Raw genomic sequence first — 144,179 nt, forward strand, 5'->3', positions numbered from 1 at the left:
TCAGGACATGACTTCTCTGTTCCTAGAGCAATGTCAGGACATTACTTCTCTGTTACTGGAGTCAGGACATGACTTCTCTGTTCCTAGAACCATGTCAGGACATGACTTCTCTATTACCAGAGCCATGTCAGGACATGACTTCTCTGTTCCTAGAGCCATGTCAGGATATGACTTATCTGTTACTGGAGCCATGTCAGGACATGACTTCTCTGTTACTAGAGCCATGTCAGGACATGACTTCTCTGTTACTGGAGCCAGTCAGGACATGACTTCTCTGTTACTGGAGCCATGTCAGGACATGACATCTGTTACTGGAGTCAGGACATTACTTCTTTGTTACTGGAGCCATGTCAGGACATTACTTATCTGTTTCTGGAGCCATGTCAGGACATGACTTCTCTTTTACTGGAGTCAGGACATGACTTCTCTGTAACTAGAGCCAATCAGGACATAACTTCTCTGTAACTAGAGCCAATCAGGACATGACTTCTCTGTTACTGGAGCCAGTTAGGGCATGACTTCTCTACTTTGATACTTTCTAACAGTCCTCTTCAACTTTTTCTCCACTGAGAATGTTTGGGGATTAGATAACCAGCAGAGGACATGACATCTGTTACTGGAGTCAGGACATTACTTCTTTGTTACTGGAGCCATGTCAGGACATGACTTCTCTGTTCCTAGAGCAATGTCAGGACATTACTTCTCTGTTACTGGAGTCAGGACATGACTTCTCTGTTCCTAGAACCATGTCAGGACATGACTTCTCTATTACCAGAGCCATGTCAGGACATGACTTCTCTGTTCCTAGAGCCATGTCAGGATATAACTTATCTGTTACTGGAGCCATGTCAGGACATGACTTCTCTGTTACTAGAGCCATGTCAGGACATGACTTCTCTGTTACTGGAGCCAGTCAGGACATGACTTCTCTGTTACTGGAGCCATGTCAGGACATGACATCTGTTACTGGAGTCAGGACATTACTTCTTTGTTACTGGAGCCATGTCAGGACATTACTTATCTGTTTCTGGAGCCATGTCAGGACATGACTTCTCTTTTACTGGAGTCAGGACATGACTTCTCTGTAACTAGAGCCAATCAGGACATGACTTCTCTGTAACTAGAGCCAATCAGGACATGACTTCTCTGTTACTGGAGCCAGTTAGGGCATGACTTCTCTACAATGATACTTTCTAACAGTCCTCTTCAACTTTTTCTCCACTGAGAATGTTTGGGGATAGATAACCAGCAGAGGACATGACATCTGTTACTGGAGTCAGGACATGACTTCTTTGTTACTGGAGCCATGTCAGGACATGACTTCTCTGTTCCTAGAGCCATGTCAGGATATGACTTCTCTGTTACTGGAGCCATGTCAGGACATGACTTCTCTGTTACTAGAGCCATGTCAAGACATGACTTCTCTGTTACTGGAGCCAGTCAGGACATGACTTATCTGTTACTGGAGCCATGTCAGGACATCTGTTACTGGAGTCAGGACATGACTTCTTTGTTACTGGAGCCATGTCAGGACATGACTTCTCTTTTACTGGAGTCAGGACATGACTTCTCTGTAACTAGAGCCAATCAGGACATGACTTCTCTGTAACTAGAGCCAATCAGGACATGACTTCTCTGTTATTGGAGCCAGTTAGGGCATGACTTCTCTACTTTGATACTTTCTAACAGTCCTCTTCAACTTTTTCTCCACTGAGAATGTTTGGGGATTAGATAACCAGCAGAGGACATGACATCTGTTACTGGAGTCAGGACATTACTTCTTTGTTACTGGAGCCATGTCAGGACATGACTTCTCTGTTCCTAGAGCAATGTCAGGACATTACTTCTCTGTTACTGGAGTCAGGACATGACTTCTCTGTTCCTAGAACCATGTCAGGACATGACTTCTCTATTACCAGAGCCATGTCAGGACATGACTTCTCTGTTCCTAGATCCATGTCAGGATATGACTTATCTGTTACTGGAGCCATGTCAGGACATGACTTCTCTGTTACTGGAGCCAGTCAGGACATGACTTCTCTGTTACTGGAGCCATGTCAGGACATGACATCTGTTACTGGAGTCAGGACATTACTTCTTTGTTACTGGAGCCATGTCAGGACATTACTTATCTGTTTCTGGAGCCATGTCAGGACATGACTTCTCTTTTACTGGAGTCAGGACATGACTTCTCTGTAACTAGAGCCAATCAGGACATGACTTCTCTGTAACTAGAGCCAATCAGGACATGACTTCTCTGTTACTGGAGCCAGTTAGGGCATGACTTCTCTACTATGATACTTTCTAACAGTCCTCTTCAACTTTTTCTCCACTGAGAATGTTTGGGGATTAGATAACCAGCAGAGGACATGACATCTGTTACTGGAGTCAGGACATTACTTCTTTGTTACTGGAGCCATGTCAGGACATGACTTCTCTGTTCCTAGAGCCATGTCAGGATATGACTTCTCTGTTACTGGAGCCATGTCAGGACATGACTTCTCTGTTACTAGAGCCATGTCAGGACATGACTTCTCTGTTACTGGAGCCAGTCAGGACATGACTTATCTGTTACTGGAGCCATGTCAGGACATCTGTTACTGGAGTCAGGACATGACTTCTTTGTTACTGGAGCCATGTCAGGACATGACTTCTCTTTTACTGGAGTCAGGACATGACTTCTCTGTAACTAGAGCCAATCAGGACATGACTTCTCTGTAACTAGAGCCAATCAGGACATGACTTCTCTGTTATTGGAGCCAGTTAGGGCATGACTTCTCTACTTTGATACTTTCTAACAGTCCTCTTCAACTTTTTCTCCACTGAGAATGTTTGGGGATTAGATAACCAGCAGAGGACATGACATCTGTTACTGGAGTCAGGACATTACTTCTTTGTTACTGGAGCCATGTCAGGACATGACTTCTCTGTTCCTAGAGCAATGTCAGGACATTACTTCTCTGTTCCTAGAGCAATGTCAGGACATTACTTCTCTGTTACTGGAGTCAGGACATGACTTCTCTGTTCCTAGAACCATGTCAGGACATGACTTCTCTATTACCAGAGCCATGTCAGGACATGACTTCTCTGTTCCTAGAGCCATGTCAGGATATGACTTATCTGTTACTGGAGCCATGTCAGGACATGACTTCTCTGTTACTAGAGCCATGTCAGGACATGACTTCTCTGTTACTGGAGCCAGTCAGGACATGACTTCTCTGTTACTGGAGCCATGTCAGGACATGACATCTGTTACTGGAGTCAGGACATTACTTCTTTGTTACTGGAGCCATGTCAGGACATTACTTATCTGTTTCTGGAGCCATGTCAGGACATGACTTCTCTTTTACTGGAGTCAGGACATGACTTCTCTGTAACTAGAGCCAATCAGGACATGACTTCTCTGTAACTAGAGCCAATCAGGACATGACTTCTCTGTTACTGGAGCCAGTTAGGGCATGACTTCTCTACTATGATACTTTCTAACAGTCCTCTTCAACTTTTTCTCCACTGAGAATGTTTGGGGATTAGATAACCAGCAGAGGACATGACATCTGTTACTGGAGTCAGGACATTACTTCTTTGTTACTGGAGCCATGTCAGGACATGACTTCTCTGTTCCTAGAGCCATGTCAGGATATGACTTCTCTGTTACTGGAGCCATGTCAGGACATGACTTCTCTGTTACTAGAGCCATGTCAGGACATGACTTCTCTGTTACTGGAGCCAGTCAGGACATGACTTATCTGTTACTGGAGCCATGTCAGGACATCTGTTACTGGAGTCAGGACATGACTTCTTTGTTACTGGAGCCATGTCAGGACATGACTTCTCTTTTACTGGAGTCAGGACATGACTTCTCTGTAACTAGAGCCAATCAGGACATGACTTCTCTGTAACTAGAGCCAATCAGGACATGACTTCTCTGTTATTGGAGCCAGTTAGGGCATGACTTCTCTACTTTGATACTTTCTAACAGTCCTCTTCAACTTTTTCTCCACTGAGAATGTTTGGGGATTAGATAACCAGCAGAGGACATGACATCTGTTACTGGAGTCAGGACATTACTTCTTTGTTACTGGAGCCATGTCAGGACATGACTTATCTGTTTCTGGAGCCATGTCAGGACATGACTTCTCTTTTACTGGAGTCAGGACATGACTTCTCTGTAACTAGAGCCAATCAGGACATTACTTCTCTGTAACTAGAGCCAATCAGGACATGACTTCTCTGTTACTGGAGCCATGTCAGGACATGACTTCTCTGTTACTAGAGCCATGTCAGGACATGACTTCTCTGTTACTGGAGCCAGTCAGGACATGACTTCTGTCACGATCGTCTAAGGAAGCGGACCAAGGCGCAGCGTGTTTAGCGAACATGTTGACTTTATTAAATTAAAGCAACCACGAAACAACAAAACAAATGACGATAGTGAAGTCCACAGTGACAATGACTGAACATGGAACAAAAACCCACAACCCCAAGGTGAAAACACACAGTATAAATATGGCTCCCAATCAGAGATAACGAGCCGACAGCTGACACTCGTTACCTCCGATTGGGAGTCACTCAATACAAACATACAACAACCTAGAAATAGACACAACAGAACTACCAATATTGAAATAAACACATAGAATGCACACACCCTGGCTCAACATAACGAGTCCCAGAACCAGGGTGTGACAGTACCCCCCCCCTAAAGGCGCGGACTGCGACCGCGCCTCAAAAACCCCAAACAGGGGAGGGCTGGGCGGGCATACCTCCTCGGTGGCGGTTCTGGCTCCGGCCTAGACCACCACCCTCCGATACACCCCCCACAATACCCCTGGTCCTGTCTAGCCCCGCTGGCCGGAGCCGGACTGACGACACGCGCCCCTGGCTTGGTGCGTGGAACAGGAATGGACCGGAATGGGCTGGCGACGCGCACCACAGACCTGGTGCGGAGAGCAGGAACGAGCCGGACAGGGCTGACGACGCACCCCGTAGGCCTGGTGCGTGGAGGAGGAACGGGCCTTACCAGGCTGACTTCTCGCACCCCTGGCTTAGTGCGAGTGGCAGGAACAGGCCGGACCAGGCTGGCGACGCGCACCGTAGGCTTGGTGCGAGTGGCAGGAACAGGCCGGGTCGGGCTGGCGACGCGCACCGTAGGTCTGGTGCGAGTGGCAGGAACAGGCCGGGTCGGGCTGGCGACGCACACCGTAGACTTGGTGCGGGTGGCAGGAACAGGCTGGACCGGGCTGGCGACGCGCACCGTAGGTTTGGTGCGCGTGGCAGGAACAGGCCGGGTCGGGCTGGCGACGCGCACCGTAGACTTGGTGCGGGTGGCAGGAACAGGTCGGGCAGGGCTGTCGACGCACACCGTAGACTTGGTGCGGGGAGCAGGACTGGGCCGGACAGGGCTGTCGACGCACACCGTAGACTTGGTGCGTAGAGCAGGAACAGGCCGGGCAGGGCTGTCGACGCACACCGTAGCCTTGGTGCGTAGAGCAGGAACAGGCCGGGCAGGGCTGTCGACGCACACCGTAGACTTGGTGCGTAGAGCAGGAACAGGCCGGGCAGGGCTGTCGACGCACACCGTAGCCTTGGTGCGTAGAGCAGGAACAGGCCGGGCAGGGCTGTCGACGCACACCGTAGCCTTGGTGCGGGGAGCAGGAACAGGTCGGGCAGGGCTGTCGACGCACACCGTAGACTTGGTGCGGGGAGCAGGACTGGGCCGGACAGGGCTGTCGACGCACACCGTAGACTTGGTGCGTAGAGCAGGAACAGGCCGGGCAGGGCTGTCGACGCACACCGTAGCCTTGGTGCGTAGAGCAGGAACAGGCCGGGCAGGGCTGTCGACGCACACCGTAGACTTGGTGCGTAGAGCAGGAACAGGCCGGGCAGGGCTGTCGACGCACACCGTAGCCTTGGTGCGTAGAGCAGGAACAGGCCGGGCAGGGCTGTCGACGCACACCGTAGCCTTGGTGCGGGGAGCAGGAACAGGTCGGGCAGGGCTGTCGACGCACACCGTAGACTTGGTGCGGGGAGCAGGAACGGGCCGGACTGGGCTGTCGACGCACACCGTAGACTTGGTGCGGGTGGCAGGAACAGGCCGGACCGGGCTGTGGAGACGGATAGGAGGCCTGGAGTGAACAGCGGCCACCACCCGTCCTGGCTGAATGCCTACCCTCACACACTCTGTGTGAGGCATCCGCACAGGACGTACAGGGCGGTGTACCCCTGGCCTGGTGGCCTCCTGGATTCGCCCCATCTTTGCCTCCGTCGTCCATGCCGTGTGCCCCCCCCTAAAAATTTCTTGGGGTTGCCTCTCGTCCTTCCGACGATGGCCCTGCTGACGCCGTTGCTCCTCTCTCGCCAGGGCCTTGATCCTCCCCCAAGGTCCCTTGCCCCCGAGCATGTCCTCCCAGGACCACGATTTGCCCACCTGGGCCATCGCCAGCCTCTCGATCTCCTTTCCCGGCGCTTCCTCCCATGTCCAATCACCTTGCTCCTGGACACGCTGCTTGGTCCTTTTGTGGTGGGTTTTTCTGTCACGATCGTCTAAGGAAGCGGACCAAGGCGCAGCGTGTTTAGCGAACATGTTGACTTTATTAAATTAAAGCAACCACGAAACAACAAAACAAATGACGATAGTGAAGTCCACAGTGACAATGACTGAACATGGAACAAAAACCCACAACCCCAAGGTGAAAACACACAGTATAAATATGGCTCCCAATCAGAGATAACGAGCCGACAGCTGACACTCGTTACCTCCGATTGGGAGTCACTCAATACAAACATACAACAACCTAGAAATAGACACAACAGAACTACCAATATTGAAATAAACACATAGAATGCACACACCCTGGCTCAACATAACGAGTCCCAGAACCAGGGTGTGACAACTTCTCTGTTACTGGAGCCATGTCAGGACATGACATCTGTTACTGGAGTCAGGACATGACTTCTTTGTTACTGGAGCCATGTCAGGACATGACTTCTCTTTTACTGGAGTCAGGACATGACTTCTCTGTAACTAGAGCCAATCAGGACATGACTTCTCTGTAACTAGAGCCAATCAGGACATGACTTCTCTGTTATTGGAGCCAGTTAGGGCATGACTTCTCTACTTTGATACTTTCTAACAGTCCTCTTCAACTTTTTCGCCACTGAGAATGTTTGGGGATTAGATAACCAGCAGAGGACATGACATCTGTTACTGGAGTCAGGACATTACTTCTTTGTTACTGGAGCCATGTCAGGACATGACTTATCTGTTTCTGGAGCCATGTCAGGACATTACTTATCTTTTACTGGAGTCAGGACATGACTTCTCTGTAACTAGAGCCAATCAGGACATTACTTCTCTGTTCCTAGAGCCAATCAGGACATGACTTCTCTGTTACTGGAGCCATGTCAGGACATGACTTCTCTGTTACTAGAGCCATGTCAGGACATGACTTCTCTGTTACTGGAGCCAGTCAGGACATGACTTCTCTGTTACTGGAGCCATGTCAGGACATGACTTCTGTTACTGGAGTCAGGACATGACTTCTTTGTTACTGGAGCCATGTCAGGACATGACTTCTCTTTTACTGGAGTCAGGACATGACTTCTCTGTAACTAGAGCCAATCAGGACATGACTTCTCTGTAACTAGAGCCAATCAGGACATGACTTCTCTGTTATTGGAGCCAGTTAGGGCATGACTTCTCTACTTTGATACTTTCTAACAGTCCTCTTCAACTTTTTCTCCACTGAGAATGTTTGGGGATTAGATAACCAGCAGAGGACATGACATCTGTTACTGGAGTCAGGACATTACTTCTTTGTTACTGGAGCCATGTCAGGACATGACTTATCTGTTTCTGGAGCCATGTCAGGACATGACTTCTCTTTTACTGGAGTCAGGACATGACTTCTCTGTAACTAGAGCCAATCAGGACATTACTTCTCTGTAACTAGAGCCATTCAGGACATGACTTCTCTGGTACTGGAGCCAGTTAGGGCATGACTTCTCTACTTTTATACTTTCTAACAGTCCTCTTCAACTTTTTCTCCACTGAGAATGTTTGGGGATTAGATAACCAACTGAGTGCAAGCTACCCTCTTAGAATCTCTGAGGAGCTGGAGCGAGGTTAGCTCATTTCCTTTTTGGGGAGGTAGAGGGGTTAGGGTGGCCCACAACCCCCAACTCCTACCCCCTACTTAACCCCCAGATGGCCGCCCAGCCACACACACACACACACACACACAGACATACCTCACCCCACTCACATCCACACACACACCACAGCCACCATGCAGCAGGCCACACACAGCCTGTATCACTGACTTGAGAATGAATGACACAACACAGCAGGGACCAGGTCAGACAGGGTTTATAATGAATGACACCATACAGCAGGGACCTGGCCAGACAGGGTTTATAATGAATGGCACCATACACCAGGGACCAGGCCAGACAGGGTTTATAATGATTGGCACCATACAGCAGGGACCAGGCCAGACAGGGTTTATAATGAATGGCACCATACAGCAGGGACCAGGCCAGACAGGGTTTATAATGAATGGCACCACACAGCAGGGACCAGGCCAGACAGGGTTTATAATGAATGACACCACACAGCAGGGACCAGGCCAGACAGGATTTATAATGAATGGCACCACACTGCAGGGACCAGGCCAGACAGGGTTTATAATGAATGACACAACACAGCAGGGACCAGGCCAGACAGGGTATAAAATGAATGACACCACACAGCAGGGACCAGGCTAGAAAGGGTTTATAATGAATGGCACCACACAGCAGGGACCAGGCCAGACAGGGTTTATAATGAATGGCACCACACAGCAGGGACCAGGCCAGACAGGTTTATAATGAATGGCACCATACACCAGAGACCAGGCCAGACAGGGTTTATAATGAATGGCACCACACAGCAGGGACCAGGCCAGACAGGGTTTATAATGAATGACACCACACAGCAGGGACCAGGCCAGACAGGGTTTATAATGATTGGCACCATACGCAGGGACCAGGCCAGACAGGATTTATAATGAATGACACCACACAGCAGGGACCAGGCCAGAAAGGGTTTAGCACCAGCTCTGTGTTTCTCAGGTCAAAGAGCTAGTGTGGCAGGGTTGAAGTCCTTTAACTAATTATACTCATACAGTCTCCAGGGCTCTAAGTCCTTTAACTAATTATACTCATACAGTCTCCAGGGCTCTAAGTCCTTTAACTAATTATACTCAGACAGTCTCCAGGGCTCTAAGTCCTTTAACTAACTACACTCATACAGTCTCCAGGGCTCTAAGTCCTTTAACTAATTATACTCATACAGTCTCCAGGGCTCTGTCATTTAGCAAATTATACTCATACAGTCTCCAGGGCTCTAAGTCCTTTAACTAATTATACTCATACAGTCTCCAGGGCTCTAAGTCCTTTAACTAACTACACTAATACAGTCTCCAGGGCTCTAAGTCCTTTAACTAATTATACTCATACAGTCTCCAGGGCTCTGTCATTTAGCTAATTATACTCATACAGTCTCCAGGGCTCTAAGTCATTTAACTAATTATACTCATGCAGTCTCCAAGGCTCTAAGTCCTTTAACTAATTATACTCATACAGTCTCCAGGGCTCTAAGTCATTTAAGTAATTATACTCATACAGTCTCCAGGGCTCTAAGTCCATTAACTAACTATTCTCATACAGTCTCCAGGACTCTAAGTCCTTTAACTAATTAAACTCAGACAATCTCCAGGGCTCTAAGTCCATTAACTAATTATACTCATACAGTCTCCAGGGCTCTAAGTCCTTTAACTAAATATACTCAGACAGTCTCCAGGGCTCTAAGTCCTTTAACTAATTATACTCATACAGTCTCCAGGGCTGTGTCCTTTAGCTAATTATATTCATACAGTCTCCAGGGCTCTAAGTCCTTTAGCTAATTATACTCATACCGTCTCCAGGGATCTAAGTCCTTTAGCTAATTATACTCATACAGTCTCCAGGGCTCTGTCATTTAGCTAATTATACTCATACAGTCTCCAGGGCTCTAAGTCCTTTAACTAATTATACTCATACAGTCTCCAGGGCTCTAAGTCCTTTAACTAATTATACTCATACAGTCTCCAGGGCTGTGTCCTTTAGCTAATTATACTCATACAGTCTCCAGGGCTCTAAGTCCTTTAGCTAATTATACTCATACCGTCTCCAGGGATCTAAGTCCTTTAACTAATTAAACTCAGACAATCTCCAGGGCTCTAAGTCCATTAACTAATTATACTCATACAGTCTCCAGGGCTCTAAGTCCTTTAACTAAATATACTCAGACAGTCTCCAGGGCTCTAAGTCCTTTAACTAATTATACTCATACAGTCTCCAGGGCTGTGTCCTTTAGCTAATTATACTCATACAGTCTCCAGGGCTCTAAGTCCTTTAGCTAATTATACTCATACCGTCTCCAGGGATCTAAGTCCTTTAGCTAATTATACTCATACAGTCTCCAGGGCTCTGTCATTTAGCTAATTATACTCATACAGTCTCCAGGGCTCTAAGTCCTTTAACTAATTATACTCATACAGTCTCCAGGGCTCTAAGTCCTTTAACTAATTATACTCATACAGTCTCCAGGGCTGTGTCCTTTAGGTAATTATACTCATACAGTCTCCAGGGCTCTGTCATTTAGCTAATTATACTCATACAGTCTCCAGGGCTCTGTCATTTAGCTAATTATAATCATACAATCTCCAGGGCTCTAAGTCCTTTAACTATTTATACTCATACATTCTCCAGGGCTCTAAGTCCTTTAACTAATTATACTCATACAGTCTCCAGGGCTCTAAGTCCTTTAGCTAATTATACTCATACCGTCTCCAGGGATCTAAGTCCTTTAGCTAATTATACTCATACAGTCTCCAGGGCTCTGTCATTTAGCTAATTATACTCATACAGTCTCCAGGGCTCTGTCATTTAGCTAATTATACTCATACAGTCTCCAGGGCTCTAAGTCCTTTAACTAATTATACTCATACAGTCTCCAGGGCTCTAAGTCCTTTAACTAAATATACTCAGACAGTCTCCAGGGCTCTAAGTCCTTTAACTAATTATACTCATACAGTCTCCAGGGCTGTGTCCTTTAGCTAATTATATTCATACAGTCTCCAGGGCTCTAAGTCCTTTAGCTAATTATACTCATACCGTCTCCAGGGATCTAAGTCCTTTAGCTAATTATACTCATACAGTCTCCAGGGCTCTGTCATTTAGCTAATTATACTCATACAGTCTCCAGGGCTCTAAGTCCTTTAACTAATTATACTCATACAGTCTCCAGGGCTCTAAGTCCTTTAACTAATTATACTCATACAGTCTCCAGGGCTGTGTCCTTTAGCTAATTATACTCATACAGTCTCCAGGGCTCTAAGTCCTTTAGCTAATTATACTCATACCGTCTCCAGGGATCTAAGTCCTTTAACTAATTAAACTCATACAGTCTCCAGGGCTCTAAGTCCTTTAACTAATTATACTCATACAGTCTCCAGGGCTCTGTCATTTAGCTAATTATACTCATACAGTCTCCAGGGCTCTGTCATTTAGCTAATTATAATCATACAATCTCCAGGGCTCTAAGTCCTTTAACTATTTATACTCATACATTCTCCAGGGCTCTAAGTCCTTTAACTAATTATACTCATACAGTCTCCAGGGCTCTAAGTCCTTTAGCTAATTATACTCATACCGTCTCCAGGGATCTAAGTCCTTTAGCTAATTATACTCATACAGTCTCCAGGGCTCTGTCATTTAGCTAATTATACTCATACAGTCTCCAGGGCTCTGTCATTTAGCTAATTATACTCATACAGTCTCCAGGGCTCTAAGTCCTTTAACTAATTATACTCATACAGTCTCCAGGGCTCTGTCATTTAGCTAATTATACTCATACAGTCTCCAGGGCTCTGTCATTTAGCTAATTATACTCATACAGTCTCCAGGGCTCTAAGTCCTTTAACTAATTATACTCATACAGTCTCCAGGGCTCTAAGTCATTTAACTAATTATACTCATACAGTCTCCAGGGCTCTAAGTCCTTTAACTAATTATACTCATTCAGTCTCCAGGGCTCTGTCATTTAACTAATTATACTCATACAGTCTCCAGGGCTCTAAGTCCTTTAACTAAATATACTCATACAGTCTCCAGGGCTCTAAGTCCTTTAACAAATTATACTCATACAGTCTCCAGGGCTCTAAGTCCTTTAACTAATTATACTCATACAGTCTCCAGGGCTCTAAGTCCTTTAACTAATTATACTCATACAGTCTCCAGGGCTCTAAGTCCTTTAACTAATTACACTCATACAGTCTCCAGGGCTCTAAGTCCTTTAACTAATTATACTCATACAGTCTCCAGGGCTCTGTCATTTAGCTAATTATACTCATACAGTCTCCAGGGCTCTAAGTCCTTTAACTAAATATACTCAGACAGTCTCCAGGGCTCTAAGTCCTTTAACTAATTATACTCATACAGTCTCCAGGGCTCTGTCATTTAGCTAATTATACTCATACAGTCTCCAGGGCTCTAAGTCCTTGAACTATACTCATTCAGTCTCCAGGGCTCTAAGTCCTTTAACTAAATATACTCAGACAGTCTCTAGGGCTCTTATTCCTTCAACTAATTATACTCATACAGTCTCCAGGGCTCTGTCATTTAGCTAATTATACTCATACAGTCTCCAGGGCTCTAAGTCCTTTAACTATACTCATTCAGTCTCCAGGGCTCTAAGTCCTTTAACTAATTATACTCATATAGTCTCCAGGGCTCTAAGTCCTTTAACTAATTATACTCATACAGTCTCCAGGGCTCTGCCATTTAGCTAATTATACTCATACAGTCTCCAGGTCTCTAAGTCCTTTCACTAATTATACTCATACAGTCTCCAGGGCTCTAAGTCCTTTAACTAATTATACTCATACAGTCTCCAGGGCTCTAAGTCCTTTAACTAATCATACTCATACAGTCTCCAGGGCTCTAAGTCCTTTAACTAATTTTACTCATACAGTCCCCAGGGCTCTGTCATTTAGCTAATTATACTCATACAGTCTCCAGGGCTCTAAGTCCTTTAACTAATTATACTCATACCGTCTCCAGGGCTCTAAGTCCTTTAACTAATTATACTCAAACAGTCTCCAGGGCTCTGTCCTTTAGCTAATTAGACTCATACAGTCTCCAGGGCTCTAAGTCCTTTAACTAATTATACTCATACAGTCTCCAGGGCTCTAAGTCCTTTAACTAATTACACTCATACAGTCTCCAGGGCTCTAAGTCCTTTAACTAATTATACTCATACAGTCTCCAGGGCTCTGTCATTTAGCTAATTATACTCATACAGTCTCCAGGGCTCTAAGTCCTTGAACTATACTCATTCAGTCTCCAGGGCTCTAAGTCCTTTAACTAAATATACTCAGACAGTCTCCAGGGCTCTAAGTCCTTTAACTAATTATACTCATACAGTCTCCAGGGCTCTGTCATTTAGCTAATTATACTCATACAGTCTCCAGGGCTCTAAGTCCTTTAACTATACTCATTCAGTCTCCAGGGCTCTAAGTCCTTTAACTAATTATACTCATATAGTCTCCAGGGCTCTAAGTCCTTTAACTAATTATACTCATACAGTCTCCAGGGCTCTGCCATTTAGCTAATTATACTCATACAGTCTCCAGGTCTCTAAGTCCTTTCACTAATTATACTCATACAGTCTCCAGGGCTCTAAGTCCTTTAACTAATTATACTCATACAGTCTCCAGGGCTCTAAGTCCTTTAACTAATCATACTCATACAGTCTCCAGGGCTCTAAGTCCTTTAACTAATTTTACTCATACAGTCCCCAGGGCTCTGTCATTTAGCTAATTATACTCATACAGTCTCCAGGGCTCTAAGTCCTTTAACTAATTATACTCATACCGTCTCCAGGGCTCTAAGTCCTTTAACTAATTATACTCAAACAGTCTCCAGGGCTCTGTCCTTTAGCTAATTAGACTCATACAGTCTCCAGGGCTCTAAGTCCTTTAGCTAATTATACTCATACAGTCTTTAGGGCTCTAAGTCCTTTAACTGATTATACTCATACAGTCTCCAGGGCTCTGTCATTTAGCTTATTATACTAATTCAGTCTCCAGGGCTCTGTCATTTAGCTAAGTATACTCATACAGTCTCCAGGGCTCTAAGTCATTTAACTAAATATACTCATACAGTCTCCAGGGCTCTAAGTCCTTTAACTAAATATACTCATACGGTCTCCAGGGCTCTAAGTCCTTTAGCTAATTATACTCATACCGTCTCCAGGGCTGTGTCATTTAGCTAATTATACTCATACAGTCTTTAGGGCTCTAAGTCCTTTAACTAATTATACTCATACAGTCTCCAGGGCTCTGTCATTTAGCTAATTATACTCATTCAGTCTCCAGGGCTCTGTCATTTAGCTAAGTATACTCATACAGTCTCCAGGGCTCTAAGTCCTTTAACTAAATATACTCATACAGTCTCCAGGGCTCTAAGTCCTTTAGCTAATTATACTCATACAGTCTCCAGGGCTCTAAGTCCTTTAACTAATTATACTCAAACAGTCTCCAGGGCTCTGTCATTTAGCTAATTATACTCATACAGTCTCCAGGGCTCTAGGTCCTTTAACTAATTATACTCATACAGTCTCCAGGGCTCTAAGTCCTTTAACTAATTATACTCATACAGTCTCCAGGGCTCTGTCATTTAGCTAATTATACTCATACAGTCTCCAGGGCTCTAGGTCCTTTAGCTAATTATACTCAGACAGTCTCCAGGGCTCTGTCATTTAGCTAATTATACTCAGACAGTTTCCAGGGCTCTGTCATTTAGCTAATTATACTCATACAGTCTCCAGGGCTCTAGGTCCTTTAGGTAATTATAGCTAGTTAGACAGTCTCCTTTCCGTTCTCAGTGTCTACAAAACTCTCTCTCTCCTCTGTCTTGTTAAGTGTGTTCAGGTGTGTTGACCCATACCAGATCTTAATGAGTGTTTGTTTCCTTTGAAACGTGGTCTGTTTGAATAGACATAAATGAACAGCTTTATATGAGTTTTAAAAAATTGAAGGGGACAATTTATTTGGATAGAGAACAGAAGATCACTAATCTAATCTCACTGATGCCATGCCAGTATAAAAAAGAAAAGTGTTTGCATGATTAATGCCTCAGCAAATTACTATCCATGTGTCCTATCTGTGCTTTGAGTTCAAAACAGTTAAACTAAGCTAGCAGTGTTGAAAGTCTTATTGAAACATGTTCTCAGAATGTTATTTAATTACATTCAAATAACCTATCATTTCCGTTCACAGAATGTTAATAAAACCTCCCAGGAAATATTTAAGGGAACCATAGTCAAACTTTCTCAGAACCTCCTTGCAACCTAAAAATGTGCATTGCCAGAACAGGCAAAATGTTAATTTCCTTTCTCAGAACGTTAAAAAAACGTTCCGTTTTACCAGTCAGGAAGCTAATGGCTTCGTTCCCAGAACCAATGTGAAACCAAACAATTACGTTCCCACAACTTCCAAGGAACCAAATGTGCTAGCTGGGATCTGAACCATAACATGACAGGGGTATTATAACACTTGACTAGGGCCCCATCACTCCTAACGGTTACCAGGGCCCCATCACTCCCAACGGTTACTAGGGCCCTATCACTCCCAACGGTTACTAGGGCCCCATCACTCCCAACGATTACTTGGGCCCCATCACTCCGGACCATTCACCTCCAGGGGCCTTCTCACTGCCCAGGGTTACATTGTCTATAGATAGTCCAGTCACACAGACAGACAGGGAACATCACACAGATGGAGTCATGAGGCTCATTAAAACCAGCAGAGACACGGGGGAGACACCACCATATGGCCTGTCCTCTCGTGTTTTAACTTGTTTAGCAGACAATTCCTCCAACATGATCTCATCTACTCACTGTGTTAATGGCATTTGTCTGAATTCAGACAATCCAAACAACCAAAGAGCTTTATCTAGTTTACAAAATGTATTGAGTTGTGTAAAATGTGAACAAATTTAAGAGTTGGAACACTGGACTACAGGAAAAAAAAGAGGACTGAGCACGCCCCCATTCTCATCGACGGGGCTGTAATGGAACAGGTTGAGAGCTTCAAGTTCCTTGGTGTCCACATCACCAACGAACTATCATGGTCCAAACACACCAAGACAGTCGTGAAGAGGGCACGACAAAGCCTATTCCCCCTCAGGAGACTAAAAAGATTTGGCATAGGTCCTCAGATCCTCAAAAAATTCTACAGCTGCACCATCGAGAGCATCCTGACTGGTTGCATCACCGCCTGGTATGGCAACTGCTTGGCCTCTGACCGCAAGGCACTACAGAGGGTAGTGCGTACGGCCCAGTACATCACTGGGGCAAATCTTCCTGCCATCCAGGACCTCTATACCAGGCGGTGTCAGAGGAAGGCCCTCAAAATTGTCAAAGACTCCAGCCACCCTAGTCATAGACTGTTCTCTCTGCTACCGCACGGCAAGCGGTACCGGAGTGCCAAGTCTAGGTCCAAAAGACTTCTCAACAGCTTCTACCCCCAAGCCATAAGACTCCTGAACAGCTAATCATGGCTACCCGGACTATTTGCACTGCCCCCCCACCCCATCCTTTTTACGCTGCTGCTACTCTGTTAAGTATTTATGCATAGTCACTTTAACTCTACCCACATGTACATATTACCTCAACTACCTCAACTAGCCGGTGCCCCCGCACATTGACTCTGCAACGGTACCCCCCTGTATATATAGCCTCCCTACTGTCACTTTATTTTACTTCTGCTCTTTTTTTCTCAACACTTTTTTTGTTGTTGTTTTATTCTTACTTTTTTTGTTTAAAATAAATGCACTGTTGGTTAAGGGCTGTAAGTAAGCATTTCACTGTAATGTCTGCACCTGTTGTATTCGGCGCATGTGACCAATAAAATTTGATTTGATTTGATTTGATTTATTCCATGAGGGACTCTGGAGAAAACAGTGTTTCTGAGTGGACTAGGATATCCTAGTTAAATAAAGATCAACTGAACTAAACCATGGGCCCACGTCTTCATGATGTTGATGACAGCTTTTGTGTTACATCTGTGTCTTACAGAATATCTTTATAACAATCCCTATGTTGAAAGTTAATGGTCCATGTGACATAAAGCCCCTCTGGTCAGAATTATGTCATGCACAAAATATGTACTTTAGGAGCAATAGAGCTATCATAGGAAACCTATACAGGTAAGATGACTGAAGAGGTTAGGCCAGGTTCTTCACTGTTGGCAGACTTTAGGGTTGTGGTATATTTGTATGATTGTACTAACATACCAGTATCAGAAATATTCGATGACACCAAATTATGATTAGATTTTGTTTGCCTCTTTTCCTCAGACTAGGATGATTTTTTTTTAAATAGTGACAACACTGTTATCACACTGTAATAAACTGGTAGATTCATCGCCATTTTAGTAATGCATCCATTTCCGCCACTAAGAGGTTAGCTCTGTGTTTGATTTAGGCCTTTACGTCTTACAGATACTGTACGGACAGCTAGTAGCTTTGATCAGCCAGTGTTTCCTACCCCAGTATTGTAGCTTTGTTGTAAAACGTACCCGTCAATGACCTCATGCTAAGATTTGGCACATATAGTAATTTTGTTTACATTAAACTTCCTCTTCTCTTAGCTGTAACTTGTGTTGCAGTATAACACCCGCAGGCACACAGAGGGGCAGAGATGTGGACATATGGGTATTCTCTCTCAAATAAATGATTACATTGTTTTGTTTCTACGCTATAATGTTTTCCATACAGTTCCCCCTCCACTGATCTGAACATAAACATTGAAATATTGTTGTGAACGCCATTGTCTGGTGAAATACCTCCATGTGTGCTTGAGTTCAGATAATGACTGACATGGGTCATATTCATCATCACAGATATATGAGGGGTTGGATATATGAGGGGTTGGATATATGATATACAGAAGATAGAGTGGTATTGCACATATATAATTTTGTTTACATCAAAACTGATGTATCTCAGCTGTACAGTAACTCTACCCCAGACATACACACAAACACATACACACACACACCAGCATGCACGTGTAGTGCTAAATAATATTTAATAATCTACATTCGATAAACTTGACTATCTATGAAATAGTAAAACCATGTGCAATCAAGTATTATGCGTTTACAGTGCATTCGGAAAGTATTCAGACCCCTTGACTTTTTCCACATTTTGTTACGTTACAGCCTTATTCAAAAATGGATTACATAGTTTTTTCCCCTCATCAATCTACACACAATACCCCATAATGACAAAGCAAAAACAGGTTTTAGAAATGTTGGCTAATTTATAAAAATATAAAACGGAAATATCACATTTACATAAGTATTCAGACCCTTTACTCAGTACTTTGTTGAAGCACCTTTGGCAGCGATTACAGCCTTGAGTCTTCTTGGGTATAACGCTACAAGCTTTGCACACCCTGTGTAGCTCAGTTGGTAGAGCATGGCGTTCGCAACGCCAGGGTTGTGGGTTAGATTCCAACGGGGGGCCAGAATGAAAAATGTATGCACTCACTAACTGTAAATCGCTCTGGATAAGAGCGTCAGCTAAATGACTAAAAATGTAAATGTATTTGGGGAGTTTCTCCCATTCTTCTCTGCAGATCCTCTCAAGCTCTGTTGGTTGGATGGGGAGCGTCGCTGCACAGCTAATTTCAGGTCTCTCCAGAGATGTTCAATCAGGTTCAAATCCGGGCTATGGCTGGGCCACTCAAGAACATTCAGAGACTTGTCCCGAAGCCACTCCTGCATTGTCTTGGCTGTGTGCTTAGGGTTGTTGTCCTGTTGGAAGGTGATCCTTCACCAAAGTCTGAGGTCCTGAGCCCTCTGGAGCAGGTTTTCATCAAGGCTCTCTCTGTACTTTGCTCTGTTCATCTTTCCCTCGATCCTGACTAGTCTCCCAGTCCCTGCTGCTGAAAAACATCCACACAGTGTGATGCTGCCACCACCATGCTTCACCGTAGGGATGGTGCCAGGTTTCCTCCAGACGTGACGCTTGGCATTCAGGCCAAAGAGTTCAATCTTGGTTTCATCAGACCAGAGAATCTTATTTCTCATGGTCTGAGAGTCCTTTAGGTGCTTTTTGGCAAACTCCAAGCGGCCTGTCATGTGCCTTTTACTGACGAGTGGCTTCCATCTGTCCACTCTACCATAAAGGCCTGATAGTGGAGTGCTGCAGAGATGGTTGTTCTGGAAGGTTCTCCCGTCTCCACAGAGGAACTCTTGAGCTCTGTCAGAGTGACCATCAGGTTCTTGGTCACCTCTCTGACCAAGACCCTTTCCCCTGATTGCTCAGTTTGGTCGGGCGGCCAGCTCTAGGAAGTGTCTTGGAGGATTTAAACTTCTTCCATTTAAGAATGATGGAGGCCACTGTGTTCTTGGGGACCTTCAATGCTGCAGAATTGTTTTTGTACCCTTCCCCAGATCTGTGCCTCGACACAATCATGTCTCGGAGCTCTACGTACAATTCCTTCGATCTCATGGCTTGGTTTTTGCTCTGACATTCACAGTCAACTGAAGACCTTATATAAACAGGTGTGTGCCTTTCCAAATCATGTCCATCAATTGAATTTATCACAGGTGGACTCCAATCAAGTTGTAGAAACATCTCAAGGATGATCAATGGAAACAGGATGCACCTGAGCTCAATTTCGAGTCTCATAGAAAAGAAAAGAATTAATTTAATCAATTAAAAAAATTAATTTAATCAATTATAGAATAACCCTATATCCTAGACACTCACCTGAGTGACCTATACACCAAAGAGAAGTCCCCATCTGTTTTATGGCCCTGCTGTAAGTTGCCTATATGCAGCCAAAACAGAAAGATAAATGCGGTCAGAGACCTACTAGAGGAGCACCGCCCCCTCAAGATTCTGAGCCTGCCTGGCAGGGATGGTCCTAAAAAGCCAGAGCCCCCTGATGGGAGAGCATAATATAAAAGGAAATTCTCAAAGCTGCTAATGAGAACCTTGACGACCTTGTACCTAGCCGGTGGGGATTCCGGTGGGGTGCCCCCACCCAGGTAGTGGCAGTGCTGGCAACACTGGCTGCAGTAACCCATGGGGAGGGGGTCACACTTGGACAATCAGAGATTGTGGCCCTGGTGGCACAAAATAATCAAAGGTCTGACTGCACGGAGATGCTTGGGAAAATGGTTACAACGGGGGACCAGAGTGTGTGTGTTTCAGGGGAAGGGGGTGGATCTGATCTCCATCACCTAGGACTTGTCATAGGTTAATTAACATCTCAAATGTTTGTCAATTTTTGCACAATCTTGCATGCTTTCTCAAACAGCTGCAACTGTATATGCATTTGTAAATCAGGTCGTTTCTTGAGTTGGGCTCTGGGATGTAACAACCGTTGAGCATCTGAGCTTATGGTTGATTGTGGAGGAAAGGGGTTGAGTGTGTAAGAGTTTGTGCGTGTGTGTGTATGTATCCCACATCTGTTGCAAGGGGGTAAGGATGTTAGAGAGAATATAGGATGACCCAAAATAATTGTTTGCTAAAATAATAATTGCTTGACAAAAATGTAATGTATGCATTGGTAATCCGGGTTATAGGTAACAATCCTTCGCATGAACTGCCGACATTATTATGGATATTAATTGATAATGATGGAAATTAAGATATGCAAGATATTTGAATAGATATATATGTTTAATAGCTATGTATATATACAGCAAATTGCAGTGAGAGCATTGGAAATGCTTTTGGCGGTTGACCTGCTTCTGCTTTGTAGGTGGCACTGTGTGCTGTTTTCGAAGGATGGGTCCTGGCTATCATTTGTTTTTCAACAGGACAATGACCCAACACACATCCAGGCTGTGTAAGGGCTATTTTATCAAGAAGGAGAGTGATGGAGTAGTGCATCAGATGACCTGGCCTCCACAATCCCCCAACCTCAACCCAATTGAGATGGTTTGGGATTAGTCGGAAGTTTACATACACCTTAGCCAAATACATTTAAACTCAGTTTTTCACAATTCCTGACATTTAATACTAGTCAACATTCCCTGTCTTAGGTCAGTTAGGATCACCACTTTATTTTAAGAATTTGAAATGTCAGAATAATAGTAGAGAGAATGATTGATTTCAGCTTTTGTTTCTTTCATCACATTCCCAGTGGGTCAGAAGTTTACATACACTCAATTAGTATTTGGTAGCATTGCCTTTAAATTGTTTACCTTGGGTCAAACGTTTTGGGTAGCCTTCCACAAGCTTCCCACAATAAGTTGGGTGAATTTTGGCCCATTCCTCCTGACAGAGCTGGTGTAACTGAGTCAGGTTTGTAGGCCTCCTTGCTCGCACACACTTTTTCAGTTCTGCCTACAAATGTTCTATTGGATTGAGGTCAGGGCTTTGTGATGGCTACTCCAATACCTTGACTTTGTTGTCCTTAAGCCATTTTGCCACAACTTTGGAAGTATGCTTACGGTCATTGTCAATTTGGAAGACCCATTTGCGACCAAGCTTTAACTTCCTGACTGATGTCTTGAGATGTTGCTTCAATATATCCACATAATTTTCCTTCCTCATGATGCCCTCTATTTTGTGAAGTACACCAGTCCCTCCTGCAGCAAAGCACCCCCACAGCATGATGCTGCCACCCCTGTGCGTCACGGTTGGGATGGTGTTCTTCGGCTTGCAAGATCCCCCTTTTTCCTCCAAACATAACGATGTTCATTATGGCCAAACAGTTCTATTTTTGTTTCATCAGACCAGAGGACATTTCTCCAAAAAGTACGATCTTTGTCCCCATGTGTAGTTGCAAACCGTAGTCTGGCTTTTTTATGGCGGTTTTGGAGCAGTGGCTTCTTCCTTGCTGAGCGGCCTTTCAGGTTATGTCGATATACGACTCGTTTTACTGTGGATATAGATACTTTGTACCTGATTCCTCCAGCATCATCACAAGGTCATTTGCTGTTGTTTTGGGATTGATTTGCACTTTTCGCACCAAAGTACGTTCATCTCTAGGAGACAGAACGCGTCTCCTTCCTGAGGGGTTTGACGGCTGCGTGGTCCCATGGTGTTTATACTTGCGTACTATTATTGGTACAGATGAACGTGGTACCTTCAGGCACTTGGAAATTGCTCCCAAGGATGAACCAGACTTGTGGAGGTCTACCATTTTCTTTCTGAGGTCTTGGCTGATTTCTTTTGATTTTCCCATGATGTCAAGCAAAGAGGCACTGAGTTTGAAGGTAGGCCTTGAAATACATTCACAGGTACACCTCCAATTGACTCAAATGATGTCAATTAGCCTATCAGAAGCTTCTAAAGCCATGACATCATTTTCTGGAATTTTCCAAGCTGTTTAAGGGCACAGTCAACTTAGTGTATGTAAACTTCTGACCCACTGGATTTGTGATACAGTGAATTATAAGTAAAATAATCTGTCTGTAAACAATTGTTGGAAAAATGACTTGTGTCATGCACAAAGTAGATGTCCTAACCGACTTGACAAAACTATAGTTTGTTAACAAAGAATGTGTGGAGTGGTTGAAAAACAAGTTTTAATGACTCCAGTCTAAGTGTATGTAAACTTCCGACTTCAACTGTATATATAAAGCAAATTCAGGTGAAAGCATTGGAAATACTTTGGGCGGTTGACCTGCTTCTGTTTTGTGGGTGGCACAGTGTGTTGTTTTCGAAGGATGGGTCCTGGCCTCTCGGGGGGCCTAGGGATCCGGGGGGACGGGGGTGGTCTGCCGATCACTGGGATGACAACCCAACTTGGGAAGGGGAGGGGCTTTAGCGGGGGGAATAGTGGAGAACAATTGGAGGGTTACTTAGTAGCAATGCAAATATCATGGTACAGCTATGTGGACACTCAATCACTATGGTACTTTTTATTGTTAAATTTACAAACATATCTTATGATAAATAGATTTGAAACTTGTATCTCATTATGGTAAGTGGTGAAATAAGTATAGCCAGTTATAATTGTAATGGCTTAGCAGATAATAACAAAAGAAGAACAATATTTACATGGCTCAAAGAGAAGGAATATAATATCTATTGTTTTACAGGAATCTCATTCAACAATTCTAGATGAAGTTGTGTGGGAAAAGGGGGGGGGGGGGCAAAATATGGCCCCCCATGTAGCTCAGTTGGTAGAGCATGGCGTTTGCAACGCCAGGGTTGTGGGTTCGATTCCCATGGGGGGCCAGTATGAAAATGTATGCACTCGCTAACTGTAAGTCGCTCTAAATGACTAAAATGTAAATGAAATATACTTCTCCCAAGGGCAAAGAAACTCAAAAGGGGTGATGATATTAATTAACAGTAATTGTCCAGACAGATGGATGTTTTAAATATGTTATTGGACCATAAACAGATATGGCTCCTTAACCTTTACGGACCAAATAATGATGATCCACGCTTCTTTGACAATATATATAATAAATTATCAACCCTGCAAGTAATACAAGACTCTATTATTATGGTGGGAGATTATAATACTGTTTTAAATAGCTCAATGAACCATAAAGGAAATCACACTACAAACTATCACCCTCATACTCTTAAAGAAATCATGAATGTCATGGATACATTAGAACTAGTGGATATATGGAGGCTTAAATATCCTGACCTAGTGAGATATACATGATGGAGACTCAATCAAGCTAGTAGTCTTGACTTCTTTCTTATGTCATTCTCGTTGGTACCAAAAGTGTTGATAGGGGACAGAATACGGTCGGACCATCATATAATTGGCATGTACATTACTCTGACTGAAGTTCCACGTGGGCAAGGATATTGGAAATGTAATCAAATCCTATTGGATGATAACTTGATTTTAACTTGGACAGAGGAATTTATAACTCCATTTATCTGACATAACATAGGTACAGCAAATCCCCTTATTGTGTGGGACTTTAGAGGCCATGCAATTCAGTACTCAAAAAACAAAAGCAATTTAGGTCAAAAGAGTCCATACTAACAAAGGAAATAGAAGCTCTAACAGAACAGATAGATAGCAATAAAAACTGTACCGTAGAGGCTCATAATAAAATAGAGGAAAAACAAAAAGAAATGGAGGAACTTATTCAAGAAAGATCAAGTGTAATATATTATAAAAATAAAGCAAACTGGATCAAATATGGGGAAAAATGCACCAAATTCTTTTTTTATCTGCAACATAGAAATGCTACCAAAAATAATTGACTGAAACTGGTTACAAATGACGGAGTCACCCATGATTCACCAAATGATATTCAATCGCCTCTAACTGAAGCTAATTGTATGGATTGTTTTCTATTGATAATGTAAGATTAACAGCCATACAGAAAGACTAATGTGAAGGTGAAATTACAGAGGAGGAACTTCTGGATGCAATTAAATACTTTAAGTCTGGGAAAACTCCAGGGTTGGATGGTATACCATTTGAGGCATACCAAACCTTTTTTGATATACTCAGAGGACCGTTATTAGCATGTTTTAACCACTCCTATGAAATGGTAGATTATCAGACACTCAAGAAGAAGGTGTGATTTAATTATTACTGAAACAGGATACAAGTGGAGAATATAAAAATCCAGTCCATTTGAAAAATTGGAGGCCCCTTACACTTCAGTGTTGTGATGCAAAAATTCTAGCAAAATGTATAGCACATAGAATTAAAAAGGTATTGTCGGACATTATTCATTCTAATCAGACAGGTTTTTTTTACATGGACGATACATTGGAGATAATATAAGGCAAGTACTGGAAACAATAGAACACTATGAAAAATCTGGGAAACCAGGCCTGCTATTCATAGCTGACTTTGAAAAGGTTTTTGATCAAGTACGACTGGAGTTTATATATAAATGCCTGGACCATTTCAATATTGGAGAATCTCTAAAATGGGTTAAAATCATGTATAGTAACCCTAGGTGTAAAATAGTAAATAATGGCTATTTCTCCGAAAATGTTAAACTGTCAAGAGGAGTAAAACAAGGTTGTCCACTATCGGCATATCTATTTATTATGGCCATCGAAATGTTAGCTATTAAAATCAGATCCAACAATAATATAAAGGGATTAGAAATCCAGGGCTTAAAAACAAAGGTGTCACTGTACGCTGATGATTAATGTTTTCTTTTAAATCCACAACTTGAATCCCTCCACAGCCTCATAGAGGATCTAGATACATGTTCTAACCTCTCTGGATTACAACCAAATTATGATAAATGTACTATATTACGTATTGGATCACAAAAAAAATAAAACATGTACATTACTGTGTAGTTTACCAATAAAATGGTCTGATGGTGATGTGGATATACTCGGAATACATATCACAAAATAAATAAATGATCTCACTCCAATACATTTTAATAGAAAGTTAGCAAAAATATATAGATCTTGCTACCATGGAAAGGTCAATACCTGTCTATTTGTGGAAAAATCACCCTGATTAACTCTTTAGTATTATCCCAGTTTACCTATTTGCTTATGGTCTTGCCTACGCCTAGCGAACAGTTTTTTAAATTATATGAGAAAAAAATATTCCATTTTATTTGGAAGGGCAAGCCAGACAAAATTAAACGGGCCTATTTATATAATGAATATGAATTCGGAGGACAGAAATGATTAAATATTAAAGCATTAGACCTATCACTAAAAGATTCAGTCATACAAAAGTTATACTCAAATCCGAACTGTTTCTCTAGCAAATTAGTAAGATTGTCTCACCCCATGTTCAAGAATGGCCCTTTTCCCTTTATTCAGAATACAACCTCTCACTTTCAGGTATTTGAAAAGGAAATCAACTCCCAAATATCACTATTTCTAAAACAAGCAATATAAAGTTGGTTGCAATTTCAATTTAATTCTCCAGAAACGACAGAACAAATAATGCAACAAATATTGTGGTAAACTCAAATATACTAATTGATTAAAAAAACATTATTTTTTGAAAATGATATCATAGGTAGGACTGGTGGAGTTATGTCGCACATGCAGCTAACAAAGACATATGGAGATGTCTGCTCTACCCAAAATTACAACCAAATAATTGCAGCATTACCGCAAAAATGGAAGAGGAAAGTGGAAGGGGGAAAAAGTAAGTAAGTTGTCTGTCGGCCCTGCATTAAAGAACATAATTGGTTAAAGAAAATTGTGATAAATAAAAAAGTATACCAGTTTAATTTAAGGACCAAAGGATTGACAGCCGTCCCATATAGATTGCAAAATAGTTGGGAAGACATTTTTGACGTACCGATTCCATGACAAATTGTTTATGAAGTGATACGCAAAACAACGCCGGATTCAAAACGTAGAATTTTTCAATTTAAATTATTATACAAAATTCTTGCTACCAATAGAATGTTATTTATATGGGCGATACATTCTTCCCAGCTCTGCAGATTTTGCTGCGAAGAGACAGAATCATTAGATCATTTGTTTTGGTACTGTCCATTTGTAGCTTGTTTTTGGTCACAGGTCCAGGAATGGCTGAAGGATTGCAATATTGACCTGGAGTTAAGAAAGGTATGGCATATAGAAGCTAACCGGATGGACATCATGAAAATTATCGGAGAGGTTGAGGGTAGAGGAAGTTCAGGAGTAAAAACAAACTAAATATAATTATTGTAAAATTGACTGTGTCCATAAAATGTATATAGTATGTACAGTTGAATTTTACATACACTTAGACTGGAGTCATTAAAACTCGTTTTTCAACCACTCCACACATTCTTTGTTAACAAACTATAGTTTTGGCAAGTCGGTTAGGACATCTACTTTGTGCATGACACAAGTCATTTTTCCAACAATTGTTTACAGACAGATTATTTCACTTATAATTCACTGTATCACAAATCCAGTGGGTCAGAAGTTTACATACACTAAGTTGAATGTGCCTTTAAACAGCTTGGAAAATTCCAGAAAATGATGTCATGGCTTTAGAAGCTTCTGATAGGCTAATTGACATCATGAGTTTAAATGTATTTGGAATTTGCATTTTAGCAGAGCTCTTTTCCAGAGCAACTTACAGTTAGTGAGTCCATACATTTTTCATACTGGCCCCCCGTGAGAATTGAACCCACAACCCTGGCATTGCAAACGCCATGCTCTACCAACTGAGCTACACGGGTGTATGTAAACTTCTGACTTCAACTGTACATTTTGGCCCCTCAGAGGGAGAAACCACGTACTGGCTCTTAAATATATTTTGTGTCTTCCTTGTGGTCCTGGGCCATTTGCCAAGCAGCTGGTGGTGACAGAGACCACATACAGTGAGTTCCAACAGTATTGGGACAGTGACACATCTGTTGTTGTTTTGGCTCTGTGCTCCAACACTTCTACATTAATGTGGATGCTACCATGATTACGGATAATCCTGAATAATCGTGAATAATGATGAGTGAGAAAGTTACAGAGGCTTAAATATCCCCCCCCCCCCCCCCCTCCCCCCCCCCCCCATTACAATAACAGTGGAGGTTAGCATTTTCTGGGGGTGGGGTTATGATATATCTGTAACTTTCTCACTCATCATTATTCACGATTCCTTCAGGATTATCCGTAATCATGGTAGCATCCATATTAATGGAGAAGTGTTTAGAAACATATTATATTCTTATTTACAATAAAAGTTACAAAGAAATGACACAATACATTATTTACCATTTATTTCTATTGGGCACAAAATTATCTAAAACACAACCAAAACAAACAGCAAGTGCATCCAACAAGTTTGTAGAGTCACAACCTTGATGTAATCACTGCGTGCTAGTAATATAACCTCATAGTCAATGTATCATTTCAAATCCAAAGTGCTGGAGTACAAGCCAAAACAACAAAACAAATGTACTTTTGGCGCTCACTGTGAGTTAGGGCCGAGCCTACGAATGTAGGCAAGCACACAGAGAGAGAGAGGGAGAGACAGAGAGCGAGAGAGAGAGAGAGAGAGAGAGAGAGAGAGAGAGAGAGAGAGAGAGAGAGAGAGAGAGAGAGAGCGAGAGAGAGAGAGAGAGAGAGAGAGAGAGAGAGAGAGGTAGAGAGACAGAGAGACAGAGAGAGGTAGAGAGACAGAGAGACAGAGAGAGAGAGAGAGAGATGAGAGAGAGAGAGAGAGAGAGAGAGAGAGAGAGAGAGAGAGAGGTAGAGAGGTAGAGAGACAGAGAGAGAGAGAGAGAGAGAGAGGTAGAGAGGTTAGAGAGACAGAGAGAGAGAGAGAGAGAGAGAGAGAGAGAGAGAGAGAGACAGAGAGAGAGAGAGAGAGAGAGAGAGAGAGAGAGGAGAGAGAGAGATAGAGAGGTAGAGAGAGAGAGAGAGAGAGAGAGAGAGAGAGAGAGAGAGAGAGAGAGAGAGAGAGAGAGAGAGAGAGAGAGAGAGAGAGAGAGAGAATAAGTCAAAGAGAAAATTCTAGTACACAGAGTAGCACGTCCAGATCATATGAATCTCTCCCAGTAGTAAAGATCTTATCTAGGCTGCTATAGGGGCTACAGGACAGGAAGTTGGGTTGGGCTTAATAGAAGACAGGCTGAATAATAAGAAGCTGATTTACAAGTAGACAGTCTACTGTGGTGACTGTGTATTGTGGGGACGTTTACTGACCACCAGACTGTGTATTGTGGGGACATCGACTGCTCATGAGTTAGTGTCCAGGAGACTGTGTCCAGAAGACTGTGTATTGAGGGGACATGTACTGCTTAGGAGACTGTGTATTAGGGGGACTACTGGGAAGAGAACGTCTGCGGCTCCTACCAATGTGGACCAACCATCAGCATGTCTCCCTTCCGCTGCCTGCCTGCCTGCCTGTCTCCCTCCCTCCCTGTCTGACTGTCTGAACGTCTGTCTGCCTGCATGTGTGTGGACCTTCTCCTCCCCCCAGCCTGCCTCCCTGCCTCTGCCTGCCACCCCGTCTTCACCACGAACTCGACCCAGATCCAGCAATATGGTTTCTATCACTAATAAAGCAGCAGCAGCAGCAGGGGGTCGACCTGTGACTGTAACAGATGTAGGCCTCAAACAAGCACTGCTTTCCAAACGGGTTTCAAGGCCTCTGCCTGCCATGCTCCTATGTCTCTAATGGTGGACCCCTAACAGAGACAGTTGAAGCCTTAGCCGGCAGCTCCTCAGGGTGCGCCCTGTGGCTGGGAATGATTAGCTGTGTTTAGAACATTTTACGATATACCTTTTTTACTCTCTGAGAAAATAACTGAAACAAGAAGGTCAAGATAGAGAAACCTGTTAAGTATCATCAGTACAGATCTACCGGTATGTCATGACATCTATTAACACTTTTACTGAAAGTGTTTAGTTACTCATGAATAGGCTACTGTAGGTTTGAATCTTTGTAGTGTAGTTTGTAAGACTTGTCGCTGTTGGCAATCTGTGTTCCTACCCTTGTGGAGAGCTAGCTAGCCTGTTCTGTGTTCCTACCCCTGTGGCAAGCTAGCTAGCCTGTTCTGTGTTCCTAGCCCTGTGGAGAGCTAGCTAGCCTGTTCTGTGTTCCTAGCCCTGTGGAGAGCTAGCTAGCCTGTTCTGTGTTCCTAGCCCTGTGGAGAGCTAGCTAGCCTGTTCTGTGTTCCTAGCCCTGTGGAGAGCTAGCTAGCCTGTTCTTCTGTAGAGTGGTGTTTATTATAAACATGCAGTAGGGCTCCTGGCAGTTTGTAGGGCAACTGGGTCTGGGCTGTTTCAGTGAGGGACCCCAAGAGGTTAACCTGGCTCTTACCTTGAGGATGGTAAAGGACATCAAGCTCTTTTCACGTTGTGACGTCACGAGAGGCTACACAGCTTTCAGCGGGATTGCTCAAGTAGTGCAAGGAGACAAGGTTAAAACAAAACAAGGATTTTATTAAAGGTCTTGGGAAATTAACGAAAATATAACAAAATTCTGTTCTCTTGTGGCTCTTTAAGGGTTAACAGTTCAGGGATGTCTCTTCCACATCCAAAATCATAATTCTCACTCAGATAACTTTTCCCCAGCCTTACTGTAGTCCACGTTGCAGCTAGTGGCCAACCCAGCAAAAAGTCCTTCCAAATGTCTCTCCCGTATTTCCACAGGCGAATATATCCAAAGGTGAGTATTTCCCAAAGGTAAGTATCTCCAAATCCTTATATTCCTCATGGAAGTGGACGTGCAGCACTCTTGTCCTCCAGAGAGCCCAGGTTGGAGACTGTGTTTCTTCACAACCCACACACTCCCTCTCAGTGTGTCTCTTCCCTTCCAAACCTTCAGCTCATCAGCTCCTGATTTGTTTCAGCTGCGTGGGAAGATTGGCCATAGAGGGGTGGAGTTCCCGACCATACCAGCAGATGGAGCCATAGCTGTCTGGGTTTGCAGCCATCTCAGGGGGATGTAACGTCCCTCCAGGACACAGCCTCTCGTGACATCACACATCCCCCTCCTCGGGACCGACGTCCTCGTCGGGGTAAAGGCAGCGAAGAAGGCATCACGCCGGGAGAGGGCGTCCGCATTGCCGTGGTGCTTGCCAGCCCTGTGGACAACAGAAAAGTTAAACGGTTGCAAGCTCAAAAACCATCTGGTTACTCTACTGTTTGATTCCTTGTTCTTGGCCATCCACTGCAGAGGGGCGTGATCAGATACCACCATGAAACGTCGGCCCAGGAGATAGAACCGAAGGGACTCCAGGGCCCAGACTACAGCCAGACATTCTTTCTCCACCGTTGAATAGTTCTTCTCTCTTGGAAGTAACTTTCTGCTTAGGTAGAGAATGGGATGTTCTTCACCGTCCTGTGCCTGGGTGAGGACAGCACCCAGACCCACCTCCGAAGCATCCGCTTGGACAATGAATTCCTTCTTGAAGTCTGGTGCCACCAGGATCGGACTGGAGCAGAGTGCTCGTTTCAGGTTGAGGAAAGCCGCCTCCGCCGCAGGGTTCCACTTCACCATTCGTGAGTGGCGTTTGGTCGTCAGCTCCGTCAACGGTGCAGCTATGGTAGCAAAATCTGCAATAAAGCGTCTATAGTAGCCAGCGAGGCCCAAAAATGACCTTACTTGCTTCTTGGTGATGGGCTGCGGCCAGTCCTGTATGGCCCGCAGTTTGGCTTCCTGTGGTTTGACCAACCCCCGCCCAATGGTGTACCCCAGGTAGTTTGTCTCACTGAAGGCCAGCTTGCACTTCTTCGGGTTTGCCGTGAGCCCTGCTTCCCTGAGTGAATCCAGCACCGCTTGTACCCGGGGTATGTGGCTGGCCCAATCCGGACTTTGTATAACAACATCATCCAAATAAGCCGCTGCGTACCTCTTGTGGGGCGCAAGGACTCGATCCATCAGGCGTTGGAACGTGGCAGGTGCCCCGTGGAGACCAAACGGAAGTCGGGTATACTGGTAGAGCCCCTCCGGGGTGGCAAAGGCTGTCTTCTCCTTGGACGCCGGGGTCAGGGGCACCTGCCAGTAGCCTTTTGTGAGATCAAGAGTGGTTAGGAAACGAGCATGCCCCAAGGAGTCTATTAAATCATCGATACGAGGCATTGGGTATGCATCAAATTCAGACACTTCATTCAACTTTCGATAGTCATTACAAAATCGTACTGAACCGTCTGGCTTGGGAACTAGTACGATGGGACTTGCCCAGGCACTGTGGGACTCTTCGATTACTTCCAACTCCAGCATCTTCCTTACCTCCTTCTGTATAGCCACTTTACGAGCCTCTGGCACGCGGTACGGGCGCTGGTTTACCGTTCGGCCAGGCATGGTGCGGATCTCATGTTGGACCACCTCTGTGTGACCGGGAAGGGAGGAGAAGACATCCTGGTTCTGCTCCACGAGTTCCAGGGCCATCTGTCGTTGATGTGGGGACAGATTTGGACCCAGCTGAACCTCTTCTCGCGCCGGTTCCTTGGTCTCTGTGGGGGGTAGACAGCTGAACATCGCCTCTCTGGCGTGCCACTTCTTTAAAAGGTTAACATGATAAATCTGCTCAGTTTTTCTTTTATCTGGTTGCCTCACCTTGTAGTTTACTTCTCCCATGCGTTCAATGACCTCATATGGTCCTTGCCAGGTTGCCAGGAATTTACACTCAACGGTTGGCACCAGGACCAGCACTCTGTCCCCCGGCTTAAACTCCCTGGGTTGAGCAGATCTGTTGTAGGAGGCTTGCTGTTGCCGCTGACTGGCCTCCAGGTGTTCCCGCATCATGGGATAGATGGCCTTCATTCTCTCCCTCATAGCCCCGACATGGTCGATCAGTGTCCGCTGTTGGCATGGCTGCTCCTCCCAGGCCTCCTTGGCGATGTCGAGCAGTCCTCTGGGTCTGTAGGAAAGCAAGAGCTCAAAGGGTGAAAAACCAGTAGAAGACTGAGGTACCTCTCTCACCGCAAATAATATGTATGGTAACAGCTGATCCCAGTTGCGCCCATCTTCCCCTACCGCTTTCCGCAGCATGGATTTTAGTGTTTTGTTAAAACGTTCGACTAGGCCATCTGTCTGGGGGTGGTAGACCGAGGTTCTCAGCTGTTTGATTTTCAGTAAAGCACAGAGTTCTTTCATCACCCTGGACATGAATGGAGTCCCTTGGTCCGTCAATATCTCTTTTGGGATTCCCAGACTAGTTGAGAGAAGGAACAGCTCCTTGGCGATTTGTCTGGATGTAGCCTTCCTCAGCGGAATGGCCTCCGGGTACCGGGATGCATAGTCCAGAATGACCAGAATGTATTGATGTCCCCTGGAACTTTTCGGTAAGGGCCCGACTATGTCTAATCCAATCCTCTCAAAAGGAGTTTCGATAACGGCAAGGGAATGAGCGGGTTTCTATATGTGGGCTTTGGCGCAACCTGCTGACACTCAGGGCAACTACGGCAGTAGTTCTCTATCTCTTTGTGTACTCCTGGCCAAAAGAAACGTTGCATGATTCTTTCCTTAGTCTTCTCTACCCCCAAGTGGGCCCCTAGCGGGTGTGTGTGTGCTAGGTTGAGTACTGTGGCCCGATAGGGCTGTGGCACGAGGAGCTGTTCATGCACTTCATCATTTTTCTTGACTATCTGATATACTAACCCCCGGTTTACTGCGAAATGGGGGTAAGTAGGGTTTGTCTTATCACCTAACACTACACCTTCTAATACCTGCACATTTCTTAAGGCATTTGCAAGAGTAGGATCTTGTAATTGAGCCGTACCATACTGGCCTGTGAGAGGGGGAAGCTCTTGGGTGCCTGGGACGTCTTCTTCACTGGAGAACGGAGCACTTTCCTGGGCTGCGTTCTCTTCTCCCGTATCCGGACCAGTCTCTGTGTCGGTCTGGGCACCTGCCATCCCTATCAGAGCCCGGGCGGGAGTGAGTAATTCGGAGGATTGCACCGGAGCCTTCCCAGGATGAGTCTTGCCTCTCCGTCTCCGAGGTACTCGGGTTATCCTCTCCTGAGACTCTCTCCAGAGTGGGTAAAAGGCTGGGCAGTCTCGTCCAATTAGGACAGGGACGGGGAGGGAATCAACCACCCCCGCCGTCGTGTGTATGGTTCCCCGTGTGCTGGTCATTGTAAGTTCAGTAATGGGGTATTCTCTGGTGTCTCCATGGACACAGGAAACTGGGAGGACTTTCCCCGGGGTCAGACACGTTGGGCCCACCAAATCCTTACGCACCAGGGTGGCCCGGCTACCAGAATCTAGTAAGGCCTCTACATCATGGTGATTCACAGTTACCGGGCAGGTGGGGGGTCGATCTGGGCCGCCATCTACGACTCCCAAGAGCGAGGCAAAACGGTGTGTGGGTGCTGAGCTGGAGGACTCCGCAGTGGGCATAGGTTCATCGGCTGGTTTCCCACACTGCCAGGAGATATGTCCCATCCCCCCACACCGGTAACACTGTCGAGTTTCCCCCTCCTGGTGTACTCTTCTTGGACCCGCCTGGTTTCTGGCTCCCCCTGGAGCCGGGATAAGTCCTGACGTGGCTGGGTTCGAGACCTGGGGGTCCTTTGGACGGGTTCTTCCCAATTGTGGTGGGGCCGCACTCCTGGGGTCTTTTCGGGAAGCATTCAGCATCTCCGCTGTGGCCTGGTACTTTTCCACAGCTTCCACGGTCAGATCAGCCGTGGTCAAGGCCTGTTGACTGAGGAACCGTTTTGCCTCATAAGGCAGGGCGCGTAGGTAACGATCCACCACAACGGCCTCCACCACCGCCGCTGCTGTATTCCTCTGCGGATCCAGCCATTTCCTTGCGATTCGGACAAGTTCATGCATCTGCGCCCGAGGAGGTTGGTCTGGTTGGAAGGTCCAGCTGTGAAAGCGCTGGGCCATACCAAACTTTGTGAGTCCATATCTGCTGAGGATCTCAGACTTCAGGGCATCATAGTCAGTAACCTGGTCAGGGCCCAGGTCCCGGACAGCATTCAGCGATTCCCCGGTTAGGAAGGGGGCTAACAGACCAACCCACTGTTGCTTGGGCCAGGCTTCCCTAGTGGCCGTGGCCTCAAATGCATGCAGGTATGCCTCAATGTCATCGGTAGCTCCCATCTTAGATATAAAGTCACTTGCCTTTATGGGGCGGGTATTTTGGACAACCATCTGTCTCTGCAACTGCAATTCCTCTGCCTTCAGAAGGTTGGCTTTCTTTTGCTCCTCCAAGAGAGCCACGTTTGCTTGCATCTGGGCTTGCTGGCCAGCAACAAGGGCTTTCAACATGTCCTCCATTTCAGTCGGCGGGGAGCCTACGGCCAACTTGGAAAACTGGGTGATCAAACCTTCGGTATCCTCCTCTGACATGCACTATTAACGCTTGAGATGCCCGTGTTCTCCACCATCTGTGACGTCACGAGAGGCTACACAGCTTTCAGCGGGATTGCTCAAGTAGTGCAAGGAGACAAGGTTAAAACAAAACAAGGATTTTATTAAAGGTCTTGGGAAATTAACGAAAATATAACAAAATTCTGTTCTCTTGTGGCTCTTTAAGGGTTAACAGTTCAGGGATGTCTCTTCCACATCCAAAATCATAATTCTCACTCGCTCAGATAACTTTTCCCCAGCCTTACTGTAGTCCACGTTGCAGCTAGTGGCCAACCCAGCAAAAAGTCCTTCCAAATGTCTCTCCTGTATTTCCACAGGCGAATATATCCAAAGGTGAGTATTTCCCAAAGGTAAGTATCTCCAAATCCTTATATTCCTCATGGAAGTGGACGTGCAGCACTCTTGTCCTCCAGAGAGCCCAGGTTGGAGACTGTGTTTCTTCACAACCCACACACTCCCTCTCAGTGTGTCTCTTCCCTTCCAAACCTTCAGCTCATCAGCTCCTGATTTGTTTCAGCTGCGTGGGAAGATTGGCCATAGAGGGGTGGAGTTCCCGACCATACCAGCAGATGGAGCCATAGCTGTCTGGGTTTGCAGCCATCTCAGGGGGATGTAACGTCCCTCCAGGACACAGCCTCTCGTGACATCACAACGTCCATTGAAGTTACCTAGGTGATGAAGTGAGGTGAATTCAAATGATCTTCCTCAGTCCAACAGAATCCTCTCTGGGCATTCATAAACACGTAATAAACATTTCCTAGAAAACATTCTCACAATATTTCATAGAATACTCATATTGCTTGAGCTCTGAATGCCAATCATGTGGATGTAATTGAGTGTATGCTTGTGTGTCTGCGTTTGTGTCAATGTGTTTACGGATGTGTTCAGATGTTTGTTTCCCAAAAATGTCTTGCATGGTCCTTCTTACATGTCAAATGCCTCAGTCCGGTGACATATTTACATTCAACTCTGTTTACAGACGTGAAATGTGTACAAACAGTGCGATACCACCATCAGTGAGCAGCATCACAACGTAACCACAACAAAACAAGGCGGTTGATAGGAGACTTCCCATTCGCAGTATGATGCAAAGCAACAGCTGTGTAGTCTAACTTGTTTACAGATGCAGTCCAGGGGTGCATCCTATTCCCTTTATACTGTAGTGCACTACTTTTGAACCCTACGGGCCCTGGTCAAGAGTAGTGAACTATACCATGCTGTGCCTATAAAACGTCTACTGGTCATGCTAATATTGAGGATGTTGGTTATTAGGCCAGAACATTGAGGATATTAGTTATTTAGGCCAGTACGTTGAGGATATTGGTTATTTAGGCCAGTACGTTGAGGATATTGGTTATTTAGGCCAGTACATTGAGGATATTGGTTATTTAGGCCAGTACGTTGAGGATATTGGTTATTTAGGACGGTACAATGAGGATATTGGTTATTTAGGCCAGTACATTGAGGATATTGGTTATTAGGCCAGTACGTTGAGGATATTGGTTTTTTAGGCCAGAACATTGAGGATATTTGTTATTTAGGCCAGTACATTGAGGATATTGGTTATTTAGGCCAGTACATTGAGGATATTGGTTATTAGGCCAGTACATTGAGGATGTTGGTTATTAGGCCAGTACATTGAGGATATTGGTTATTTAGGCCAGAACTGTGAGGATATTGGTTATTTAGGCCAGTACATTGAGGATATTGGTTATTAGGCCAGTACATTGAGGATATTGGTTATTAGGCCAGTATATTGAGGATATTGGTTATTTAGGCCAGTACTGTGAGGATATTGGTTATTTAGGCCAGTACGTTGAGGATATTGGTTATTTAGGCCAGTACATTGAGGATATTGGTTATTTAGGCCGGTACATTGAGGATATTGGCTATTTAGGCCAGTACATTGAGGATATTGGTTATTTAGGCCAGTACATTGAGGATATTGGTTATTTAGGCCAGTATGTTGAGGATATTGGTTATTTAGGCCGGTACATTGAGGATATTGGCTATTTAGGCCAGTACATTGAGGATATTGGTTATTTAGGCCAGTACATTGAGGATATTGGTTATTAGGCCAGTACGTTGAGGATATTGGTTATTTAGGCCAGTACATTGAGGATATTGGTTATTTAGGCCAGTACATTGACAGTATTGGTTATTTAGGCCAGTACATTGAGGATAGTGGTTATTTAGGCCAGTACTGTGAGGATATTGGTTATTTAGGCCAGTACATTGACAGTATTGGTTATTAGGCCAGTACGTTGAGGATATTGGTTATTTAGGCCAGTACATTGAGGATATTGGTTATTTAGGCCAGTACATTGAGGATATTGGTTATTTAGGCCAGTACATTGACAGTATTGGTTATTAGGCCAGTACGTTGAGGATATTTGTTATTTAGGCCAGTACATTGAGGATATTGGTTATTTAGGCCAGTACATTGAGGATATTGGTTATTTAGGCCAGTACATTGAGGGGTCGCTTCACCATGTGTCAATCACCAAACTACAGGTCCCATATTATATGACCGATGTATCCTTAGTTGTCTGAAAAATAGTACAATGTAGTGGGCAAGATCAACCCATGTTTCTAGACTAGAGTATCTGAGGAGATTAACATCTAAAATAAAACACATGTCAAACATACTGCATGTGGTTCATCTGTTACTGCTCAGTCATTGATTTTGACAGGTATATCATTATGACTATATGATACTGTATGTGGTCCAGCTTTAAATGACATGAAGCTTATAAAGGCTTCATAAAGCCTTCATAAACACTATATAAATGTGTTACAAATCATCTATAACCGTATGTCACGCTTTGTAAATGGTTCTTAAATGTGACATAACAACCAATGTCAAATGTGACATAACCCACTATGTCAAATATGACATAAACCTGTGCTTTATAAAGGGTTGCATAAGCACCGCTTAATGAAGGCCTTATAAATCATATTGAATTAAGGCTTCACAAAGCATTTATAACCATGTCATGCATCTTGGTAGAGCATTTCAACGCCAGGATATTGGGTTCGATTTCTGGGACCACCCATGCGTAAACATTTATTCACACATGACTGTAAGTCGCTTTGGATAAAAACATCTGCTAAATTGTATATTTTATATTATATTTCACTAAAACATTTCTACAATGGACAAACCTCTTTCCCCCTTTCGGGTGCATAGTCAATATTGGACCTGCCCTCAACTTCCCCCAAATTGCTGTGCTCAGGATGACACTCTAAAGTGCAGTCATGCACAGCAAGAAATTGCTAGCAGGCTCAGCTAAATACAAATCCCCCTAGATACAGCCACGTCTCATAGTCACGTCATGAGAGTTGTAAATGGAAGAGGAATATAATCATATGAATGGAAAGGAGTTTCCCATCTCCCCATTTAGAGTTTATGGCGTAGCACAGAAATGCCCTTATCCAGATGGTGCGACAAAGGCATTTCCTAACAGACCTGCTAACTCTCCTTGTTGTTACTTTTAAGGTTGGAACCAACATGCAGTACCTCCAGCAGGCAGAGAGGCAAGAACCATTCGTCTGCCGGCTCAGGGACAAGCATTGCTGGACTTTTTGAAACTTCATGTACAGTGAAGGAAAAAAGTATTTGATCCCCTGCTGATTTTGTACGTTTGCCCACTGACAAGACATGATCAGTCTATAACTTTAATGGTAGGTTTATTTGAACAGTGAGAGACAGAATAACAACAAAAAAATCCAGAAAAACGCATGTCAAACATTTTATGAATTGATTTGCATTTTAATGAGGGAAATAAGTATTTGACCCCTCTGCAAATCATGACTTAGTACTTGGTGGCAAAACCCTTGTTGGCAATCACAGAGGTCAGACGTTTTTTGTAGTTGGCCACCAGGTTTGCACACATCTCAGGAGGGATTTTGTTCCACTCCTCTTTGCAGATCTTCTCCAAGTCATTAAGGTTTCGAGGCTGACGTTTGGCAACTCGAACCTTTAGCTCCCTCCACAGATTTTCTATGGGATTAAGGTCTGGAGACTGGCTAGGCCACTCCAGGACCTTAATGTGCTTCTTCTTGAGCCACTCCTTTGTTGCCTTGGCCTTGTGTTTTGGGTCATTGTCATGCTGGAATTCCCATCCACAACCGATTTTCAATGCCCTGGCTGAGGGAAGAAGGTTCTCACCCAAGATTTGACGGTACATGGCCCCGTCCATCGTCCCTTTGATGCAGTGAAGTTGTCCTGTCCCCTTAGCAGAAAAACACCCCCAAAGCATAATGTTTCCACCTCCATGTTTGACGGTGGGGATGGTGTTCTTGGGGTCATAGGCAGCATTCCTCCTCCAAACACGGCGAGTTGAGTTGATGCCAAAGAGCTCCATTTTGGTCTCATCTGACCACAACACTTTCACCCAGTTCTCCTCTGAATCATTCAGATGTTCATTGGCAAACTTCAGACGGCCTTGTATATGTGCTTTCTTGAGCAGGGGGACCTGGCGGGCATTGCAGGATTTCAGTCCTTCACGGCGTAGTGTGTTACCAATTGTTTTCTTGGTGACTATGGTCCCAGCTGCCTTGAGATCATTGACAAGATCCTCCTGTGTAGTTCTGGGCTGATTCCTCACCGTTCTCATGATCATTGCAACTCCACAAGGTGAGATCTTGCATGGAGCCCCAGGCCGAGGGAGATTGAGAGTTATTTTGTGTTCCTTCCATTTGCGAATAATCGCACCAACTGTTGTCACCTTCTCACCAAGCTGCTTGGCGATGGTCTTGTAGCCCATTCCAGCCGTGTGTAGGTCTACAATCTTGTCCCTGACATCCTTGGAGAGCTCTTTGGTCTTGGCCATGGTGGAGAGTTTGGAATCTGATTGATTTATTGCTTCTGTGGACAGGTGTCTTTTATACAGGTAACAAACTGAGATTAGGAGCACTCCCTTTCAGAGTGTGCTCCTAATCTCAGCTCGTTACCTGTATAAAAGACACCTGGGAGCCAGAAATCTTTCTGATTGAGAGGGGGTCAAATACTTATTTCCCTCATTAAAATGCAAATCAATTTATAACATTTTTGACATGCGTTTTTCTGGATTTTGTTGTTGTTATTCTGTCTCTCACTGTTGAAATAAACCTACCATTAAAATTATAGACTGATCATTTCTTTGGCAGTGGGCAAACGTACAAAATCAGCAGGGGATCAAATATGTTTTTCCCTCACTGTAGGTATTATAGACTGGTTTAGTGAGAGGTTGAGAATGTCAGTACGTGTCCTGGTAATCCGTCTGACCCTGCGGCCTTGTGAATGTTAACCTGTTCAAAGGTCTTACTCACATCTCATGCACGGTTCAGTGTTGCTTGCCTCAAAGCGAGCATAGAAGGAATTTAGCTCGTCTGGTAGGCTCGCGTCACTGGTCAGCTCATGGCGTTTTTCCCTTTGTAATCCGTGATAGTTTGCCACATCTGATGAGCATCAGAGCCGGCGTAGTAGGATTCGATCTTAGTCCTGTATTGATGTTTTGACTGTTTGATGGCTCGTCTGAGGTTGTAGCGGGATTTCTTAGAAGTGTACAGATTAGTGTCCTGCTCCTTGAAAGCGGCAGCTCTAGCCTTTAGCTCAGTGCGGATGTTGCCTGTAATCCATAGCTTCTGGTTTGGATATGTACGTACGGTCACTGTTGGGACGACGTCGTCGATGCACTTATTAATGAAGCCGGTGACTGATGTGGTAAACTCCTCAATGTTATTGGATGAATGCTGGAACATGTTCCAGTCTGTGCTAGAGAAACAGTCCTGCAGCTTAGCATCCGCTTCATCTGACCACTTCCGTATTGAGCACGTCACTGATACTTCCTGTTTGAGTTTTTGCTTGTAAGTAGGAATTAGGAGGATGGAGTTATGGTCAGATTTGCCAAAGGGAGGGTGAGGAAAGCTTTGTATGCACCTCTGTGTGTGGAGTAAAGGTGATCTAGAGTTTTTTTGCCTCTAGTTGCACAGGTGACCTGCTGGTAAAAATTAGGTAAGACAGATTTCAGTTTCCCCACTAGGAGCTCTGCCTCTGGATGTGCCTTTTCTTGTTTGCTTATGGCTCTATACAGCTTGTTGAGTGCGGTCTTAGTGCCAGCATTGGTTTGTGGTGGTAAATAGACAGCTACGGAAAAAATATATATGAAAACTCTCTTGGTAAATAGTATGGTCTGCAGTTTACCATTAAGTATTCTAACTCAGGTGAGCAAAACCTTGAGACTTCCTTAACATTAGAGATCGCGCGCCTGCTGTTTTTAACAAAGGGACAAACATACACCTCCCCCTTAACCTTACCCGAAGCTGCCGTTCGGTCTTGATGATGCATAGAAAAACAGCTAGATGTACATATACAGTATTATCCATGTCCTTGTTCAGCCACGACTCCGAGAAACATAGGATATTACAGTTCTTCAGGTCCCGTTGATATTACGTCTGACCGGAAAATACAAATAAATATCCTGAGTGCATTGAGTTATACAATACCACTTGGCAGTTTACCAGCCATTGTTATTCATTGACTTATACAGTACTATTTAGCAGTTTACCAGCCATTGTTATTCATTGTTTTACCCTCACACATGCATTAAGAAACCATTATATACATGAAATCTCAATTTAAAAGGCCATTACGATGCTTACATTGGCTCTTCCATACTCTCAATCTGTTTCTCTGTGTCAGTGTTTTATACATGTGGGATGTATATTACAGTAATCACCACCATCAGTACCCATTGGCTCAACTTATTCACTACTCTCCATACTCTTCAAGATGTATGATATCAATTTATACGGCCTACATCAAAATGGACATCTTTCCTGCTGTGCCCCCCTAAAAGACATGAATCATTGTGGAGTGCACTCTTGCCAGGAAATCAGGAAATTCATGTTTGTGAATCATAGGTGGCCTACGTAATGTACACTGAGTATACCAAAACATTAGGAACACCTTCCTAATATTGAGTTGTACCCCCTTATTTGCCCTCGGAACAGGGCATGGACTCTACAAGGTGTCGAAAGCCTTCCACAGGGATGCTGGCCGATGTTGACTACAATGCTTCCCACAGTTGTGTCAAGTTGGCTGGATGTCCTTTGGGTGGTGGACCATTCTTGATACACACGGGAAACTGTTGACCGTGAAAAATCCAGCAGCTTTACAGTTCATGACACAAACCAGTGCGCCTGGCACCTACTACCATACCCTGTTCAAAGGCACTTAAATGTTTTGTCTTGCCCATTCACCCTCTGAATGGCACACATACACAATCCAAGTCTCAAGGCTTAAAAATCCTTCTTTAACCTGTCTCCTCCCCTTCACCTATACTGATTGAAGTGGATTTAACATCAATAAGGGATTATAGCTTTCACCTGGTCAGTTTATGTCATGGAAAAAGCAGGTGTTCTTTATGTTTTGTACACTCAGTGTATACTACATATAAGAAGTGTGGTTTTATAACAGCCATATACAACGTGGACACTATCTGAGAGAGCACAGACCAGACCTGGGTTCAAATATTATTTGAAAAACTAACTTTGCCTTTAGCCTGCCTGAAACGCAAGATGTGAGGGGTTTGCAGTTTTGGGACTATTCTATTGGTACATTTAGCCAGGGAAGCTCAATCAAGCACAGTTGAAATATTTGAAATGATTGCTAATAGTATGTGAACCCAGGTCTTGTGGAGTGTACACTATCTGAGAGAGCCCAGACCTGCTGAGTGACTAATCACTGTGTTAACTGTATATAGGCTTGAAGTGATTTTCAAAGCTAAGAGAATCTCAGCCCTGCTACAGATGTAGGATCTTAATTTGATCACTCTTTTGTTGCTGAGCCTTTTCCTGCACAGCAGGATCTGCACAATTGTAGTGGATTGGAGGTCTAAAAAGGAGGTCTAAAAAATGTGTAATTTCCACTTTAAAATTTCTGACTTCATTTTACCTAACAAAAAATGTATCAACCCCCACAAGGAATTCCATTAGTAATTGTCCTGCTGTAACAAACTGGCTCAAATTAAGATCCTACATATGTATCTGCCTTGTTTTTGACAACTACCACCATGTAATGATTACAACACACAGCTTACTGAATAGCACATAGGTACAGAATACAGGGGTTTGGGGATACATTGGCATCTTTCCACTATTCTATCAGGTCTTGCTGGAAGAAAAACAAATGTGATAAATTGACAAAATTCCAATGTAGAACAATATTGTGAAACCTTTAAAAGTAAAAAAGCTGTAGGATGGTTACAGTAACCTTATCGTTAGGTACCCTATCTAAATGGTGTTACTGTGCTGTGTTCCCTTGTCCCTACTTCATCAGGAGACACCATGCAGGAGGTGGAGTGTGAGTCGTCTTGCTTCATGGTAACCATTGTGTGTCTGGGGTGTACTGTATATCCACAGATCCCAGAACCTGCTAGGTTCCCATCCACACTGAGTTAGTGTCTGTGCCCCAAATGGAACCCTATTCCTTATACAGTGCACTACTTTTGACCAGGGCCCATAGGTAAGTAGTGTACTATTTAGGGAATAGGGGTGCCATTTGGGACACAGACCACTAACCTAAATGGATATCAAATGGATGTCGAACTACCTCAGTGGGACAGTAGGCAGCTAGATGGTGATTGGTGGTTGGTGAAGAGGGTGACTGACATTGTTTTGTCACTCTGCATCTCTTCAAAGCGAGTGTACCCGATAATGTTTCATTTCTGCTGAAGAGAAGCGAATATGGAACAGATATTTTCTAGCGTAGATCGTTTACATTGTCGTATATATGTTGTAACTCTACCTCCATGAACTCCTATTCTCTTAAAGCCAAAACGACACTCTGTGGTGCATGCAATAACCTCACACACACAGCTCATTTATTCCTTATTCAGATTGCTTGATGTGATTGCAGTGTGATGTGAAATGAATTAGCCATTGCCTTAAATTAAGCATTTAAAAAGTCAGCTAGTCAGCTGAGAACAGCAGTGCAGACTGGCTCAGGTTCAGAGCAGGCCAAGGCCCAGGCCAGGGAGAGAGAGAGAGGCCTGCCAGAAGTGCTGAGCTCATATGTAACCATAGTAAGCTATTGAGGTATACTATAACTGTGGTACAATCACAATAAGCTATTGAGGTATACTATGACTGTCCTACAATCATAGTAAGCTATTGAGGTATACTATAATTGTCCTACAATCATAATAAGCTATTGAGGTATACTATATTTGTCCTACAATCACAATAAGCTATTGAGGTATACTATGACTGTCCTACAATCATAATAAGCTATTGAGGTATACTATGACTGTCCTACAATCATAATAAGCTATTGAGGTATACTATGACTGTCCTACAATCATAATAAGCTATTGAGGTATACTATAATTGTCCTACAATCATAATAAGCTATTGAGGTATACTATGACTGTCCTACAATCATAATAAGCTATTGAGGTATACTATGACTGTCCTACAATCACAATAAGCTATTGAGGTATACTATGACTGTCCTACAATCATAATAAGCTATTGAGGTATACTATGACTGTCCTACAATCATAATAAGCTATTGAGGTATACTATAACTGTCCTACAATCATAGTAATCTATTCAAAACCTACAAGCTGAGCCAATTCAGATCATATTAAGTGTGTATGTCAAAGATCCATCAAACAAAATACAAAAGTAGTGCACTACATAGGGAATAGGGTTCCATCTGGGCTGCAGTCAGGGAGGGAGAATAACAAGGGTGTGTGCTGTGTAATTCTGAGAAGCGTTTCCAGAATGATGTTGTTCAATACCATAAACACTTTAAACTCTCCTTGACCTCCTTCAGAGACCGGCCCAATGGCCCATCCATTAACCCAGTTTAGTTCAGTCACAACCTCTTCACCACACTCACACAGCCACTAATGCACGCAAGCACATACAGTGCCTTCGGAAAGTATTCAGACCTCTTGACTTTTCCACATTTTGTTTGGTTACAGCTTTATTCTAAAATTGATTAAATTGTTTTTCTCATTTATCAAACCTCACAAAACACCCCATAATGACAAAGCAAAAACAGGTTTTTAGAGCTGTTTGCTCATTTATTTCTTTAAAAAATATACCCTTTACTCAGTACTATGTTGCAGCACCATTGGCAGCAATTACAGCCTTGAGTCTTCTTGGGTATGACACTACAGGCTTGGCACAACTGTATTTGGGGAGTTTCTCCCATTCTTCTCTGCAGATCCTCTCAAGCTCTGTCAGGATGGATGGGGAGCGTTGCTGCACAGCTATTACCAGGTCTCTCCAGATATGTTTGATCGGGTTCAATTCCGGGCTCTGGCTGGGCCACTCAAGGACATTCAGAGACTTGCCCTGAAGCCACACCTGCATTGTCTTGGCTGTGTGCTTAGGGTCGTGGTCCTGTTGGAAGGTGAACCTTCGCCCCAGTCTGAGGTCCTGAGTGCTCTGGAGTATGTTTTCATCAAGGATCTCTCTGTACTTTACTCTGTTCATCTTTCCCTCGATCCTGACTAGTCTCCCAGTCCCTGCCACTGAAAAACATCCCCACAGCATGATGCTGCCGTCTGGTCACTCTACCATAAAGGCCTGATTGGTGGAGTGCTGCAGAGATGGTTGTCCTTCTGGAAAGTTGTGACATCTCCACAGAGGAACTCTAGAGCTCTGTCAGAGTGACCATCGGGTTCTTCGTCACCTCCCTGACCAAGACCCTTCTCCCCCGATTGCTCAGTTTGGCCGGGCGGCCAGCTCTAGGAAGAGTCTTGGTGGTTCCAAACTTCTTCCATTTAAGAATGATGGAGGCTACTGTGTTCTTGGGGACCTTCAATGCTGCAGAAATGTGTTGGTACCTTTCCCCAGATATGTGCCTCGACACAATCCTGTCTCAGAGCTCTACAGACAATTCCTTCGACCTCATGGTTTGGTTTTTGCTCTGACATGCATCGTCAACTGTGGGACTTTATATAGACAGGTGTGTGCCTTTCCAAATCATGTCCAATTAATTGAATTTACCACAGGTGGATTCCAATCAAGTTGTAGAAACATCTCAAGGATGATCAATGAAAACAAGATGCACCTGAGCTCAATTTCGAGTCTCATAGCAAAGGGTCTGAATACTTATGTAAATAAGGTATTTCTGTTTTTTATTTTTTAATACATTTGCAAAAAATTCTAAAAACCAGTTTTTGCTTTGTCATTATGTGGTATTGTGTGTAGATTGCTGATGATTTTCTTTTTACTTAATCCATTTTAGAATAAGGCTGTAACATAACAAAATGTGGAAAAAGTCAAGGGGTCTGAAAACTTTCCGAAGCACTGTACACACACACCACACACACCCATCCATGCACACGCACGCACACACACACACCAAACAAACACACGACCACTGTACTAGTGGATGCATTACCATAGTAACAGGCAAAATGTTTTTTAGAGAGACACCCTTCCTTGATGTTGCAACATTTAATCCTGTGATTAAATTACAGGGGTGGAGTGCTCAGTGCGTATCGTTCCCTTCCAATAAAGGCCATTTAGGAAAGCCAGTTTTTACAGCGGGGGGATTCCCCAGGTCTTTATGCGTGTGGCACGTTCAGGCGTTTAAGATCAAGCTGACATTATTTGGGTCTCACTTTTTAAATCCAGGAGGTGGACACACACACACACACACACACACACACACACACACACACACACACACACACACACACACACACACACACAGACACAGACACAGACACACACACACACAGACACAGACACAGACACAGACACAGACACACACACACACACATACACACACACACACACACACACACACACACACAGACATACACACACACACACACACACACAGACACACACACACACACACACACACACACACACACACACACACACACACACAGACACAGACATACACACACACACACACACACACACACACACACACAGACACAGACACAGACACAGACATACACACACACACACACACACACACAGAAGTGCATGCATGGACACACACACATACATACACACAGCAGTTTCTAGGTTGAACCCTAGGTTAAGACAGTGCTGCTATCTGAGCCTAGCATGACTTTCAGTTCTGTTATTGTAACCATGAAACACACTCTGGGCCCTGGCCCATAACAGTGGATGGCTTGTATACATAGTGTTGTAATGGACTCACAGGCTGTTAACGTAACTCCAAGAACAGTTCTGAGACATCAATTGTTTACTACAAATGGGTTAGTCCTCCGTGGGTGATTGTGTGTGTTATTGCACATATAGATCACTATTTGGCAATAATGAAAACAGTTCCTCTGTGTCCTGTGCTGTAGTTCAACACATGAAAACCTTCTTTCTTCTAACTGGGATTCTGAACTCAGAGCTCTTAGTTATGTTTCAGCTTAGCCGAAGGGCAGGGAAAGAGTTGAGTTGTAGACAGTTGCCAACCTGAAGTTAATATTAGGCAGACCAATCAGTTATGGCAATATCTCAAACAACCACTGACTCATGCTAGATTCTACCTGTGTTGTCTTAAAAGTGAAGTGATTATGACATATTATACAATGGGTGGGTCTAATCCTGAATGCTGATTGGTTAAGTGATTGTGACATATTGGGACATAAAAACAAAAGCCACATTGTATGTCCTGTTGTTTCTCTATGATGACAACATTACAATACTGGCTTTATTGGGGGCTTACTAGCGTATATCTTTCGAACAGCAAAGCAAACAAAACAAAATGATAGAAGAAACATGAAGAGTCAAATCTGTCTAAATAGATTAAATGTGCATCATCCATTCCAAAGAACACAGTTTCCTCATACAGTATATCGTTATACATTATGAGTGAACAATAAGCTGAGCCATTACTGTTATTGCAGGAAACATCCTCATTGTCTAATACGACAGGTGTTGACCACCTGACATGGGTCCAGCCAAAGACATGTACAGAATATTGCTTTGGCAACATGATCTCACAAACTCACTGCTATTCTTGACGAATGTCGAACTGCGAGGCTACAGTCAAACCTCCAGTTGGCCTCTGATTATGACTATGAGAGATAGCAGCTTCCTTATAGTTACACCTGACGTGATTCCAATCTGACGTGATTCCAACAAAACATGATTCCAACCCGACGTGATCCCAACCCGACGTGATTCCAACCTGACGTGATTCCCACCTGACGTAATTCCAACCTGACGTGATTCCAACCTGACGTGATCCCAACCCGATGTGATTCCAACCCGACGTGATTCCAATCCGACGTGATTCCAACCTGACAAGATCCCAACCTGACGTGATTCCAATCTGACGTGATTCCCACCTGACGTAATTCCAACTTGACGTGATTCCAACCTGACATGATACCAACCTGACGTGATCCCACCTGACGTGATTCCAACCCGACGTGATCCCAACCTGACGTGATCCCACCTGACGTAATTCCAACTTGATGTGATTCCAACCTGACGTGATTCCAACCTGACGTGAATCCAACTTGATGTGATCCCAACCCAACGTGATTCCAACCTGACGTGATTCCAACCTGACGTGATTCCAACCCGACGTGATTCCAACCTGACGTGATCCCAACACGACGTGATTCCAACACGACGTGATTCCAACCCAACGTGATTCCAACCCAACGTGATTCCAACCCGACGTGATCCCAACCTGACGTGATTCCAACCCGACGTGATTCCAACCCGACGTGATCCCAACCTGACATGATTCCAATCTGAGGTGATTCCAAAGCAACACTTCACAGTTTTTCAGCCAACTTGTTCAAGTTGAGTCGGAAAATAATACACCATTTAATGCATACTGTAAGTTCATTGGTGGCCTGTGGAATGTAAAGGCCTATGTGCAGTACAGGGCCTTCAGACAGTATTCACACCTCTTGACTTATTCAAATGTTTTTACAGTCTGATTTCAAAATGTATTCAATTGATTGCCACAGGTGGACTCCAATCAGGTTGTAATGACATCTCAAGGATGATCAATGGAAATTGGATGCACCTGAGCTCAATTTGGAGTGTCATAGCAAAGGGGTGTGAATACTTATGTAAATTAGATATTTCTGTATTTCATTTTCAATACATTTGCAAAAAAGTCTAAAAACATGTTTTCACTTTGTCATTATGGGGTATTGTGTGTAGATGGGTGAGAAAAAAAGATTTAATCAATTTTGAATTCAGGCAGTAACAACAAAATGTGGAGTAAGTCAAGGGGTAGGAATACTTACTGAAGACACTGTAAGTCCTCTATGGTCTTCTCTACTCTGTCTTTACATGGTGATCAGGTTAGTCATCTGTCTTTATCTGGTGATCAGGTTAGTCATCTGTCTTTATCTGGTGATCAGGTTAGTCATCTATCTTTATCTGGTGATCAGGTTAGTCATCTGTCTTTATCTGGTGCATCAGCTTAGTCATCTGTCTTTATCTGGTGCGTCAGGTTAGTCATCTGTCTTTATCTCGTGCGTCAGGTTAGTCATCTGTCTTTATCTGGTGCGTCAGGTTAGTCATCTGTCTTTATCTGGTGCGTCAAGATAGTCATCTGTCTTTATCTGGTGTGTCAGGTTAGTAATCTGTCTTTATCTGGTGTGTCAGGTTAGTCATCTGTCTTTATCTGGTGTGTCAGGTTAGTCATCTGTCTTTATCTGGTGGGTCAGGTTAGTCATCTGTTTTTATCTGTTGCGTCAGGTTAGTCATCTGTCTTTATCTGGTGCGTCAGGTTAGTCATCTGTCTTTATCTGGTGCGTCAGGTTAGTCATCTGTCTTTATCTGGTGCGTCAGGTTAGTCATCTGTATTTATCTGGTGCATCAGGTTAGTCATCTGTCTTTATCTGGTGCATCAGGTTAGTCATCTGTCTTTATCTGGTGCGTCAGGTTAGTCATCTGTCTTTATCTGGTGCGTCAATTTAGTCATCTGTTTTTATCTGGTGGGTCAGGTTAGTCATCTGTCTTTATCTGATGCGTCAGGTAAGTCATCTGTCTTTATCTCGTGCGTCAGTTTAGTCATCTGTCTTTATCTCGTGCGTCAGTTTAGTCATCTGTCTTTATCTGGTGATCAGGTTGGTCATCTGTCTTTATCTGGTGGGTCAGTTTAGTCATCTGTCTTTATCTGGTGCGTCAGGTTAGTCATCTATCTTTATCTGGTGATCAGGTTAGTCATCTGTCTTTATCTGGTGCATCAGGTTAGTCTTCTGTCTTTATCTGGTGTGTCAGGTTAGTCATCTGTCTTTATCTGGTGTGTCAGGTTAGTCATCTGTCTTTATCTGGTGCATCAGGTTAGTCACCTGTCTTTATCTGGTGCATCAGGTTAGTCATCTATCTTTATCTGGTGATCAGGTTAGTCATCTGTCTTTATCTGGTGCGTCAGGTTAGTCTTCTGTCTTTATCTGGTGCGTCAGGTTAGTCATCTGTCTTTATCTGGTGCGTCAATTTAGTCATCTGTTTTTATCTGGTGGGTCAGGTTAGTCATCTGTCTTTATCTGATGCGTCAGGTTAGTCATCTATCTTTATCTGGTGATCAGGTTAGTCATCTGTCTTTATCTGGTGCATCAGGTTAGTCATCTGTCTTTATCTGGTGCATCAGGTTAGTCATCTGTCTTTATCTGGTGCGTCAAATTAGTCATTTGTCTTTATCTGGTGTGTCAGGTTAGTCATCTGTCTTTATCTGGTGTGTCAGGTTAGTCATCTGTCTTTATCTGGTGGGTCAGGTTAGTCATCTGTTTTTATCTGTTGCGTCAGGTTAGTCATCTGTCTTTATCTGGTGCGTCAGGTTAGTCATCTGTCTTTATCTGGTGCGTCAGGTTAGTCATCTGTCTTTATCTGGTGCGTCAGGTTAGTCATCTGTCTTTATCTGGTGCGTCAGGTTAGTAATCTGTTTTTATCTGGTGCGTCAGGATAGTCATCTGTCTTTATCTGGTGCTTCAGGTTAGTCATCTGTCTTTATCTGGTGCTTCAGGTTAGTCATCTGTCTTTAACTGGTGCATCAGGTTAGTCATCTGTCTTTATCTGGTGCGTCAGGTTAGTCATCTGTCTTTATCTGGTGCGTCAGGTTAGTCATCTGTCTTTATCTGGTGCGTCAATTTAGTAATCTGTCTTTATCTGGTGGGTCAGGTTGGTCATCTGTCTTTATCTGATGCGTCAGGTTAGTCATCTGTCTTTATCTGGTGCGTCAGTTTAGTCATCTGTCTTTATCTGGTGATCAGGTTAGTCATCTGTCTTTATCTGGTGGGTCAGATTAGTCATCTGTCTTTATCTGGTGCGTCAGGTTAGTCATCTATCTTTATCTGGTGATCAGGTTAGTCATCTGTCTTTATCTGGTGCGTCAGGTTAGTCTTCTGTCTTTATCTGGTGCGTCAGGTTAGTCATCTGTCTTTATCTGGTGTGTCAGGTTAGTCATCTGTCTTTATCTGGTGCATCAGGTTAGTCATCTGTCTTTATCTGGTGCGTCAGGTTAGTCATCTATCTTTATCTGGTGATCAGGTTAGTCATCTGTTTTTATCTGATGCATCGGGTTAGTCTTCTGTCTTTATCTGGTGCGTTAGGTTAGTCATCTGTCTTCATCTGGTGCGTCAATTTAGTCATCTGTTTTTATCTATTGGGTCAGGTTAGTCATCTGTCTTTATCTGATGCGTCAGGTTAGTCATCTGTCTTTATCTCGTGCGTCAGTTTAGTCATCTGTCTTTATCTGGTGATCAGGTTAGTCATCTGTCTTTATCTGGTGGGTCAGTTTTGTGATCTGTCTTTATCTGGTGCGTCAGGTTAGTCATCTATCTTTATCTGGTGATCAGGTTAGAATCTGTCTTTAGCTGGTGCGTCAGGTTAGTCATCTGTCTTTATCTGGTGCGTCAGGTTAGTCATCTGTCTTTATCTGGTGCATCAGGTTAGTCATCTGTCTTTATCTGGTGATCAGGTTAGTCATCTGTCTTTATCTGGTGATCAGGTGAGTCATCTGTCTTTATCTGGTGATCAGGTTAGTCATCTGTCTTTACCTGGTGCGTCAGGTTAGTCATCTGTCTTCATCTGGTGATCAGGTTAGTCATCTGTCTTTATCTGGTGATCAGATTAGTCATCTGTCTTTATCTGGTGCATCAGGTTAGTCATCTGTCTTTACCTGGTGCGTCAGGTTAGTCATCTGTATTTATCTGGTGATCAGGTTAGTCATCTGTCTTTATCTGGTGCGTCAGGTTAGTCATCTGTCTTCATCTGGTGATCAGGTTAGTCATCTGTCTTTATCTGGTGATCAGATTAGTCATCTTTCTTTATCTGGTGCGTCAGGTTAGTCATCTGTCTTTACCTGGTGCGTCAGGTTAGTCATCTGTATTTATCTGGTGATCAGGTTAGTCATCTGTCTTTATCTGGTTCATCAGGTTAGTTATCTGTCTTTATCTGGTGATCCGGTTAGTCATCTGTCTTTACCTGGTGCGTCAGGTTAGTCATCTGTCTTTATCTGGTGATCAGGTTAGTCATCTGTCTTTACCTGGTGCATCAGGTTAGTCATCTGTCTTTATCTGGTGATCAGGTTGGTCATCTGTCTTTATCTGGTGATCAGGTTAGTCATCTGTCTTTATCTGGTGCGTCAGGTTAGTCATCTGTCTTTATCTGGTGATCAGGTTAGTCATCTGTCTTTATCTGGTAATCAGGTTAGTCATCTGTTTTTATCTTGTGCGTCAGGTTAGTCATCTGTCTTTGTCTGGTGCGTCAGGTTAGTCATCTCTCTTTATCTGGTGCGTCAGGTTAGTCATCTGTCTTTATCTGGTGCGTCAGGTTAGTCATCTGTCTTTATCTGGTGATCAGCTTAGTCATCTGTCTTTATCTGGTGCGTCAGGTTAGTCATCTGTCTTTATCTGGTGCGTCAGGTTAGTCATCTGTCTTTATCTGGTGCGTCAGGTTAGTCATCTGTCTTTATCTGGTGCGTCAGGTTAGTCATCTGTCTTTATCTGGTGCGTCAGGTTAGTCATCTGTCTTTATCTGGTGCATCAGGTTAGTCATCTGTCTTTATCAGGTGCGTCAGGTTAGTCATCTGTCTTTATCTGGTGCGTCAGGTTAGTCATCTGTCTTTATCTGGTGTGTCAGGTTAGTCATCTGTCTTTATCTGGTGCGTCAGGTTAGTCATCTGTCTTTATCTGGTGCGTCAGGTTAGTCATCTGTCTTTATCTGGTGTGTCTGGTTAGTCATCTGTCTTTATCTGGTGATCAGGTTAGTCATCTGTCTTTATCTGGTGATCATATTAGTCATCCGTCTTTATCTGGTGCGTCAGGTTAGTCATCTGTCTTTATCTGGTGATCAGGTTAGTCATCTGTCTTTATCTGGTGATCAGGTTAGTCATCTGTCTTTATCTGGTGCGTCAGGTTAGTCATCTGTCTTTATCTGGTGCGTCAGGTTAGTCATCTGTCTTTATCTGGTGCGTCAGGTTAGTCATCTGTCTTTATTTGGTGCGTCAGGTTAGTCATCTGTCTTTATCTGGTGCGTCAGGTTAGTCATCTGTCTTTATCTGGTGCGTCAGGTTAGTCATCTGTCTTTATCAGGTGCGTCAGGTTAGTCATCTGTCTTTATCTGGTGCGTCAGGTTAGTCATCTGTCTTTATCTGGTGCGTCAGGTTAGTCATCTGTCTTTATCTGGTGCGTCAGGTTAGTCATCTGTCTTTATCTGGTGCGTCAGGTTAGTCATCTGTCTTTATCTGGTGTGTCTGGTTAGTCATCTGTCTTTATCTGGTGATCAGGTTAGTCATCTGTCTTTATCTGGTGATCATATTAGTCATCCGTCTTTATCTGGTGCGTCAGGTTAGTCATCTGTCTTTATCTGGTGATCAGGTTAGTCATCTGTCTTTATCTGGTGATCAGGTTAGTCATCAGAGTCACAACTTTCACAATTTATTTTTAGAGAGAGGAAAATAATGAAATGGAAGATTCTGGAAAATTCTGGAAAATTCTCCTGAGAATTAATTGACTGGAATATTCATCAGGAATCTTCAAACCGGAGGGAAAATATGCATCATTAAAAAATACTACACCTACCAAACATAACAGTACAGAAAAATGAATCCAGTGAGAAACTTTTGCTGTGTGATAACTTATTCCATGATGTCATTTTAACCTTTGACTTTTCTGTATTTACATTTACATTTTAGTCATTTAGCAGGCGCTCTTATCCAGAGCGACTTACAGTTGGTGAATACATTTTTTTCCTCTCAAGCTCTGTCAGGTTGGATGGGGAGCGTCGCTGCACAGTTATTTCAAGGTCTCTCCAGAGATGTTCGATCAGGTTCAAGTCCGGGCTCTGGCTGGGCCACTCAAGGACATTCAGAGACTTGTCCCGAAGCCACTCCTGCGTTGTCTTGGCTGTGTACTTAGGGTTGTTGTCCTGTTGGAAGGTGAACCTTCGCCCATGTCTGAGGTCCTGAGCGTTCTGGAGCAGGTTTTCATTAAGGATCTCTCTGTACTTTGCTCTGTTCATCTTTCTCTCGATCCTGATTAGACTCCCAGTCCCTGAAAAACTTCCCCACTGCATGATGCTGCCTCCACCATGCTTCACCTTAGGGATGGTGCCAGGTATCATCCAGACGTGATGCTTGACATTCAGGATAAAGAGTTCAATCTTGGTTTCATCAGACCAGAGAATCTTGTTTCTCATGGTCTGAGAGTCTTTAGGTGCCTTTTGGCATACTCCAAGCGGGTTGTCATGTGCCTTTTACTGAGGAGTGGCTTCCGTCTGGCCACTCTACCATAAAGGCCTGATTGGTGGAGTGCTGCAGAGATGGTTGTCCTTCTGGAAGGTTCTCCCATCTCCACAGAGGAACTCTGGAGCTCTGTCAGAGTGACCATAGGGTTCTTGGTCACCTCCCTGACCAAGGCGCTTCACCCCCGATTGCTCAGTTTGGCCGGGCGGCCAGCTCTAGGAAAAGTCTTGGTGGTTCCAAACTTCTTCCATTTAAGAATGATGGAGGCCACTGTGTTCTTGGGGACCTTCAATGCTGCAGACATTTTTTGGTACCGTTCCCCAATCCTGTCTCGGAGCTCTACAGACAATTCCTTCAACCACATGGTTTGGTTTTTGCTCTGACATGCACTATCAACTGTGGGACCTTTTATAGACAGGTGTCTGCCATTCCAAATCATGTCCAATCAACTGAATTTACCACAGGTGGACTCCAAGTTGTAGAAACAACTCAAGGATGATCAATGGAAACAGGATGCACCTGAGCTCAATTTCGAGTCTCATAGCAAATGGTCTGAATACTTATGTAAATAAGGTATTTCTGTTTTTTATTTGTTATACATTTGCAAAATTTCTAAAAACCTGTTTTCGCTTTGTCATTATGGGGTATTGTGTGCAGATTGATGAGGATTTCTTTTTTTTTTCATCCATTTTAGAATAAGGCTATAACATAACAAAATGTGGAAAAGTCAAGGGGTCTGAATACTTTCCGAATGCACAGTACCTATCAGTAGGATTCATAAATCTATCTTTAATGGTCTTATTCTTGATAATTGACCCACTTTGACCTTCCAATATTCTCATGATAGTTTACAGAGCAGAGTCTACAGAGCACTGAGTCAGCAGACCACCCTGTAAGGCCTGAGATCCCTACTAGACAATTTTGGGCTGTGCGTGGATTATCTTATTGGTAGCGAATGCTTATATTTGCATGGTAACAAAAGTAGCAACAAATATCAGTATACTCTACCAATAATGGTAATGAGTATTTATATATTTTTTATTTACCTGGAGGAAACTGTGGCTGTCTCTCATTAAACACTCCAAAAGCTGTGAACTCAAACAAACCCTGACACTCGCCCGGCTGCACAAGGGAATCAGGAAGTCGACCACTTATCTCAATTATCACAATCAGAAATAGAGAAAGACGAATAGAGGAGAGAGAAGCAGAGCAAAGGAAAACAAAGGTCTGGCCGGCCAGCCTCTGGCCCACAGCGGCAGACCGACACTAGCCTAGACGGGAACACAACACAACCTCATTTGTGGTGGAACTCATTCTGCTGTGAATAGTTTATTTTCTCTTGGCCTTGTTTGACAGGCGACTCCGCCAGGGGCCGCGACCCTAGAAATGAATCAGCTAACCCCTTCTCTGAGGACGCTGTAGGAAGTGACTAATTCTGAGATGGATTTTATAGCGATAATGTCTGCATCTCAAATTGATACCCTATTCCCTTTATAGTGCACTACTTTTGACCAGGGCCCATAAATAGTGCACTATATAGGGAATAGGGTGCCATTTGGCACGTAGCCATAATAAAAACTAGTGATCCCTTTTTACCCATCTAAGTGTTACTTGTCTGTACGCCTTATTGCTTCCTAACCAGAATCAATTATGGGCTGGCCCGATTACTGGAACAAGGAATTATCCCCCATGCAGTCACTGACTGTTCACAATCTTTGTCGCTCTGAATTTGGAGCAGTCTCATGTTAACGTATTAACTTATGGACCTTTGTCAAGTTCACATTTGGGTGTTATGTTACTATATGAACTTATCAACCTTTTTTATGTTCTCACAGCCAACATTGGACATTTATTTGGTTTGGAAGGTCAGTTTTAGCTGGCGGCTGATACGATGGAAGTTAAGGGAAGGGTGGTGTGATGTGTGTGTGAGGCGAACCAAATATTGGCCATGGCGAACCAAATATTGGCCATGTTAAAGGAAGGGTGTGAGGTGATTCTGTGACTCCTCTCTGAGGGGAAGCTGTGTCACCAGTTTAAATGCCTCACTGGGACCCAACGCAGCGTGCTCACAGTGGTTGTTGATCATTGCTAGACAACCATTTTCAGGTCTTGCCATAGATTAACAAGTAGATTTAAGTAAAAACTGTAACTCGGCCACTCAGGAACATTCACTGTCTTCTTGGTAAGCAACTCCAGTGTGGATTTGGCCTTGTGTTTTAGGTTATTGTCCTGCTGAAAGGTGAATTCATCTCCTAGTTCCTGGTGTAAAGCAGACTGAACCAGGTTTTCCTCTAGGATTATGCCTGTGCTTGGCTCCATTTAGTTTCTTTTTTATCCTGAAAAACTCCCCAGTCCCTAACGATTACAAACATACCCATAACATGATGCAGCCACCACCATGCTTTGAAAATATGGATGGTGGTCCTCATGAATGTGTTCTATTGAATTTGCCCCAAGCATAACACTTTGTATTCAGGACAAAAAGTGAATTGCTTTGCCACATTTTTTGCAGTACTTTAGTGCCTTGTTGCGAACAGGATGCATGTTTTGGAATATTTGTATTCTGTACAGGCTTCCTTCTTTTCACTCTGTCAATTAGGTTAATATTGTGGAGTAACTACAATGTTGTTGATCCATCCTCAGTTTTCTCCTGTCACAGCCATTAAACTCTGTAACTGTTTTAAAGTGACCATTTCCTCTCCGGCAACTGAGTTAGGAAGGACGCCTGTATCTTTGTAGTGACAGAGACAGTGAGCTCCAGCAGGATCGGGATAGTGACACATTTTTAGTTGTTTTGGTTCTGTACTCCAACACTTTGGATTTGAAATGATAAAATCATTTGAGGGTATTTCATCCATATCGTGTGAACCGTTTAGAAATTACAGCACGTTTTGTACATAGTCTCCCCATTTTGGGGGACCAAAAGTATTGGGACAAATCCACTTATATGTGTATGAAAGTAGTCAAACGTGTTGTATTTGGTCCAGTATTCATTGTACGCAATGACTATATCAAGCTTTTGACTCTACATACTTGGATGCATTTGCTGTTTGTTTTGGTTGTGTTTCAGATTATTTTGTGCCCAATGAAAATGAAAATGAATGGTAAATAATGTATTGCCTCAATTTGGAGTCACTTTTATTGTAAATAAGAATATAATATGTTTCTAAACACTTCTACATTAATGTGGATGCTACCTCGATTACGGATAATCCTGAATTAATTGTGAATAATGATGAGTGAGAAAGTTACAGACGCACAAATATCATACCCCAAGACATGCTAAGCTCTCACCATTATAATAACAGGTGAGGTTAGCATGTTTTGGAGGGGTGGGGGGGATATTTATGCTCTGTAACTTTAAAAACACAGAGTGAGTCCATGCAACTTATTATGTGACTTGTTATGCAAATTTTGCCATAACAAAGTGGTTGAATACTTATTGACTCAAGCTTTTAATTTTATATTAATTTGTAAGCATTTTGAAAAACATAATTCCACTTTGAAATTATGGGGTATTGTGTGCAGGCCAGTAACAAAAAAACAACTACATTTAATACATTTAAAATTCAGGCTGTAACACAACAAAATGTGGAAAAAGCCAAGGGGTGTGAATACTTTCTAAAGGTGCTGTAGACAGAGAGAGTATGAGAGAGAGAGATTGTACCATCACAATAAAGCGAAGCCAGTTTAGAAGGGGAACCCCAGTGAGGTGGCATCAGCTGATTGCATCAGCGGATATTGCTCCAGTTGGATTCACACTACTTACATGCAGCCTATTTCAATTGACCAGCTCTACACATGCTTCCTCGATACCGGATGTCATGTGTACCCGCTTGCGTTGCCTCATTAGCTAGCTTTTGAGGTGCCACGAATGGCTAAGACGCTTGAGGAGGGTGGTCACGTGTGTTTGTGAGGCAGTTGTACTCGCTAAGCAAGGAGCATGACGTTCTTTACCCTGGTGTTTCTGTTGTTGCTGTAACTAGCTGTTACTCGCTATACTTGCTGTTTTCTGATATCCCACCACCAACCCAGCCTCCACCTGTCTGGGTTCTGTGTTTCTTCCTTCAGGGGATGTAGTATAGCATGTCCTAATCACTACCAGGACTTATTTTATCTTCATATGACGCTTGGCTCTGGCAGTGAGCTAACCTGAAGGAGCAGAGCCCTAACTCCAAGACTATGCACTTTAATATTTTCTAATAAATGGTAAAACGTACACGTTTCCTTTCTGAAATATCATTACTACTAGGTGTTGGACTACAGACAGTAACCTGGTGTTGGACCAAAGACAGTAACCTGGTGTTGGACTATAGACAGTAACCTGGTGATGGACTATAGACAGTAACCTGGTGTTGGACTATAGACAGTAACCTGGTGTTGGACTATAGACAGTAACCTGTTGATGGACTACAGACAGTAACCTGGTGTTGGACTACAGACAGTAACCTGGTGTTGGACTACAAACAGTAACCTGGTGTTGGACTATAGAGAGTAACCTGGTGTTGGACTACAGACAGTAATTGTTACTGGGTGTTGGACTACAGACAGTAACCTGGTGTTGGACTATAGACAGTAACCTGGTGTTGGACTATAGACAGTAACCTGGTGTTGGACTATAGACAGTAACCTGGTGTTGGACTATAGACAGTAACCTGGTGTTGGACTATAGACAGTAACATGGTGTTGGACTATAGACAGTAACCTGGTGTTGGACTATAGACAGTATCCTGGTGTTGGACTATAGAGAGTAACCTGGTGATGGACTATAGACAGTAACCTGGTGATGGACTATAGACAGTAACCTGGTGTTGGACTACAGACAGTAACCTGGTGTTGGACTAAAGACAGTAATTGTTACCTGGTGTTGGACTACAGACAGTAACCTGGTGATGGACTATAGACAGTAACCTGGTGTTGGACTATATACAGTAACCTGGTGTTGGACTATAGACAGTAACCTGGTGTTGGACAATAGACAGTAATTGTTACCTGGTGTTGGACTACAGACAGTAACCTGGTGTTGGACTATAGACAGTAACCTGGTGTTGGACTATAGACAGTAACCTGGTGTTGTACCACAGACAGTAACCTGGTGTTGGACTACAGACATTAACCTGGTGTTGGACTATAGACAGTAACCTGGTGTTGGATTACAGACAGTAACCTGGTGTTGGACTATAGACAGTAATTGTTACCTGGTGTTGGACTATATACAGTAACCTGGTGTTGGACTATAGACAGTAACCTGGTGTTGGACTATAGACAGTAATTGTTACCTGGTGTTGGACTACAGACAGTAAAATGGTGTTGGACTATAGACAGTAACCTGGTGTTGGACTATAGACAGTAACCTGGTGTTGTACTACAGACAGTAACCTGGTGTTGGACTACAGACATTAACCTGGTGTTGGACTATAGACAGTAACCTGGTGTTGGACTACAGACAGTAACCTGGTGTTGGACTATAGAGAGTAACCTGGTGTTGGACTATAGACAGTAACCTGCTGATGGACTATAGACAGTAACCTGGTGATGGACTATAGACATTAACCTGGTGTTGGACTACAGAAAGTAACCTGGTGTTGGACTATAGACAGTAACCTGGTGTTGGAATAGAGACAGTAACCTGGTGTTGGACTACAGACAGTAACATGGTGTTGGACTATAGACAGTAACCTGGTGTTGGACTACAGAGAGTAACCTGGTAATGGACTATAGACAGTAACCTGGTGTTGGACTATAGACAGTAACCTGGTGTTGGACTATAGACAGTAAACTGGCGTTGGACTACAGACAGTAACCTGGTGTTGGACTACAGACAGTAACCTGGTGTTGGACTATAGAGGGTAATTGTTACCTGGTGTTGGACTATAGAGAGTAACCTGGTGTTGGACTACAGACAGTAACCTGGTGTTGGACTATAGACAGTAACCTAGTGTTGGACTATAAACAGTAACCTGGTGTTGGACTATAGACAATACCCTGGTGTTGGACTATAGACAGTAACCTGGTATTGACCTATAGACAGTAACCTGGTGTTGGACTATAGACAGTATCCTGGTGTTGGACTATAGAAGTAACCTGGTGATGGACTATAGACAGTAACCTGGTGATGGACTATAGACAGTAACCTGGTGTTGGACTACAGACAGTAATTGTTACCTGGTGTTGGACTACAGACAGTAACCTGATGTTGGACTATAGACAGTAACCTGATGTTGGACTATAGACAGTAACCTGGTGTTGGATTACAGACAGTAACCTGGAGTTGGACTATAGACAGTAACCTGGTGTTGGACTACAGACAGTAAACTGGTGATGGACTATAGACAGTAATTGTTACCTGGTGTTGGACTACAGACAGTAACCTGGTGTTTGACTATAGACAGTAACCTGGTGTTGGACTATAGACAGTAACCTGGTGTTGGACTACAGACAGTAAACTGGTGATGGACTATAGACAGTAATTGTTACCTGGTGTTGGACTACAGACAGTAACCTGGTGTTTGACTATAGACAGTAACCTGGTGTTGGACTATAGACAGTAACCTGGTGTTGGACTATAGACAGTAACCTGGTGTTGGACTACAGACAGTAACCTGGTGTTGGACTACCGACAGTAACCTAGTGTTGGACTACAGACAGTCAGCTGGTGTTGGACTACAGACAGTAACCTGGTGTTGGACTATAGACAGTAACCTGGTGTTGGACTATAGACAGTAACCTGGTGTTGGACAACAGACAGTAACCTGGTGTTGGACTACAGACAGTAACCTGGTGTTGGACTATAGACAGTAACCTGGTGTTGGACTACAGACAGTAACCTGGTGTTGGACTATAGACAGTAATTGTTACCTGGTGTTGGACTATAGACAGTAACTGGTGTTGGACTACAGACAGTAATCTGGTGTTGGACTATAGACAATAACCTGGTGTTGGACTACAGACAGTAACCTGGTGTTGGACTATAGACAGTAACCTGATGATGGACTATAGACAGTAACCTGGTGTTGGACTACAGACAGTAATTGTTACCTGGTGTTGGACTACAGACAGTAACCTGGTTTTGGACTATAGACAGTAACCTGGTGTTGGACTATAGACAGTAACCTGGTGATGGACTATAGACAGTAACCTGGTGTTGGACTACAGACAGTAATTATTACCTGGTGTTGGACTACAGACAGTAACCTGGTGTTGGACTATAGACGGTAATTGTTACCTGGTGTTGGAATATAGACAGTAACCTGGTGTTGGACTATAGACAGTAACCTGGTTTTGGACTACTGACAGTAACCTGGTGTTGGACTACAGACAGTAACCTGGTGTTGGACTATAGACAGTAACCTGGTGTTGGACTACAGACAGTCACCTGGTGTTGGACTATAGACAGTAATTGTTACCTGGTGTTGGACTACAGACAGTAACCTGGTGTTGGACTATAGACAGTAACCTGGTGTTGGACTATAGACAGTAATTATTACCTGGTGTTGGACTACAGACAGTAACCTGGTGTTGGACTACAGACAGTAACCTGGTTTTGGACTATAGACAGTAACCTGGTGTTGGACTATAGACAGTAACCTGGTGATGGACTATAGACAGTAACCTGGTGTTGGACTACAGACAGTAATTATTACCTGGTGTTGGACTACAGACAGTAACCTGGTTTTGGACTACTGACAGTAACCTGGTGTTGGACTACAGACAGTAACCTGGTGTTGGACTATAGACAGTAACCTGGTGTTGGACTACAGACAGTCACCTGGTGTTGGACTATAGACAGTAATTGTTACCTGGTGTTGGACTACAGACAGTAACCTGGTGTTGGACTACAGACAGTAACCTGGTGTTGGACTATAGACAGTAACCTGGTGTTGGACTACAGACAGTAACCTGGTGTTGGACAATAGAGAGTAACCTGGTGTTGGACTACAGACAGTAACCTGGTGTTGGACTATAGACGGTAATTGTTACCTGGTGTTGGACTATAGACAGTAACCTGTTGTTGGACTATAGACAGTAACCTGGTGTTGGACTATAGACATTAATTTGGTGTTGGACTATAGACAGTAACCTGGTGTTGGACTATAGACAGTAACCTGGTGTTGGACTACAGACAGTAACCTGGTGATGGACTATAGACAGTAACCTGATGTTGGACTACAGACAGTAACCTGATGTTGGACTACAGACAGTAATTGTTACCTGGTGTTGGACTACAAACAGTAACCTGGTGTTTGACTATAGACAGTAACCTGGTGCTGGACTATAGCCAGTACCCTGGTGTTGGACTACAGACAGTAAATTGGTGTTGGACTACAGACAGTCACCTGGTGTTGGACTATAGACAGTAACCTGGTGTTGGACTATAGACAGTAACCTGGTTTTAGACTACAGAAAGTAACCTGGTGTTGGACTATAGACAGTAATTGTTACCTGGTGTTGGACTATAGACAGTAACCTGGTGTTGGACTACAGACAGTAACCTGGTGTTGGACTACACACAGTAACCTGGTGTTGGACAATAGACAGTAATTGTTACCTGGTGTTGGACTACAGACAGTAACCTGGTGTTGGACTATAGACAGTAACCTGGTGTTGGACTATAGACAGTAACCTTGTGTTGGACTACAGACAGTAACCTAGTGTTGGACTATAGACAGTAACCTGGTGTTGGACTATAGACAGTAACCTGGTGTTGGACTACAGACAGTAACCTGGTGTTGGAATACAGACAGTAACCTGATGTTGGACTATAGACAGTAACCTGGTGTTGGACTATAGAAAGTAATTGTTACCTGGTGTTGGACTACAGACAGTAACCTGGTGTTGGACTGTAGACAGTAACCTTGTGTTGGACTATAGACAGTAACCTGGTGTTGGACTACAGACAGTAACCTGGTGTTGGACTATAGACAGTAACCTGGTGTTGGACTACAGACAGTAACCTGGTGTTTGACTATAGACAGTAACCTGGTGCTGGACTATAGCCAGTACCCTGGTGTTGGACTACAGACAGTAAATTGGTGTTGGACTACAGACAGTCACCTGGTGTTGGACTACAGACAGTTACCTGGTGTTGGTCTACAGAAAGTCACCTGGTGTTGGACTACAGACAGTCACCTGGTGTTGGACTACAGACAGTAACTTGGTGTTGGACTACAGACAGTAACCTGGTGTTGGACTACAGACAGTAAATTGGTGTTGGACTATAGACAGTAATTGTTACCTGGTGTTGGACCACAGACAGTAACCTGGTGTTGGAATATAAACAGTAACCTGGTGTTGGACTATAGACAGTAACCTGGTGTTGGACTACAGACAGTAAACTGGTGTTGGACTAAAGACAGTAACCTGGTGTTGGACTACAGAAGGTAACCTGGTGTTGGACTATAGACAGTAATTGTTACCTGGTGTTGGACTATAGACAGTAACCTGGTGTTGGACTACAGACAGTAACCTGGTGTTGGACTACAGACAGTAACCTGGTGTTGGACTACAGACAATAACCTGGTGTTGGACTATAGACAGTAACCTGGTGTTGGACTATAGACAGTAACCTGGTGTTGGACTATAGAAAGTAATTGTTACCTGGTGTTGGACTACAGACAGTAACCTGGTGTTGGACTATAGACAGTAACCTTGTGTTGGACTATAGACAGTAACCTGGTGTTGGACTACAGACAGTAACCTGGTGTTGGACTATAGACAGTAACCTGGTTTTGGACTACAGACAGTAACCTGGTGTTGGACAATAGACAGTAATTGTTACATGGTGTTGGACTACAGACAGTAACCTGGTGTTGGACTATAGACAGTAACCTGGTGTTGGACTATAGACAGTAACCTGCTGTTGGACTACAGACAGTAACCTGGTGTTGGACTACAGACAGTAACCTGGTGATGGACTAAAGACAGTAACCTGGTGATGGACTAAAGACAGTAACCTGGTGTTGGATACAGACAGTAACCTGGTGTTGGACAACAGACAGTAGCCTGGTGTTGGACTATAGAAAGTAACCTGGTGATGGACTACAGACAGTAACCTGGTGTTGGACTATAGACAGTATCCTGGTGTTGGACTATAGACAGTAACCTGGTGTTGGACTACAGACACTCACCTGGTGTTGGACTACAGACAGTAACCTGGTGTTGTACTACAGACAGTATCCTGGTGTTGGCCTACAGACAGTATCCTGGTGTTGGCCTACAGATAGTAACCTGGTGTTGGACTATAGACAGTAATTGTCACCTGGTGTTGGACTACAGACAGTAACCTGGTGTTGGACTACAGACAGTAACCTGGTGTTGGACTACAGACAGTAAGCTGGTGTTGGACTATAGACAGTAATTGTTACCTGTTGTTGGACTACAGACAGTAACCTGGTGTTGGACTATAGACAGTAACCTGGTGTTGGACTATAGACAGTAACCTGGTGTTGGACTATAGACAGTAACCTGGTTTTAGACTACAGAAAGTAACCTGGTGTTGGACTATAGACAGTAATTGTTAACTGGTGTTGGACTATAGACAGTAACCTGGTGTTGGACTACAGACAGTAACCTGGTGTTGGACTACACACAGTAACCTGGTGTTGGACAATAGACAGTAATTGTTACCTGGTGTTGGACTACAGACAGTAACCTGGTGTTGGACTATAGACAGTAACCTGGTGTTGGACTATAGACAGTAACCTTGTGTTGGACTACAGACAGTAACCTAGTGTTGGACTATAGACAGTAACCTGGTGTTGGACTATAGACAGTAACCTGGTGTTGGACTACAGACAGTAACCTGGTGTTGGAATACAGACAGTAACCTGATGTTGGACTATAGACAGTAACCTGGTGTTGGACTATAGAAAGTAATTGTTACCTGGTGTTGGACTACAGACAGTAACCTGGTGTTGGACTGTAGACAGTAACCTTGTGTTGGACTATAGACAGTATCCTGGTGTTGGACTACAGACAGTAACCTGGTGTTGGACTATAGACAGTAACCTGGTGTTGGACTACAGACAGTAACCTGGTGTTTGACTATAGACAGTAACCTGGTGCTGGACTATAGCCAGTACCCTGGTGTTAGACTACAGACAGTAAATTGGTGTTGGACTACAGACAGTCACCTGGTGTTGGACTACAGACAGTTACCTGGTGTTGGTCTACAGAAAGTCACCTGGTGTTGGACTACAGACAGTAACTTGGTGTTGGACTACAGACAGTAACCTGGTGTTGGACTACAGACAGTAAATTGGTGTTGGACTATAGACAGTAATTGTTACCTGGTGTTGGACCACAGACAGTAACCTGGTGTTGGAATATAAACAGTAACCTGGTGTTGGACTATAGACAGTAACCTGGTGTTGGACTACAGACAGTAAACTGGTGTTGGACTAAAGACAGTAACCTGGTGTTGGACTACAGAAGGTAACCTGGTGTTGGACTATAGACAGTAATTGTTACCTGGTGTTGGACTATAGACAGTAACCTGGTGTTGGACTACAGACAGTAACCTGGTGTTGGACTACAGACAGTAACCTGGTGTTGGACTACAGACAATAACCTGGTGTTGGACTATAGACAGTAACCTGGTGTTGGACTATAGACAGTAACCTGGTGTTGGACTATAGAAAGTAATTGTTACCTGGTGTTGGACTACAGACAGTAACCTGGTGTTGGACTATAGACAGTAACCTTGTGTTGGACTATAGACAGTAACCTGGTGTTGGACTACAGACAGTAACCTGGTGTTGGACTATAGACAGTAACCTGGTTTTGGACTACAGACAGTAACCTGGTGTTGGACAATAGACAGTAATTGTTACATGGTGTTGGACTACAGACAGTAACCTGGTGTTGGACTATAGACAGTAACCTGGTGTTGGACTATAGAAAGTAATTGTTACCTGGTGTTGGACTACAGACAGTAACCTGGTGTTGGACTGTAGACAGTAACCTTGTGTTGGACTATAGACAGTAACCTGGTGTTGGACTACAGACAGTAACCTGGTGTTGGACTATAGACAGTAACCTGGTGTTGGACTACAGACAGTAACCTGGTGTTTGACTATAGACAGTAACCTGGTGCTGGACTATAGCCAGTACCCTGGTGTTGGACTACAGACAGTAAATTGGTGTTGGACTACAGACAGTCACCTGGTGTTGGACTACAGACAGTTACCTGGTGTTGGTCTACAGAAAGTCACCTGGTGTTGGACTACAGACAGTAACTTGGTGTTGGACTACAGACAGTAACCTGGTGTTGGACTACAGACAGTAAATTGGTGTTGGACTATAGACAGTAATTGTTACCTGGTGTTGGACCACAGACAGTAACCTGGTGTTGGAATATAAACAGTAACCTGGTGTTGGACTATAGACAGTAACCTGGTGTTGGACTACAGACAGTAAACTGGTGTTGGACTAAAGACAGTAACCTGGTGTTGGACTACAGAAGGTAACCTGGTGTTGGACTATAGACAGTAATTGTTACCTGGTGTTGGACTATAGACAGTAACCTGGTGTTGGACTACAGACAGTAACCTGGTGTTGGACTACAGACAGTAACCTGGTGTTGGACTACAGACAATAACCTGGTGTTGGACTATAGACAGTAACCTGGTGTTGGACTATAGACAGTAACCTGGTGTTGGACTATAGAAAGTAATTGTTACCTGGTGTTGGACTACAGACAGTAACCTGGTGTTGGACTATAGACAGTAACCTTGTGTTGGACTATAGACAGTAACCTGGTGTTGGACTACAGACAGTAACCTGGTGTTGGACTATAGACAGTAACCTGGTTTTGGACTACAGACAGTAACCTGGTGTTGGACAATAGACAGTAATTGTTACATGGAGTTGGACTACAGACAGTAACCTGGTGTTGGACTATAGACAGTAACCTGGTGTTGGACTATAGAAAGTAATTGTTACCTGGTGTTGGACTACAGACAGTAACCTGGTGTTGGACTGTAGACAGTAACCTTGTGTTGGACTATAGACAGTAACCTGGTGTTGGACTACAGACAGTAACCTGGTGTTGGACTATAGACAGTAACCTGGTGTTGGACTACAGACAGTAACCTGGTGTTTGACTATAGACAGTAACCCGGTGCTGGACTATAGCCAGTACCCTGGTGTTGGACTACAGACAGTAAATTGGTGTTGGACTACAGACAGTCACCTGGTGTTGGACTACAGACAGTTACCTGGTGTTGGTCTACAGAAAGTCACCTGGTGTTGGACTACAGACAGTAACCTGGTGATGGACTAAAGACAGTAACCTGGTGATGGACTAAAGACAGTAACCTGGTGTTGGATACAGACAGTAACCTGGTGTTGGACGACAGACAGTAGCCTGGTGTTGGACTATAGAAAGTAACCTGGTGATGGACTACAGACAGTAACCTGGTGTTGGACTATAGACAGTATCCTGGTGTTGGACTATAGACAGTAACCTGGTGTTGGACTACAGACACTCACCTGGTGTTGGACTACAGACAGTAACCTGGTGTTGTACTACAGACAGTATCCTGGTGTTGGCCTACAGACAGTATCCTGGTGTTGGCCTACAGATAGTATCCTGGTGTTGGACTGTAGACAGTAATTGTCACCTGGTGTTGGACTACAGACAGTAACCTGGTGTTGGACTACAGACAGTAACCTGGTGTTGGACTACAGACAGTAAGCTGGTGTTGGACTATAGACAGTAATTGTTACCTGTTGTTGGACTACAGACAGTAACCTGGTGTTGGACTATAGACAGTAACCTGGTGTTGGACTATAGACAGTAACCTGGTGTTGGACTATAGACAGTAACCTGGTTTTAGACTACAGAAAGTAACCTGGTGTTGGACTATAGACAGTAATTGTTACCTGGTGTTGGACTATAGACAGTAACCTGGTGTTGGACTACAGACAGTAACCTGGTGTTGGACTACACACAGTAACCTGGTGTTGGACAATAGACAGTAATTGTTACCTGGTGTTGGACTACAGACAGTAACCTGGTGTTGGACTATAGACAGTAACCTGGTGTTGGACTATAGACAGTAACCTTGTGTTGGACTACAGACAGTAACCTAGTGTTGGACTATAGACAGTAACCTGGTGTTGGACTATAGACAGTAACCTGGTGTTGGACTACAGACAGTAACCTGGTGTTGGAATACAGACAGTAACCTGATGTTGGACTATAGACAGTAACCTGGTGTTGGACTATAGAAAGTAATTGTTACCTGGTGTTGGAGTACAGACAGTAACCTGGTGTTGGACTGTAGACAGTAACCTTGTGTTGGACTATAGACAGTAACCTGGTGTTGGACTACAGACAGTAACCTGGTGTTGGACTATAGACAGTAACCTGGTGTTGGACTACAGACAGTAACCTGGTGTTGAACTATAGACAGTAACCTGGTGTTGGACTATAGACAGTAATTGTTACCTGGTGTTGGACTACAGACATTAACATGGTGTTGGACTATAGACAGTAACCTGGTGTTGGACTATAGACAGTAACCTGGTGTTGGACTACAGACAGTAACCTGGTGTTGGACTATAGAGAGTAACCTGGTGTTGGACTATAGACAGTAACCTGCTGATGGACTATAGACAGTAACCTGGTGATGGACTATAGACATTAACCTGGTGTTGGACTACAGAAAGTAACCTGGTGTTGGACTATAGACAGTAACCTGGTGTTGGAATAGAGACAGTAACCTGGTGTTGGACTACAGACAGTAACATGGTGTTGGACTATAGACAGTAACCTGGTGTTGGACTACAGAGAGTAACCTGGTAATGGACTATAGACAGTAACCTGGTGTTGGACTATAGACAGTAACCTGGTGTTGGACTATAGACAGTAAACTGGTGTTGGAATACAGACAGTAACCTGATGTTGGACTATAGACAGTAACCTGGTGTTGGACTATAGAAAGTAATTGTTACCTGGTGTTGGACTACAGACAGTAACCTGGTGTTGGACTGTAGACAGTAACCTTGTGTTGGACTATAGACAGTAACCTGGTGTTGGACTACAGACAGTAACCTGGTGTTGGACTATAGACAGTAACCTGGTGTTGGACTACAGACAGTAACCTGGTGTTTGACTATAGACAGTAACCTGGTGCTGGACTATAGCCAGTACCCTGGTGTTGGACTACAGACAGTAAATTGGTGTTGGACTACAGACAGTCACCTGGTGTTGGACTACAGACAGTTACCTGGTGTTGGTCTACAGAAAGTCACCTGGTGTTGGACTACAGACAGTAACTTGGTGTTGGACTACAGACAGTAACCTGGTGTTGGACTACAGACAGTAAATTGGTGTTGGACTATAGACAGTCATTGTTACCTGGTGTTGGACCACAGACAGTAACCTGGTGTTGGAATATAAACAGTAACCTGGTGTTGGACTATAGACAGTAACCTGGTGTTGGACTACAGACAGTAAACTGGTGTTGGACTAAAGACAGTAACCTGGTGTTGGACTACAGAAGGTAACCTGGTGTTGGACTATAGACAGTAATTGTTACCTGGTGTTGGAATATAGACAGTAACCTGGTGTTGGACTACAGACAGTAACCTGGTGTTGGACTACAGACAGTAACCTGTTGTTGGACTACAGACAATAACCTGGTGTTGGACTATAGACAGTAACCTGGTGTTGGACTATAGACAGTAACCTGGTGTTGGACTATAGAAAGTAATTGTTACCTGGTGTTGGACTACAGACAGTAACCTGGTGTTGGACTATAGACAGTAACCTTGTGTTGGACTATAGACAGTAACCTGGTGTTGGACTACAGACAGTAACCTGGTGTTGGACTATAGACAGTAACCTGGTTTTGGACTACAGACAGTAACCTGGTGTTGGACAATAGACAGTAATTGTTACATGGTGTTGGACTACAGACAGTAACCTGGTGTTGGACTATAGACAGTAACCTGGTGTTGGACTATAGACAGTAACCTGCTGTTGGACTACAGACAGTAACCTGGTGTTGGACTACAGACAGTAACCTGGTGATGGACTAAAGACAGTAACCTGGTGATGGACTAAAGACAGTAACCTGGTGTTGGATACAGACAGTAACCTGGTGTTGGACGACAGACAGTAGCCTGGTGTTGGACTATAAAAAGTAACCTGGTGATGGACTACAGACAGTAACCTGGTGTTGGACTATAGACAATATCCTGGTGTTGGACTATAGACAGTAACCTGGTGTTGGACTACAGACACTCACCTGGTGTTGGACTACAGACAGTAACCTGGTGTTGTACTACAGACAGTATCCTGGTGTTGGCCTACAGACAGTATCCTGGTGTTGGCCTACAGATAGTAACCTGGTGTTGGACTATAGACAGTAATTGTCACCTGGTGTTGGACTACAGACAGTAACCTGGTGTTGGACTACAGACAGTAACCTGGTGTTGGACTACAGACAGTAAGCTGGTGTTGGACTATAGACAGTAATTGTTACCTGTTGTTGGACTACAGACAGTAACCTGGTGTTGGACTATAGACAGTAACCTGGTGTTGGACTATAGACAGTAACCTGGTGTTGGACTACAGACAGTAACCTGGTTTTAGACTACAGAAAGTAACCTGGTGTTGGACTATAGACAGTAATTGTTACCTGGTGTTGGACTATAGACAGTAACCTGGTGTTGGACTACAGACAGTAACCTGGTGTTGGACTACACACAGTAACCTGGTGTTGGACAATAGACAGTAATTGTTACCTGGTGTTGGACTACAGACAGTAACCTGGTGTTGGACTATAGACAGTAACCTGGTGTTGGACTATAGACAGTAACCTTGTGTTGGACTACAGACAGTAACCTAGTGTTGGACTATAGACAGTAACCTGGTGTTGGACTATAGACAGTAACCTGGTGTTGGACTACAGACAGTAACCTGGTGTTGGAATACAGACAGTAACCTGATGTTGGACTATAGACAGTAACCTGGTGTTGGACTATAGAAAGAAATTGTTACCTGGTGTTGGACTACAGACAGTAACCTGGTGTTGGACTGTAGACAGTAACCTTGTGTTGGACTATAGACAGTAACCTGGTGTTGGACTACAGACAGTAACCTGGTGTTGGACTATAGACAGTAACCTGGTGTTGGACTACAGACAGTAACCTGGTGTTGAACTATAGACAGTAACCTGGTGTTGGACTATAGACAGTAATTGTTACCTGGTGTTGGACTACAGACATTAACATGGTGTTGGACTATAGACAGTAACCTGGTGTTGGACTATAGACAGTAACCTGGTGTTGGACTACAGACAGTAACCTGGTGTTGGACTATAGAGAGTAACCTGGTGTTGGACTATAGACAGTAACCTGCTGATGGACTATAGACAGTAACCTGGTGATGGACTATAGACATTAACCTGGTGTTGGACTACAGAAAGTAACCTGGTGTTGGACTATAGACAGTAACCTGGTGTTGGAATAGAGACAGTAACCTGGTGTTGGACTACAGACAGTAACATGGTGTTGGACTATAGACAGTAACCTGGTGTTGGACTACAGAGAGTAACCTGGTAATGGACTATAGACAGTAACCTGGTGTTGGACTATAGACAGTAACCTGGTGTTGGACTATAGACAGTAAACTGGCGTTGGACTACAGACAGTAACCTGGTGTTGGACTACAGACTGTAACCTGGTGTTGGACTATAGAGGGTAATTGTTACCTGGTGTTGGACTATAGAGAGTAACCTGGTGTTGGACTACAGACAGTAACCTGGTGTTGGACTATAGACAGTAACCTAGTGTTGGACTATAAACAGTAACCTGGTGTTGGACTATAGACAATACCCTGGTGTTGGACTATAGACAGTAACCTTGTATTGACCTATAGACAGTAACCTGGTGTTGGACTATAGACAGTATCCTGGTGTTGGACTATAGAAGTAACCTGGTGATGGACTATAGACAGTAACCTGGTGATGGACTACAGACAGTAACCTGGTGTTGGACTACAGACAGTAATTGTTACCTGGTGTTGGACTACAGACAGTAACCTGATGTTGGACTATAGACAGTAACCTGATGTTGGACTATAGACAGTAACCTGGTGTTGGATTACAGACAGTAACCTGGAGTTGGACTATAGACAGTAACCTGGTGTTGGACTACAGACAGTAAACTGGTGATGGACTATAGACAGTAATTGTTACCTGGTGTTGGACTACAGACAGTAACCTGGTGTTTGACTATAGACAGTAACCTGGTGTTGGACTATAGACAGTAACCTGGTGTTGGACTACAGACAGTAAACTGGTGATGGACTATAGACAGTAATTGTTACCTGGTGTTGGACTACAGACAGTAACCTGGTGTTTGACTATAGACAGTAACCTGGTGTTGGACTATAGACAGTAACCTGGTGTTGGACTATAGACAGTAACCTGGTGTTGGACTACAGACAGTAACCTGGTGTTGGACTACCGACAGTAACCTAGTGTTGGACTACAGACTGTCACCTGGTGTTGGACTACAGACAGTAACCTGGTGTTGGACTATAGACAGTAACCTGGTGTTGGACTATAGACAGTAACCTGGTGTTGGACTACAGACAGTAACCTGGTGTTGGACTACAGACAGTAACCTGGTGTTGGACTATAGAGAGTAACCTGGTGTTGGACTATAGACAGTAACCAGGTGTTGGACTATAGACAGTAATTGTTACCTGGTGTTGGACTACAGACAGTAACCTGGTGTTGGACTACAGACAGTAACCTGGTGTTGGATTACAGACAGTAACCTGGTGTTGGACTACAGACAGTAACCTGGTGTTGGACTACAGACAGTAACCTGGTGTTGGACTATAGACAGTAACCTGGTGTTGGACTATAGACAGTAACCTGGTGTTGGACTACATAGTGTAACCTGGTGTTGGACTACAGACAGTAACCTGGTGTTGGACTATAGACAGTAACCTGGTGTTGTACTACAGACAGTAACATGTTGTTGGATTATATACAGTAATTGTTACCTGGTGTTGGACTACAGACAGTAACCTGGTGTTGGTCTATAGACAGTAACCTGGTGCTGGACTACAGACAGTAACCTGTTGTTGGACTATAGACAGTAACCTGGTGTTGGACTACAGACAGTAACCTGGTGATGGACTACAGACAGTAACCTGGTTTTGGACTATAGACAGTAACCTGGTGTTGGACAACAGACAGTAACCTGGTTTTGGACTACAGACAGTAACCTGGTGTTGGACTATAGACAGTAACCTGGTGTTGGACTACAGACAGTAACCTGGTGTTGGACTATAGACAGTAATTGTTACCTGGTGTTGGACTATAGACAGTAACTGGTGTTGGACTACAGACAGTAATCTGGTGTTGGACTATAGACAATAACCTGGTGTTGAACTACAGAAAGTCACCTGGTGTTGGTCTACAGAAAGTCACCTGGTGTTGGACTACAGACAGTAACCTGGTGTTGGACTACAGACAGTCACCTGGTGTTGGACTACAGACAGTTACCTGGTGTTGGTCTACAGAAAGTCACCTGGTGTTGGACTACAGACAGTAACCTGGTGTTGGACTACAGACAGTAACCTGGTGTTGGACTACAGACAGTAACCTGGTGTTGGACTACAGACAGTAAATTGGTGTTGGACTATAGACAGTAATTGTTACCTGGTGTTGGACCACAGACAGTAACCTGGTGTTGGAATATAAACAGTAACCTGGTGTTGGACTATAGACAGTAACCTGGTGTTGGACTACAGACAGTAACCTGGTGTTGGACTAAAGACAGTAACCTGGTGTTGGACTACAGAAGGTAACCTGGTGTTGGACTATAGAAAGTAATTGTTACCTGGTGTTGGACTACAGACAGTAACCTGGTGTTGGACTATAGACAGTAACCTTGTGTTGGACTATAGACAGTAACCTGGTGTTGGACTACAGACAGTAACCTGGTGTTGGACTATAGACAGTAACCTGGTGTTGGACTACAGACAGTAACCTGGTGTTGGACAATAGACAGTAATTGTTACATGGTGTTGGACTACAGACAGTAACCTGGTGTTGGACTATAGACAGTAACCTGGTGTTGGACTATAGACAGTAACCTGCTGTTGGACTACAGACAGTAACCTGGTGTTGGACTACAGACAGTAACCTGGTGATGGACTGAAGACAGTAACCTGGTGATGGACTAAAGACAGTAACCTGGTGTTGGATACAGACAGTAACCTGGTGTTGGACGACAGACAGTAGCCTGGTGTTGGACTATAGAAAGTAACCTGGTGATGGACTACAGACAGTAACCTGGTGTTGGACTATAGACAGTATCCTGGTGTTGGACTATAGACAGTAACCTGGTGTTGGACTACAGACACTCACCTGGTGTTGGACTACAGACAGTAACCTGGTGTTGGCCTACAGACAGTATCCTGGTGTTGGCCTACAGACAGTAACCTGGTGTTGGACTATAGACAGTAATTGTCACCTGGTGTTGGACTACAGACAGTAACCTGGTGTTGGACTACAGACAGTAACCTGGTGTTGGACTACAGACAGTAAGCTGGTGTTGGACTATAGACAGTAATTGTTACCTGTTGTTGGACTACAGACAGTAACCTGGTGTTGGACTATAGACAGTATCCTGGTGTTGGCCTACAGACAGTATCCTTGTGTTGGCCTACAGACAGTAACCTGGTGTTGGACTATAGACAGTAATTGTCACCTGGTGTTGGACTACAGACAGTAACCTGGTGTTGGACTACAGACAGTAACCTGGTGTTGGACTACAGACAGTAAGCTGGTGTTGGACTATAGACAGTAATTGTTACCTGTTGTTGGATTACAGACAGTAACCTGGTGTTGGACTATAGACAGTAACCTGGTGTTGGACTATAGACAGTAACCTGGTGTTGGACTATAGACAGTAACCTGGTTTTAGACTACAGAAAGTAACCTGGTGTTGGACTATAGACAGTAATTGTTACCTGGTGTTGGACTATAGACAGTAACCTGGTGTTGGACTACAGACAGTAACCTGGTGTTGGACTACAGACAGTAACCTGGTGTTGGACAATAGACAGTAATTGTTACCTGGTGTTGGACTACAGACAGTAACCTGGTGTTTGACTATAGACAGTAACCTGGTGTTGGACTATAGACAGTAACCTTGTGTTGGACTACAGACAGTAACCTAGTGTTGGACTATAGACAGTAACCTGGTATTGGACTATAGACAGTAACCTGGTGTTGGACTACAGACAGTAACCTGGTGTTGGACTACAGACAGTAACCTGATGTTGGACTATAGACAGTAACCTGGTGTTGGACTATAGAAAGTAATTGTTACCTGGTGTTGGACTACAGACAGTAACCTGGTGTTGGACTGTAGACAGTAACCTTGTGTTGGACTATAGACAGTAACCTGGTGTTGGACTACAGACAGTAACCTGGTGTTGGACTACAGACAGTAACCTGGTGTTGGACTATAGACAGTAACCTGCTGTTGGACTATAGACAGTAACCTGCTGTTGGACTATAGACAGTAACCTGGTGTTGGACTACTGACAGTAACCTGGTGTTGGACTACAGACAGTAACCTGATGTTGGACTATAGACAGTAACCTGGTGTTGGACTATAGACAGTAACCTGGTGTTGGACTACAGACAGTAACCTGGTGTTGGACTATAGACAGTAACCTGGTGTTGGACTATAGACAGTAACCTGGTGTTGGACTACAGACAATAACCTGGTGTTGGACTATAGACAGTAACCTGGTGTTGGACTACAGAAAGTAACCTGGTGTTGGATTATAGACAGTAATTGTTACCTGGTGTTGGACTATAGACAGTAACCTGGTGTTGGACTACAGACAGTAACCTGGTGTTGGACTATAGACAGTAACCTGGTGTTGGACTATAGACAGTAATTGTTACCTGGTGTTTGACTACAGACAGTAACCTGGTGTTGGACTATAGACAGTAACCTGGTGTTGGACTACAGAAAGTAACCTGGTGTTGGACTAACGACAGTAACCTAGTGTTGGACTACAGACAGTCACCTGGTGTTGGACTACAGACAGTAACCTGGTGTTGGACTATAGACAGTAACCTGGTGTTGGACTACAGACAGTAACCTGGTGTTGAACTATAGACAGTAACCTGGTGTTGGACTATAGACAGTAATTGTTACCTGATGTTGGACTACAGACATTAACATGGTGTTGGACTATAGACAGTAACCTGGTGTTGGACTATAGACAGTAACCTGGTGTTGGACTACAGACAGTAACCTGGTGTTGGACTATAGAGAGTAACCTGGTGTTGGACTATAGACAGTAACCTGCTGATGGACTATAGACAGTAACCTGGTGATGGACTATAGACATTAACCTGGTGTTGGACTACAGAAAGTAACCTGTTGTTGGACTATAGACAGTAACCTGGTGTTGGAATAGAGACAGTAACCTGGTGTTGGACTACAGACAGTAACATGGTGTTGGACTATAGACAGTAACCTGGTGTTGGACTACAGAGAGTAACCTGGTAATGGACTATAGACAGTAACCTGGTGTTGGACTATAGACAGTAACCTGGTGTTGGACTATAGACAGTAAACTGGCGTTGGACTACAGACAGTAACCTGGTGTTGGACTACAGACTGTAACCTGGTGTTGGACTATAGAGGGTAATTGTTACCTGGTGTTGGACTATAGAGAGTAACCTGGTGTTGGACTACAGACAGTAACCTGGTGTTGGACTATAGACAGTAACCTAGTGTTGGACTATAAACAGTAACCTGGTGTTGGACTATAGACAATACCCTGGTGTTGGACTATAGACAGTAACCTTGTATTGACCTATAGACAGTAACCTGGTGTTGGACTATAGACAGTATCCTGGTGTTGGACTATAGAAGTAACCTGGTGATGGACTATAGACAGTAACCTGGTGATGGACTATAGACAGTAACCTGGTGTTGGACTACAGACAGTAATTGTTACCTGGTGTTGGACTACAGACAGTAACCTGATGTTGGACTATAGACAGTAACCTGATGTTGGACTATAGACAGTAACCTGGTGTTGGATTACAGACAGTAACCTGGAGTTGGACTATAGACAGTAACCTGGTGTTGGACTACAGACAGTAAACTGGTGATGGACTATAGACAGTAATTGTTACCTGGTGTTGGACTACAGACAGTAACCTGGTGTTTGACTATAGACAGTAACCTGGTGTTGGACTATAGACAGTAACCTGGTGTTGGACTACAGACAGTAAACTGGTGATGGACTATAGACAGTAATTGTTACCTGGTGTTGGACTACAGACAGTAACCTGGTGTTTGACTATAGACAGTAACCTGGTGTTGGACTATAGACAGTAACCTGGTGTTGGACTATAGACAGTAACCTGGTGTTGGACTACAGACAGTAACCTGGTGTTGGACTACCGACAGTAACCTAGTGTTGGACTACAGACAGTCACCTGGTGTTGGACTACAGACAGTAACCTGGTGTTGGACTATAGACAGTAACCTGGTGTTGGACTATAGACAGTAACCTGGTGTTGGACTACAGACAGTAACCTGGTGTTGGACTACAGACAGTAACCTGGTGTTGGACTATAGAGAGTAACCTGGTGTTGGACTATAGACAGTAACCAGGTGTTGGACTATAGACAGTAATTGTTACCTGGTGTTGGACTACAGACAGTAACCTGGTGTTGGACTACAGACAGTAACCTGGTGTTGGATTACAGACAGTAACCTGGTGTTGGACTACAGACAGTAACCTGGTGTTGGACTACAGACAGTAACCTGGTGTTGGACTATAGACAGTAACCTGGTGTTGGACTATAGACAGTAACCTGGTGTTGGACTACATAGTGTAACCTGGTGTTGGACTACAGACAGTAACCTGGTGTTGGACTATAGACAGTAACCTGGTGTTGTACTACAGACAGTAACATGTTGTTGGATTATATACAGTAATTGTTACCTGGTGTTGGACTACAGACAGTAACCTGGTGTTGGTCTATAGACAGTAACCTGGTGCTGGACTACAGACAGTAACCTGTTGTTGGACTATAGACAGTAACCTGGTGTTGGACTACAGACAGTAACCTGGTGATGGACTACAGACAGTAACCTGGTTTTGGACTATCGACAGTAACCTGGTGTTGGACAACAGACAGTAACCTGGTTTTGGACTACAGACAGTAACCTGGTGTTGGACTATAGACAGTAACCTGGTGTTGGACTACAGACAGTAACCTGGTGTTGGACTATAGACAGTAATTGTTACCTGGTGTTGGACTATAGACAGTAACTGGTGTTGGACTACAGACAGTAATCTGGTGTTGGACTATAGACAATAACCTGGTGTTGGACTACAGAAAGTCACCTGGTGTTGGTCTACAGAAAGTCACCTGGTGTTGGACTACAGACAGTAACCTGGTGTTGGACTACAGACAGTCACCTGGTGTTGGACTACAGACAGTTACCTGGTGTTGGTCTACAGAAAGTCACCTGGTGTTGGACTACAGACAGTAACCTGGTGTTGGACTACAGACAGTAACCTGGTGTTGGACTACAGACAGTAACCTGGTGTTGGACTACAGACAGTAAATTGGTGTTGGACTATAGACAGTAATTGTTACCTGGTGTTGGACCACAGACAGTAACCTGGTGTTGGAATATAAACAGTAACCTGGTGTTGGACTATAGACAGTAACCTGGTGTTGGACTACAGACAGTAACCTGGTGTTGGACTAAAGACAGTAACCTGGTGTTGGACTACAGAAGGTAACCTGGTGTTGGACTATAGAAAGTAATTGTTACCTGGTGTTGGACTACAGACAGTAACCTGGTGTTGGACTATAGACAGTAACCTTGTGTTGGACTATAGACAGTAACCTGGTGTTGGACTACAGACAGTAACCTGGTGTTGGACTATAGACAGTAACCTGGTGTTGGACTACAGACAGTAACCTGGTGTTGGACAATAGACAGTAATTGTTACATGGTGTTGGACTACAGACAGTAACCTGGTGTTGGACTATAGACAGTAACCTGGTGTTGGACTATAGACAGTAACCTGCTGTTGGACTACAGACAGTAACCTGGTGTTGGACTACAGACAGTAACCTGGTGATGGACTGAAGACAGTAACCTGGTGATGGACTAAAGACAGTAACCTGGTGTTGGATACAGACAGTAACCTGGTGTTGGACGACAGACAGTAGCCTGGTGTTGGACTATAGAAAGTAACCTGGTGATGGACTACAGACAGTAACCTGGTGTTGGACTATAGACAGTATCCTGGTGTTGGACTATAGACAGTAACCTGGTGTTGGACTACAGACACTCACCTGGTGTTGGACTACAGACAGTAACCTGGTGTTGGCCTACAGACAGTATCCTGGTGTTGGCCTACAGACAGTAACCTGGTGTTGGACTATAGACAGTAATTGTCACCTGGTGTTGGACTACAGACAGTAACCTGGTGTTGGACTACAGACAGTAACCTGGTGTTGGACTACAGACAGTAAGCTGGTGTTGGACTATAGACAGTAATTGTTACCTGTTGTTGGACTACAGACAGTAACCTGGTGTTGGACTATAGACAGTATCCTGGTGTTGGCCTACAGACAGTATCCTTGTGTTGGCCTACAGACAGTAACCTGGTGTTGGACTATAGACAGTAATTGTCACCTGGTGTTGGACTACAGACAGTAACCTGGTGTTGGACTACAGACAGTAACCTGGTGTTGGACTACAGACAGTAAGCTGGTGTTGGACTATAGACAGTAATTGTTACCTGTTGTTGGATTACAGACAGTAACCTGGTGTTGGACTATAGACAGTAACCTGGTGTTGGACTATAGACAGTAACCTGGTGTTGGACTATAGACAGTAACCTGGTTTTAGACTACAGAAAGTAACCTGGTGTTGGACTATAGACAGTAATTGTTACCTGGTGTTGGACTATAGACAGTAACCTGGTGTTGGACTACAGACAGTAACCTGGTGTTGGACTACAGACAGTAACCTGGTGTTGGACAATAGACAGTAATTGTTACCTGGTGTTGGACTACAGACAGTAACCTGGTGTTGGACTATAGACAGTAACCTGGTGTTGGACTATAGACAGTAACCTTGTGTTGGACTACAGACAGTAACCTAGTGTTGGACTATAGACAGTAACCTGGTGTTGGACTATAGACAGTAACCTGGTGTTGGACTACAGACAGTAACCTGGTGTTGGACTACAGACAGTAACCTGATGTTGGACTATAGACAGTAACCTGGTGTTGGACTATAGAAAGTAATTGTTACCTGGTGTTGGACTACAGACAGTAACCTGGTGTTGGACTGTAGACAGTAACCTTGTGTTGGACTATAGACAGTAAGCTGGTGTTGGACTACAGACAGTAACCTGGTGTTGGACTACAGACAGTAACCTGGTGTTGGACTATAGACAGTAACCTGCTGTTGGACTATAGACAGTAACCTGCTGTTGGACTATAGACAGTAACCTGGTGTTGGACTACTGACAGTAACCTGGTGTTGGACTACAGACAGTAACCTGATGTTGGACTATAGACAGTAACCTGGTGTTGGACTATAGACAGTAACCTGGTGTTGGACTACAGACAGTAACCTGGTGTTGGACTATAGACAGTAACCTGGTGTTGGACTATAGACAGTAACCTGGTGTTGGACTACAGACAATAACCTGGTGTTGGACTATAGACAGTAACCTGGTGTTGGACTACAGAAAGTAACCTGGTGTTGGATTATAGACAGTAATTGTTACCTGGTGTTGGACTATAGACAGTAACCTGGTGTTGGACTACAGACAGTAACCTGGTGTTGGACTATAGACAGTAACCTGGTGTTGGACTATAGACAGTAATTGTTACCTGGTGTTTGACTACAGACAGTAACCTGGTGTTGGACTATAGACAGTAACCTGGTGTTGGACTACAGACAGTAACCTGGTGTTGGACTAACGACAGTAACCTAGTGTTGGACTACAGACAGTCACCTGGTGTTGGACTACAGACAGTAACCTGGTGTTGGACTATAGACAGTAACCTGGTGTTGGACTACAGACAGTAACCTGGTGTTGAACTATAGACAGTAACCTGGTGTTGGACTATAGACAGTAATTGTTACCTGGTGTTGGACTACAGACATTAACATGGTGTTGGACTATAGACAGTAACCTGGTGTTGGACTATAGACAGTAACCTGGTGTTGGACTACAGACAGTAACCTGGTGTTGGACTATAGAGAGTAACCTGGTGTTGGACTATAGACAGTAACCTGCTGATGGACTATAGACAGTAACCTGGTGATGGACTATAGACATTAACCTGGTGTTGGACTACAGAAAGTAACCTGGTGTTGGACTATAGACAGTAACCTGGTGTTGGAATAGAGACAGTAACCTGGTGTTGGACTACAGACAGTAACATGGTGTTGGACTATAGACAGTAACCTGGTGTTGGACTACAGAGAGTAACCTGGTAATGGACTATAGACAGTAACCTGGTGTTGGACTATAGACAGTAACCTGGTGTTGGACTATAGACAGTAAACTGGCGTTGGACTACAGACAGTAACCTGGTGTTGGACTACAGACTGTAACCTGGTGTTGGACTATAGAGGGTAATTGTTACCTGGTGTTGGACTATAGAGAGTAACCTGGTGTTGGACTACAGACAGTAACCTGGTGTTGGACTATAGACAGTAACCTAGTGTTGGACTATAAACAGTAACCTGGTGTTGGACTATAGACAATACCCTGGTGTTGGACTATAGACAGTAACCTTGTATTGACCTATAGACAGTAACCTGGTGTTGGACTATAGACAGTATCCTGGTGTTGGACTATAGAAGTAACCTGGTGATGGACTATAGACAGTAACCTGGTGATGGACTATAGACAGTAACCTGGTGTTGGACTACAGACAGTAATTGTTACCTGGTGTTGGACTACAGACAGTAACCTGATGTTGGACTATAGACAGTAACCTGATGTTGGACTATAGACAGTAACCTGGTGTTGGATTACAGACAGTAACCTGGAGTTGGACTATAGACAGTAACCTGGTGTTGGACTACAGACAGTAAACTGGTGATGGACTATAGACAGTAATTGTTACCTGGTGTTGGACTACAGACAGTAACCTGGTGTTTGACTATAGACAGTAACCTGGTGTTGGACTATAGACAGTAACCTGGTGTTGGACTACAGACAGTAAACTGGTGATGGACTATAGACAGTAATTGTTACCTGGTGTTGGACTACAGACAGTAACCTGGTGTTTGACTATAGACAGTAACCTGGTGTTGGACTATAGACAGTAACCTGGTGTTGGACTATAGACAGTAACCTGGTGTTGGACTACAGACAGTAACCTGGTGTTGGACTACCGACAGTAACCTAGTGTTGGACTACAGACAGTCACCTGGTGTTGGACTACAGACAGTAACCTGGTGTTGGACTATAGACAGTAACCTGGTGTTGGACTATAGACAGTAACCTGGTGTTGGACTACAGACAGTAACCTGGTGTTGGACTACAGACAGTAACCTGGTGTTGGACTATAGAGAGTAACCTGGTGTTGGACTATAGACAGTAACCAGGTGTTGGACTATAGACAGTAATTGTTACCTGGTGTTGGACTACAGACAGTAACCTGGTGTTGGACTACAGACAGTAACCTGGTGTTGGATTACAGACAGTAACCTGGTGTTGGACTACAGACAGTAACCTGGTGTTGGACTACAGACAGTAACCTGGTGTTGGACTATAGACAGTAACCTGGTGTTGGACTATAGACAGTAACCTGGTGTTGGACTACATAGTGTAACCTGGTGTTGGACTACAGACAGTAACCTGGTGTTGGACTATAGACAGTAACCTGGTGTTGTACTACAGACAGTAACATGTTGTTGGATTATATACAGTAATTGTTACCTGGTGTTGGACTACAGACAGTAACCTGGTGTTGGTCTATAGACAGTAACCTGGTGCTGGACTACAGACAGTAACCTGTTGTTGGACTATAGACAGTAACCTGGTGTTGGACTACAGACAGTAACCTGGTGATGGACTACAGACAGTAACCTGGTTTTGGACTATCGACAGTAACCTGGTGTTGGACAACAGACAGTAACCTGGTTTTGGACTACAGACAGTAACCTGGTGTTGGACTATAGACAGTAACCTGGTGTTGGACTACAGACAGTAACCTGGTGTTGGACTATAGACAGTAATTGTTACCTGGTGTTGGACTATAGACAGTAACTGGTGTTGGACTACAGACAGTAATCTGGTGTTGGACTATAGACAATAACCTGGTGTTGGACTACAGAAAGTCACCTGGTGTTGGTCTACAGAAAGTCACCTGGTGTTGGACTACAGACAGTAACCTGGTGTTGGACTACAGACAGTCACCTGGTGTTGGACTACAGACAGTTACCTGGTGTTGGTCTACAGAAAGTCACCTGGTGTTGGACTACAGACAGTAACCTGGTGTTGGACTACAGACAGTAACCTGGTGTTGGACTACAGACAGTAACCTGGTGTTGGACTACAGACAGTAAATTGGTGTTGGACTATAGACAGTAATTGTTACCTGGTGTTGGACCACAGACAGTAACCTGGTGTTGGAATATAAACAGTAACCTGGTGTTGGACTATAGACAGTAACCTGGTGTTGGACTACAGACAGTAACCTGGTGTTGGACTAAAGACAGTAACCTGGTGTTGGACTACAGAAGGTAACCTGGTGTTGGACTATAGAAAGTAATTGTTACCTGGTGTTGGACTACAGACAGTAACCTGGTGTTGGACTATAGACAGTAACCTTGTGTTGGACTATAGACAGTAACCTGGTGTTGGACTACAGACAGTAACCTGGTGTTGGACTATAGACAGTAACCTGGTGTTGGACTACAGACAGTAACCTGGTGTTGGACAATAGACAGTAATTGTTACATGGTGTTGGACTACAGACAGTAACCTGGTGTTGGACTATAGACAGTAACCTGGTGTTGGACTATAGACAGTAACCTGCTGTTGGACTACAGACAGTAACCTGGTGTTGGACTACAGACAGTAACCTGGTGATGGACTGAAGACAGTAACCTGGTGATGGACTAAAGACAGTAACCTGGTGTTGGATACAGACAGTAACCTGGTGTTGGACGACAGACAGTAGCCTGGTGTTGGACTATAGAAAGTAACCTGGTGATGGACTACAGACAGTAACCTGGTGTTGGACTATAGACAGTATCCTGGTGTTGGACTATAGACAGTAACCTGGTGTTGGACTACAGACACTCACCTGGTGTTGGACTACAGACAGTAACCTGGTGTTGGCCTACAGACAGTATCCTGGTGTTGGCCTACAGACAGTAACCTGGTGTTGGACTATAGACAGTAATTGTCACCTGGTGTTGGACTACAGACAGTAACCTGGTGTTGGACTACAGACAGTAACCTGGTGTTGGACTACAGACAGTAAGCTGGTGTTGGACTATAGACAGTAATTGTTACCTGTTGTTGGACTACAGACAGTAACCTGGTGTTGGACTATAGACAGTATCCTGGTGTTGGCCTACAGACAGTATCCTTGTGTTGGCCTACAGACAGTAACCTGGTGTTGGACTATAGACAGTAATTGTCACCTGGTGTTGGACTACAGACAGTAACCTGGTGTTGGACTACAGACAGTAACCTGGTGTTGGACTACAGACAGTAAGCTGGTGTTGGACTATAGACAGTAATTGTTACCTGTTGTTGGATTACAGACAGTAACCTGGTGTTGGACTATAGACAGTAACCTGGTGTTGGACTATAGACAGTAACCTGGTGTTGGACTATAGACAGTAACCTGGTTTTAGACTACAGAAAGTAACCTGGTGTTGGACTATAGACAGTAATTGTTACCTGGTGTTGGACTATAGACAGTAACCTGGTGTTGGACTACAGACAGTAACCTGGTGTTGGACTACAGACAGTAACCTGGTGTTGGACAATAGACAGTAATTGTTACCTGGTGTTGGACTACAGACAGTAACCTGGTGTTGGACTATAGACAGTAACCTGGTGTTGGACTATAGACAGTAACCTTGTGTTGGACTACAGACAGTAACCTAGTGTTGGACTATAGACAGTAACCTGGTGTTGGACTATAGACAGTAACCTGGTGTTGGACTACAGACAGTAACCTGGTGTTGGACTACAGACAGTAACCTGATGTTGGACTATAGACAGTAACCTGGTGTTGGACTATAGAAAGTAATTGTTACCTGGTGTTGGACTACAGACAGTAACCTGGTGTTGGACTGTAGACAGTAACCTTGTGTTGGACTATAGACAGTAAGCTGGTGTTGGACTACAGACAGTAACCTGGTGTTGGACTACAGACAGTAACCTGGTGTTGGACTATAGACAGTAACCTGCTGTTGGACTATAGACAGTAACCTGCTGTTGGACTATAGACAGTAACCTGGTGTTGGACTACTGACAGTAACCTGGTGTTGGACTACAGACAGTAACCTGATGTTGGACTATAGACAGTAACCTGGTGTTGGACTATAGACAGTAACCTGGTGTTGGACTACAGACAGTAACCTGGTGTTGGACTATAGACAGTAACCTGGTGTTGGACTATAGACAGTAACCTGGTGTTGGACTACAGACAATAACCTGGTGTTGGACTATAGACAGTAACCTGGTGTTGGACTACAGAAAGTAACCTGGTGTTGGATTATAGACAGTAATTGTTACCTGGTGTTGGACTATAGACAGTAACCTGGTGTTGGACTACAGACAGTAACCTGGTGTTGGACTATAGACAGTAACCTGGTGTTGGACTATAGACAGTAATTGTTACCTGGTGTTTGACTACAGACAGTAACCTGGTGTTGGACTATAGACAGTAACCTGGTGTTGGACTACAGACAGTAACCTGGTGTTGGACTAACGACAGTAACCTAGTGTTGGACTACAGACAGTCACCTGGTGTTGGACTACAGACAGTAACCTGGTGTTGGACTATAGACAGTAACCTGGTGTTGGACTACAGACAGTAATTGTTACCTGGTGTTGGACTACATTTTACATTTACATTTTAGTCATTTAGCAGACGCTCTTAACCAGAGCGACTTACAGGAGCAATTAGGGTTAAGTGCCTTGCTCAAGGGCACATTTACGTCATTTAGCAGACGCTCTTATCCAGAGCGACTCACAAATTGGTGCATTTACCCTATAGCCAGTGGGATAACCACTTTACAATTTTGGGGGGGGGGGGGTAGAAGGATTACTTTATCCTATCCCAGGTATTCCTTAAAGAGGTGGGGTTTCAAATGTCTCCGGAAGGTGGTGAGTGACTCCGCTGTCCTGGCGTCGTGAGGGAGCTTGTTCCACCATTGGGGTGCCAGAGCAGCGAACAGTTTTGACTGGGCTGAGCGGGAACTATGCTTCCGCAGAGGAAGGGGAGCCAGCAGGCCAGAGGTAGATGAACGCAATGCCCTCGTTTGGGTGTAGGGACTGATCAGAGCCCGAAGGTACAGAGGTGCCGTTCCCCTCGCTGCTCCATAGGCAAGCACCATGGTCTTGTAACGGATGCGAGCTTCAACTGGAAGCCAGTGGAGTGTGCGGAGGAGGGGGGTGACGTGAGAGAACTTGGGAAGGTTGAACACCAGACGGGCTGCGGCATTCTGGATGAGTTGTAGGGGTTTAATGGCACAGGCAGGGAGGCCAGCCAACAGCGAGTTGCAGTAATCCAGACGGGAGATGACAAGTGCCTGGATTAGGACCTGTGCCGCTTCCTGTGTAAGGCAGGGTCGTACTCTCCGAATGTTGTAGAGCATGAACCTGCAGGAGCGGGTCACCGCCTTGATGTTAGCGGAGAACGACAGGGTGTTGTCCAGGGTCACGCCAAGGCTCTTCGCACTCTGGGAGGAGGACACAACGGAGTTGTCAACCGTGATGGCGAGATCATGGAACGGGCAGTCCTTCCCCGGGAGGAAGAGCAGCTCCGTCTTGCCAGGGTTCAGCTTGAGGTGGTGATCCGTCATCCATACTGATATGTCTGCCAGACATGCAGAGATGCGATTCGCCACCTGGTTATCAGAAGGGGGAAAGGAGAAGATTAGTTGTGTATCGTCAGCGTAGCAATGATAGGAGAGGCCATGTGAGGATATGACAGAGCCAAGTGACTTGGTGTATAGGGAGAAAAGGAGAGGGCCTAGAACTGAGCCCTGGGGGACACCAGTGGTGAGAGCACGTGGTGCGGAGACAGCTTCTCGCCACGCCACTTGGTAGGAGCGACCGGTCAGGTAGGACGCAATCCAGGAGTGAGCCGCGCCGGAGATGCCCAGCTCGGAGAGGGTGGAGAGGAGGATCTGATGGTTCACAGTATCAAAGGCAGCAGACAGGTCTAGAAGGACAAGAGCAGAGGAGAGAGAGTTAGCTTTAGCAGTGCGGAGAGCCTCCGTGACACAGAGAAGAGCAGTCTCAGTTGAATGACCAGTCCTGAAACCTGACTGGTTTGGATCAAGAAGGTCATTCTGAGAGAGATAGCAAGAGAGTTGGCTAAAGACGGCACGCTCAATAGTTTTGGAAAGAAAAGAAAGAAGGGATACTGGTCTGTAGTTGTTGACATCAGTGGGATCGAGTGTTGGTTTTTTGAGAAGGGGAGCAACTCTCGCTCTCTTGAAGACGGAAGGGACATGGCCAGCGGTCAAGGATGAGTTGATCAGCGAGGTGAGGTAGGGGAGAAGGTCACCGGAGATGGTCTGGAGAAGAGAGGAGGGGATGGGGTCAAGCAGGCAGGTTGTTGGGCGGCCTGCAGTCACAAGTCGCATGATTTTATCTGGAGAGAGAGGGGAGAAAGAAGTCAAAGCATAGGGTAGGGCAGTGTGAGTAGGACCAGCAGTGTCATTAGACTTAACAAACGAGGATCGGATGTTGTCAACCTTCTTTTCAAAGTGGTTGACGAAGTCATCCACAGAGAGAGAGGAGGGGGGGGGGGGGGGGGGAGGATTCAGGAGGTAGGAAAATGTGGCAAAGAGCTTCCTAGGGTTAGAGGCAGATGCTTGGAATTTAGAGTGGTAGAAAGTGGCCTTAGCAGCAGAAACAGATGAAGAAAATGTAGAGAGGAGGGAGTGAAAAGATGCCAGGTCGGCAGGGAGTTTAGTTTTCTTCCATTTCCGCTCCGCTGCCCGGAGCTCTGTTCTGTGAGCTCGCAATGAGTCATCAAGCCACGGAGCTGGAGGGGAGGACCGAGCCGGCCGGGAGGATAGGGGACACAGAGAGTCAAAGGATGCAGAAAGGGAGGAGAGGAGGGTTGAGGAGGCAGAATCAGGAGATTGGAGGGAGAAGGATTGAGCAGAGGGAAGAGATGATAGGATGGAAGAGGAGAGAGTAGTGGGAGAGAGAGAGCGAAGGTTGCGGCGGCGCATTACCATCTGTGTAGGGGCAGAGTGAGTAGTGTTGGAGGAGAGCGAGAGAGAAAAGGAAACAAAGTAGTGGTCGGAGACATGGAGGGGAGTTGCAGTGAGATTAGTAGAAGAGCAGCATCTAGTAAAGATGAGGTCAAGCGTATTGCCTGCCTTGTGAGTAGGGGGGGACGGTGAGAGGGTGAGGTCAAAAGAGGAGAGGAGTGGAAAGAAGGAGGCAGAGAGAAATGAGTCAAATGTGGACATAGGGAGGTTGAAATCCCCCAAAACTGTGAGGGGTGAGCCATCCTCAGGAAAGGAACTTATCAAGGCGTCAAGCTCATTGATGAACTCTCCAAGGGAACCTGGAGGGCGATAGATGACAAGGATATTAAGCTTAAATGGGCTAGTGACTGTGACAGCATGGAATTCAAATGAGGAGATAGACAGGTGGGTTAGGGGAAAAATTGAGAATGTCCACTTGGGAGAGATGAGGATTCCTGTGCCACCACCCCTCTGACCAGATGCTCTCGGGGTATGCGAGAACACATGGTCAGACGAGGAGAGAGCAGTAGGAGTAGCAGTGTTTTCAGTGGTAATCCATGTTTCCGTCAGCGCCAGGAAGTCGAGGGACTGGAGGTTAGCATAGGCGGGGATGAAGTCAGCTTTGTTGGCAGCAGAACGGCAGTTCCAGAGGCTGCCTGAGACCTGGAACTCCAGGTGTGGGGTGCGTGCAGGGACCACCAGGTTAGAGAGGCAGCAGCCACGCGGTGTGAGGCGTTTGTGTAGCCTGTGCAGAGAGGAGAGAACAGGGATAGGCAGAGGCATAGTTGACAGGCTGTAGCAAATGGCTACAATAATGCAGAGGAGATCGGAATGAAATGAACTAAACATCTGGGAGAGGAGAGAGCAGGGCCTCCCTCACCAAAACTTCCACCTCAGAAACTATAATTGTTTCACTGAACCACCCGAACAAAAACTCTCCCAACTTCCACCTTTAGAAATCAGAATTGTTGTGAACCACAGCGGTCCAATGTTTAAAGGAATAGACTCAACCCACTTTATTCATCTAGCTAACTATGACACCATAGCTAACTAGACAGTAACCTGGTGTTGGACTATAGACAGTAACCGGGTGTTGGACTATAGACAGTAACCTGGTGTTGGACTACAGACAGTAACCTGGTGTTGGACTACAGACAGTAACCTGGTGTTGGACTATAGAGAGTAACCTGGTGTTGGACTATAGACAGTAACCAGGTGTTGGACTATAGACAGTAATTGTTACCTGGTGTTGGACTACAGACAGTAACCTGGTGTTGGACAACAGACAGTAACCTGGTGTTGGATTACAGACAGTAACCTGGTGTTGGACTACAGACAGTAACCTGGTGTTGGACTACAGACAGTAACCTGGTGTTGGACTATAGACAGTAACCTGGTGTTGGACTATAGACAGTAACCTGGTGTTGGACTACATAGTGTAACCTGGTGTTGGACTACAGACAGTAACCTGGTGTTGGACTATAGACAGTAACCTGGTGTTGTACTACAGACAGTAACATGTTGTTGGATTATATACAGTAATTGTTACCTGGTGTTGGACTACAGACAGTAACCTGGTGTTGGTCTATAGACAGTAACCTGGTGCTGGACTATGGACAGTAACCTGGTGTTGGACTACAGACAGTAACCTGGTGTTGGACTATAGACAGTAACCTGGTGTTGGACTACAGACAGTAACCTGGTGTTGGACTATAGACAGTAATTGTTACCTGGTGTTGGACTATAGACAGTAACTGGTGTTGGACTACAGACAGTAATCTGGTGTTGGATTATAGACAATAACCTGGTGTTGGACTACAGACAGTAACCTGGTGTTGGACTATAGACAGTAACCTGATGATGGACTATAGACAGTAACCTGATGTTGGACTACAGACAGTAATTGTTACCTGGTGTTGGACTACAGACAGTAACCTGGTGTTGGACTATAGACAGTAACCTGGTGTTGGACTATAGACAGTAACCTGGTGATGGACTATAGACAGTAACCTGGTGTTGGACTACAGACAGTAATTGTTACCTGGTGTTGGACTACAGACAGTAACCTGGTGTTGGACAATAGACAGTAACCTGGTTTTGGACTACTGACAGTAACCTGGTGTTGGACTACAGACAGTAACCTGGTGTTGGACTATAGAGAGTAACCTGGTGTTGGACTATAGACAGTAACCAGGTGTTGGACTATAGACAGTAATTGTTACCTGGTGTTGGACTACAGACAGTAACCTGGTGTTGGATTACAGACAGTAACCTGGTGTTGGACTACAGACAGTAACCTGGTGTTGGACTACAGACAGTAACCCTGTGTTGGACTATAGACAGTAACCTGGTGTTGGACTATAGACAGTAACCTGGTGTTGGACTACATAGTGTAACCTGGTGTTGGACTACAGACAGTAACCTGGTGTTGGACTATAGACAGTAACCTGGTGTTGGACTACAGACAGTAACCTGGTGTTGGACTATAGACAGTAATTGTTACCTGGTGTTGGACTATAGACAGTAACTGATGTTGGACTACAGATAGTAATCTGGTGTTGGACTATAGACAATAACCTGGTGTTGGACTACAGACAGTAACCTGGTGTTGGACTACAGACAGTAACCTGATGATGGACTATAGACAGTAACCTGGTGTTGGACTACAGACAGTAATTGTTACCTGGTGTTGGACTACAGACAGTAACCTGGTGTTGGACTATAGACAGTAACTTGGTGTTGGACTATAGACAGTAACCTGGTGATGGACTATAGACAGTAACCTGGTGTTGGAGTACAGACAGTAATTGTTACCTGGTGTTGGACTACAGACAGTAACCTGGTGTTGGACTATAGACAGTAACCTGGTTTTGGACTACTGACAGTAACCTGGTGTTGGACTACAGACAGTAACCTGGTGTTGGACTATAGACAGTAACCTGGTGATGGACTACAGACAGTCACCTGGTGTTGGACTATAGACAGTAATTGTTACCTGGTGTTGGACTACAGACAGTAACCTGGTGTTGGACTATAGACAGTAACCTGGTGTTGGACTATAGACAGTAACCTGGTGTTGGACTACATACAGTAACCTGGTGTTGGACTACAGACAATAACCTGGTGTTGGACTATAGACAGTAACCTGGTGTTGGACTATAGAAAGTAATTGTTACCTGGTGTTGGACTACAGACAGTAACCTGGTGTTGGACTATAGACAGTAACCTGGTGTTGGACTACAGACAGTAACCTGGTGTTGGACAATAGACAGTAATTGTTACATGGTGTTGGACTACAGACAGTAACCTGGTTTTGGACTATAGACAGTAATCTGGTGTTGGAATATAGACAGTAACCTGCTGTTGGACTACAGACAGTAACCTGGTGTTGGACTACAGACAGTAACCTGGTGATGGACTAAAGACAGTAACCTGGTGATGGACTAAAGACAGTAACCTGGTGTTGGATACAGACAGTAACCTGGTGTTGGACGACAGAGAGTAGCCTGGTGTTGGACTATAGAAAGTAACCTGGTGATGGACTACAGACAGTAACCTGGTGTTGGACTATAGACAGTATCCTGGTGTTGGACTATAGACAGTAACCTGGTGTTGGACTACAGACACTCACCTGGTGTTGGACTACAGACAGTAACCTGGTGTTGTACTACAGACAGTCACCTGGTGTTGGACTACAGACAGTATCCTGGTGTTGGCCTACAGACAGTATCCTGGTGTTGGCCTACAGACAGTAACCTGGTGTTGGACTATAGACAGTAACCTGGTGTTGGACTATAGACAGTAATTGTCACCTGGTGTTGGACTACAGACAGTAACCTGGTGTTGGACTACAGACAGTAACCTGGTGTTGGACTATAGACAGTAATTGTTACCTGTTGTTGGACTACATACAGTAACCTGGTGTTGGACTATAGACAGTAACCTGGTGTTGGACTTTAGACAATAACCTGGTGTTGGACTATAGACAGTAACCTGGTGTTGGACTATAGACAGTAACCTGGTTTTAGACTACAGAAAGTAACCTGGTGTTGGACTATAGACAGTAATTGTTACCTGGTGTTGGACTATAGACAGTAACCTGGTGTTGGACTACAGACAGTAACCTGGTGTTGGACTACAGACAGTAACCTGGTGTTGGACAATAGACAGTAATTGTTACCTGGTGTTGGACTACAGACAGTAACCTGGTGTTGGACTATAGACAGTAACCTGGTGTTGGACTATAGACAGTAACCTTGTGTTGGACTACAGACAGTAACTTAGTGTTGGACGACAGACAGTAACCTGGTGTTGGACGACAGACAGTAACCTGGTGTTGGACTATAGACAGTAACCTGGTGTTGGACTACAGACAGTAACCTGGTGTTGGACTATAGACAGTAACCTTGTGTTGGACTATAGACAGTAACCTGGTGTTGGACTACAGACAGTAACCTGGTGTTGGACTATAGACAGTAACCTGGTGTTGGACTACAGACAGTAACCTGCTGTTGGATTATAGACAGTAACCTGCTGTTGGACTATAGACAGTAACCTGGTGTTGGACGACAGACAGTAACCTGGTGTTGGACGACAGACAGTATCCTGGTGATTGACTACAGACAGTCACCTGGTGTTGGACTATAGACAGTCACCTGGTGTTGGACTACAGACAGTCACCTGGTGTTGGACTACAGACAGTTACTTGGTGTTGGACTACAGACAGTAACCTGGTGTTGGACTATAGACAGTCACCTGGTGTTGGACTATAGACAGTAATTGTTACCTGTTGTTGGACTACATACAGTAACCTGGTGTTGGACTATAGACAGTAACCTGGTGTTGGACTATAGACAGTAACCTGGTGTTGGACTATAGACAGTAACCTGGTTTTAGACTACAGAAAGTAACCTGGTGTTGGACTATAGACAGTAATTGTTACCTGGTGTTGGACTATAGACAGTAACCTGCTGTTGGACTATAGACAGTAACCTGGTGTTGGACGACAGACAGTAACCTGGTGTTGGACTACAGACAGTTACCTGGTGTTGGACTACAGACAGTAACCTGGTGTTGGACTATAGACAGTAACCAGGTGTTGGACTATAGACAGTAATTGTCACCTGGTATTGGACTACAGACAGTAACCTGGTGTTGGACTACAGACAGTAATCTGGTGTTGGACTACAGACATTAACCTGGTGTTGGACTATAGACAGTAATTGTTACCTGGTGTTGGACTACAGACAGTAACCTGGTGTTGGACTATAGACAGTAACCTGGTGTTGGACTATAGACAGTAACCTGGTGTTGGACTACAGACAGTAACCTGGTGTTGGACTATAGACAGTAACCTGGTTTTAGACTACATTTACATTTCATTTACGTCATTTAGCAGACGCTCTTATCCAGAGCGACTTACAGTTAGTGAGTACATTACATTTTATTTTATTCTTACTGGCCCCCAGTGGGAATCGAACCTACAACCCTGGCGTTGCAAACGCCATGCTCTACCAACTGAGCTACATCCCTGCCGGCCATTCCCTCCCCTACCCTGGACGACGCTTGGCCAATTGTGCGCCGCCCCATGGGTCTCCCGGTCGCGGCCGGATACGACAGAGCCTGGATTCGAACCAGGATCTCTAGTGGCACAGCTAGCACTGCGATGCAGTGCCTTAGACCACTGCGCCACTCGGGAGACTACAGAAAGTAACCTGGTGTTGGACTATAGACAGTAATTGTTACCTGGTGTTGGACTATAGACAGTAACCTGGTGTTGGACTACAGACAGTAACCTGGTGTTGGACTACAGACAGTAACCTGGTGTTGGACTATAGACAGTAATTGTTACCTGGTGTTGGACTACAGACAGTAACCTGGTGTTGGACTATAGACAGTAACCTGGTGTTGGACTATAGACAGTAATTGTTACCTGGTGTTGGACTATAGACAGTAACCTGGTGTTGGACTATAGACAGTAACCTGGTGTTGGACTATAGGCAGTAATTGTTACCTGGTGTTGGACTACATACAGTAACCTGGTGTTGGACTATAGACAGTAACCTGGTGTTGGACTATAGACAGTAACCTGGTGTTGGACTATAGACAGTAACCTGGTTTTAGACTACAGAAAGTAACCTGGTGTTGGACTATAGACAGTATTTGTTACCTGGTGTTGGACTATAGACAGTAACCTGGTGTTGGACTACAGACAGTAACCTGGTGTTGGACTACAGACAGTAACCTGGTGTTGGACTATAGACAGTAACCTTGTGTTGGACTACAGACAGTAACCTAGTGTTGGACTATAGACAGTAACCTGGTGTTGGACGACAGACAGTAACCTGGTGTTGGACGACAGACAGTATCCTGGTGTTGGACTATAGAAAGTAACCTGGTGATTGACTACAGACAGTAACCTGGTGTTGGACTATAGACAGTCACCTGGTGTTGGACCACAGACAGTCACCTGGTGTTGGACTACAGACAGTCACCTGGTGTTGGACTACAGACAGTTACCTGGTGTTGGACTACAGACAGTAACCTGGTGTTGGACTATAGACAGTAACCTGGTGTTGGACTATAGACAGTAATTGTCACCTGGTGTTGGACTACAGACAGTAACCTGGTGTTGGACTACAGACAGTAACCTGGTGTTGGACTATAGACAGTAATTGTTACCTGGTGTTGGACTACAGACAGTAACCTGGTGTTGGACTATAGACAGTAACCTGGTGTTGGACTATAGACAGTAACCTGGTGTTGGACTACAGACAGTAACCTTGTGTTGGACTATAGACAGTAACCTGGTGTTGGACTATAGACAGTAACCTGGTGTTGGACTATAGACAGTATCCTGGTGTTGGACTATAGACAGTAACCTGGTGTTGGACTATAGACAGTAACCTGGTGTTGGACTATAGACAGTAATTTGCTGTTGGACTATAGACAGTTACCTGGTGTTGGACTACAGACAGTAACCTGGTGATGGACTACAGACAGTAACCTGGTGTTGGACTACAGACAGTAACCTGGTGTTGGACAACAGACAGTATCCTGGTGTTGGACTATAGAAAGTATCCTGGTGTTGGACTACAGACAGTAACCTGGTGTTGGACTATAGACAGTAACCTGGTGTTGGACTATAGACAGTAACCTGGTGTTAGACTACAGACAGTAACCTGGTGATGGACTATAGACAGTAACCTGGTGTTGGACTACAGACAGTAACCTGGTGTTGGACTACAGACAGTAACCTGGTGTTGGACTATAGACAGTAACCTGGAGTTGGACTATAGACAGTAACCTGGTGTTGGACTATAGACAGTAACCTTGTGTTGGACTATAGACAGTAACCTGGTGTTGGACTATAGACAGTAACCTGGTTTTGGACTATAGACAGTAATTGTTACCTGGTGTTTGACTACAGACAGTAACCTGGTGTTTGACTACAGACAGTAACCTGGTGTTGGACTACAGACAGTAACCTGGTGTTGGACTATTGACAGTAACCTGGAGTTTGACTATAGACAGTAACCTGGGTTTGGACTATAGACAGTAACCTGGTGTTGGACTATAGACAGTAACCTGGTGTTGGACTATAGACAGTAACCTGGTGATGGACTATAGACAGTAATTGTTACCTGGTGTTGGACTACAGACAGTAATTGTTACCTGGTGTTGGACTACAGACAGTAACCTGGTGTTGGACTACAGACAGTAACCTGGTGTTGGACTATAGACAGTAACCTGGTGTTGGACTATAGACAGTAATTGTCACCTGGTGTTGGACTACAGACAGTAACCTGGTGTTGGACTACAGACAGTAACCTGGTGTTGGACTATAGACAGTAACCTGGTGTTGGACTATAGACAGTAACCTGGTGTTGGACTACAGACAGTAACCTTGTGTTGGACTATAGACAGTAACCTGGTGTTGGACTATAGACAGTAACCTGGTGTTGGACTATAGACAGTATCCTGGTGTTGGACTATAGACAGTAACCTGGTGTTGGACTATAGACAGTAACCTGGTGTTGGACTATAGACAGTAACCTGCTGTTGGACTATAGACAGTTACCTGGTGTTGGACTACAGACAGTAACCTGGTGATGGACTACATACAGTAACCTGGTGTTGGACTACAGACAGTAACCTGGTGTTGGACAACAGACAGTATCCTGGTGTTGGACTATAGAAAGTATCCTGGTGTTGGACTACAGACAGTAACCTGGTGTTGGACTATAGACAGTAACCTGGTGTTGGACTATAGACAGTAACCTGGTGTTAGACTACAGACAGTAACCTGGTGATGGACTATAGACAGTAACCTGGTGTTGGACTACAGACAGTAACCTGGTGTTGGACTACAGACAGTAACCTGGTGTTGGACTATAGACAGTAACCTGGAGTTGGACTATAGACAGTAACCTGGTGTTGGACTATAGACAGTAACCTTGTGTTGGACTATAGACAGTAACCTGGTGTTGGACTACAGACAGTAACCTGGTGTTGGACTATAGACAGTAACCTGGAGTTGGACTATAGACAGTAACCTGGTGTTGGACTATAGACAGTAACCTTGTGTTGGACTATAGACAGTAACCTGGTGTTGGACTATAGACAGTAACCTGGTTTTGGACTATAGACAGTAATTGTTACCTGGTGTTTGACTACAGACAGTAACCTGGTGTTTGACTACAGACAGTAACCTGGTGTTGGACTACAGACAGTAACCTGGTGTTGGACTATTGACAGTAACCTGGAGTTTGACTATAGACAGTAACCTGGGTTTGGACTATAGACAGTAACCTGGTGTTGGACTATAGACAGTAACCTGGTGTTGGACTATAGACAGTAACCTGGTGATGGACTATAGACAGTAATTGTTACCTGGTGTTGGACTACAGACAGTAATTGTTACCTGGTGTTGGACTACAGACAGTAACCTGGTGTTGGACTATAGACAGTAACCTGGTGTTGGACTATAGACAGTAATTGTCACCTGGTGTTGGACTACAGACAGTAACCTGGTGTTGGACTACAGACAGTAACCTGGTGTTGGACTATAGACAGTAACCTGGTGTTGGACTATAGACAGTAACCTGGTGTTGGACTACAGACAGTAACCTTGTGTTGGACTATAGACAGTAACCTGGTGTTGGACTATAGACAGTAACCTGGTGTTGGACTATAGACAGTATCCTGGTGTTGGACTATAGACAGTAACCTGGTGTTGGACTATAGACAGTAATTGTCACCTGGTGTTGGACTACAGACAGTAACCTGGTGTTGGACTACAGACAGTAACCTGGTGTTGGACTATAGACAGTAATTGTCACCTGGTGTTGGACTACAGACAGTAACCTGGTGTTGGACTACAGACAGTAACCTGGTGTTGGACTATAGACAGTAACCTGGTGTTGGACTATAGACAGTAACCTGGTGTTGGACTACAGACAGTAACCTTGTGTTGGACTATAGACAGTAACCTGGTGTTGGACTATAGACAGTAACCTGGTGTTGGACTATAGACAGTATCCTGGTGTTGGACTATAGACAGTAACCTGGTGTTGGACTATAGACAGTAACCTGGTGTTGGACTATAGACAGTATCCTGGTGTTGGACTATAGACAGTAACCTGGTGTTGGACTATAGACAGTAACCTGGTGTTGGACTATAGACAGTAACCTGCTGTTGGACTATAGACAGTTACCTGGTGTTGGACTACAGACAGTAACCTGGTGATGGACTACATACAGTAACCTGGTGTTGGACTACAGACAGTAACCTGGTGTTGGACAACAGACAGTATCCTGGTGTTGGACTATAGAAAGTATCCTGGTGTTGGACTACAGACAGTAACCTGGTGTTGGACTATAGACAGTAACCTGGTGTTGGACTATAGACAGTAACCTGGTGTTAGACTACAGACAGTAACCTGGTGATGGACTATAGACAGTAACCTGGTGTTGGACTACAGACAGTAACCTGGTGTTGGACTACAGACAGTAACCTGGTGTTGGACTATAGACAGTAACCTGGAGTTGGACTATAGACAGTAACCTGGTGTTGGACTATAGACAGTAACCTTGTGTTGGACTATAGACAGTAACCTGGTGTTGGACTATAGACAGTAACCTGGTTTTGGACTATAGACAGTAATTGTTACCTGGTGTTTGACTACAGACAGTAACCTGGTGTTTGACTACAGACAGTAACCTGGTGTTGGACTACAGACAGTAACCTGGTGTTGGACTATTGACAGTAACCTGGAGTTTGACTATAGACAGTAACCTGGGTTTGGACTATAGACAGTAACCTGGTGTTGGACTATAGACAGTAACCTGGTGTTGGACTATAGACAGTAACCTGGTGATGGACTATAGACAGTAATTGTTACCTGGTGTTGGACTACAGACAGTAATTGTTACCTGGTGTTGGACTACAGACAGTAACCTGGTGTTGGACTACAGACAGTAACCTGGTGTTGGACTATAGACAGTAATTGTTACCTGGTGTTGGCCTGAGGAGACTGAGAAGGTAACAGAGGTAAGTGGTCATTAATCTACTACCTCAGAATATGACCGATGTCTGAAGCAGCATCCCTAAATCAGATGACACAATTGGCCCAGCGTCGTCCGGGTTTGGCCGGTGTAGGCCGTCATTGTAAATAAGAATTTGTTCTTAACTGACTTGCCTAGTTAAATAAAGGTAAAATAAATAAATAAAAATAAATATCACCTGGTCAACATACAGCTGTGAGGTAAACACCCAACTGCACCTGCATTAAAACAAAATGTCATCGTCAATTGCTATTTTGATAGATAAAGGCTCTATCAAAGGGTATCAATAACACTATCAAAGGTTAGGCAATCAATATCAACATCAAAACCTCATGGATGAACTCTTTTTCCTTGATTGATTGTTTTATGACAAGAGCAAATTGAAGTTGCCAAGTCTTCAAATTGATGCAATACCTTCTGAAAGTCTCAAGTGTTTATTGATTGTATTTGTTTAGTCTAGATGTAAAATATGTTACTTCCTAAACTAAAAGACAAACACACATGTGCACTTTGGAGCAACCTTCCCTACACTCGTAGAAAAAAGGGTTCCAAAAGAGTTATTCGGCTGTCCCCATAGGAGAACCCTTTTTGGTTCCAGGTAGAAAACTTTTTGGTTCCAGGTAGAACTCTTTTGGGTTCCATGTAGAATCCTCTGTGTAAAGGGTTCTACAATGGAACTCAAAAGGGTTCTACCTGGAACCAAAAAGGGTTCTGCAAAGGGTTATCCTATGGGGATAGCCAAAGAACCCTTTTAAGTTCTAGATAGCATATTATTTTCTAAGAGTGTAATATCTACTATGAAGGTAAGCCCTTGGCCTTAACACAGCAAGCAGGGAAGAGAACCCTAACATCTACTATGAAGGTACATCCTTGGCCTTAACACAGCAAGCAGGGAAGAGAACCCTAACATCTACTATGAAGGTAAGGGCTTGGCCTTAACAAAGCAAGCAGGGAAGAGAACCCTAACATCTACTATGAAGGTAAGAGCTTGGTGTGGTCCTCTGTAGCAGGGAAGAGAACCTTAACATCTACTATGAAGGTAAGGTGTGGTCCTCTGTAGCAGGGAAGAGAACCCTAACATCTACTATGAAGGTAAGGTGTGGTCCTCTGTAGCAGGGAAGAGAACCCTAACTCACCCAGAACTCCTCTACTACATCTTCAACAGAGAGGTCTGGGTTTGATTTAGAACCATTCCTTTATTATTACTGTAGCAGGAAGACTCGCTGGGTTTAACTGCAGAGGAGAAGAAGACAGATTACATTATGCATGTGTCCCAAATCACACCCTATTCCCTATATAGTGCACTACTTTTGACCAGGACCCTGTAAGGGAATAGGGTGCCATTAGAGACACAGACTGAAGTATAGCCCCGGAGCACAGGCCCTCCTCTAACCCCAGCTCTCTTTAAACAGACAGGATGGATGTCTCTGTAGTGGAGAGAGAGAGAGAGTGAGAGAGAGAGGAGAGAGAGGAGAGAGAGAGAGAGAGAGAGAGAGAGAGAGAGAGAGAGAGAGAGAGAGAGAGAGAGGAGAGAGAGAGAGAGAGAGAGAGAGAGAGAGAGAGAGAGAGAGAGAGAGAGAGAGAGAGAGAGAGAGAGGAGTGAGAGTGAGGAGAGAGAGAGAGAGAGAGAGAGAGAGAGAGAGAGAGAGAGAGAGAGAGAGAGAGAGAGAGAGAGAGAGAGAGAGAGAGAGAGAGAGAGAGAGAGAGAGAGAGAGAGGACCATGGACAATGCCAAGTGTTTCATGTAGGAGATGAGGAGTGTTGAGAAGTGCTGGACTCTCTGACACACTGATTTTCTGATGTGATATGAGTAATGTATAGACCTCAGTACCGTATGCTCTCTCTGCAATCACTCCGCTCTGCATCACTCACTCTCTCTGCATCACTTTCTCTGCATCACTCTCTCTGCATCACACTCTCTTTGTCTGCATCACTCTCTGTCTACATCTCTCTCTGTCTGCATATCTCTCTCTCTGCATCTCTCTCTGCATCTCTCTCTCTGCATCACTCACTCTGCATCACTCACTCTCTCTGCATCACTCTCTCTGCATCTCTCTCTCTGCATCTCTCTCTGTCTGCATCTCTCTCTCTCTGCATCTCTCTCTCTGCATCTCTCTCTCTGCATCTCTCTCTGTCTGCATTTCTCTCTGGCTGCATCACTCTCTGTCTACATCTCTCTCTGTCTGCATCTCTCTCTCTGCATCTCTCTCTGCATCTCTCTCTCTGCATCACTCGCTCTGCATCACTCACTCTCTCTGCATCACTTTCTCTGCATCACTCTCTCTGCATCCATCTCTCTGCATCACACTCTCTCTGTCTGCATCACTCTCTGTCTACATCTCTCTCTGTCTGCATCTCTCTCTCTGCGTCTCTCTCTGTATCTCTCGCTCTGCATCACTCGCTCTGCATCACTCACTCTCTCTGCATCACTCTCTCTGCATCACTTGCTCTGCATCACTCACTCTCTCTGCATCACTTTCTCTGCATCACTTTCTCTGCATCACTCTCTCTGCATCTCTCTCTCTGCATCTCTCTCTCTGCATTTCTCTCTGTCTGCATCTCTCTCTGTCTGCATCTCTCTCTCTGCATCTCTCTGTCTGCATCTCTCTCTGTCTGCATCACTCTCTGTCTACATCTCTCTCTGTCTGCATCTCTCTCTCTGCATCCCTCTCTGCATCTCTCTCTCTGCATCACTCGCTCTGCATCACACTCTCTCTCTCTGCATCACTCTGTTTGCATCACTCTGTCTACATATCTCTGTTTGCATCACTCTGTGCATCACTAATATGTTGTCCCTGTGCCAGGATCAGTTGTTATTACAACCAATATGTGGGACTAATATGTTGTCCCTGTGCCAGGATCAGTTGTTATTACTAGCAATATGTGGGACTAATATGTTGTCCCTATGCCAGGATCAGTTGTTATTACTAGCAATATGTGGGACTAATATGTTGTCCCTGTGCCAGGATCAGTTCTTATTAGTTTTTGTCTCAGCTTCATTTCACAGCAGATCGTTCAAAAGTGTGAAACCGCTGACCTTAGATACCAAGGGTGTCAATGTAACATTAGGTGTTAAGAAAGCAAGTTATCTCAAGAAAAGCTGGCGTGAGAAGTAGAGCTGAGGTAACTTAACGGTGAGATTAACAAGTACCATGCCAATTAATAAAATGATATCCCGTTTCACTACAGTGAAATGGGAAGTAGTCAATAATATTCAACAACAGTTAGCGATGATGTGCAATACTAAATTACTTCCCCGCTGTGTTTCCCTGCGGTAGGCCACCTCTGGTGGAATGATTAAAGTGACAAAAACACGATAAAAGCCATATTAATTGGCTGGTGAGGATTACGAAAAAACCAAAACATTGTGTGTTGGAAATGCATGCAAATGCAATGAGGCGAACGGCATAACTAAGTTGGGCTGAAAACACTGAAAACATGTGCAGTGAGGGAAAAAGTATTTGATCCCCTGCTGATTTTGTACATTTGCCCACTGACAAAGAAATGATCAGTCTATAATTTTAATGGTAGGTTTATTTGAACAGTGAGAGACAGAATAACAACAAAAAAATCCAGAAAAATGCATGTCAAAAATGTTATAAATTGATTTGCATTTTAATGAGGGAAATAAGTATTTGATCCCATCTCAATCAGAAAGATTTCTGGCTCCCAGGTGTCTTTTATACAGGTAACGAGCTGAGATTAGGAGCACACTCTTAAAGGGAGTGCTCCTAATTACCTGTATAAAAGACACCTGTCCACAGAAGCAATCAATCAATCAGATTCCAAACTCTCCACCATGGCCAAGACCAAAGAGCTCTCCAAGGATGTCAGGGACAAGATTGTAGACCTACACAAGGCTGGAATGGGCTACAAAACCATTGCGAAGCAGCTTGGTGAGAAGGTGACAACAGTTGGTGTGATTATTCGCAAATGGAAGAAACACAAAAGACTGTCAATCTCCATCGGCCTGGGGCTCCATGCAAGATCTCACCTCGTGGAGTTGCAATGATCATGAGAACGGTGAGGAATCAGCCCAGAACTACACGGGAGTATCTTGTCAATGATCTCAAGGCAGCTGGGACCATAGTCACCAAGAAAACAACTGGTAACACACTACGCCGTGAAGGACTGAAATCCTGCAGCGCCCGCAAGGTCCCCCTGCTCAAGAAAGCACATATACAGGGCCATCTGAAGTTTGCCAATGAACATCTGAATGATTCAGAGGAGAACTGGGTGAAAGTGTTGTGGTCAGATGAGACCAAAATCAAGCTCTTTGGCATCAACTCAACTCGTCGTGTTTGGAGGAGGAGGAATGCTGCCTATGACTCCAAGAACACCATCCCCACCGTCAAACATGGAGGTGGAAACATTATGCTTTGGGGGTGTTTTTCTGCTAAGGGGACAGGACAACTTCACCGCATCAAAGGGACGATGGACGGGGCCATGTACCGTCAAATCTTGGTTGAAGCCCTCCTTCCCACAGCCAGGGCATTGAAAATGGGTCGTGGATGGGTATTCCAGCATGACAATGACCCAAAACACACGGCCAAGGCAACAAAGGAGTGGCTCAAGAAGAAGCACATTAAGGTCCTGGAGTGGCCTAGCCAGTCTCCACACCTTAATCCCATAGAAAATCTGTGGAGGGAGCTGAAGGTTCGAGTTGCCAAACGTCAGCCTCGAAACCTTAATGACTTGGAGAAGATCTGCAAAGAGGAGTGGAACAAAATCCCTCCTGAGATGTGTGCAAACCTGGTGGCCAACTACAAGAAACGTCTGACCTCTGTGATTGCCAACAAGGGTTTTGCCACCAAGTACTGAGTCATGTTTTGCAGAGGAGTCAAATACTTATTTCCCTCATTAAAATGCAAATCAATTTATAACATTTTTGACATGCATTTTTCTGGATAATTTTGTTGTTATTCTGTCTCTCACTGTTCAAATAAACCTACCATTAAAATTATAGACTGATCATGTCTTTGTCAGTGGGCAATGTACAAAATCAGCAGGGGATCAAATACTTTTTTCCCTCACTGTACTTTCTCTCTTCTTGATGTTAATGTTAGGCCAGAAGAAGTATTGCACAATTCCTTGTCAGGAATCCATAAAAAATTTGATCGACTTGCAGCTCCTGAAAAATATAAACCCAAGAGATCGATATAGCCGCCAGAACGCTCAACTTATAACTTGGCCGAGACGCCAAGATGATAATAAATGTGTATTCCCAATATCATGCCAAAATGTGTCTGTATCATAAGTTATGCTGCTAGGTGAAGACAATATACATTATTGGAGGATGCATGTTCTCTCTGTCAAATTGCATGTTGGATAGCAACCAAGTTTCAACCATCTCAACATTTTGATTTATAACCAGTGCATTTATATGTTGCTTTGGATAATGTTTCATATGGTATATAAACGGCAAGAAATGGAACAGGATGTTTTTTTAAAGCATCAAGCATTGCTTGCATTGGCCACAATCCTGAGCTTATACTAACAATGGACCTTCACTGTTTAAATCACAGACCAAATGGACTTTCACAGTTTAAATCACGGACCAGATGGACCTTCACTGTTTAAATCACGGACCAAATGGAACTTCACTGTTTAAATCACGGACCAAATGGACTTTCACTGTTTAAATCACAGACCAGACGGATTTTCACAGTTTAAATCACGGACCAAATGGAATTTCACTGTTTAAATCACAGACCAAATGGACCTTCACAGTTTAAATCACGGACCAGATGGAACTTCACAGTTTAAATCACGGACCAGATGGATTTTCACAGTTTAAATCACGGACCAAATGGACTTTCACTGTTTAAATCACGGACCAAATGGATTTTCACAGTTTAAATCACGGACCAAATTGATCTTCACAGTTTAAATCACGGACCAAATTGACTTTCACAGTTTAAATCACGGACCAAATTGACTTTCACTGTTTACATCACGGACCTAATTGACCTTCACTGTTTAAATCACGGACCAGATGGATCTTCACTGTTTAAATCACGGACCAGATGGACTTTCACTGTTTAAATCACAGACCAAATGGACCTTCACTGTTCAAATCAAAGACCACATTGATCTTCACTGTTTAAATTACGGACCAAATTGACCTTCACTGTTTAAATCACAGACCAAATTGACCTTCACTGTTTAAATCACGGACCAAATTGACCTACACTGTTCAAATCACAGACCAAATTGCCTTTCACTGTTTAAATCACGGAACAAATTGACATTCACTGTTTAAATCCCGTACCAATCCCGTACCAAATACCAGTAATCCTACTAACACAAAAATTAGTGTTGTTTTATTTAACAGACGATGGATGGAGAGAGAGACAGACAGACAGACAGGTAGGATACAACACAATGCTGAAGGGTTTTTTCCCAGGCCACTCATCTAACATTATCTTATATATGATTTCTTTGGACTTTCTCTTTACTTTTCACCCATGTCACGAGACGTGTATTTTCCGGTACCAAGTATGCGTGTTTCCCAGAGATAACCAAACCAATTCCATTACTGCCCCCCCAGCACTACTTTGTTAATATGACCGTCAGAAGGGCAAATTAATGGTTGGCCATTATCTCCCTTAATGAAGCCTAGCACCTTAACGTGATGCCTCTTGACATGCTATGCCCTTCCAAACTCCAAATTAGATCAAGGGAATTGCTCACATTCTTCCCGTTTTGCTTTCTACTGTACCTTGCTGGGAGATTGGCCCATATTGGCCTAGGTAGCATCCCAAATGGCACCCTATTCCCCTACATAGTGCACTACTTTTGACCTGAGCTCTGTGGGTAGTAGTGTACTACATAGGGAATAGGGGGTCATTTGGGATTGAGCCCTAGTAACTTTCCACCACACTGGGTTGATATTATTATTATTATTATTCGGTCAACTTTTCTCTGACTCAAATGTCATCATTAAATAAAGGTTGAACAAAATAAAAAATAAAAAAAATAACATTCTTAAATCAAAATGAAACTTGTCCGGCGTTACAATGGGGGCTGATGGAGATCTGAGGTGGAGGCGGACACTAAAACCAGTAGTGATGTTTTCATCCCTGAATCAAGCAGGGACATAAAGTAGAGAGACTTGGTAAAGGGGTTCCTGTTGACAGAAGGGACCTCTGCTACTTTCACTACAGTTTCATAACAAGAAAGACTTTGAAATGCATCCCAAATGGTACCCTATTCCCTTTATAGTGCACTACTTGTTATCAGAGCCTATAGGGACCTGCTCAAAAGTAGTACACTACATAAGGAATAGTGTGCCATTTGGGACATACTCTTTGTCAAATATTTCATTCACTTTCTTTCTTTTCAACTGTACTTTTTCAATACCCCTTACATTTCTACAACTTTGGTGTTTTTGTTTTTAGAATGAGAAATACTTTGGCTATATCCCTGGAGGAATTTAAAGACTCTCTGAGAGGTTAAGTCATCACAACCCTGTTGTTTTGAAATGGCTTGTGTTCAGTTACTTTAAGGGGATTGATGATTCTGAGTGCCGTTTCTGACAGTATATTAATGTTTTATTAGCAGAACTGCCATGTAATTACAGTGTAAATAGATTATGTAATACTATAGCACTATTACTGAAGTGATTCCATTTTCCCAACTTGTTTTATTGAAGATGGTGAATTTTTACTGCTATCGCTCCATTTATCTTATGCAATAACCTGCAACCAATGGGTATACACTTACAACACACACATACACACACACGCACACACACACACACACACACACACACACACACACACACACACACACACACACACACACACACACACACACACACACACACACACACTTACAACACACACACTTACAATACACACACACACACAACACACACACACACTTACAACACACACACACACACATACATACATACACACACACACACACACACACACACACACACACACACACACACACACACACACACACACACACACACACACACACACACACACACACTTACAACACACACACACACACACACACTTACAACACACACACACACACACACACACTCACACACACACACACACACACAGTAATAAGGTTAGGAGCTCATGACACCAACCAGATGAAGGAGCCCTTGTACACCCTTTAGGGGGTTCGTGTCAATCCTCATCTCTGCACAGAGAGCCTATACTCAGTGGTGTAAAGTGCTTAAGTAAAAATACTTTAAAGTACTACTTAAGTAGTTTTTTTTTACAGTTTTTTACAATCACTTTGGCACTAATTTCAGAACCTTGACGTCATTTTTCAAAACTCTAGACACAAAACTCAAAACGGTCATCACTTGTAACACAGGCTGTCCAATGTTCAAAACATTGCATTGTGCTTCATATCTTTAAAGAAATATTGCACTTGCACAATCATTGGTTCAAAAAACAAATTTATTGTGAAATACCAATGAAACGTTAATTTAGATCACCCACACACAAGCAACCGATAGTTTCACTGTGTCATTGTTCGTACAATCATTTACAGTTTTTTCCAACTGCTTACACACGTTTTCAAAACTATGTCGCCTTTTTTCAAAACTCTACACACAATTCCCAAAACTGCACACACAAAATGCAAAATGCCTCACATCTCCTTCAAAATGTAACACTTCATTCAAAATGCCATAAACACATGTCAGAATGAAGCATTTGCATCAAATGGCAAACACTACTTTCATAATAGTAAATTTGTGGATATACCATGTAAACACTGTTGTTCTAAATCTAAAGCTCTTTGGTCTTTCATAGGCTTATATATACATTTCAATACAATGTTCTACAGTGAAAGTAATCTGCTGAGAGGGGTAACAAGTACACTGTAAACACCAATGCAATGTAGAAACAGAAAATATTTATTAGGCCAAACATTACTGTTGTATACAGTAGCATACAACAAAACCATAAACATATGTAAACCAAAAGTATATTCTTTAGAATACAGTAAAGAACACAATTGTGGGTGGGGGGTCCCGGGGGTGCAGTCCAGGAAATGGTAGGGGGGGGGGGGGGGCAGTCACCAGTGCTAAGCTACGCTTCATCTCTTCACCAGGCTGGTTCTGGCCACAATACTTCGTCCACATCACAAGATACGTTTTCTCTTGCCAAACATCGAGGGAAGTATCTCCTAGCATGGCGTATCCAACCTTGGACAGAGGCAACCTCTATGTCCCCACATGCGTCCTCCATTGCCTGGAGAAGCGGCATGCGGGCATAGGGTTGGCAATCATACACTTTCCAGCGCCAGGCTGAGAAGAATTCCTCTATGGGATTTAGAAAAGGTGAATATGGGGGTAGGTACAAAACTACAAATTGTGGATGGGTGGCAAACCAGTTTTGGACCAGAACAGCCCGGTGAAAACTAACATTGTCCCATATAACCACAAATCTAGCAGGCTCCTGATCTGGATCAGGGACAAGCATTGTGTAAATTGCATCCAGAAAAGTGAGCATATGGCCGGTGTTGTACGGACCCAGTGTGGCATTGTGATGGAGGACCCCGTTTTGAGTGTTGGCAACACACATAGTTATATTACCCTCACGCTGTCCAGGGACATTGGTAATTGCCCTCTGTCCTATTACATTTCTTCCGCGGCGCCTGGTTTTGGTGAGGTTGAAGCCAACCTCATCCACATAAATAAATTCATGGCGAATTACATGGGCATCCATCTCCAATACTCTCTGTAACAGACAAAAGGATATACAGATGAGTAAATATGGTATGTCTGAAGTACTGGAAGTAGTGTTGCATACATACCTCTACAAAGTCATGTCGCAGATTCTTGACTCTGTCAGAGTTTCTCTCAAATGGCACCTTGTAAAGTTGTTTCATTGTCACTTTGTGCCATTGGAGGATGCGTTGTATGGTCGACAGGCTTACAGCATTGATGTTGTTAAATATGGTGTCATTATTCAAGATATGCTCTCTTATCTCTCAAATCCTAATTGCATTGTTGGCCAAAACCATATTTATAATTGCAGTCTCTTGTACATCTGTAAACAAGCGTCCTCGTCCTCCATGATGTCTTTGCCTTTCCACTCTGTACAGAATTCAGTATGTGTTCAGCATAGGAACTGTAAACAATGTACACAAAAATGTAGTACAGCATGATAACCAACCTCATTCATTCAATGCAGTGCAGTAAATGGATGGCTTAGAGTTACAAATGTTTATGCAATACTATGCAGTCATACGTATTTTACAGTACATTACTGTAATGCTAAAATAGTAATTAGATAGTTGCATACCTGTTCTCATTTCTGAAGGTTCGAATTATGGACGCCACTGTAAATCGACTCAAGTTGGGCTGGACTCTCAGTCCAGCCTCTCTCATGGTCAAACCGTGGTTGATCACATGATCAACAAGTGTTACCCTAATCTCATCAGAGATGGCTCTCCTTCCTTCACTTCTTTGCCCTCGTCCTCTTCTTCCTCTTCCTCTTCCTCTACCTCCTACTCCTCCTCTTCCAACTATTCGTCTTTGAATTTGTCCTCGTTGTTGTCCCCTGCCTCTCCCTCCTACTCCTCTTGCTCTCTGTCCATTGTTGGCATCCATTGTTCAAAACAGTCCTATACTACAGTAAAGCAGTGATTGGTTAGTGATCAGTTAAGCAATTAGTGTTTGAACATGTGAGGAGAGTGTGTTTGACCTGGTGAATAAGTGTAGCATTTTGATTGGTTGTGTTTGGAAAAGGAAAGCAAGTCACTTCCTGTTAGATTTTTGTGTTTTAGGTAGAGAATTGTGTGTAGTGTTTTGAAAAAAGTGTTTTATGCAATTGACAACTGAGTCAAAGGCTGAGATATAGCTTATGGTTTTGGAGATTTTGTGTGTTTTGCACTTTGAGTGAGAGGTTTCAAAAATCGGGTGACATGAAAAGATTTTGTGTGTAAGCAGTTGTAAAAAACTGTAATATTGTAGTACAAAATACAGTAAAGTATTTCATTATGGTACTACATGTAAATACATCCCTGTAAAAGTACTGCAGTGGTAGAGAGAATACTACAGGCACAGTGGAATAATTGAACAAAATCTGAAATATATTGATGAAAAACAATACAGTACTATAAAACATCAAATGCAGTGTTCCTCAACTTGCTTGGTTGTACTGTAAAAAGCTAAACATAGGAGTGATTACTGTACTTCTACATTTTCATCTACTCTGTCTTGTGGATTTGGCCACAGGTTCTCATCTACATCACAATGGATGTTTTCATTAGCCAAACATCTTGGAAAAAACCTTTGTGCATGGCGAATCCAGGCCCGACACTGGTCTGCCGTGATGTCATTGCATGCGTCATCCATGGCCTGGAGAAGAGTGACTTGTTCATGAGGGCATCTATCATAAACCTTCCATCTCCATGTGGAGAAAAATTCCTCAAATCGGGTTAAGGAAAGGAGAGTATGGGGGTAAATACAGGGTGGTAAATTGTGCATGGGCCTGAAACCATGCTTGCACCATATGAGCATGGTGGAACCTGACATTATCCCACACAATGACATAGGTCACGCCATCAGCTCTACAGACCTGATCGAGCTCATCAAGGAAGGTTACAAGGAGAGCTGCATTATATGATCCAATACGAGGTCTGCGTCCCACCACACCATCTTCTGATATAGCCGCACACATGGTAATGTTGGCCCCACGTTGTCCAGGTACTTGGATGGTTGCCCGCTGGCCAATGAAATTCCGACCTCTCCTCCTTGTCTTGGCCAGGTTAAAGCCTGCCTCATCCAAATATATGAATTTGTGATGGTTGTCATCAGCATCCAGCTCCATCACCCTCTAAAAATACATTTTGGAAAGAGATTTACTGATTACTGTACAATGTAGAATTATTAGGGATTTTATTACAACAGCCATCTTGAAACTGAACATACCTGAACATTCTCAGTCCTCATTTGCTTCACTCTGTCTGCATTTCTTTCAAAAGGCACACGGTATATTTGTTTTAAAGACACCTGGTGCCTTTTCAGCATGCGTACAATAGTCGGCAAACTTATGGATTCCACATTGTTAAACATGTCTTCATTGTCCAAGATATGCTGGCGAATTTCTGTAAGGCGAATATCATTTCTGGCCCGAACCAAATCGACCACAGCCTGCTCTTGTTGGTCAGTCAGAATTTTGCCTCTGCCTCCCCTATTTCACCTAGTCTCAATTCTACAGGGAACATTACAGTAAGAAGACACTTGGTCACATCACCTACTCTGTGATACACATTGGTATGCAGTCATTTGACAATTGAGAGTAGCATAATGTTTAGTGCATGCTGACGACTTATCGGTTCTCATTGCGGAAAGTTCTGATTATTGAGGCCACGGTTGACCTTCTGAGGTTTGGTTGTATCATTGTAGCCGCCTCAGTCATTGTCATGCCATGATTTATGACATGGTCTACAACTATTGCTCGGATTTCATTGGACACTCTTTGCTGTTGCTGCCGCTGTCTTGGTCCGTGGCCTTGTCCTCTACCACGTTCCCCCACACCTCTCAAACGAGGCCCACGACCACCTCTCAGAAGGGGTGCTTGTCCCCTGCCATTCCTTTGACCAACACGTCTTCCTCGTCTTCCTCCCACCACTGCTTGACCTCTATTGTGACCTGGATCACCTGCCGGCTCCATGTTACAGTACGTATCGCTATGTTGTTGCAAGTGGATCCCAATCAATTCTTTATATACTCGTTCCACAATGTGAACTCAATCATCAGTAACGAGTTGGCAGAATTGGACAAGCAATTACAAGGGCCTGCATCCATACAGTGCAGTACTGTCAATACTGTAAACAGTCTGAAAAGGTGGTACATGGGACCATAGAAACGGTGTCTGATAAAGAATGATGATGAAATATTACATCCATAGATAATGTAGTCTAACTGGTTCATGCTCCACGCTAATTGGTGACAATGAATCTCGTTATCTTGAAACTTTCATGATCTAAACATGGAATATTGTTTGTCTGTTTCCATACAACTATGCATTAAGAGTAATGCAACAGTTACTTATCATTTTGAGCAGTTGTATCAATTGATAGTTGGATAATTGTAATGAAATAAATAGACACTCATCTGAAATGGAATGTGTGAATTGCCTTTTGAAATAGTAGTACTTTGATGTTAAGTTGTGTCATATTGAACAGGTGATTTTTGTTAAATGAACAAATGATCTTAGTTTTATGTGTATTGTATCCAAGCAATTGAAAAAAGTGTTAGAGTTTTGAAAAATGTGCATTTTGATCATTGGTTGTGAGATTTGTGTCTAGAGTTTTGAAAAATGACGTCAAGGTTCTGAAATTAGTTCCAAAGTGATTGTAAAAAACTGTAGTATCTTTACTTTACTATTTATATTTTTGACAACTTTTACTTTTAATTCACTACATTCTGTAGCGGGTGATTTGGATGGAGTCAGGCGCAGGAGGGGTAAATCACAGAATAAATGGTTTATTCGGCAAATACAGCGATACACAGCAATGCATAAAACACAACAGTGCGTTATAATGGCACACTGGAGAAAACAAAACACACGGGTGAATAACCCGGTGATACAATACATAAAGCTCCACCGAGCTATCATCACCTCAACATGGAACAATCACACACAAAGACATGGGGGGCAGAGGGAATACTTATACAGGTACTGTTGAGGGGATATGAACCAGGTGTGTGTAATAAACAAGACAAAACAAATGGAATGATGAGATGAGGAGCGGCAGTGGCTAGAAGGCCGGTGACGACGAACGCCGAAGCCTGCCCGAACAAGGAGAGGAGGCAGCTTCGGAGGAAGTTGTGACACATTCCTAAATAAAATGATCTACTTTTTACTGCATACATTTTCCCTGACACCCGAAAGTACTTGTTACATTTTAAATGCTCAGGCAGGACAGCAATACGGTCCAATTCACGCACCTATCAATATAACGCGTTGTCATACCTACTGCCTCTGATCTGGCGGACTCGGGCTCACATAACACAAATTCAGCGTTTGTAAATGAAGTCTGAGTGTTGGAGTGTGCCACTGTCTGTCTGTAAATGTTAAAAAGCAAGAATATTGTGCCGTCTGGTTTGCTTTAAGGAAGTTGATGTATAGCATTTACTTTTACTTTGTACTTTAATATATGATGTTTGAGTAATTTTAGAACCAGACACTTTTAGAGACTTTTTCTGGGTGACTTTCACTTTTACTTTAGTCATTTTCTATTAAAGGTATCTTTACTTTTACTCACGTATGACAACTGAGTACTTTTTCCACCCCTGCCTATAGTGTACGTCTGTGGACCAGAGCCAAGTCAATGCATCCCATGTTGTACGTATAGAGTGAGTGAGTCTGCGTCCAAAATGGCCTCCTATTCCCTATATAATGCACAACTTTTGACCAGAGCCCACAGGGGCCGTGTTCAAAAAGAGAAAAGGGCACCATTTTGGACGCAACCAAAGTGAGTGTTCTCCAGACACTACAAGCTACCAGCTTTACCTCATCATCTGCAGCCCACATGGCTCCAATCATCAGACCCCCAAGAGCCATCAGCTCAGGCAGCTTCCTCTCCCTTCCTCCCTTAACACATCTCCTCTGATACACACCGCTTTACGCTAGCTAGCTAGCTACCTCCCGCAGCTCCTCGCTCTTAACAACAAACTGCCAACAAGACCCCATAAAGGCAAAAGCATTAATGAACATAGGCCTGTTATGTCCAGGAGGCTGCATGTGTTGGGGATGTCCCATCATAAATGATTACTACATGTCTTTGGAGTTGTCAGGGATGTGCTTCTTAGGTGTTTTGAGTAATGTGATCTGGACACCTTGGAGTGTAGAGTAGCAGCCAGATTGAATGATTTTCTGAAAAAATTGAGGGGGTTTCCAATTTTACACACAACACAGTTTACAAAGAAAATGAAGAATAAAACACACAAATGTAGTATGTTACTCCATTTTACTGTGAACAAGAAGAAGAATAGGCATCCAAAGTGAATCCACACTAAGGGAGAGGGTTAGAGGGGTAAGGAGGGCCAGGGCTGGTGGTGGAGTGTATGGGTAGTGGTGGTGGTGGTGGTGGAGTGTATGGGTAGTGGTGGTGGTGTTGGAGTGTATGGGTAGTGGTGGTGGTGGTGGTGGTGGAGTGTATGGGTAGTGGTAGTGGTGGTGGTGGAGTGTATGGGTAGTGGTGGTGGTGGTGGTGGTGGAGTGTATGGGTAGTGGTAGTGGTGGTGGTGGTGGAGTGTATGGGTAGTGGTGGTGGTGGTGGAGCGTATGGGTAGTAGTGGTGGTCGTGGAGTGTATGGGTAGTGGTGTTGGTGGTGGTGGAGTGTATGGGTAGTGGTGGTGGTGGTGGTGGTGGTGGTGGAGTGTATGGGTAGTGGTGGTGGTGGTGGTGGTGGAGTGTATAGGTAGTGGTGGTGGTGGTGGTGGAGTGTATGGGTAGTGGTGGTGGTGGTGCTGGAGTGTATGGGTAGTGGTGGTGGTGGTGGTGGTGGAGTGTATGGGTAGTGGTGGTGGTGGTGGTGGTGGAGTGTATGGGTAGTGGTAGTGGTGGTGGTGGTGGTGGAGTGTATGAGTAGTGGTGGTGGTGGTGGTGGTGGTGGTGGAGTGTATGGGTAGTGGTGGTTGTGGTGGTGGTGGAGTGTATGGGTAGTGGTGGTGGTGGTGGTGGTGGAGTGTATGGGTAGTGGTGGTGGTGGTGGTGGTGGAGTGTATGGGTAGTGGTGGTGGGGGTTAGTGGGGTTAGAGGGGGGCAGGGCAGGTGGTGGTGCTGGGATATAGAAGGGGGCAGGGTTGGTGCTGGGGGACAGGGGCGGTTCCTTGGGGGGGTCCACCCATGGTGGGGGGACAGAGACCTAGGGGGACAGAGTGTCCCGGCTCGATGGATACGTCAGTTAGTTATTGTAACCACTGAAACCCTTGGTGAGATGAGATCACACAGCGGGGAGATGTTTAGAATCCAGAGCTCCTGGATTCAGTTATGAGCCCAGGTCCACCCAAGTCCCTGACGTTTATACTAACAACCATGGACTACGGTGGGGTTGGTTCTCACTGCCGGTGGGGTTGGTTCTTCTGTCATTTTTTCCCAAGTGAGATTCATGTCTCAGAGACTACCCAGAGATGATAGGATAGGAACAGAAAGATGTGTTCAATCTCAGTCATACAGGCATACAGGCATACATGGGAAATTCTATCTCTAAGTGGGAGTGTAATTCATGAGCTATGACTTGCAGTTGCTCCTTCCTGTCTGATGTTTATAAAGATGTCTTCTTCATCCAGACAACCCAAGATAAGCTTATCTCCATGGAAATTATTAATAACAAGAAGCATTAACGTTCTGCTGACGTCTCTGTTACGTAACGATCCCCTCCTTCCTGGCTGAGTCATGGGCCGTGTCCCAAATGGATACCCTATTCGACACATTGCACACTAATTTCATGGGCTCTGGTCAAAAGTAGTGCTCTATAAAGGGAATAGGGTGCCATCTGGGACACAGACATGGAGCCCTGGCTCCTGGGTGTCAGCAGGCAGCGCCAGCAGGTTGGAATCACACACCACAGGAAGCCTCCGCTATGCTGCCCTAGAAGGTCAAAGGTCAGTTTAGGTTGCTGACACACAGAGGAGCTATGTTATGCGACAAAAACCACAGCAATAATCACTGGGCGTCTGTTTCAGTCAGACAGCCAGGCAGCCGGCTGGACACTGATGTTGATGATGGTCAGTCCTGATCCATATGGAGAGGAATGGGATATCCTTCCTAAACTAAAGCAATAACCAATCTCTGTTAGAAGGCCCTGGTCTACGGCATCCATATTAGGAAGTCACTCAGTTGTCAGACCAAAACTCCCTCAACTGTCAGACAAAACTCCCTCAGTTGTCAGACCAAACTCCCCCAGTTGTCAGACCAAACTCCCCCAGTTGTCAGACCAAACTCCCTCAGTTGCCAGACCAAACTCCCCCAGTTGTCAGACCACAGTCCCCCAATTGTCAGACCACAGTCCCCCAGTTGTCAGACCCCACTCCTTCAGTTGTCTGACCAAACTCCCTCAGTTGTCAGACAAAAACTTCAACTGACAACAGAGGGACTTAAAGGGAGTCATCTGTTTTTTATTTTCTTTGAAAAACAGCAAGAGCCATGCAGACTGTGGGCTTTAAAGGTCCATGCAGACGCTTTTATCTCAATATCAAATCATTTCTGGGTAACAATTAAGTACCTTACTGTGATTGTTTTCAATTAAAATGGTCCCTCCCCCCCAAAAAAAAGCTTCTTAGCAAAGAGCAATTTCTCACGAAATAATTTTGCTAGGACTGTCTGGGAGTGGTCTGAGTGGGGAGGGGTAAACTGAAAACTAGCTGTTATTGGCAGAGAGGTTTGGAACTCTCTTTCTTATTGGTCTAATAACTCATTTACTGCCTGGTGTTGCCAATTGGTATCAAGGGACCTAACGTGTGCCAGGAAAACATCCCCCACACCATTACACCACCGCCACCAGCCTGTACGGTTGACACCAGGCAGGATGGGGCCATGGACTCATGCTGCTTACGCCAAATCCTTACTCTGCCATAAGCATGATGCAACAGGAACCTGGATTCGTCGGACCAAGCAATGTTTTTCCACTCCTCAATTGTCCTGTGTTTGTGATCGCGTGCCCACTGGAGCCGCTTCTTCTTGTTTTTAGCTGATAGGAGTGGAACCCGGTGTGATCGTCTGCTGCAATAGCCCATTCGTAACATAGACTGACGAGTTGTGCGTTCCGAGATGCTGTTCTGCACACCACTGTTGTACTACGCCGTTATTTGTCTATTAGCTTGCTCAATTCTTCTTCGACCTCTCATCAACGAGCAGTTTTTGCCCACAGCCACGTGACTCACAGTCTGAAGGAGTGAACCATTTTTGTGAACTGGGTGTTGTACCTAATAAACTGGTCTTTAAAACAGTTGCCCCCTGGACTTATCTGCTCTGCTCTGCCAAGCCTCAAGACGTTACACCGTCCGAAGCTGAACAACAACAAAATCGCAGAACTTTCAACAGAACACAAACTTGAGTTGGCGAAACACAACAAGGATATTATACATCAGACACATACAGATGTAGGATCATAATTTGAGCCAGTTTGTTACAGTAGGAAAATAATCATGCTGCAACAGGAAATGTGAATATTATGTGGATTATAATTCATGGACATTTTTGTAGGGGTCGATACATTTTTCATTAGGGCAAATCTAGTCTGAAATGTCAAACTTTAGAAGCCTTTTTAAAACTCAAATACACTACAAGTTCGCATTTCCTGCTTCCCAGGTGACGCAGAGGATAAAAGACCTGGTTTGGGAACCAAATATTGCAGGTTCAAACCCCACATGTGCAGATTGTCAACATTTAAAGTGTAAAAAAAAATTTGGTTGCGTTTGTATGTTTAAATGCTGTTCAAATGTCCTATAGGGTGGCAGGTGGTTCAGCGCGTTGGGCCAGAAATTGAAAGGTTCCTGGTTCAAATCTCTGAGCCAAATAGGTGAAAAATGTGCCCTTGAGCAAGGTACTTGACTTTAGTTGCTCTGGATAAGTGCATCTACTAAATGACTAAAATGTTTATGTACAAGGAAATTCTCAGCAACAAAAGAGATTTCTACTACATCTGTAGTAAAAACGTATCTGCAAACAAAGCAGCAGGGTCCATACTTTTTCCAAATGATTCATCCATCCATCCATTCAGATGCTACTGTGGTAGGATGGAGGGATGAGAGATGGAGGGATGAGAGATGGAGGGATGAGAGATGGAGGGATGAGAGATGGAGGGATGAGAGCTGGAGAGATTGAGAGATGGAGAGATGAGAGATGGAGGGATGCCAGCGATTCACCTTATCCCCTCTCTCTCTCTGATCAATAACCTCATCTGACACCACTCAGCTCAGATGTCCCTGGGCTGGGACAGGAGGGGGCAGGTAGGAGGAAGAATGTAGTGGGGCATGGAGGATGTCCTGGAACAGGAGGGGACAGGGAGGATGTCCTGGGACAGGAGGGGGCAGGGGGGATGTCCTGGGACAGGTAGGGGAAGGGAGGATGTCCTGGGACAGGAGGGGGCAGGGAAGATGTCCTGGGACAGGAAGGGGCAGGGAGGATGTCGTGGGACAGGAGAGGCCAGGGGACATGGGGCAGGGATGATGTCTTGGGAAAGGAGGGGGCAGGGGGCAGGGGGCAGGGAGGACGTCCTGGGACAGGAGGGGACATGGGGCAGGGAGGATGTCCTGGGAAAGAAGGGGGCAGGGAGGATGTCCTGGGACAGGACGTGACAGGGGGCAGGGAGGATGTCCTGGGATAGGAGGGGGCACGGGGCAGGGAGGATGTCCTGAGACAGGAGGGGGCAGGGAGGATGTCCTGAGACAGGAGGGGGCAGGAGGCAGGGAGGATGTCCTGGGACAGGAGGGGACAGGAGGCAGGGAGGATGTCCTGGGATAGGAGGGGGCAGGGGGCAGGGAGGATGTCCTGGGAAAGGAGGGGACATGGGGCAGGGAGGATGTCCTGGGACAGGAGGGGGCAGGGAGGATGTCCTGGGACAGGAGGGGGCAGGGAGGATGTCCTGGGACAGGAGGGGGCAGGGGGCAGGGAGGATGTCCTGGGAAAGGAGGGGACATGGGGCAGGGAGGATGTCCTGGGATAGGAGGGGGCAGGGAGGATGTCCTGGGAAAGGAGGGGGCAGGGAGGATGTCCCTTCCCTTTATAGTAATCCCTCTGCTTTAATGAGGGATCAGAAGGCATGTTGTAAGGAACTAATGGTCTCAGCCTTAGCTATTGTATATGCTCCAGTGTCCAAGTCCATATGTGACTACTGAAATCCTGATTCCATATATATTCATCCATTCTCCACTTCAGTCTCTCTTTTCTGGTAGCAGGGAGCCATATACTGTGAACAGTACTTGGAATGACCAGCTTCTTTATGTACTGTATATAAATCACGTGTTTTGTTGGTAGCTAATGGTCAGTGTTGTACATTGAAACAGTGCCTACGTCCCAAATGGCACCCTATTCCCTATATGGTGTACTACCTTTGACCAGAGCCCCATGGACCAGGTGCCATTTGGGACTCGGACAGTGTTGAGTTTGTTTGGTAGTTGGTGTTTGTTTTCTGTTGGCTCTGTTTGCATCAGGACATCTGTGGATGAGGTTTGGACGGCGTGGTCGAGCAGCAGGCCCACGCAAACTGTCCCAATAGGAACCTAGTGACATTCATTCAGACCTAATTTACAGTTTATTCGGAAAGTACTCACACCCTTTGACTTTTTCAACATTTTGTTACGTTACAGCCTTGTTCAAAAAAATAAAAAAAATAAAAAATCTACACACAATACCCCATAATGACAGTGAAAAAAATGTTTTTTAGAAATGTGTTCAAATGTACAATAAAAAAAATAATGAAATCACATTTACATAAGTATTCAGACCCTTTACTCTGTACTTTGTTGAAGCATCTTTGGCAGCGAGTACAGCCTTGAGTCTTCTTGGGTATGATACTACAAGCTTGGCACACCTGTATTTGGGAAGTTTCACCCATTCTTCTCTGCAGATCCTCTCAAGCTCTGTCAGGTTGGATGGGGAGCGTCGCTGCACAGCTATTTTCAGGTCTCTCCAGAGATGTTCGATCGGATTCAAGGCTCTGGCTGGGCCACTCAAGGACATTCAGAGACTTATCCCGAAGCCACTCCTACGTTGTCTTGGCTGTGTGCTTAGGGTCGTTGTCCTGTTGGAAGGTGAACCTTCGAGGTCCTGAGCGCTCTGGAGCAGGTTTTTTTCAAGGATCTCTCTGTACTGTTCATCTTTCCCTCGATCCTGACTAGTCTCCCAGTCCCTGCCGCTGAAAAACATCCCCACAGCATGATGGTGCCACCCCCATGCTTCACCGTAGGGATGGTGCCTGGTTTTCTCCAGACGTGACGCATGGCATTCAGGCCAAATAGTTGGTTTCATCACACCAGAGAATCTTGTTTCTCATGGTCTGAGAGTCCTTTAGGGGCCTTTTGGCAAACTCCAAGCGGGCTGTCATGTGCCTTTTACTGACGAGTGGCTTCCGTCTGGCCACTCCACCATAAAGCCTGATTGGTGGAGTGCTGCAGAGATGGTTGTCCTTCTGGAAGGTTCTCCCATTTCCACAGAGGAACTCTGGAGCTCTGTCAGAGCGACCATCAGGTTCTTGGTCACCTCCCTGACCAAGGCCCTTCTTCCCCGATTGCTCAGTTTGGCCGGGCGGCCAGCTCTCGGAAGAGTCTTGGTGGTTCCAAACTTCTTCCATTTAAGAATGATGGAGGCCACTGTGTTCTTGGGAACCTTCAATGCTGCAGAAATGTTTTGGTACCCTTCCCCAGATCTGTGCCTCGACACAATCCTGTCTCAGAGCTCTACGGACAATTCTTTCGACCTCATGGCTTGGTTTTTGCTCTGACATGCACTGTCAACTGAAGACCTTATATAAACAGGTGTGTGCCTTTCCAAATCATGTCCATCAATTGAATGTATCACAGGTGGACTCCAATCAAGTTGTAGAAACATCTCAAGGATGATCAATGGAAACAGTATGCACCTGAGCTCAATTTCGAGTCTCATAGCAAAGGGTCTGAATACTTATGTAAATAAGGTATTGCTGTTTTTATTTTTTAGAAATTTGCAAAAATCTCTAAAAACCTGTTTTTCCTTTGTCATTATGGGGTATTGTGTGTAGATTGATGAGGACTTGTATTTATTTAATCCATTTTAGAATAAGGCTGTAACGTAACAAAATGTGGAAAAACTCAAGGGGTCCGAATACTTTCCTAATGCACAGTAATTTCCTTTTTAGTTTAAAGCACCAATCACACATCCTACTGTTCGCTCTGCTAGTTTTAAAAGAAATTGAAAAGAAAACTATTGACAGTGATCATCTCGGAAAGGAGAATTCAGTATACCCCAGTAGACCAACAGTACAGATGGCTGGTTTTGCTAAAGGAGAAGTGTCAGTTTACCCCAGTAGACCCCTACACTTCAGATGGCTGGTTTTACTAAAGGAGAAGTCAGTTTACCCCAGCAGGCCCCTACACTACACATGGCTGGTTTTACTAAAGGTTCTAACGAGTCTAGTTAGTAAATGGTTCCTTGGATTTATAGGTCTGTGTAAAGAGGAAACCAAAATGCAGTTTCTGGTGGTTGGAGAGTCTACAGACCACTGAAAAGAACACTGCAGAGCAGACTGTGGTCACACACACTAAAGGAAACTCCACTGCCCAAGTCCTCTTACTCCTCTCACTCCTAACCCGCTGAAGTACTGTTTGAGGTTTGGCTTGGAGGCCTAACTACTTCCTCTCAGTGACTTATTCTATGGTGCCATAAAACATGTCCCATTCTTAACCACACAGACACAGTCCTGGTGGGTAGAGAGAGACCACTAAAAGGAACATTCTGAACCGCACAGACACAGTCCTGGTGGGTAGAGAGAGACCACTAAAAGGAACGCTAAAGGAAATTCCACTCCAAAGTTCACTCACTTCTCTCACTACTATAGCCTGCTAAAGATTGTTTGAGATCTGGCACAGAGCTTGAGGCCAAACTATCTCCTCTGAGTGACTTACTGTATTTAATGGTGCCCTAAACTAAAATGTGTGCTGTTTGAGACAGATTTGCAAAGTCCTCTCACTCCTAGCCTCCTAAACTCCTAGCTTCCTAAACTTCTAGCCTCCTAAACCCCTAGACTCCTAAACCCCTAGACTCCTAAACCCCTAGCCTTCTAAACTCCTAGCCTCCTAAACTCCTAGCTTCCTAAACCCCTAGCCTCCTAGCCTCCTGCTAATACTGTTTGAGGTTTGGCAGAGAGGCCTAACTGTTTCCATTTCAGTTACTGATGACTTATTCAATGGTGTCCTGAAACATGTCCAGTTTGAGATCTGACTAAGGCTGCTGTAGTCCCAGAAGTGTCCTCTCACTCCCTCTCAGACCGCAGACAGTAAACTTACAACATTAGCTCAGAAACTTGTTAAAGCGTGTAGCCCAGTTAAATTTTTTATTTATTTAGCAGTTATTTAGCAGACACTCTTATCCAGAGCGACTTACAGTTAGTGAATGCTTACGTTTTATTTAATTTTTTATTTTTTTCATACTGGCCCCCCATGGGAAACAAACCCACATCCCTGCCAGCCAAACCCTCCCCTACCTTGGACGACGCTGGACCAATTATGCGCCGCCCATGGGTCTCCCGGTTGCGGCCGGCTGCGACAGAGCCTGGACTCAAACCAGGATCTCTAGTGGCACAGCTAGCACTGCCATGCAGTGCCTTAGACCACTGCACCACTCGGGAGTCAAGTTAACATGCTTCACTTAAAACAAACACACCGACTCAACTCGGTCCGTAAGTTTGGAGAAGACAGACAGAGAGAGAGAAAGAGAGAAAGAAAGAGAGAGAGAGAGAGAGAGAGAGAGAGAGAGAGAGAGAGAGAGAGAGAGAGAGAGAGAGAGAAGGGGGAGCAATTAAGCTCTGCTGCCTCTCATCTCACTATGCCTGATTAGATACTCAGATGGAAGCTAAACGGTGAAGAATGTTAAACTAAGGAGTCGCCAAAGAGGGGTGAAGAGGCCAAGAGAGGTGAAATGTTGAATTTTTTTGCCTTTTGGCCGGGTCGTTATTGCAAATGAGAATTGGTTCTCAACTATTCCACCTGTTCCCTGACTGAAGACTTTCTATCTCATGGCATTGCTGTGTCTGTCTGTACAGAGAAGCGCCGGCAAGGTAATGCTTGCTGTGTGACACAGCAGAGGTGTGACAGTAGGAGAGTTGGGATCTTATCGTGTCTGTCAGAGGCCTGTCTTAGAACACTACTAGAAGCTGAGGCCTCGTGTCTGTCAGAGGCCTGTCTTAGAACACTACTAGGAGCTGAGGCTTCGTGTCTGTCAGAGGCCTGTCTTAGAACACTACTAGGAGCTGAGGCTTCGTGTCTGTCAGAGGCCTGTCTTAGAACACTCCTAGGAGCTGAGGCTTCGTGTCTGTCAGAGGCCTGTCTTAGAACACTACTAGGAGCTGAGGCCTCGTGTCTGTCAGAGGCCTGTCTTAGAACACTCCTAGGAGCTGAGGCTTCATGTCTGTCAGAGGCCTATCTTAGAACACTCCTAGGAGCTGAGGCTTCATGTCTGTCAGAGGCCTGTCTTAGAACACTCCTAGGAGCTGAGGCTTCATGTCTGTCAGAGGCCTGTCTTAGAACACTCCTAGGAGCTGAGGCTTCATGTCTGTCAGAGGCCTGTCTTAGAACACTCCTAGGAGCTGAGGCTTCATGTCTGTCAGAGGCCTGTCTTAGAACACTCCTAGGAGCTGAGGCTTCATGTCTGTCAGAGGCCTGTCTTAGAACACTCCTAGGAGCTGAGGCTTCATGTCTGTCAGAGGCCTGTCTTAGAACACTCCTAGGAGCTGAGGCCTCGTGTCTGTCAGAGGCCTGTCTTAGAACACTACTAGGAGCTGAGGCCTTGTGTCTGTCAGAGGCCTGTCTTAGAACACTACTAGGAGCTGAGGCCTCGTGTCTGTCAGAGGCCTGTCTCTTGACCCTACACTGTCTGTCTTAAAGTGACAATGTCCTTGCAGCTGTCTGTCAGTAACTCCTAGTACATCAGAACTAGATCATGGGGCATTGCAGCTGTCTGTCAGTGGCTCGGAAAGCTCCAGATGAGATTCCTGATTAGATATTATTCCCACTCTGACAAATTAATCTACACAGGTATGACACTGTGAAGGCGTGACAGTGGGAGAGAGACTGTGAGTAGAGATCTTATCCTTGAGTGTCTGTCAGAGGCCTATCTCAGGGAGGGATAACACTTAGAAGCTGAGGGCCTCATCTCCGGTGGAAGCTTGAATAAGAGTCTGACTTTACGTGACGATGCACAGAGCATCATCAGCCCATGCAGCTGTCTGTCAGTAGCTCTTTGTAGCAAAAATAAAAACTGATTCCTGATTTGATTTTGTTCCACTGTGCCAAATCTACCCAGGCTATTAATATGTCAGCCTATCTGTGATCCACAGTTCATCATTGTTAATGTTTAACAGCATGTAAACCAAGCCCATTAAATATTTGATGCAGAGAGCGCAATTTTGAGTAAAGTAGATGGGAAAATGCTTCTACTTCCTTCGTAATTCAAACAGAGGGGCTTTGTCTATCCATTGATCTTGGACGGCACAAGTATTCCCAGCTTTCTTCACTCTGTCCAGGCTGAACCCCACAAACTGGTAGTTATTAACTCAGGGTCATTAACTATCATTTCAAATAATACTACAGGGTATCAAATGTTTACATACAAACTACTGAATCTTAGTGGGGTTTCACTGAACCCTGAGATAGAAGGAACAGTAGAGCGTCTGGTTAAGGATTGGAATGGAGCTGTGACACACAATTGTCTTTCAACAGTACCTAATAGTTCAGCATAAACTGTATATTATTATTAACTCCCCGTGCCTAACCCAGAATCCTTTACTTCTTGAGGCTGACATCATAAAATCAGGACAAAGCTGTATAGGCTAGGGCTGACATCATAAAATCAGTGTCAGAAGCTGATGTGGATGCGGTGTTGGAGTCAGGCGCAGGACACAGAAGCTTAGTCGAAAACGACTTTAATTGTCACAAAGACAAATACAAAATAACGGGCTTCAAAACACAGGAGGCGAGCGATTACGCAGACAGTGCGTAAAACACTAACAACTAGAAAACAATAACATACACCAGCGGACAGGCGGACAACAACACACAACTGCAAACAAAACCAAAGGAAACTTATAGGTGACATAATCAATACATAATACGAAACAGGTGCACCAACAAGACAAAACCAAACAAACATAGAGAACATCAAGCGGTAGCAGCTAGTACTCCGGGGACGACGAACGGCGAAGCCTGCCCGAACAAGGAGGAGGAGCAGTCCCGGCGCAATTCGTGACAGTACCCCCCCCTTGACGCGCAGCTCCAGCCGTGCGCCGACCCCGGCCTCGGGGACGGCCAGGAGGACGTGGAGCAGGGCGCGTAGGATGACTACGGTGGAACTCAGTCAGGAGGGATGGATCTAAACTGTCCCTCCTAGGCACCCAGCACCGTTCCTCCGGACCGTACCCCTCCCACTCCACGAGATATTGTAGACCCCCCATCCGACGTCTCGAATCCACGATGGACCGGACTGAGTACGCCGGAGCCCCCTCGATGTCCAGTGGGAGCGGAGGGGTCTCTCTTATCTCACTCTCCTGGAGTGGACCAGCTACCACCGGCCTGAGAAGAGACACATGGAACGAGGGGTTAATGTGATAGTCATTAGGCAGTTGCAACTTGTAACACACCTCGTTCAATCTCCTCAGGACTTTAAATGGCCCCACAAACCGCCGGCCAAGCTTCCGGCAGGGCAGGCGAAGGGGCAGGTTTCGAGTCGAGAGCCAGACTCGATCTCCAGGGGCGTATACTGGACCCTCACTGCGGTGGAGATCGGCGCTCGCCTTCTGCCTGCGGATGGCCCGCTGCAGATGTACGTGTGCAGCGTTCCACGTCTCCTCCGAGCGCCGAAACCACTCATCCACCGCAGGAGCCTCGATCTGGCTCTGATGCCATGGTGCCAGAACCGGCTGATACCCTAACACGCACTGAAAAGGGGTCAGGTTAGTAGAGGAGTGGCGAAGAGAGTTCTGAGCCATCTCTGCCCAGGGGATATACCCCGACTACTCCTACGGCCGGCCCTGGCAATAGGATCTCAGAAACCTACCCACATCCTGGTTCACTCTCTCCACCTGCCTGTTACTCTCAGGTTGGTAACCCGAGGTAAGGCTAACCGAGACCCCCAAGCGTTCCATGAACGCCCTCCAGACTCTAGAGGTGAATTGGGGACCCCGATCAGACACTATATCCTCGGGAACCCCGTAGTGCCGGAAGACGTGGGTGAACAAAGCCTCAGCAGTCTGTAGGGCAGTAGGGAGACCCGGCATTGGAATGAGACGACAGGCCTTAGAGAACCGATCCACAACGACCAGAATAGTGGTATTCCCCTGTGAGGGGGGAAGGTCCGTGACAAAGTCCACCGAGAGGTGAGACCACGGCCGTTGTGGAACGGGCAGGGGTTGTAACTTCCCCCTGGGCAGGTGTCTAGGCGCCTTACACTGAGCGCACACCGAGCAGGAGGAGACATAAACCCTCACGTCCCTAGCCAAAGTTGGCCACCAGTACTTAACACTAAGGCAGTGCACTGTCCGGCCAATACCTGGATGTCCAGAGGAGGGTGACGTATGAGCCCAATAAATGAGACGATCACGGACCTCGAGCGGCACGTACGTCCGACCCACTGGACACTCTGGGGGAGTAGGGTTGGTGCGTAACGCCCGCTCAATTTCCGCATCGACCTCCCATACCACCGGTGCCACCAGACAAGACTCCAGCAGTATGGGAGTGGGCTCAATGGACCTCTCCTCTGTGTCATACCGCCGGGACAGGGCGTCTGCCTTACTGTTCTGGGACCCTGGGATGTAAGTGATCTTAAAAACGAACCGGGTCAGAAACATGTTCCACCTAGCCTGACGAGGGTTCAATCTCCTAGCTGCCCGGATGTAATCCAGGTTACGATGGTCAGTCAGAATGAGAAAAGGGTGTTGAGCCCCCTCAAGCCAATGCCTCCACACCTTTAGGGCTTGAACCACAGCTAACAGCTCCCGGTCCCCTACGTCATAATTACGTTCCGCCGGACTGAGCTTAGGAGGCGTGCTGGAGCGTTGCGACAGTACTGCCCCAATACCGGCCTCTGACGCGTCCACCTCTACCTGGAACGCTAAAGCAAGGTCCGGGTGCGCCAGCACCGGAGCCGAAGTGAACAGGTCCTTCAGTTTACAAAACGCCCTGTCCGCTTCAGCCGACCACTGCAAACGCACCGGGCCCCCCTTCAGCAGGGAAGTAATGGGAGCTGCCACCTGTCCAAAACCCCGGATAAACCTCCGGTAGTAATTGGCAAAACCCAAAAACTGCTGCACCTCTTTAACAGTGGTTGGGGTTTGCCAGTTACGCACGGCTGACACACGGTCAATCTCCATCTTCACCCCTGACGCGGACAACCGATGACCCAAGAAGGAGATGGACTCCTGGAAAAACAGACATTTCTCTGCCTTGACATACAAGTCATGCTCCAACAGCCTACCCAACACTCGGCGCACCAGGGCTACATGCTCGGCTCGTGTAGCAGAGTACACTAGGATGTCGTCAATGTACACTACCACTCCCTGCCCATGCAGGTCCCGGAAGATCTCGTCCACAAATGATTGGAAGACTGAAGGAGCATTCATTAACCCGTATGGCATGACAAGATACTCATAATGACCTGAGGTGGTACTAAATGCCGTCTTCCATTCATCTCCCTCCCTAATGCGCACCAAGTTATAAGCGCTCCTGAGATCCAGTTTTGTGAAGAAACGCGCTCCGCGTAATGATTCAGTCATACTCGCAATCAGAGGAAGAGGGTAACTGTATTTCACAGTGATCTGATTGAGACTACGGTAATCAATACATGGGCGCAACCCTCCATCATTCTTCTTCACAAAAAAAGAAACTCGAGGACGCAGGGGAAGTGGAGGGCCGTATGTATCCTTGTCTCAGGGACTCAGCTATGTATGTCTCCATAGCCGCCGTCTCCTCTTGAGACAGAGAATACACATGGCTCCGCGGGAGTGCCGCACCTGTCTGGAGGTTTATCGCACAATCTCCCTGTCTATGAGGTGGCAATCGCGTCGCCCTCGTCTTGCTGAACACGAGTGCCAAATCCTCATACTCAGGGGGAATGTGCATTGCGGGCAACCCAGATCCCAACGGGCGGCTATCTAGGGCATGGACAGGAAAGGGTGCATCGACGGGCAGGAGGGGAATCCCTAACTTAGTACAAAATTTCCGATCAATAAAATTCCCAGCTGCGCCTGAATCGACTAGCGCCTTATGCTGGGAATGAGACGCAACCTGAGGAAATACCACAGGTATACACAAGTGAACAACAGAGAGCTCTGGGTGAGTGGGGCGCCTACTCACCTGAAATGACTCCCCAGTGCGCGACCTGTTGCCCCGATTCCCTGGAGACCCTCCCCAGCACCTAGCCGCAGTGTGTCCTCCATGGCCACAGCTGGTGCAGGGGACGGCCCCCCTCGGGTTCTCTCTCCTTCTCTCTCTAGCGCCAGCACCCCCAAGCTCCATAGGGCTCGGCTCGGAGGTGCTGGGGGATGGAATGGACGGCCCCAACTCGGGACGTCCGCGGGTGGCCAGCAGGGTATCCAGACGGATGGACATGTCCACTAGCTGGTCGAAGGACAGATTGGTGTCCCTGCAGGCCAGCTCTCGACGAACGTCCTCACGCAGGCTACACCGTTAGTGGTCGATGAGGGCCCTCTCATTCCACCCCGCATCCGCCACTAGAGTCCGGAAATCCAGGGCGAACTCCTGTGCGCTCCTCTTCCCCTGTCGGAGGAGGAACAGACGCTCCCCCGCCGCTTTACCATCAGGAGGGTGATCGAAAACAGCCCTGAAGCGGCGGGAGAACTCTGCGTAGCTGATGGTGGCGGCGTCTATTCCCCTCCATTCGGCGTTGGCCCACTCCAACGCCTTGCCGGAGAGACAGGAGATGAGGGCGGAAATGCTCTCGTATCCCGAGGGCGCCGGGTGTATGGTGGCCAGGTAGAGTTCCACCTGAAGGAGGAACCCCTGACACCCGGCTGCAGTGCCATCATACGCCCTCGGGAGCGAGAGCCGAATTCCACTGGAGCTGGTCTGGTGGGGCTGGCCGATGGTGGTGGTAATGTAGGAGGAGGTGTGGGCACGCCTCCCCTTTCCCATCGGCGCAGGGTGTTCATCACCTCCTGCATGGCGGAGCCGAGTTGCTGGATCCTGGCGTCCTGGCAGCTGACCCGATCCTCCAGCGACTCGGTCGCCGCCGCTGCTCCTGCTGACTCCATAGTATGGTGTGTTGTTCTGTCAGAAGCTGATGTGGATGCGGTGTTGGAGTCAGGCGCAGGACACAGAAGCTTAGTCGAAAACGACTTTAATTGTCACAAAGACAAATACAAAATAACGGGCCTCAAAACACAGGAGGCGAGCGATTACGCAGACAGTGCGTAAAACACTAACAACTAGAAAACAATAACATACACCAGCGGACAGGCGGACAACAACACACAACTGCAAACAAAACCAAAGGAAACTTATAGGTGACATAATCAATACATAATACGAAACAGGTGCACCAACAAGACAAAACCAAACAAACATAGAGAACATCAAGCGGTAGCAGCTAGTACTCCGGGGACGACGAACGCCGAAGCCTGCCCGAACAAGGAGGAGGAGCAGTCCCGGCGGAATTCGTGACAATCAGGACAAAGCTGTATAGGCTAGGGCTGACATCATAAAATCAGGACAAAGCTGTATAGGCTAGGGCTGACGTCATAAAATCAGGACAAAGCTGTATAGGCTAGGGCTGACGTCATAAAATCAGGACAAAGCTGTATAGGCTAGCGGTGTGAAGCGCTAGTTGTATTCCTGCATTCTCTCCTATGCAAGCAGTGGGTGTAGCCCACTCTCTAGCTGCAACTATAAAAAACGAAAATCAGAAAACTGAAAGTCAGAGTTTAGTTTAAGGCAGCATTATGGCTTGGATGGCCTTAACCACCGGCCACTTTATACAGCCCACAAGATAAAAGACTGAGTGAAACCTGAAACAGCATATTGTCAGCTAGCACATCAATCTCAGGGGGAACATACTGCCAAGCGTTCTGCAATAAAACCACATGGTAATGAGTAACAATGGGAGCCTTTATTTACAAACTGTATGCACTAGATGTTTAAAGTTGTGCAATTGTATGCACGGTAAGCATCTGCTAGACTAGAAGAGAAAGACGTTTCTGAAAGTCTACGTGTACATAATGAAAGGGAGAAGGTAGCCAACACGTTGCAGAAGATTATGTGTAACTCTGGCAAGGTTTGATTATAGACCAGAAGGTAGAGCACTCATATGTAAACTATTGTGTGCACCTGGGCCCACACAAAGTCTGAGTCCCAAATTACACCCTATTCCCTATGTAGTGCACTACTTTTACATTTACATTTACATCATTTAGCAGACGCTCTTATCCAGAGCGACTTACAAATTGGTGCATTCACCTTATGATAGCCAGTGGGACAACCACTTTACAAATTTTTTAAAAACATTTTTTTTTTTTATTATTATTATTTTATATATTTTGTGGGGGTGGGTTGGGGGGGGGTAGAATGATTACTTTTATACTATCCCAGGTATTCCTTAAAGAGGCAGGGTTTCAAGTGTCTCCGGAAGGTGGTCAGTGACTCCGCTGTCCTGGCGTCGTGAGGGAGCTTGTTCTACCATTGGGGTGCCAGAGCAGCGAACAGTTTTGACTGGGCTGAGCGGGAACTGTGCTTCCGCAGAGGTAGGGGGACCAGTAGGCCAGAGGTGGAAGAACGCAATGTCCTCGTTTGGGTGTAGGGACTGATCAGAGCCTGAAGGTAAGGAGGTGCCGTTCCCCTCACAGCTCCATAGGCAAGCACCATGGTCTTGTAGCAGATGCGAGCTTCAACTGGAAGCCAGTGGAGTGTTTTGACCAGGGCCCATAGCACTCTGGTCAAAAGTAGTGCACTATTTAGGGAATAGGGTGGCATTTGGGATGCAGCCTAAGTCCCCCACAGAGCCAAGACTGAATATTGGACGTTAGGCTTTTGTTTCCGGCTTGGCTAGGTTCTATCTTCATCTTCTGTGTTACTTGTGTTACTTTATGACGCAGATACTGTACTGTACAGTCAATCCCAATCAATGCAACAGCACAATGAATGCACACACACACACACACACACACACACACACACACACACAATGAATGCACAAACATTGGAAATGCTTTTCCCTGAACGACAATCTAAAATAAAGTGCAATTTACCAGAGTAATTCATTCATTGATTCTCAGGTTTCTGTGAAACACTTAACTTTTTGTTTCAACTCCACGACAACCCATAATATCACAATTATCTAAATATTTCCCATTGTTTGTCTGTTTGTTTCCCAGTTTGAGAGTAATGACAGAAAAGGTTTCTGGGGTTTGCCTGCAACAGTTCTCCTCTGTATGCACTAACTGCTGTGAGCAACGTTTTGTATGCGTCCCAAATGGCACCCTATTCCCTACATAGTGCACTACTTTTGACCAGAGCCCTATGGGTCCAAGGAAATAGGGTTCCATTTGGGACACAGCCTTTGTTGAGCTGCCACTAAGCTTTTATCAAAGCCACATGTGGTTACAATTAGTCCATGTGGTCGGAGTTAGAGAGCAGAGTAGGTCTAGAGAGATTGTCAGGTAATTTATCCTCAACACTCAGAGACTTTCATCCTCCATAGTTACCCACCGTTAAGCACAATTCAGGAGTCAAATGGAAACGTATGTGTGAGTCATGTATGGGTTTATGTCATGTACAGCTTATCTTTGGTCTTTATTTTATCTTTCATAAAAAAAATATCACATTGGCTATCGGGGGGGGGGGGGGTTGATTCAAACTGTGGTCTGTTGTGGTCTGTTTTTCAGTGTGTGGGACAGAGGAAGGACTAGTATCTCTGTTTCTCAACGCTCCGCTATCTAGTTTTAATGCTGCATATCTGAAGGATGCCACGTGGAGCATCCCAATATAATGTCCTGAGTCAGTCTTCCTGTAAACCTTTCCTTGCTGTAACTCAACTGTACGCCAATATTGCACTTCATTTAGCACAACTGCCTGTACTGAAAAAGCCCTGGAACTGAGTTGGACCTGAGACTGGAGTTGTGCCCCATGATTGCTGGGTTGGTTGGCTATCTGCAGAGATTGTTCTGTTCTGATGCTTTGTCCCATCACAGATACTGGAGCCAGCTCGAGTCAGACTGGGCATCTGGAAGGAAAGATCTATGCAATCCCAGTCCCAGTCCACGAGGGCATTTCTAAGAAATTTCTAAAACATGGTTTTAAAAATGGGTTAGGATGGGGATTGTTTCTGGTATGCTATTCCATTAGGATCCCCATTAGCTGACGCTATAACATCAGCCAACCTTCCTGGGGCCCAACACAGAACTAAAAAGACATTACAAACAATTACAAAGTAATGCACTGAGGACGGAGTTCTCTCCACTACAGGGATCTCATAAAGAAACAGATTGGGGATGCTTTGTGTAAACAGTTTTACAGTCAATAGACTACATTCATCCTTTGTGGATTATATCGATTTGGTTGAAATACCTTACTGGAAAATTATACACAATCATATATATCTTTCTATATACATTTTGTTAAAGTGACTGAGGGAGAATCAGTCAGACATGTTGAACTTGTGAACTGGAGACTTGTGAACTTTAAAACCCTTAAAACACAATTAACCTACAGTATGTTTGAACTCTCTCCAGTGATTATTGAAATGTATGGTTTCTATGCAGGAGGCCAATCCATTGACCTCTATGCAGGTGTGAATCACATTGTCTGCATCCCAAACGGCACCCTATCTCCTATGTAGTGCACTACTTAATAATTACTACTTATTAATCTCGCCCACCAGCCGGCTCTCTCGCTGTCGAGACTATATGCGGTAGCAATTGTGCCTGGGGACGTGGTTAGGTCAAAGGATGTGCACTATGTAGGGACTAGGGTGCCATTTGGGATGCAGACAATGTCCCCGTTGAGGAATAACCCCAGCCTGTAGAGTAGTGTTCATAATTAGTAGTGTTAAATCTGACCTTGTTAAAATGGGACGTGATCCTGACGTAATAGTTAGCACACGTGTGACTGGGCTGGTTAATGTTGGCTGGGCCCCAATGGAGGACAGCTAGAAAGGGACTAATCCTCTCTAGTCTATTTGTTTGTTTAAGAAGATGTGTCTGAAAGGAACTGAGACCCGGGGTGTAGCTGTAGTCTTTGAGATGGTCACTGAGACCTGGGGTGTAGATGGAGTCTTTGAGATGGTCACTGAGACCTGGGGTGTAGATGTAGTCTTTGAGATGGTCACTGAGACCTGGGGTGTAGATGTAGTCTTTGAGATGGTCACTGAGACCTGGGGTGTAGATGGAGTCTTTGAGATGGTCACTGAGACCTGGGGTGTAGATGTAGTCTTTGAGATGGTCACTGAGACCTGGGGTGTAGATGGAGTCTTTGAGATGGTCACTGAGACCTGGGGTGTAGATGTAGTCTTTGAGATGGTCACTGAGACCTGGGGTGTAGATGTAGTCTTTGAGATGGTCACTGAGACCTGGGGTGTAGATGTAGTTTTGAGATGGTCACTGAGACCTGGGGTGTAGATGTAGTCTTTGAGATGGTCAATGAGACCTGGGGTGTAGCTGTAGTCTTTGAGATGGTCACGGTGTCAGTATTAGTTGACCTGCTAGGCAATCCCAATGGATTCCTGCTGGACAAACTGAGCTGAGATTAGCTAAATCTTCTGTCGTATGCAAACCTCGATATCCATGCTTCCTCATTGGTAAAAGCAAGACTTGGAAGTATGGTAACGCAAGACTTGAATGTATTAGACTCTTTGAGATGGTCACTGTATCTCTTCACATACTGGGCTATTCCAATGGATGTCCTGCTGGACAAACTGCTAATCTCAGCTGAGGCATTCATTCGGGAGCTCAAATCAAATCAAATCAAATTGTATTTGACACATGCGCGGAATACAACAGGTGTAGACCTTACAGTGAAATGCTTACTTACAAGCTTACCTTAACCAACAATGCATTTTTACGAAAGAATACCTAAAAAATACGAAATAAAAGTAACAAATAATTCAAGATCAGCAGTAAAATAACAGCAGCGAGGCTATATACAGGGGGTACCGGTACAGAGTCCATGTGCGGGGGCACCGGTTAGTCGAAGTAATTGAGGTAATATGTACATGTGGGTAGAGTTATTAAAGTGACCACAGCATCTCTTCCCATAGCTCTAACTAGGAGTGCATCATACACTGTCTGGCCTCCAGTGTTGGGGAAGCTGCTCTGAATATATACACTCAGTGACATAGACTGACCAGGTGAATCCAGGTGAAAGCTATGATTTCAATCACTTCAATCAGTGTAGATGAAGGGGAGGAATTTTAAGCCTTGAGACAATTGAGACATGGATTGTGTATGTGTGCCATTCAGAAGGTGAATGGGCAAAACAAAATATTTAAGTGCCTTTGAACCGGGAACGGTAGTAGGTGCCAGGCGCACCGGTTTGAGTGTGTCAAGATCTGCAACGCTGCAGTTTCCCGTATGTATCCAGAATGGTCCACCACCCAAAGAACATACAGACAACTTTTTATTTAACCAGGTAAGTTGACTGAGAACACATTCTCATTTACAGCAACAAACTGGGGAATAGTTACAGGGGGAGGAGGGGGATGAATGAGCCAATTGGAAGCTGGGGATGATTAGGTGGCCAAATTGGGAATTTAGCCAGGACACCAGGTTTAACACCCCCACTCTTATGATAAATCCCATGGGATCTTTAGTGACCACAGGGTGTCAGGACATGTCCCCAATCACTGCCCTGGGATATTTATTTATTTTAGACCAGAGGAAAGTGTGCCTCCTATTGGCCCTCCAACACCACTTCCAGCAGCATCTGGTCTCCCATCAAGGGACTGACCAGGACCAACCCTGCTTAACTTCAGAGGCAAGCCAGCAGTGGGATGCAGGGTGGTATGCAACTTGACACAACAGTGGGAAACATTGGAGTCAACATGAGCCAGCATCCCTGTGGAATGCTTTTGGCACCTTGTAGAGTCCATGCCAGGACGAATTGAAGCTGTTCTGAAGGCAGAAGGGGGTGCAACTCAATATTAGGAAGGTGTTCCTAATGTTTTGTACACTCAGTGTAGTTTACCAAGCTACCGATTATTTCACACTGGAATAAGTTGAGCTACAGTAAAGCTACCCTTAAAATAAATAGTTTGTTTAACTAAAGTTACTTTGAAAAAGTAGTTCACTACATCAAAACTACCTTGTGAAAAATTATCATATATAAATCTGTCATAAATTGAGATTTCTAGTAAACCAGTAGTGATTTATGAAATAATTAAAGTAGTAATGAGTGATCAGGATGTTTGGGATATTTCACTACTGGTGAACAATACATATTTCCTATTCAAATCACTACATAGTTCTCCCTTAATGATTGCTGTGTAAATATGGAGCTTTTGAGTATCTACTACTTAAAACCAACACATACCTACACAATTCCTACATGTTCACTATTTAATGACTATGTATTGCCTACACATTACTGCTGTATGCCTACTCAAACCCTATTGAATTACTACTGCCATTTGTGTGTCACTACTGAATTGCTCTTGATCCTTTTTCATTACCTACATAAACCCTTTTGAATTCCTATTGACAACTGACACATTTACTACTGTTTGCCTATTCAAAATCACTGTGTCACTACTATACTAGTGCACATGCTATTTCCTCAAGTTTCTAACTGTAGTTATATCATAAAACAAGAAATGATAAGCTACTACAAACGTAATTGCATTTTTTTTATTATTAAATGTATTACATTACACAATAAATTACATATTTACATAGTGTGTTAATCCCTTTGAGGCCTTGTCTTCATTCAGCTTTGACTTAACTATCTTCAAATCCTCTTTTTTGTTGCAGCCACATTTCTCCACCTCGTAACTGTTTAGAAAATTAAGACAAGCACAAGAGGCAACCAATTATAAGCCTTATCAATCATCTGCTAACAGAGGTCACATAAGACAACACAGATAAACAATGTTAATCTTACCAACAATGGCCTCCAGTCTTCTTATGTCGAGGGCCTCCTTGGCCATAGGTCAAAAGAGGTCAGTAGAATGGGGAAGTACATTTCAATAGTGCTAGCAAACAGATAGGCTAAACAAAAGTCTGTTTTGGCTAGCAATCTTTTTGATCTGGTAGAAAGTTATATAATCGGCTAAACAACGGCATTTATAAAACATAAAGAAAAGTTAAACTTACAGATGGTGCCAGCATAAGGGCTATGAAAGACAGGAACCCATTTTTCATCTTCATGTCTGAATACAGGATACATACAGCACTGCCCTAAAGCACAGTCACCAGTTGAAAGTTACTGAACAACAAACAACCCAACGTGATTACAGCTATTAAACTAATTAAGATGTGAAAGCCTTTACTCATGTGCCATGTCTATATCCCATTGTCATCTGTTCAAACAAACAAGCGCTCCATTGACTAACACTAACCTTAACTGTGGGAAATAAAGTGTTGGGTGCTCTCTGATGACATGCTTTACGGGCCTCTTGAGAAACCGTTCAATCCATCCTTACCAAATGTTGTCTTGAATGACTTCCACTGGGCTGACGTCTGCAGTGCTGCTTGCCAGTGACATTCGGTGTGTTTGAGCAGTGAGCCTAACGGAGCCGACTGTAGACGAAAGCTGGCGTGTGAAGTCGGGGGAGTTGCATCTGCGACAGCCGAAAGCCGGACACTGCTGTGGTTTTCTAACAGCAAGGTTCAGATCAACATGGCAGTGTTTCATCATAGCTGCTATTGTTTATACATGTTTTTCTGTATAAATGTCGAAATAAACAGTTTGTGAGTCACACTCACAAACTGAAAACATAACATGAATTTGTTAGAGAGATCTCAAATATCACTTTCATTTGTATGCCCTGTAGCTTTAGAATCGCAGCAAAGTTAGTTCCTGTTTCAGTCAAGTCTTTGGCTATGTGCGTGGGTCAAACAAAAACAATGATCGGTTGACATATAGCGCCTCCCACATTGCAGGTGATTCGACTTGATGGCGACTTCATCAAAAACTGCATGACATTTGATCACATTATTTTATTTATTTTTTTACGTTTATGCAGTCGATATGTAATCAGTCGCAAGTCAGACAATTTTTATAACCATAACGCAACACACTTTGAAAGGCGGTGACCAACTTCACAAAAGTAATCTACTCGAACGCGCCCATTGGGCTTGTTCGACATTGCAGCTGACAGTGCAGGCGACTGTCGACTGACTGATCTACAAATCACCTTGCATCATAAATAGAAACTCATTATTATTTGTAGATCAGTCAGTCACAATTTACCCACGATACATCACGGTTTTGATGCTCTCGAACACGGCCATGGATGTTGTTGGTCTGATGCCAAAATGAACAACTGATGTGACAGAGGGAGCAAGCTGTGTTCTGTGTTACCTCCCTCTCTAGTGGGCAGTGGGGGGATAACAGTCCTTCTCAGAGGTCAGTTAGGACATGTTAGGAAGCTTCATATTCACCATCACTACCGATGTGCTTCCATGTAATTACATAGTCTTCTCGGAGTCAAATCAAACTATCAAGTCATCTGATCAAGTCCATTACGGTTAATCTCAAGAGAATCACTGATTCAGTTCCTTGTTAATCTAATTCCTAATTAATCAGATCCCTGTATTTTAGCTGCAGGTCAATCAGTTTCTAGTGAATCCCTTTACGCCCTCTTAATTTACTTCCTATTAATCAGATCCCAGACAGGGCCTAACAATGGAGACCTTGTAGAGTCCATGCCCTGACGAATTTAGGCTGTTCTGAGGACAAAAGAGGATGCAACTCAATATTAGGAAGGTATTGCTAAGAACATGAGAGTAGAGTGACTCCCCTACCGGGTCTCAAACCTAGGCCACTGGCACCACTGACAAATGCCCTAACCACTGTCCCAGTAAGGGTGTAAGCAATAGGTAGAATGCACTTTGAAGTAAATCTCAGCTCTGTTAAAAGTACACTCTAGAAAATATTGTATTGATCATAGTGATTCAGGAGTATCATTAAAACAGGTTAATATGCCTCACCAACATTAGACAACTATACAGAAAGCCCTTCAATTGCTGAAATAAGTAAATCAAATCAATGATGAGAATAGTCAGATGAACTGACACCTGACACGGACCTGGTGGCGTAGCAGGAAGATCGGAGTACTGTGAACCAAGAGGTTGTGAGTTCAAATCCCAGGTGAGGACACCTTGAGTAATAATTACTGTATAAATGAACATGCACAATGTAATTGTTTATGTGAAGTATGTAAGTTGAAAACACTGTATGTTAAAGGCACTGTGTGTGAGTATCCCTGACCTTGCCCACAAACAAAGAGCTATGAATGGATCAGGAGTTAACCAATCAGGGCCTTAATTGGCTCAATAACAAGATGTGATCTATCTTTCTTTGGACATGTGAATGTTCTTGCAACATTCCCATGAAACATGTTTAGAAATGTATATCTTATATTCTGAGAACATGGCAACCATGTTTGGTGGACGTTGATGGAATATTCTCATAACCCACAGAAAACTCCAAACCCACTCAAAAATCCTCAAGCAGATAGTCAGGACATGAAACAATATCCTCTCCTGTCCAACCAGCTGTCCTCCTGCTCAAGAACTGTAGGAGTGCCAGTTGAAATAGGGGCAACTGAGTGGGGTGAGAGGAAACATATTCGAAAAGGGAGACACTTGTCTCGTCTTCCGCACGCTTGCGTGCGTGTGTATAACTGCATGTGCATCTCAGTGTGTGCATTCTCAGCTTCCTCTGCCTGCCTACACAGTGGCCATCATGGACGGAGGTTTCCCTGTGACCTGGTCAGTGGGTCCATGCCAATAATGCAGATCACTTCTTAGCAAGCTGTCCAAGCTGACATTTCCCCTCAATAAGACCATTGTGTGATGCTCCCTCCACCCTCTGCTCTCTCAAGACTCTGTCATATTCTCACACATGTCTTTATCTATTTTTACTGGTCAAAATATTCACAATACATTGTGTTATTAATATCTGCATTTGTTCTGCATAGTGCCCATCTATAACCGGTCTAAACGTATACATCATCCTCCTTATTCAGTATTCAGAACTGTCTGTCTACTGACGTCAACTTAGAGTGAGACGTATGTTGAGGTAACATGTCCTTTAGTATTCAGGACTGTCTGTCCCCTGAGGTCAACTTAGAGTGAGACGTATGTTGAGGTAACATGTCCTTTAGTATTCAGGACAGTCTGTCCCCTGAGGTCAACTTAGAGTGAGACGTATGTTGAGGTAACATGTCCTTTAGTATTCAGGACTGTCTGTCCCCTGAGGTCAACTTAGAGTGAGACGTATGTTGAGGTAACATGTCCTTTGGCTCCATCTACTGGCTACGTTAGGCTACTTCACACAAGTATCACTTTTAATTCCCTCAATTCTGTGACATTTCATGATGATGATGATGTTGATGATTTATGAAGAAGGCTTATGCCTATCAGTTGAAGGTGGGTGGCTGTTTATGCATGTTTTGTATTGTCAATGTTAACTAAGCATGTGCAATGACGGCACATAAACAAAGATAGCAGCAAAGTAATTATTAATATTGCATTATAAACTCATTTCTATGTAGATGTATCCACACACCATAGCGACCCAACTCCACTCTGCTTAATGAGCCTGCACTCTGTCCCAAATGGCACCCTATTCCCTTTAAAGTGCACTACTTTTGACCAGGGCCCATAGGGCTCTGGTCAAAAGTAGTGCACTACTATATAGGGAATATTGTGCCATTTGGGCCACACAGCCTGAGCCTCCACCAAGCCTCTCACTGCAGCAGAGAACTGCATCACGTTTTGGAAATGTGCCGTTTTGTTTCCTTACTGGGGTTGAACTTCAATTAGGCAAAACGGTTCACTTACAAATGGATTCATTTCAATTGATTCATTTCATGGGTCGCATGAGAATTCCGTGGGTCATCTCAGAATACGAACAAGGTTTTTATAATAAGAACATATTGTTCAGGTACTGTATTTGGAAAAACCAAAGACAGAATGAGCTATTCTACTACAAAAACAGATGGTGTCACTGTTGGCTACAGATTGTTTGAGGCTTTTAACTACTGTATATCTATGAGCTGTTTTATCTGACCTAATATTAGCGGTGTACTTATTAGTATACATATTCCTATACTTCTCAAGATTTAATCATTTATCTCTATTCACACACAGGATTAAAAACTATTCAAATGACATATGATACATTATTATTATGACGACCCCCACATTTGCCTTCAGAGAGAGAGAGGGGGGGAGACGCCAAACAGAAAGAGAGCGAGATTTAAGATCACGGTCAGTAGCACATGTAGACACAATTCACCTGAGACACAGCTCTCAGTACTGCAGCAAGACTAGCAGTAAAGTAGTGTCCCTCCCTAGAAAAAGCTTTGACACGCCCAGTATTCAGTTTCCTGCTTACTATTCAATGACCTACACAACGTTGAGCTGGCGCAGAGCAGAGGACGTCAACATAGAAGACAACAACAGCTTATTCATATTCAAAGTCGAAAGCAAGGTTCCAGCAACCACTGAATGGCTGTCATTTCCTGGACATTATCCGAGGCTTGATACTGACCAATATTCTAACTTTTCGGAGCGATTACAACAACTCCAGAATGGAAGTGGCCCTGGTATCGTATGCAAATACGTACGCTGACGTAGTTGATCATGTGGTTTTTGGCGTAGATCCCCCTGCGAACGCGAATTTTTTTCGACTGATGTCTGGCGGATTCGGTCGAATCTGTAGAATAAATCGTCGTATTCGGTTGTTTTCGTCTTGAAAGACCCGTTTTGGACCCCGTTTACTGTTGCCCGGCATCACAGCACATGATACGTGGTGGACAGGTAAGAATCTGCCAAATTGAATATTTATCAGTTTGCATATCGGCGAAAACAAATCCCAAAGTTAAACCTGTAGCCTAGCTATGAAGCTAGCTAGCTAGCAACCCACCACCACTGTTTCTATACACAGACGCCACTACAAATTTTAACTTGGCTAGCCAGTCAACTTTGATTGTCCCGGTGTGGCTACACCTGATTGACGATCTGCGAGTAGTAACAATGTATCCAGTTTCAAGCAATGAAACGGTGTGCCTACAGTCCTCGGGCTTTAGGAAGTTTTGTTTGCTACAATGCTGCGGTAATGTTAGTCGAGATTGTGGGAGAGGACGTCTACTTTTTCCCTATGTCGACATAACCAGCAAAATATGGCCTCCACGCCGACATGGCGTTACGTCGTTGGCGAGGGAAGGGGACATTTGGGGGAGCATTTTTTCTCTTTCCCATTTGGGTTGTATGCTATGGAATGGTGATTGGAATCATAAGACCAGAACGTTATAAATTGTATTCTAGTTCTGGAGCTTACCAGCAAACTACTTTGATTTCGGGTACCAATGTTGTCTGTCGTATGATGTAGGCAGGCAGCAGGCAGCGGTGACGTTTTCTTGCACGTCCCTACTGCACTGTGGCAACAGTCACAGTGGAATAAAACGCCTCGTTGCAGTACAGCCAGACTACTGGTCGAAGTAGAATACATTGCACATATTGGTGATTTAAGACGGGCTTGGTTCTCAGTATCAAGTTTGTTTCTTGATAAATATCTATGCATATGTATAAGCCTGAGACAAAAGGCAATATCTTTACAAACTACAGTACTCTGTTGCCCAATGACATCCCCCATATTATCTTCATGTTATTTCCTCATGCTACAGTACATGCTCATAATGTAGCCAAGTCAAGAAACATCTGAAGTAGAGTTATTTAACTGTGGTATTTGTGGTCCTCTGTAGCTCAGCTGGTAGAACACGGTGCTTGTAACGCCAAGGTAGTGGGTTCGATCCCCGGGACCACCCATACACAAAAATGTATGCACGCATGACTGTAAGTAGCTTTGGATAAAAGCGTCTGCTAAATGGCATATTATTATTATTATTATTATTATAGTAGGGGGGGTTACAGATTGGTATGATTATGGCACCCAAAAGCCTGAAGAGATGCAGCACTCAACAGGATGACCTGATTTGACTTTTAGCCTAATGCATGTGTCCACTTACACCACTGTAAAACTGTTAAAGGTACAGCACATGTTTTATGTTCACACAGGTGTTCACACCAACAATTGTAGACCTCATCATCCAGGTTACTAGCACAGGAGGTTGGTGGCACCTTAATTGGGGAGAACGGTCTTGTGGTAATGACTGGAGCGGAATCAGTGGAATGATATCAAATACATCAAACACATGGTTTCCAGGTGTTTGATGCTATTCCATTTGCTCCATTCCGGCCATTATTGTGAGCCGTTCTCCCCTCAGCAGCCTCCACTGGATACTATCAATCAAATTCAATCAATCAAATTGATTTATAAAGCCCTTTTTACATCAGCAGATGTCACAAAGTGCCAGACAGAACCCCAGCCTAAAACCCCAAACAGCAAGCAATGCAGATGTAGAAGCACGGTGGCTAGGAAAAACTCCCTAGAAAGGCAGAAACCTAGGAAGAAACCTAGAGAGGAACCAGGCTCTGAAGGGTAGCCAGACCTCTTCTGGTTGTGCCGGGTGGAGATTATAAGAGTACATGGCCATTTAAGGCCAAATTATTCTTCAAGATGTTCAAACGTTCATAGATGACCAGCAGGGTCAAATAATAATCACAGTGGTTGTAGAGGGTGCAACAGGTCAGTACCTCAGGAGTAAATGTCAGTTGGCTTTTCATAGCCGAGCATTTAGAGGTCGAGACCAGCAGGTGCGGTAGAGAGGGAGTCGAAAACAGCAGGTCCGGGATAAGGTAGCACGTATATCATCAACATTAGTGACCTGACTAATCCAGTCATGTCACAGTTGTGCAGCGTCTAGGGTGACTACATCAGTTAATTCCTGACTGGTGGAATCTATTCATTCAGATCAAGGCATGGCAGTCATTCTCAAGTTATATGTACACCCTCCTGATGGCGTCATACAAATAATGCGCCGAATACAACAGGTGCAGACATTACAGTGAAACGCTTACTTACAGCCCTTAACCAACAGTGCATTTATTTTTAATTTAAAAAAAGTAAAATAAAACAACAACCAAAAAGTGTTGAGGAAAAAAAGAGCAGAAGTAAAATAACAGTAGGGAGGCTATAACAGAGTAGCAGCAGCGTAAAAAGATGGGGTGGGGGGCAGTGCAAATAGTCCGGGTAGCCATGATTAGCTGTTCAGGAGTCTTATGGCTTGGGGGTAGAAGCTGTTGAGAAGTCTTTTGGACCTAGACTTGGCACTCCGGTACCGCTTGCCGTGCGGTAGCAGAGAGAACAGTCTATGACTAGGGTGGCTGGAGTCTTTGACAATTTTGAGGGCCTTCCTCTGACACCGCCTGGTATAGAGGTCCTGGATGGCAGGAAGCTTGGCCCCAGTGACGTACTGGGCCGTACGCACTACCCTCTGTAGTGCCTTGCGGTCAGGGGCCAAGCAGTTGCCATACCAGGCGGTGAAGCAACCAGTCAGGATGCTCTCGATGGTGCAGCTGTATAATTTTTTTAGGATCTGAGGACCCATGTCAAATCTTTTCAGTCTCCTGAGGGGGAATAGGCTTTGTCGTGCCCTCTTCACGACTGTCTTGGTGTGTTTGGACCATGATAGTTCGTTGGTGATGTTAACACAAAGGAACTTGAAGCTCTCAACCTGTTCCACTACAGCCCTGTCGATGAGAATGGGGGTGTTCTCAGTCCTCTTTTTTTTCCTGTAGTCCACAATCATCTCCTTTGTCTTGGTCACGTTG

General features: G+C 44.5%; 1 protein-coding gene across 1 annotated transcript in view; it reads left to right on the forward strand.

The window, feature by feature from the left end:
* The first annotated feature begins 140,872 nt into the window (after positions 1-140,872).
* The window catches only part of LOC311126917 (zinc fingers and homeoboxes protein 2-like), a 19,045-nt gene continuing 15,738 nt past the window's right edge, over positions 140,873-144,179 (forward strand). The window contains exon 1 of the mRNA XM_084158616.1: positions 140,873-141,266. The gene's annotated coding sequence lies outside the window, so the exon portion shown is untranslated. The remainder of the gene's footprint in view (positions 141,267-144,179) is intronic.

The sequence above is a fragment of the Coregonus lavaretus genome (assembly GCF_964263955.1).
Source record: "Coregonus lavaretus genome assembly, chromosome: 3".
NCBI lineage: Eukaryota > Metazoa > Chordata > Actinopteri > Salmoniformes > Salmonidae > Coregonus > Coregonus lavaretus.